This window comes from Oncorhynchus keta, chromosome 7, assembly GCF_023373465.1.
Source record: "Oncorhynchus keta strain PuntledgeMale-10-30-2019 chromosome 7, Oket_V2, whole genome shotgun sequence".
Taxonomy (NCBI): domain Eukaryota; kingdom Metazoa; phylum Chordata; class Actinopteri; order Salmoniformes; family Salmonidae; genus Oncorhynchus; species Oncorhynchus keta.
In genome coordinates, this window is record NC_068427.1 from 48,451,495 (window position 1) to 48,595,011 (window position 143,517).

The window sequence follows — 143,517 nt, forward strand, 5'->3', positions numbered from 1 at the left end:
ATGTGGACACAGGGATTAAAGTGGATGCGGGCAGCATTGTTGACCTGTCGATAGTGTCTGCATACTCTAGGAGTCGCAGACCCACGCCACCACGCCCTCTCTCTGCACCTCCGCGGGACCCAACCTCCTCCCCATCCCACGCCAACGTCAAGCCCAAGGCGTCAACGCTAGGCCGCCCTCCTGTTCCCATGAGAACCAGCAGCCTGGCCTCCTCCAATAGCATACCTTCCACCCTGCAGCGGCCACGCCCCAACAGCGCTTTCTTGCCCCTGAGTGGCCAGCCTTCCTTGAGGGATCCCATCACGCGCAGCCAATTGGACAGCTCTAACAGCATTATTGGGGTGGTGTCACAGGACAGGTCTGGCAAGGAGGTCGGGGTGGAGGACGACGACCAGGAGTTCTATATCTGACCAGTTAGTGGCGCTAGAGAGACACGCCGGCCAGCAGGAAGGGACAGGGACACTGAGTGACAACACAGCTCTTTTCTGCTCTGCCACCTAGGGGCTGGTTTAAGTCAGTGCAGAGGACAGTACAGTGGCTGTAGATAGACGCTTCATTCAACTTCGTCATGAAATATTTCTCACTTTGTGTTTCTACACAGTTTCTAACTAGATGTTTGTGCTATTTGTTATTTAATCAAGTTGTGGTATAAATGTGTAGCGCTTACTGAGATGGCTTAAAAACACATTGCAGACTACTCATATTTAAAACAGAGATGTTGTGAAACCAGACCTATTGGACATAAAATAGATTTAAAACAGAGATGTTATGAAACTATTGGACATAAATTAGATTTAAAACAGAGATGTTAAGAAACTATTGGACATAAATTAGATTTAAAACAGAGATGTTAAGAAACTATTGGACATAAATTAGATTTAAAACAGAGATGTTATGAAACTATTGGACATAAATTAGATTTAAAACAGAGATGTTAAGAAACTATTGGACATAGTTCTAACAGGACACGGCAGCTATACGACAGTGGAGTTTCTGGCTCTATCTCAATTCATCTATCCTTGATTCCTCTCCTCACCTCCTTCTCAACGGTATTGGAGGAGAAGGGCCAAGGTTACTCATCTTTGACCTTCTTCTCCAATCCATTTAGCGAAAAGGGAGTTGAGGAGAGAGGATGTAAGGAATCGAGGAAACCACCAAATGATTCTGACACTTTTGGTGCAGTGGGTCCCTCTGGTGGTGATATTGTAATTGACGGCTAAACAGAATCGAGTTTAAAGTAGTAGTCGGTAATATGGGATGCTTTTGATTTTAACTGATTTCTATGTTCACCAAACTTTTTAATATTGATTAAAACATCAGATTATGTATGAATTAATAAAAATAAATACAAAAATGAATGATTTTATGTGAACAGGGTCCCTTTAAGGTGATATAACAGTGAGGCTGTGTGAACAACACACAATACAGCCTGTACTGTATTAAGGTAAGGGATGGTTTTAACACGCACTCATTATGACTTAAAGACAAAGGCTTGTTTTAGCTGAAATTACACTGCAACATGTTGGCTCTCAGTGTTGGCTGGTCCCTGTGAGGACTTTACCAGGTGTGACTCTCCTTAAGCGGCCGATGAGCCTGAACAGAGCAAATCCCACATTGCCTTTCTTCATATGGACATCATGGCGAGGTCTCCGTGAGCTCTGCAGAGGTGATGTCATCGCCGGCCAATCAGAAAAGAGAGTTGTGTAATCCATTGTTCCACGGTTCAGGTTATCCATAGTGTCTCAGGTTTTGTTGTGTGTGTGTGTGTTTCTCTGTGTCTATATTTGTCTGTGTGTCTGTGTGTGGTTCTGTGTGTGTTTGTTTCTTTCTGTGTGTGTGTTATTTTTATTTTTTTAATTGTGTGTTTGTATCTGTGTGTCAAATCAAATCACATACACATGGTTAGCAGATGTTATTCTGAGTGTAGCGAAATGCTTGTGCTTCAAGATCCGACAGTGCAGCACTATCGAACAGGTAATATCTAACAATTCCACAACAAAACCTAATTTCTAACAAATTCCACAACAAAACCTAATACACACAATCTAGTAAATGAGATGGGATGAGAATATATAAGTATAAAATATATGGATGAGCAGTGACAGAACAGCTAAGATGCAATAGATAGTAAAGAATAGATAGTGAAGGATACAGTGTACAGTATATACATGTAATATGAGACATGTAAACATTCTTAAAGTAGCATTATTAAAGTGACAAGCGTTCCATTTATTAAAGTGTGCAATTATATCAAGTCTGTAGGTAGGCAGCCGCCTCTCTGTGCTACTGGTGGCTGTTTAACAGTCTGATGGACTTGAGATAGAAGCTGTTTTTCAATCTCTCGGTCCCAGCTCTGATGCACCTGTACTGACCTCGCCTTCTGGATGATAGCGGTTTGAACAGACAGTGGCTCGGGTGGTTGTTGACCTTGATGATCTTTATGGCCTTCCTGTGACATCGGGTGGTGTAGGTGTCCTGGAGGGCAGGTAGTTTGCCCCTGGTGATGGGCGGAGCAGTTGTCGTACCAGGCGGTGATACAGCCCAACAGGATGCTCTCGATGGTGCATTTGCATTTGTTTTCGGTGATAAGCCCAGTTTTCGGGAACAAGCCTCCTGAGGTTGAAGAGGTTCTGTTGCGCTGCCTGTGTGGGTGGACCATTTCAGTTTGTCGGTGATGTGTACGCCGGGGGACTTAACTTTCCACCTTCTCAAATACTGTGGATAGGGGGGTGCTCCCTCTGCTGTTTCCTGAAGTCCACGATCATCTCCTTTGTTTTGTTGACATTGAGTGTGAGGTTATTTTTCTGACACCACACTCCGAGGGCCCTCACCTCCTCCCTGTAGGCCGCCTCATCGTTGTTGGTAATCAAGCCTACCACTGTAGTGTCGTCTGTAAACTTGATGATTGAGTTGGAGGTGTGCATGGCCACGCAGTCATGGGTGAAAAGGGAGTACAGGAGAGGGCTGAGAACGCACCCTTGTGGGGCCACCGTGTTGAGAATCAGCGGAGTGGAGATGTTGTTACTTACCCTCACCACCTGGGGGCGGCCCGTCAGAAAGTCCAGGACCCAGTTGTACAGGGCGGGGTTGAGACTCAGGGTCTCAAGCTTAGTGATGAACTTGGAGTTTGGAGGGTACTATGGTGTTGAATGCTTAGCTGTAGTCAATAAACATCGTTCTTACATAGGTATTCCTCTTGTCCAGATGGGTTAGGGCAGTGTGCAGTGTGATGGTGATTGTGTCGTCTGTGGATCTATTGGGTCAGTAAGAAAATTGGACTGGGTCTAGGGTGTCAGGTAGGGTGGAGGTGATATGATCCTTGACTAGTCTCTCAAAGCACTTCATGATGACAGAAGTGAGTCCTACGGGGTGATAGTAATTTAGTTCAGTTACCTTAGCTTTCTTGGGAATAGGAACAATGGTGGCCATCTTGAAGCATGTGGGGACAGCAGACTGGGATAGGGATTGATTGAATATGTCACACACCAACAAGCTTGTCTGTGCGTTTTCTGAGGACGCGGGATGCCAGAGCCCACAGGCTTTGGTAGCGGGCCATGTCGGTGGCACTGTTTTGTCCTCAAAGAAGTTGTTTAATTTGTCTGGGAGCAAGACGTCGTTGTCTGCGACGGGGCTGTGTTTCTCTCTCTGTGTGGGTGCGTTTCTGTGTGTGTGTGTGCATGTGTGCCCGCAAGCCATCATAATCACATTCATCACCTTTGGCTGTTTTAATCAAGACTGATTCAAGTAGGGAAAAAATGCTTCTGATGATGAACACTTCAATCGTCAATCAGTTCAATCAGCCACTGAGTTCAGCCAATCAGCCACTGAGTACAGCCCACCAGCCAATGAGTACAGCCCACCAGCCACTGAGTTCAGCCCACCAGCCACTGAGTTCAGCCCCCTAGCCACTGAGTTCAGCCCACCAGGCACTGAGTTCAGCCTACAGCCACTGAGTTCAGCCCGCCAGCCCAACTCACGTAGACCACAGGACTTGATTAAGATAAATAAAACAGTCACCAAGCATTTCAACTCCTCCAAGCCTGTCCTGCTCTACCTGCAGTATTGCAGATTGCCCCGAAGAGATACTTTTTAAAAAAGTGCTTTCCTTCCTTCCTTCCTTCCTTCCTTCCTTCCTTCCTTCCTTCCTTCCTTCCTTCCTTTCTTTCTTTCTTTCTTTCTTGCATTCTTTCTTCCTTTTTTCCTTTCTTCCTTGATATATGGCTAAGGACAGGAACAAGTACAAGAAGACCCATCAATGAAGCAAAGGGACAATATAGGAGCACGGTTGAATCCTATTTCACAGGCTCTGACACCCGCCACAAGTGGCAGGAGGCTACAGTCCTTTACGGATTAGAAAGGAAGACCCAGCCGCCCAACGATGTCTCTCTACCAGACCAACATTTCATGTTTCAACAAACAAACAACACAGAGCCATGCATGAGGGCCCCTGCTGACCTAGAGGACTGGGTGATCTCGCTATCCGAGGCCGACCTGAGTAAGGTTTTTAATCAGGTCAACACTCGTAAAAGCCTCATGACCGGACGGTGTTTCAGGGTGTGTTTTCAGAGCATGCTCAGAACAGCTGGTAGATATATACACAGTCATTTCCAACCTCTCCTTGTCCCAGTCTGTAATCCCCTCATCTCAAGATGACCACCATCATTCCTGTTCCTAAGAACTCTGAGGCTTCATGCCACAATGACTACCACCCTGTAGCACTCACATCTGTAATCATGAAGTGCTTTGAGAGGCTGGTTATGGCACACATCAACTCCAGCATCCCAGACACCCTTGCGACCCACTCTAATTTGAATACTGCCCCAACAGATTCATAGATGACGCGATCTCAATTGCAAGCAACACTGCCCTCACCCACCTAGATAAGAGGAATACCTATGTGAGAATGCTGTTCATCGACTACAGCTCAGCGTTCAACACCATAGTCTCCTCCAAGCTAAGGACCCTGAGACTGAACACCTCCCTCTGCAACTGGATCCTGGACTTCCTAACAGGCTGACCCCAGGTGGTAAGGGTAGGCAATGTCACCTCCACCACGCTGACCCTCAACACAAGACCCCACGACTGTGTGGTTACACACGATTCCAACATCAAGTTTGCTGACGACACGGTGGTGGTAGGGCCTGATCACCGGGACGATGAGGCAGCCTATAGGTAGGAGGACAGAGACCTGGTGGTAGGGCCTGATCACTGGTACGATGAGGCAGCCTATAGGGAGGAGGTCAGAGAACAAGGAGCTGTCCTGTTAGCTGACAGGGTGGGTTTCACACAGCTGAGTACTACAGCATCCTTCCCCTGTAACCAGCTACATCCTCTTGCCCCGAGCTACAGTACATAGCATGCATACCAAATGGTTCCCTATTTCCTATATAGTGCACTACTTTTGACCAGAGCTCTATGGGCCTTGTTTAAAGTAGTGCACTATATAGGGAATAGGGTTCCATAGGGCTCTGGTCTAAAGTACTGCACTATGTAGGGAATAGGGTGCCATAGGGCTCTGGTCTAAAATAGTGCACTATAAAGGGAATAAGGAGCCAAGGAGCTGATCTGATGGAAATGTATTGGTCCACCAAATAACAGTCGTGAAGATGGCGTGATGACAGTGCCTCTACCCCTTCAGAAGGTTGAAAAGCGTTGGCATCAAATCCTCAAAAAAAAATTGTTGAACATCTTCATTCCAAAATGGGCATTAATATGGAGTTGGTCCCCCCTTTGCTGCTATAACAGCCTCCACTCTTCTGGGAAGGCTTTCCACTAGATGTTGGAACATTGCTGCTATAACAGCCTCCACTCTTCTGGGAAGGCTTTCCACTAGATGTTGGAACATTGCTGCTATAACAGCCTCCACTCTTCTGGGAAGGCTTTCCACTAGATGTTGGAACATTGCTGCTATAACAGCCTCCACTCTTCTGGGAAGGCTTTCCACTAGATGTTGGAACATTGCTGCTATAACAGCCTCCACTCTTCTGGGAAGGCTTTCCACTAGATGTTGGAACATTGCTGCTATAACAGCCTCCACTCTTCTGGGAAGGCTTTCCACTAGATGTTGGAACATTGCTGCTATAACAGCCTCCACTCTTCTGGGAAGGCTTTCCACTAGATGTTGGAACATTGCTGCTATAACAGCCTCCACTCTTCTGGGAAGGCTTTCCACTAGATGTTGGAACATTGCTGCTATAACAGCCTCCACTCTTCTGGGAAGGCTTTCCACTAGATGTTGGAACATTGCTGCGGGGGACTTGCTTCCATTCAGCCACAAGAGCATTAGTGAGGTTGGGCACTGATGTTGGGCGATGAGGCCTGGCTCGCAGTCTGCGTTCCAATTCATCCAAAAGGTGTTCAGTGGGGTTGAGGTCAGGGCTCTGTGCAGGCCAGTCAAGTTCTTCAGGGTGCAAGCCAGTCACCAATCTCGACAAACCATTTCAGTATTATCTTCGCTTTGTGCACTGGGGCATTCTCATACTGAAACAAGAAAAGGCCTTTCCCAAACAGTTGCCATACAGTTGGAAGCACAGAATTGTCTAGAATGTCATTGTTATGCTGTAGCGTTAAGATAACACTTCACTAGAACTAAGGGGCCTTGCCCGAACCATGAAAAACAGCCCCAGAACATTATTCCTCCTCCACCAAACTTTACAGTTGGCACTATGCATGGGGCAGGTAGCGTTCTCCTTGCTTCCGCCAAACCCATATTCATCCATCGGACTACCAGATGGTGGCGAGCTTTACACCACTCCAGATGATACTTGGCATTGCACATGGTGATCTTAGGCTTGTGTGTGGCTGCTTGGCCATGGAAACTCATTTCATGAATCTCACGAGGAACAGTTCTTGTGCTGACATTGCTTCCAGAGGCAGTTTGTAACTTCGATAGTGAGTGTTGCAACCGAGGACAGACAATGTGTATGTGCTACACGTTTCAGCCTACCACTTTGCAGCCGTTGTTGCTCCTAGACGTTTCCACTTCACAATAACAGCACTTACAGTTGACCAGGGCAGCTCGAGCAGGGCAGAAATTTGACAAACTGTCTTGTTGGAAAGGTGGACTCCTATGACGGTGCCACGTTGAACGTCACTGAGCTCATCAGTAAAGCCATTTGACTGCCTATATTTGTCTATGGAGAATGCTTGGCTGTGTGCCAAATGTTATGTCATCTACAGGATTTGGCTGAAATTTGAAGGGGTGTCCACATACATTTGTATATATAGTGTAGCTATTCTGTATCCGGTCAAAAATCTATTACATAGACTTATCTAGATGTGGGATGCCCTCTTACCTCACTGGCCTGTGTCCCTTGCTGTGTCAGGGCTCGGCTGCCCGGGTGTGCGGGATGCATCCCCCCTCTCTCAGTGCCAGCGCCTCTGGTCTCTAATCTCGCCGGCGTGCCTGGCAGATCACTACGGCGACACCGGCTCACAGCGCTGCCGCACTCCGGGCCCACCGCGCACCGCTCCACCATGCAGCTAATCCGACCCAAAGGCCCCTGAAGTCCTGGAAATAAGCCCCAGGAGGTGAGGCACGGTGAGCTGCTCACCTCTCCACCGTCAGGGTTTTGTCTTCACGCTGTGTATATGATGTACGCTTCGTTTGGTAACGTGTGTAGCTTTTGTGTTTTGTCTTTTTGGTTTGTTTTTATGTAAAGTGTGTTCATTTGAAACGTTGTAGATTCATGTTCATTGCAATGGCCAAAGCACATAGCAGGTAACCTAGTGGTTAGAGTGTAGAGGAGGCAGGTAACCTAGTGGTTAGAGTGTAGAGGAGGCAGGTAACCTAGTGGTTAGAGTGTAGAGGAGGCAGGTAACCTAGTGGTTAGAGTGTAGAGGAGGCAGGTAACCTAGTGGTTAGAGTGTAGAGGAGGCAGGTAACCTAGTGGTTAGAGTGTAGAGGAGGCAGGTAGCCTAGTGGTTAGAGTGTAGAGGAGGCAGGTAACCTTGTGGTTAGAGTGTAGAGGAGGCAGGTAGCCTAGTGGTTAGTGTGTAGAGGAGGCAGGTAACCTAGTGGTTAGAGTGTAGAGGAGGCAGGTAACCTAGTGGTTAGGTTAGAGGAGGCAGGTAACCTAGTGGTTGTAGAGGAGGCAGGTAGCCTTGTGGTTAGAGTGTAGAGGAGGCAGGTAGCCTAGTGGTTAGAGTGGTAGAGAGGAGGCAGGTAACCTTGTGGTTAGAGTGTAGAGGAGGCAGGTAGCCTAGTGGTTAGTGTGTAGAGGAGGCAGGTAACCTAGTGGTTAGAGTGTAGAGGAGGCAGGTAACCTTGTGGTTAGAGTGTAGAGGAGGCAGGTAGCCTAGTGGTTAGAGTGTAGAGGAGGCAGGTAGCCTAGTGGTTAGAGTGTAGAGGAGGCAGGTAGCCTAGTGGTTAGAGTGTAGAGGAGGCAGGTAGCCTAGTGGTTAGAGTGTAGAGTGGGAGGCAGGTAGCCTAGTGGTTAGAGTGTAGAGGAGGCAGGTAACCTTGTGGTGGTTAGAGTGTAGAGAGGCGGCATGTAACCTAGTGGTTAGAGTGTAGAGGCGGCAGGTAACCTAGTGGTTAGAGTGTAGAGGCGGCAGGTAACCTAGTGGTTAGAGTGTAGAGGAGGCAGGTAGCCTAGTGGTTAGAGTGTAGAGGCGGCAGGTAACCTAGTGGTTAGAGTGTAGAGGCGGCAGGTAACCTAGTGGTTAGAGTGTTGAGCCAGTAACTGAATGGTTGCTGGATCAAAAAATGTGTCCCTCTGCCGCTGAGCAAGACAGTTAACCAACTGTTCCCCCGGGCGCCGAAGGCGTGGATGTCAATTAAGGCAGCCCCCGCTGCACCTCTCTGATTCAGAGGGTTAAATGCAGAAGACACATTTCAGTTGAATGCATTCAGTTGTACAACTGACTAGGTATCCCCCCCCCCCTAGGTAGCCCATGACTGTTGAATGCATTCAGCCATAGATGTGTTGCTGTTACTACTCTCTCTGTCTGTCTTACCTCACAGGGAATTACAAATTAATCATTTTACCAGATGTCCTTTCTGGAGAACCACTCAGGAAGAGAGAGAGGAACACAGGCATGAAACACCAAGGAGAGGAAATCACACGTAGTCTTGTGGTTTCTCGCTGGTGGGAACCATCCTTCTCCTCTTCCTCTTTTCTCCTCCTCCTCTTCCACCTCCTCTTTCCCTGTCGCCCATTGGCTCAATGAAGCTAGAGGCAGGGGTGGGTGGAGGGGTGGGCAGAGGGTGGTGGGCGGAAGTCTGAATGGAGACTGTGGGGACTGACCCCGCTAGTAGGGATTAAATTACTCAAACCTCATTCCTAACACACACACACACGTAACCACGGATCTTAGAGTAGAGAGTGAGGTTACCGGCTGTACTCTCACTCTGTTGTCGTGTGGACTGTTACTACCCACCTAACAACAAAACGTTCCCACAACTTTAGAAAATCGTTCCCTTAAGAGTCTCATTTGGTCATTAACTAACGGTTTTACATAGGATTGTTCCCGTGATGTGCAAGGAATATTCTCGAGAGACCATTCCCTTAATGTCAAATATAACTCCCCTAGAACTTGGTTGCCATGTTCTCAGACCCTAAGATGTTTCACGTTCTAGATATGTTTATCTTTACAAGAACGTTCATGTGTCCGTCAACGTCCCACCAAACATACACAGGATTAAAGGGATAATTTTGAGATTTTAGGAAGGAAATCCTTTATATACTTCCCCAGAGTCAGTTGAACTCGTGGATACTATTTCTTATGAGGAGGACGGTGGCACCTTAATTGGGGGAGGACAGGGTCGTGGTAATGACTGGATCGGGAATCAGTGGAATGGTATCAAATACATCAAACACGTGGTTTCCATGGTTTCTATGGTTTCCATGGTTTCTATGGTTTCCATGGTTTCTCTTTGTTTGGTGACATTCCATTTGCTCCTTTCCTGCCATTATTATGAGCCGTTCTCCCCTCAGCAACCACCACTGATGTCTCTTGTGTCCAGTATGAAGGAAGTTAGAGGTAGTTTCGCGAGACAATGCTAACTAGCGTTAGCGCAATGACTAGCAAGAACAATTATGTGTCCAAAGAAAAATGCATTACATCGTGTCTTGTTACTGTTGCCGAGCCAAATCAAGGCATCTCATTGGTCAACCACTAATCCATTCACAGCTCTTTTGTCTCTTGGCAAGATTACTCACACAGTGCTTTTAAAAAAATATAACATTGTGGAAGTTCAATTAAAACAGTCATTATTATTCAACATGTCCTCACCAAGATTCACAGTACTCCGATCTTCCAGCTAGAGCGACCATGTTCATGTCAGGTATCAGTTCATCAGATTCATCACTGGGCTTTTGTTTACTTAAAATTCAGCAATGTAAAAGGGTTTTCTGCATAGTTTTTATAATGTTGATGGAGCATATTTTAACCTGTTTTAATGATACTCCTGAATCACCAGGATCAATATAAGTGTGTCTTGAGTTTTTGACAGAGCTGACATTTACTTCAAAATGCTGTAAGTAATACAGTATATTAACCCACAAAGCTCTGGGTCCCAGGTGATTCTATTGCAATTTGTCTGTTGTGGGTTTTTTTTTCCACATTAAAACTTGGATATGAAACTCAGCATTGTGTATTGTTTTGGTAAGACTGCATCATAATTGCTTAGATGATGAAAACGTGAGAATGGACAGAAAATGCTACTGCAAGTATACACAATGTCCGATTGTCTGAGAATTTGACAAACATAACCTGGGTATGTTATTAGAAGAAGTATGGAGAGTTACTATGGCCTGCTAGTTGGCATGGTCCTGTATGGAGTGTTACTATGGCCTGCTAGTTGGCATGGTCCTGTATGGAGAGTTACTATGGCCTGCTAGTTGACATGGTCCTGTATGGAGAGTTACTATGGCCTGCTAGTTGGCATGGTCCTGTATGGAGTGTTACTATGGCCTGCTAGTTGACATGGTCCTGTATGGAGTGTTACTATGGCCTGCTAGTTGACATGGTCCTGTATGGAGTGTTACTATGGCCTGCTAGTTGACATGGTCCTGTATGGAGAGTTACTATGGCCTGCTAGTTGACATGGTCCTGTATGGAGTGTTACTATGGCCTGCTAGTTGGCATGGTCCTGTATGGAGTGTTACTATGGCCTGCTAGTTGGCATGGTCCTGTATGGAGTGTTACTATGGCCTGCTAGTTGACATGGTCCTGTATGGAGAGTTACTATGGCCTGCTAGTTGACATGGTCCTGTATGGAGTGTTACTATGGCCTGCTAGTTGGCATGGTCCTGTATGGAGTGTTACAATGGCCTGCTAGTTGACATGGTCCTGTATGGAGTGTTACTATGGCCTGCTAGTTGACATGGTCCTGTATGGAGTGTTACTATGGCCTGCTAGTTGACATGGTCCTGTATGGAGAGTTACTATGGCCTGCTAGTTGACATGGTCCTGTATGGAGAGTTACTATGGCCTGCTAGTTGACATGGTCCTGTATGGAGAGTTACTATGGCCTGCTAGTTGACATGGTCCTGTATGGAGTGTTACTATGGCCTGCTAGTTGACATGGTCCTGTATGGAGTGTTACTATGGCCTGCTAGTTAGCATTGGTCCTGTATGGAGAGTTACTATGGCCTGCTAGTTGACATGGTCCTGTATGGAGTGTTACTATGGCCTGCTAGTTGACATGGTCCTGTATGGAGTGTTACTATGGCCTGCTAGTTGACATGGTCCTGTATGGAGAGTTACTATGGCCTGCTAGTTGACATGGTCCTGTATGGAGTGTTACTATGGCCTGCTAGTTGACATGGTCCTGTATGGAGAGTTACTATGGCCTGCTAGTTGACATGGTCCTGTATGGAGTGTTACTATGGCCTGCTAGTTAGCATGGTCCTGTATGGAGAGTTACTATGGCCTGCTAGTTGACATGGTCCTGTATGGAGTGTTACTATGGCCTGCTAGTTGACATGGTCCTGTATGGAGTGTTACTATGGCCTGCTAGTTGACATGGTCCTGTATGGAGTGTTACTATGGCCTGCTAGTTGGCATGGTCCTGTATGGAGAGTTACTATGGCCTGCTAGTTGACATGGTCCTGTATGGAGAGTTACTATGGCCTGCTAGTTGGCATGGTCCTGTATGGAGTGTTACTATGGCCTGCTAGTTGACATGGTCCTGTATGGAGAGTTACTATGGCCTGCTAGTTGACATGGTCCTGTATGGAGTGTTACTATGGCCTGCTAGTTGACATGGTCCTGTATGGAGAGTTACTATGGCCTGCTAGTTAGCATGGTCCTGTATGGAGAGTTACTATGGCCTGCTAGTTAGCATGGTCCTGTATGGAGTGTTACTATGGCCTGCTAGTTGGCATGGTCCTGTATGGAGTGTTACTATGGCCTGCTAATTGGCATGGTCCTGTATGGAGTGTTACTATGGCCTGCTAGTTGACATGGTCCTGTATGGAGAGTTACTATGGCCTGCTAGTTAGCATGGTCCTGTATGGAGTGTTACTATGGCCTGCTAGTTGACATGGTCCTGTATGGAGTGTTACTATGGCCTGCTAGTTGACATGGTCCTGTATGGAGTGTTACTATGGCCTGCTAGTTGACATGATCCTGTATGGAGTGTTACTATGGCCTGCTAGTTGACATGGTCCTGTATGGAGAGTTACTATGGCCTGCTAGTTGACATGGTCCTGTATGGAGAGTTACTATGGCCTGCTAGTTGACATGGTCCTGTATGGAGAGTTACTATGGCCTGCTAGTTGACATGGTCCTGTATGGAGTGTTACTATGGCCTGCTAGTTGGCATGGTCCTGTATGGAGTGTTACTATGGCCTGCTAGTTGACATGGTCCTGTATGGAGAGTTACTATGGCCTGCTAGTTGACATGGTCCTGTATGGAGTGTTACTATGGCCTGCTAGTTGGCATGGTCCTGTATGGAGTGTTACAATGGCCTGCTAGTTGACATGGTCCTGTATGGAGTGTTACTATGGCCTGCTAGTTGACATGGTCCTGTATGGAGTGTTACTATGGCCTGCTAGTTGACATGGTCCTGTATGGAGAGTTACTATGGCCTGCTAGTTGACATGGTCCTGTATGGAGAGTTACTATGGCCTGCTAGTTGACATGGTCCTGTATGGAGAGTTACTATGGCCTGCTAGTTGACATGGTCCTGTATGGAGTGTTACTATGGCCTGCTAGTTGACATGGTCCTGTATGGAGTGTTACTATGGCCTGCTAGTTAGCATTGGTCCTGTATGGAGAGTTACTATGGCCTGCTAGTTGACATGGTCCTGTATGGAGTGTTACTATGGCCTGCTAGTTGACATGGTCCTGTATGGAGTGTTACTATGGCCTGCTAGTTGACATGGTCCTGTATGGAGAGTTACTATGGCCTGCTAGTTAGCATGGTCCTGTATGGAGAGTTACTATGGCCTGCTAGTTAGCATGGTCCTGTATGGAGTGTTACTATGGCCTGCTAGTTGGCATGGTCCTGTATGGAGTGTTACTATGGCCTGCTAGTTGACATGGTCCTGTATGGAGTGTTACTATGGCCTGCTAGTTGACATGGTCCTGTATGGAGTGTTACTATGGCCTGCTAGTTGACATGATCCTGTATGGAGTGTTACTATGGCCTGCTAGTTGACATGGTCCTGTAAGGAGTGTTACTATGGCCTGCTAGTTGGCATGGTCCTGTATGGAGAGTTACTATGGCCTGCTAGTTAGCATGGCCCTGTATGGAGTGTTACTATGGCCTGCTAGTTGACATGGTCCTGTATGGAGTGTTACTATGGCCTGCTAGTTAGCATGGCCCTGTATGGAGTGTTACTATGGCCTGCTAGTTGACATGGTCCTGTATGGAGAGTTACTATGGCCTGCTAGTTGACATGGTCCTGTATGGAGAGTTACTATGGCCTGCTAGTTGACATGGTCCTGTATGGAGAGTTACTATGGCCTGCTAGTTGACATGGTCCTGTATGGAGTGTTACTATGGCCTGCTAATTGACATGGTCCTGTATGGAGTGTTACTATGGCCTGCTAGTTGACATGGTGCTGTATGGAGTGTTACTATGGCCTGCTAGTTGGCATGGTCCTGTATGGAGAGTTACTATGGCCTGCTAGATGACATGGTCCTGTATGGAGTGTTACTATGGCCTGCTAGTTGGCATGGTCCTGTATGGAGTGTTACTATGGCCTGCTAGTTGGCATGGTCCTGTATGGAGAGTTACTATGGCCTGCTAGTTGGCATGATCCTGTATGGAGTGTTACTATGGCCTGCTAGTTGACATGGTCCTGTATGGAGTGTTACTATGGCCTGCTAGTTGACATGGTCCTGTATGGAGTGTTACTATGGCCTGCTAGTTGGCATGGTCCTGTATGGAGAGTTACTATGGCCTGCTAGTTGGCATGATCCTGTATGGAGTGTTACTATGGCCTGCTAGTTGACATGGTCCTGTATGGAGTGTTACTATGGCCTGCTAGTTGACATGGTCCTGTATGGAGTGTTACTATGGCCTGCTAGTTGGCATGGTCCTGTATGGAGAGTTACTATGGCCTGCTAGTTGACATGGTCCTGTATGGAGTGTTACTATGGCCTGCTAGTTGACATGGTCCTGTATGGAGTGTTACTATGGCCTGCTAGTTGACATGGTCCTGTATGGAGTGTTACTATGGCCTGCTAGTTGGCATGGTCCTGTATGGAGTGTTACTATGGCCTGCTAGTTGACATGGTCCTGTATGGAGTGTTACTATGGCCTGCTAGTTGACATGGTCCTGTATGGAGTGTTACTATGGCCTGCTAATTGGCATGGTCCTGTATGGAGTGTTACTATGGCCTGCTAGTTGACATGGTCCTGTATGGAGTGTTACAATGGCCTGCTAATTGGCATGGTCCTGTATGTAGTGTTACTATGGCCTGCTAGTTGGCATGGTCCTGTATGGAGTGTTACTATGGCCTGCTAGTTGACATGGTCCTGTATGGAGTGTTACTATGGCCTGCTAATTGGCATGATCCTGTATGGAGTGTTACTATGGCCTGCTAGTTAGCATGGTCCTGTATGGAGTGTTACTATGGCCTGCTAGTTGGCATGGTCCTGTATGGAGTGTTACTATGGCCAGCTAGTTAGCATGGTCCTGTATGGAGTGTTACTATGGCCTGCTAGTTGGCATGGTCCTGTATGGAGTGTTACTATGGCCTGCTAATTGGCATGGTCCTGTATGGAGTGTTACTATGGCCTGCTAGTTGGCATGGTCCTGTATGGAGTGTTACTATGGCCTGCTAGTTGGCATGGTCCTGTATGGAGTGTTACAATTGCCTGCTAGTTGGCATGGTCCTGTATGGAGTGTTACAATGGCCTGCTAGTTGGCATGGTCCTGTATGGCATGTTACTATGGCCTGGTAGTTAGCATGGTCCTGTATGGAGTGTTACTATGGCCTGCTAATTGGCATGGTCCTGTATGGAGTGTTACTATGGCCTGCTAGTTGACATGATCCTGTATGGAGTGTTACTATGGCCTGCTAGTTGACATGGTCCTGTATGGAGTGTTACTATGGCCTGCTAGTTGACATGGTCCTGTATGGAGTGTTACTATGGCCTGCTAATTGGCATGGTCCTGTATGGAGTGTTACTATGGCCTGCTAGTTGGCATGGTCCTGTATGGAGTGTTAATATGGCCTGCTAGTTGGCATGGTCCTGTATGGAGTGTTACTATGGCCTGCTAGTTGGCATGGTCCTGTATGGAGTGTTACTATGGCCTGCTAGTTGGCATGGTCCTGTATGGAGTGTTACAATTGCCTGCTAGTTGGCATGGTCCTGTATGGAGTGTTACTATGGCCTGCTAGTTGGCATGGTCCTGTATGGAGTGTTACTATGGCCTGCTAATTGGCATGGTCCTGTATGGAGTGTTACTATGGCCTGCTAGTTGGCATGGTCCTGTATGGCGTGTTACTATGGCCTGCTAGTTGGCATGGTCCTGTATGGAGTGTTACTATGGCCTGCTAATTGGCATGGTCCTGTATGGAGTGTTACTATGGCCTGCTAGTTGGCATGGTCCTGACCTGGCAGTGATCTGGGGGTCGCCAGGGTTTAGAATGGCAGCTCACCAACTACACAAAGCCGAGGCCAGGGCCAGAGGGCAGCAGACCAGGGACTGAACACAGAGAAAGAGAGAGAGAGAGAGAGAGAGAGAGAGAGAGAGAGAGAGAGAGAGAGAGACCACCTTTTGCCTTGTCTGTCTGTCTGTCTGTCTCTCTCTCTGTCTCTCGGTTGCAAGGATCTGTTAGGGTTGCTAGGGTCTGTTAGGGTTGCTAGGTTCTGTTAGGGTTGCTAGGGTCTGTTAGGGTTGCTAGGGTCTGTTAGGATTGCTAGGATCTGTTAGGGTTGCTAGGGTCTGTTAGGGTTGCAAGGATCTGTTAGGGTTGCAAGGATCTGTTAGGGTTGCTAGGGTCTGTTAGGGTTGTTAGGGTCTGTTAGGGTTGCTAGGATCTGTTAGGGTTGCAAGGATCTGTTACGGTTGCTAGGTACTGTTAGGGTTGCTAGGGTCTGTTAGGGTTGCTAGGATCTGTTAGGGTTGCTAGGATCTGTTAGGGTTGCTAGGATCTGTTAGGGTTGCTAGGGTCTGTTAGGGTTGCTAGGATCTGTTAGGGTTGCTAGGATCTGTTAGGGTTGCTAGGGTCTGTTAGGGTTGCAAGGATCTGTTAGGGTTGCAAGGATCTGTTAGGGTTGCTAGGGTCTGTTAGGGTTGTTAGGGTCTGTTAGGGTTGCTAGGATCTGTTAGGGTTGCAAGGATCTGTTACGGTTGCTAGGTACTGTTAGGGTTGCTAGGATCTGTTAGGGTTGCTAGGATCTGTTAGGGTTGCTAGGATCTGTTAGGGTTGCTAGGATCTGTTAGGGTTGCTAGGGTCTGTTAGGGTTGCTAGGGTCTGTTAGGGTTGCTTGGATCTGTTAGGGTTTGCTAGGATCTGTTAGGGTTGCTAGGGTCTGTTAGGGTTGCTAGGATCTGTTAGGGTTGCTAGGATCTGTTAGGGTTGCTAGGATCTGTTAGGGTTGTCACAAATAATCATTCATTACCAGATAATTTACATTCGTGGCCAAAAATAATGGTGATTCTCATTTACTTTCAAATTGAACTCACCTGTGGTGAGTTGAAGATGCCTGCTGTATAAAAAAAATCACTCATTCAACCAGTTTGAATATAGAAAATGACTCATTCTCCTGTTTTGTGTCACTGTGTGTACCGCAATGAGCATAGACAAAATAAAGAAAACCAGAGAATTATCTGAGGAGGTCAGACACAAGATTATAGCCAAACATGGACAATCTCAAGGCTACAAGTCAATCGCCAGAGACCTTGGTGTTCCTGTTTCTACCGTACGTAATGTTATCAAGACGTTTAAGGCCCGTGCCACTGTAGCCAACCTCACTGGACGTGGCCTAAAGAGAGACCTTTATGTTCCTGTTTCCACCGTGCGTAATGTTATCAAGACGTTTAAGGCCCGTGCCACTGTAGCCAACCTCACTGGACGTGGCCGCGAGAGAGACCTTTATGTTCCTGTTTCCACCGTACGTAATGTTATCAAGACGTTTAAGGCCCGTGCCACTGTAGCCAACCTCACTGGACGTGGCCGCGAGAGAGAACACTTGATGGAAGATTACAGCGAAGGATTGTTCGAATGGGGGAGAAAGCACCTTGGTCAACTGCCACACAGATTCAAGCTGACCTTCAGACACACAAGGTACGACAGGTTCAACTCGTACCATCCGCCGCCAACTCAATGATAGGGGGTTATATGGTAGGAGACCCAGGAGGACCCCACTCCCGAGAAAAATACATTTAAAAAAGCCTGACTGCAATTCTCCAAAAGACACCTGAACATGTCAAAAATCCTTCTGGGAGAATGTCCTGTGGACAGAATGAGACCAAATTAGAGTTTTTTTGTTGATAAAGTACACCATCTCTATGTTTACAGAAAACAAAATGAATCTTTCAAAGAAAAGAAGACCTTCCCTACAGTCTAACATGGATGGGGTTCAGTGATGTTTTGAGGTTGCTTTGCTGCCTCTGGCTCTGAGTACCTTGAACGTATGGCATCATGACATCAGGTGAACACCAAGGTATTTTGGAGCGCCATGTCGGACCCTGTGTCAGAAAGCTGGGTCACCGTCGAAGGCCATGTCGGACCCTGTGTCAGAAAGCTGGGTCACCGTCGAAGGCCATGTCGGACCCTGTGTCAGAAAGCTGGGTCACCGTCGAAGGCCATGTCGGACCCTGTGTCAGAAAGCTGGGTCACCGTCGAAGGTCATGGGGTCTTCCATCAGGACAATAACCTCAAACACATTTCAAAAAAGCACCCAGGAAACGGTTCAAGACAAAACGCTGGATTGTTCTGAAGTGGCCAGCAATGAGTCCAGATCTAAATCTCATTTATAACTTGTGGAGAGATCTGAAAACAGCAGTTGGGAGAAGGCACCCTTCTAATCTGGAAGAACAGGAGCAGTTTGACCAAGAAGAGTAGGCCAAACTGTCAGTACAGAGGTGTAGGAAGCTCATCGTTGGCTACAGGAAGCGCTTGATTGCAGTTATTTAGACCAAAGGCTGTGCTACCAAATTTGAAGTCTAAGGTGTCAATAATTTTGTCAATGGCATTTCTGTTTATTTACTGATTTAAATGGATATATTAAAAAAACAAAGGTTCTGTAATATTAACAGTTAAATAACGAATTGTGGAGACCAAATACTTTGTTTAATTTCAACTTATTTTGGTGGAAAATTGTGAGTTACTTGAAAAGAAATGCAAGGTTGCCAATATTTTTTGGCCAGGACTGTAATGATACATTCCATAGCGTCATTCCTAATGCAGTACTGGGATGGTCAGTGTGTTGTTATCTTCTTTTTAGGGATGCCATTTGATCACCACAACAAATAATTAGGGGACCGACTGTCTTCTGGTAAGTGTGTGTGTGTATGTCTTTTTTCTCTCAGTTCGTTTTGGGATTTGCTGGTCGGTGACATGCCTCCCCTGCGCCTGGCTCCTTCTAGTGCCGGTTCGGGGAAGTGGGAATTCTAGCCGAGTGGTACGGACATCGCCGACAGAGACCGCAAACACCGAGCACTCCCTTTAAACACGGTCTTATGACTGAGAACCCGCTCACCACTCAAGCAGCTGGCTACGCAAGGCGCAGGCAGACACAACAAACACTGGGACATGAACGGTGAGAGGGACATACGCGCACACAAGCTCTCCAGTGACAGTGATAGAGGACTTTAGTGGACACCAGATCTTTGCAGATAACTGTCAGGAATTGGGACAGATAGGCGACATAATTGTAACCTTCCTATGTACCTGACTTACAGGTAAGTTTCTGGCACGTGTATGTGCCTTGTTTAAGGCCAAGCGCAATTGTGACAGACTACCAACTGTGATGAGTTTTAACTTTAAATTATTGCAGATCATCTAAGTTCCCTATTTGTTGGCTTATATGGTTTCCATTGGCTTTGGCTCTTTAAAATGCAGTACCAGTCAAAAGTTCTACATAGTAAAGACAACTACAACTATTAAATAACACATATGGAATCATGTAGTAACCAAAAAAGTGTTAAACAAATCAACATATATTTTATATTTGAGATTCTTCAGAGTCGCCACCTTTTTTTGCCTTGATGACAGCTTTGCACACTCTTGACATTCTCTCAACCTGCTTCATGAGGTAGTCATCTGGAATGCATTTCAATTAACAGGTGGAGCTTCATAAAAGTTAATTTGTGGAATTTCCTTCTTTCTTAATGCATTTGAGTCAATCAGTTGTGTTGTGACACGGTAGGGGGGTATACAGAAGACAGCCCAATTAGGTAAAAGACCAAGTCCATATTATGGCAAGAACAGCTCAAATCAGAGAAATGACATCATCATCATGAGTCCATCATTTCTTTATTAAGACATGAAGGTCAGTCATTTCGGAAAGTTACAAAACCCATCAAGCACTATGATGAAACTATCTCTCATGAGGACCGCCACAGGAAAGGAAGACTCAGAGTCTGCTGCAGAGGATAAGTTCATTAGGGTTACCAGCCTCAGAAACTGCAGCACAAATAAATGCTTGACAGAGTTCAAGTAACAGACATATCTCAACATCAACTGTTATTTCAATATGTTATTTCATAGTTTTGATGTCTTCACTATTATTCTACAATGTAGAAAATAGTACAAATAAAGAAGAATCCTTGAATGAGTAGGTGTGTCCAAACCTTTTGACTGGTACTGTTTGTATGGAATGTATAACATTTATAAAGGTTATGTCTACTGGGTAAGGAACATTTGCTTAGACAGTATATCAGTCATGATCATTATAGGCATAGGCTACATGTATTTGCAACCTGGAATCAGGGGTAGACTTAACATATACAGTAAATGTAAATACGGGACAGTCCAAAGACTTGTTACGTTTCGTATGGTATGTATTAATTTGTGGATGTCCATCATCAATTTCGTTTGATATGTTATGAATTATAATTACTTTTGGCTAACGTTAGCTACGTGGCTAACATTATCTAGGCTAGTGGTTAAGGTTGGGTTAACCTCTCTAGGGTACGCCCACCTGGCCAACATCCAGTGAGATTGCAGGGCGCCAAATTCAATTACAAAAATGCTCATTATAAAAATTCAGAAAACAAAACATATTTTACATAGGTTTAAAGATTAACTTCTTGTTAAACCAACCACAGTGTCATACTTATCAAATGCTTTTCGGTGAAAGCATACCTAGCCCAGAACATACCTAGCCCAGAACATACCTAGCCCAGAACATAGCCCAGTTGACAAATTATTACAAACAATAACCAGCCAAGCAGAAGCGTTACAAAACTCAGAAATAGAGATAAAATTAATCATTTACCTTTGATGATCTTCATATGGTGGCAATCAGAAGACATTCATTTACTCAATAAATGTTCCTTTTGTTCGATGAAGTCTCTTTATATCCAAAAACTTCAGTTTTGTTAGCGCGTTGTCTTCAGTAATCCACAGGCTCAAACTCAGTCAAAACAAACAGATAAAAAAATCCAAATTGTATCCGTAAAGTTCATAGAAGCATGTCAAACGATGTTTATATTCAACCCTCAGGTTGTTTTTTTTAACCTAAATGATCTATAATATTTTAACCGGACAATAACGTCGTCAATATAAAAGGTAAACAAGAAATGCACATGCGCCTGAAAAAGCTCTGCGACACGTTAGGATCCACTCGTTCAGACTGGTCTTACTCCCTCATTTATAAGAATACAAGCCTGAAACGATTTCTAAAGACTGTTGACATCTAGTGGAAGGCATAGGAACTGCAAATGAAGTCCTAAGTCAATGGATACTGTAATGGCATTGAATAGAAAACTACAAAACCAGCAAAAACAACTACTTCCTGAATGGATCTTTCTCAGGTTTTCACCTGCTAAATCATTTCTGTTATACTCACAGACATGATTTTAACAGTTTTGGAAACTTTAGAGTGTTTCCTATCCAAATCTATATCTTGTATGCATATCATATCTTCTGGGCCCGAGTAGCAGGCCGTTTCATTTGGGCATGCTTTTCATCCAAAATTCAGAATGCTGCCCCCTACCCTAAAGAGGTTAAGGATAGGGGAAAGAGTTAGCTAACATGCTAAGTAGATGCAAAGTAGATCAAAAGTGGTAAGTAGTTGAAAATATGAAAATCAGCTAAAATGCTAAAGCTGTCAGAGTTATATATATTATATTACAGTGTTATAAGCCTACCAATCCACCATTGCCAAGCACCCTTCTTTTGTTTTGGCCTGAAAGGGATACTTCAAGATTTTGTCCAATGAAGCCATTTATCTACTTCGCCAGAGTGAGAAGTCATGAATACAATTTTTATGTCTCTGCATGCAGTTTGAAGGAAGTTGCTAACTAATGTTAGCGTAATTGCTAACTAGCGATAGCACAATGACTGGCAGTCTACAGTAACTGTTAGCATCCCAAACTATCCCTTTAAGTAACCTTCTGTCTTATGTAACCATACCAAACATAACATATCATACTATATAATTTTAGTGTCAGATTCACATTTACTGTGCTACTCTATGCTATGCTAGTCTCTGTTGTTAGTGGATCCAAATTATCAATCACAACAGTGGTAGGCCTGATCACCAACAACGATGAGACAGACTATAGGGAGGAGGTCATAGACCTGGCCGTGTGGTGCCAGGACAACAACCTCTCCCTCAAAATGATCAAGACAAAGGAGATGATTGTTAACTACAGGAAAAGGATGACCGAGCACGCCCCCTTCTCATTGACGGGGCTGTAGAGGAGCAGGTTGAGTGCTTCAGGTTTCTTGGTGTCCACATCACCAACAAACTATCATGGTCCAAACACATTAAGACAGTCGTGAAGAGAGGCACGACAAAGCACATTCCCCATCAGGAGACTGAAAAGATTTGGCATGGGCCCTCAGATCCTCAAAAGGTTCTACAGCTGTACCATCGAGAGGATCCTGACTGGTTGCATCACTGCCTGGTACGGCAACTGCTCGCCCTCTGACCGCAAGGCACTACAGAGGGTAGTGCGTACGGCCCAGTATATCACTGGGGCCAAGCTTCCTGCCATCCAGGACCTCTATACCAGGTTGTGTCAGAGGAAGGCCCAAATTATTGTCAAAGACTCCAGCCAACCTAGTCATAGACTGTTCTTTCTGCTACCGCATGGCAAGTCTAGGTCCAAAAGGCTTCTTAACAGCTTCTACCCCCAAGCCATAAGATTCCTAAACAGCTAATCAAAGGGCTTCCCAGACCTCTCTTTTACGCTGCTGCTACTCTCTGGTTATGATCTACGCATAGTCACTTTAACTCTACCTACATGTACATGTTACCTAAATTACCTCCACTAACCGGTGCCCCCGCACATTGACTCAGTACCGGCACCCCCCTGTATATAACCTCCACATTGACTCAGTACCGGTACTCCCTGTATATAGCCTCCACATTGACTCTGTACCAGTACCCCCTGTATATAGCCTCCATATTGACTCTGTACCAGTACCCCCTGTATATAGCCTCCACATTGACTCTGTACCAGTACCCCCTGTATATAGCCTCCATATTGACTCTGTACCGGTACCCCCTGTATATAGTCTCCACATTGACTCTGTACCGGTACCCCCCTGTATATAGCCTCCACATTGACTCTGTACCAGTACCCCCTGTATATAGCCTCCACATTGACTCTGTACCGGTACCCCCTGTATATAACCTCCACATTGACTCAGTACCGGTACTCCCTGTATATAGCCTCCACATTGACTCTGTACCAGTACCCCCTGTATATAACCTCCACATTGACTCAGTACCGGTACTCCCTGTATATAGCCTCCACATTGACTCAGTACCTGTACTCCCTGTATATAGCCTCCACATTGACTCAGTACCTGTACTCCCTGTATATAACCTCCACATTGACTCAGTACCGGTACTCCCTGTATATAGCCTCCACATTGACTCAGTACCGGTACTCCCTGTATACAGCCTCCACATTGACTCAGTACCTGTACTCCCTGTATATAGCCTCCACATTGACTCAGTACCTGTACTCCCTGTATATAGCCTCCACATTGACTCAGTACCTGTACTCCCTGTATATAGCCTCCACATTGACTCAGTACCTGTACTCCCTGTATATAGCCTCCACATTGACTCAGTACCGGTACTCCCTGTATATAACCTCCACATTGACTCAGTACCGGTACTCCCTGTATATTGCCTCCACATTGACTCAGTACCGGTACTCCCTGTATATTGCCTCCACATTGACTCAGTACCGGTACTCCCTGTATATTGCCTCCACATTGACTCAGTACCTGTACTCCCTGTATATCGCCTCGCTACTGTTATTTTATTGCTGATGTTTAATTATCTGTTTAATTATATGTTTAGTTACTTTTATTTAAAAAAAATATATTAATTAATTAATAGGGCAGTGGTCCCGTGGTGGGAACATATATCAGCGGAAATTTCAAGTACGCCACATAGAGTTTTTGATAAAACTCAAACTTTCATTAAAATGCACATACAATATACTGAATTAAAGCTACACTCGTTGTGAATCTAGTTACCGAGTCAGATTTGTAAAATGCTTTTCGGCGAAAGCATGAGAAGCTATTATCTGATAGCATGTATCCCCCAAATACTGCACCGTCACCTAACGACAGATTTTGCGATAGCCGGGGGCTACTCAGAACGCAGAAATAAAATATAAAACATTCATTACCTTTGACAAGCTTCTTTCTTGGCACTCCTAGATGTCCCATAAACATCATTTTGGGTCTTTTTTCGATTAAATCGGTCCATATATAGCCTAGATATCGATCTGTGAACAACGGAAAAAAATAGCGTTTTCTAACGTAACGTCATTTTTTTTAATTAAAAAAGTTGACGATAAACTTTCACAAAACACTTCGAAATACTTTTGTAATGCAACTTTAGGTATTAGTACACGTTAATAAGTGATACAATTGATCACGAGGCGATGTCAATTCTATAGGTGTCCTTATTGAAATACTGTCCTGAGAAATCTCAACCAAAACATCCGGTCGGAGACCGGAGGGAATCGGTTCCCTTGATTCGGTTTGACCAAGAAACAAAGCCCAGGCAAATGACAAGACTATAGACAACGTGTGGAAGCTGTAGGTACTGCAACCTCAGCCCTATTTAATCCGGTTCACCTATAACAATTCCTGGAAATCGCGCATGGATATTGTTTTCCATTTTCAGTGATCAGATTTTCCTGCACTTTTCGATGAAACACACATTCTGTTATAGTCACAGCCGTGATTTAACCAGTTTCATAAACGTCTGAGTGTTTTCTATCCACACATACTAATCATATGCATATACTATATTCCTGGCATGAATAGCAGGGCGCTGAAATGTTGCGCGATTTTTAACAAAAAGCTGCGAAAAGCTGCTTGAATTCTCAACTTCCCTAAGACGTTTTAACACTTATTTTTCTTAACTTCTTAAAGAATTGTTGGTTAAGGGTTTGTAAGTAATCATTTCACTGTATGGATCACAAGTCATTGACTTTGTCAAGTTTTGCACATGTCTATATATTTTTTTTAACGGCCAAATAAAATCAATATATATAGTGACACGGAACAATAAAAATATGCCTATAAAGACGTTATAACCTGACCTACCCTCCTTGTCTTTGCAGTGACCCCATCTCTGTGGACTCCATCTCTGTGGACTCCATCTCTGTGAACCCCATCTCTGTGAACCCCATCTCTGTGAACCCCATCTCTGTGAACCCCATCTCTGTGGACTCCATCTCTGTGGACTCCATCTCTGTGGACTCCATCTCTGTGAACCCCATCTCTGTGAACCCCATCTCTGTGGACTCCATCTCTGTGGACTCCATCTCTGTGGACCCCATCTCTGTGGACTCCATCTCTGTGGACTCCATCTCTGTGGACCCCATCTCTGTGGACCCCATCTCTGTGGACTCCATCTCTGTGGACTCCATCTCTGTGAACCCCATCTCTGTGGACCCCATCTCTGTGGACTCCATCTCTGTGGACCCCATCTCTGTGGACTCCATCTCTGTGGACCCCATCTCTGTGGACTCCATCTCTGTGGACTCCATCTCTGTGGACTCCATCTCTCTGGACCCCATCTCTGTGGACCCTATCTCTGTGAACCCCATCTGCCATCAACATCTACATTTGTCCTTTGACCATTCACTTCCAAGGTCATGTGTCGCCTGTCGATGACCTCGCTGTTCGTCTACTTCTGGTTGGTGGAGAGGGGTCAGTGTGACGCCTTCAGCCTTCAAGACACCATGGGAGAGCTGCACACAGAGTTTGCCGTCAACCTTTACCAAACGCTCACCGAGACAGAGAACAACTCCAACTTGATAGTGTCGCCGGCGAGCGTCTCGCTGTCCTTGGGTCTTCTGCAGCTGGGCGCCCGCGGCAACACGCTGGCGCAACTGGTGGCCGCACTGGGATATGACATCAACGGTAAGAAATCCCACCCACCAAGCAGAGCCTCGTGGGCTAAAAGGTGAAAGGGCATCCAGAGGATGGCTGAGCACCTTAACTAGCATCTTTACCAGTGTGGGTTTATTTTGCTCTCCATTACGGTTTGTTTAAATCAGTCACCTGAGAATACTGTTTCCTTAAACGGGTGCCGGGCTGCACCGCTGGTACGGGGTCCTGTGGGACAATTGGCATGGGGGTCCTGTCGGCCGGTAGAGTGGTGTCTGGAGACTTAATACCTGCCTCTGCTTTGTAATCAGATTATTCAGTGGGTAATACCGAGACACTGGGGTCCAAAGGTCACGGTGTTACACAGAAGTCACTAAACCAGTGAAGTTTAAAAGGTAATGTAGAGAAGGGCGTCCCTACTTCAGGCAGAGAGAGAGGGAGGATATTTGATTGATTTATCAGCATACTTGATTGAAAAAAAAGGTGAAAGGTGCCAAAGTGAAGAAAAGGTTTCGGCTCTAAGCCCCGGGTGGCTGTGTATGTGGTATGGACCTGGGCTCCATGTCACATGCGTTTCTCAAAACACAATTTAACCGTCATTGGAGAATGTGTCGATACGTTACTGACAGGATGGACATGAAGGCAGCGCTGCTCTGATTAGCTTTTTCCGTTCAAATCTGACCTTAACATTAGTCCACAATACAGACGACGGATCAGCATCCTAGAGCGATATCCTCTGCAAATATTGAGGCTTATTCTTTGGCACGTTATTGTGCACATCTTGTTACACATCATGAAATATTGTAGGCAAAAATCGCAGACGGTAGCCAACAATTAGCAAAATAGAACTCAATCAGGCACTCACTTTACATTTTATTTTAATATGATTCAAATAAACTCAGCAAAAAAAAAGTCCTCTCACTGTCAACTGCGTTTATTTTCAGCAAAATTAACATGTGTACATTTTTGTATGAACATAACAAGATTCAACAACTGAGACATAAACTGAACAAGTTCCACAGACATGTGACTAACAGAAATGGAATAATGTGTCCTTGAACAAAGGGGAGGGGGTCAAAATCAAAAGTAACAGTCAGTATCTGGTGTGGCCACCAGTTGCATTAAGTACTGCAGTGCATCTCCTCCTCATGGACTGGGCTCTTCGCTGGCCATGGCAGAACGCTGACATTCCTGTCTTGCAGGAAATCATGCACAGAACCAGCAGCATACCACCCTGCATCCCACTGCGGGCTTGCTTCTGAAGCTAAGCAGGGTTGGTCATGGTCAGTCCCTGGCTGGGAGACCAGATGCTGCTGGAAGTGGTGTTGGAGGGCCAATAGGAGGCACTCTTTCCTCTGGTCTAAAAAAAAAAAAAAAAATATCCCAATACCCCAGGGCAGTGATTGGGGACACTGCCCTGTGCAGGGTACCGTCTTTCGGGTTGGGACTTTAAACAGGTGTCCTGACTCTCTGAGGTCATAAAAGATCCCATGGCACTTATCATAAGAGTAGAGGTGTTAACCCTGGTGTCCTGGTTAAATTCCCAATCTGGCCCTCATACCATCAGGGTCACCTAATAATCCCCAGTTTACAATTGGCTCATTCATCACCCTCCTCTCCCCTGTAACTATTCCCCTGTTTGTTGCTGTTATTGAGAATGTTTTCTCAGTCAACTTACCTGGTAAAATAAAAAGTATGGCTGGTGACATTGTCATGCTGGAGGGTCACGTCAGGATGAGCCTGTAGGAAGGGAACCACATGAGGGAGAAGGATGTCTTCCCTGTAACGCACAGCGTTGAGATTGCCTGCAATGACAACAAGCTCAGTCTGATGATGCTGTGACACAGCGCCCCAGACCATGATGGACCCTCCACTTCCAAAAATCCTACAATGTGATTTTCTGGATTTTTGTTTCACATTTTGTCTGTCATAGTTGAAGTGTACCTATGATGAAAATTACAGGCCTCTCTTGTCTTTTTAAGTGGGAGAACTTGCACAATTGGTGGCTGACTAAATACTTTGTTGCCCCACAGTACATACATACATACACACTTCATATATTATACATATATGCACTTGCCATTGTAGAGCCGGATTAAATGGGTTGGTCGGATCCTGGTGTCTTCTTCTTCACTCTTGTTTTGGAATACATCGTTTCCTCATCACATTCTTGAACACACAAGGTTTCCATTTGGGTCGTCATTATCTGGACAAGTTGCAAAATCGTATCTAGGGTCAGCTTACCCTAGCCCTTAACCATTAGTGGGGAAGACCAGTTCTATTTATCTTCTTAAAATCTGATTTTACACCTAGCTATAACCACACTGCTAACCTTATACCTAACCATAACCACACTGCTAACCTTATACCTAACCACACTGATAACTTTATACCTAACCCTAACCACACTGATAACCCTACCCACACTGCTAACCTTATACCTTACACTGATAACCTTATGCCTAACCCTAACCACACTGCTAATCCTAACCACACTGCTAACCTTATACCTAACCCTAACTACACTGATAACCTTATGCCTAACCCTAACCACACTGCTAACCCTAACCACACTGCTAACCTTATACCTAACCCTAACCACACTGTTACCCTGACTACACTGCTAACCTTACGCCTAACCCTAACCTTAAATGAAAACCAAAAAGCAAATGTAGTGGGAACCAAGCCACTGATTCCATTTCCGGTCTCTCCAGATATGCAGGTGCAGGACTTCCTGTTGCGGTCGCAGGGAGATGTGGGTAACTCCAGTCACGGGGTGCGGCTCCGGCAGGCCTGCGTCCTATTCGTCCAGAGCGGCGTCCAGCTACTTCCTGTTTTTACCCAGCATGCAGCAGCCTTGGGCAACAGCAGTCTGGTGCGAGCCAACTTCAGCCAGCCCAACCACAGCCGAAGCCAGCTGCAACAGTGGGGACGTAACCACGGCACCGGTGAGCCGCTCCAGTCCGGTGGCAGCGGGGAGCTGTTTGGGTCTGGCGAGGCCCAGGAAGAAGCCTTGTGGTGGGGCCAGCGGCTGCAGATGGCCCTGGTCAACACTGTAAACTTCCGGGGCGTGTGGCAGAAACAGTTCCTCTTCACAGACACCCAGAACCTTCCCTTCACCCTGTTGGACGGCAGCACCATCAAGGTGCCCATGATGCACCAGGCCACAGAGGTCAACTTTGGTAAGTGAGAAGAGACAACGGCAATATGTTTCTCTCCGTCTCTCCCTTTGGCTGTGGCTTACAGTCAATCCATCAAGCACACCACACCACATTTAGCTTAATGGTAGAGTTGGAGTTTTGCTTCATACTACAGTAATCTAGATCATTTGACATTCTACAATTGTAAAGTCTTTAGTGTTTAGTGTTTGTGCATCGCTTGGTCTTTGGGGGTTCTAGGCTGGGTATCTGTAAAACCATGACAACTGCTAATGTCACAAAGGGCTTCTAAAATCCATATGATTGATTATCCTGTGTCCTTATTTAAGTGGTCCCTCCCTTTGTGTCCATTCTGTGTGTAGGTCAGTTCCGCACCTTGTCTGATCAGCGCTACACAGTTCTGGAGCTGCCGTACCTGGGCCACTCCCTCAGTCTGCTGGTAGCTCTGCCCAGCGACAGGAAGACGCCACTGTCCTCTCTGGAATCCCAGCTAACTCCCAGCGCTGTGACCACCTGGGACACTGGCCTCCGTAGAACCAAGATGGATGTCTTTCTCCCCAGGTAGCCTACACACATCAATATGTTTTCCCTTGAAAACATTTCTTATACCAGGTTAGTATCACTGATGTAAAACATTTCTTATACCAGGTTAGTATCACAGATGTAAAACATTTCCTATACCAGGTTAGTATCACAGATGTAAAACATTTCTTATACCAGGTTAGTATCACTGATGTAAAACATTTCCTATACCAGGTTAGTATCACAGATGTAAAACATTTCTTATACCAGGTTAGTATCACAGATGTAAAACATTTCTTATACCAGGTTAGTATCACAGATGTAAAACATTTCTTATACCAGGTTAGTATCACTGATGTAAAACATTTCTTATACCAGGTTAGTATCACAGATGTAAAACATTTCTTATACCAGGTTAGTATCACTGATGTAAAACATTTCTTATACCAGGTTAGTATCACTGATGTAAAACATTTCTTATACCAGGTTAGTATCACTGATGTAAAACATTTCTTATACCAGGTTAGTATCACTGATGTAAAACATTTCTTATACCAGTTTAGTATCACAGATGTAAAACATTTCTTATACCAGGTTAGTATCACTGATGTAAAACATTTCTTATACCAGGTTAGTATCACTGATGTAAAACATTTCTTATACCAGGTTAGTATCACTGATGTAAAACATTTCCTATACCAGGTTAGTATCACTGATGTAAAACATTTCTTATACCAGGTTAGTATCACAGATGTAAAACATTTCTTATACCAGGTTAGTATCACTGATGTAAAACATTTCCTATACCAGGTTAGTATCACTGATGTAAAACATTTCCTATACCAGGTTAGTATCACAGATGTAAAACATTTCTTATACCAGGTTAGTATCACTGATGTAAAACATTTCTTATACCAGGTTAGTATCACTGATGTAAAACATTTCTTATACCAGGTTAGTATCACTGATGTAAAACATTTCCTAGCCCAAAGTAGCTTCCGTTCCCTGTATCCTAACGGACGTTTGCTAAGAGAGATACCTGGGACGACCCAACTTCACGTCATTGAAGTTGACATTTAAAACGGTTTAGGTTCAGGTAAGGATTATAGTTTAGGGTATTTCGTATTTATTCTGGATACCCATTAGCTGCTGCCAAAGCATCAGTTACTCTTCCCGGGTTCAAACAAATTTAGGCAGTTTATACAATTTTAAAAACATTACAATTACATTCACAGATTTCACAACACACTGTGTGCCCCCAGACCCCTACTCCACCACTACCACATCTACAGAACAAAATCTGTGTACGTGTGCGTATAGTGTGTGTGTTATAGTGTGTGTTATAGTAAAGTGATGTTGAATAAAGGCAGAAGCTACTCTTCCTGGGGTCCATTACAACACATTCACAGATTTCACAACACACTGTGTGCCCTCAGACCCCTACTCCACCATTACCACATATCTACATATCTACAGTACTAAATCCATGTGTATAGTGAGTATGTTATCGTGTTTGTGTGTCTGTGCCAATGTTTGTGTCTCTTCACACTCCCCGCTGTTCCATAAGGTGTATTGTTATCTGTATTTTAAATCTAATTTTACTGCTGCATCAGTTACTTGATGTGGAATAGAGTTCCATGTAGTCATGGCTCTATGTAGTACTGTGTACCTCCCATAGTCTCTTCTGGACTTGGGGACTGTGAAGAGACCTCTGGTGGCATGTCTTGTGGGGTATGGTCATCCCACAAGTATCCCATAGCATTTACCATGTCCTAACCTCCATGATGACTGATCTAGCGTGGCGAAACGGGATAACGGTAGTGTAATGCACTGTCATTTAACAGGTTTAAAATGCAGAACAGGTTCAACCTGAGGTTGATTCTGCCGTCAATGGGGGTCAGTGACGCCTTCGACCCAATGGCAGCAGACTTCACCGGACTCTCAGGTACAGAACACTCAAACTGCCTTTTCCTGGTTTAATGTGAGATTAGGATTGGGGTCAAATTCCATTTCAATTTGTGTCAATTCAAGAAGTAAACTGAAATTCCAATTCGCTTTTCAACGAGGAACATTTTCAAAATTTGGTTTACTTTCTGAGTTGAGCTATAAAAGCCTGTATGAGACTCCATGTCATCCTCAGTACTCTGCAGATGACTGTCCAGTACTTACAGCATTGTGTTTGTTATCTCTCCACAGCAGAGGAAGGCCTGTATGTGTCAGATGCCTTTCATGAGGCCAGGATAGAGGTAACAGAGGACGGGACCAAGGCAGCGGCAGTAACCACTATGGTGCTACTCAAACGATCCCGAGCTCCCGTCTTCAAAGCAGACAGACCTTTCTTCTTCCTCCTGCGACAAGTCAGCACAGGTAGGAGGCCTACCATACAAAATAATTAACAGATGGCTTACATATGCAATAAGGCCCGAGGGGGGTGTGGAATATGGCCAATATACCACGGCTAAGGGCTGTTCTTATGTACGACGCAATGCAGAGTGCCTGGATACAGCCATTAGCCGTGGTATATTGGCCATATACCACAAACCCCCTGAGGTGCCTAATTGCTATTATAAACTGGTTACCAACGTAATTAGAGCAGTAAAATGTATTTTCTTGTCATACCTGTGATATACGGCCTGATATACCACGGCTTTCAGCCAATCAGTATTCAGGACTCAAACCATCCACTAATATTCAACACAGCTGCGTTTACACAGGCAGCCCAATTCTGATCTTTTGCCACCGATAGTATTTTTGATCAATCAAATCAGTGGCAGATCAGATTTGGGATGCCTGTGTAAACGCAGCCTTAGTCAGAGTGTTGTACTGCCGTTACAGCATCACCTTGTTAGTTTGCCTTCTATTAATCGCTCCATTTGTCAACCCTCTCTCCATCTCTCTCCCTCTCTCCAGGATCTGTTCTATTTATGGGGCGTGTGGTGAATCCAGCTGATCAGGCACTCTAAAACCCCCTTACCTCCACCCTAGGACTCCCTTACCTCCACCCTAGAACCCCCTTACCTCCACCCTAGGACTCCCTTACCTCCACCCTAGAACCCCCTTACCTCCACCCTAGGACTCCCTTACCTCCACCCTAGAACCCCCTTACCTCCACCCTAGGACCCTCTTACCTCCACCCTAGAACCCCCTTACCTCTATCCTAGAACCCCCTTACCTCTACCCTAGAACCCCCTTATCTCCACCCTAGGACCCTCTTACCTCCAACCTAGGACCTCCACCCTAGGACCCCCTAACCTCCACCCTAGGACCCCCACCAACATACCCTACCCCCGCTCATATTCAACCCCAACACACTGCCCATATTTATTGGGGACCAGAGGTTTCCAGACATCCGGAAGAGGGACAATATTTGTTGTACATATCTGTAAATAAAATGTAAATACATCTGTGTTTTGCACCCAAAGTGTCTTGGTCATTTACTTCTGTAGGACTACTGGCTAATTCCTGCTCCATGGTCACGGAGAGGATTCAGAAACTCTCACATCCACCAAATTAATAAAACTCATGTCAACACTTTTTTTCTCAAAATATTTATGTTAATACAGTTGATCGTCATGCAGTTGAAGTCGGAAGTTTACATACACCTCAGCCAAAAACATTTAAACTCAGTTTTCACAATTCCTGACAGTTTAATCCTTGTAAAAATTCCCTGTCTTAGGTCTGTTAGGATCACCACTTTATCTTAAGAATGTGAAATGTCAGAATAATAGTAGAGAGAATTATTTATTTAAGCTTTTATTTCTTTCATCACATTCCCAGTGGGTCAGAAGTTTACAAACACTCAATGAGTATTTGGTAGCATTGCCTTTAAATTGTGTAACTTGGGTCAAATGTTTCGAGTAGCCTTCCACAAGCTTCCCACAATAAGTTGTGGGAATTTTGGACCATTCCTCCAGACAGAGCTGGTGTAAACTGAGTCAGGTTTGTAGGCCTCCTTGCTCGCACCCGCTTTTTCAGTTCTGCCCACAATGTTCGATAGGATTGAGGTCAGGGCTTTCTGATGGCCACTCCAATACCTTGACTTTGTTGTCCATAAGCCATTTGGCCACAACGTTGGACGAATGCTTGGGGTCATTGTCCATTTGGAAGACCCATTTGCCACCAAGCTTTAACTGATGTCTTGAGATGTTGCTTCAATATATCCACATAATTTTCCTCATGATGCCATATATTTTGTGAAGTGTACCAGTCCCTCCTGCAGCAACGCACCCCCACAACATGATGCTGCCACCCATGTGCTTCACGGTTGGGATGGTGTTATTCAGCTTGCAAGCCTCCCCCCTTTTTATCCTCCAAACATAACGATGGTCATTATGGCCAAACAGTTCTATTTTTGTTTCCTCAGACCAGAGGACATTTCTCCAAAAAGTACAATCTTCAAATCGAATCAAATTGGTCACATACACATGGTTAGCAGATGTTAATGCGAGTGTAGCGAAATGCTTCTAGTTCCGACCGTGCAGTAATAATATATATCTAACAAGTAATCTAACAATTTCACAACAACTACCTTATACACACAAGTGTAAAGGAACGAATAAGAATATGTACATATAAATATATGGATGAGCGATGGCCGAACGGCATAGGCAAGATGCAGTAGATGGTATAGAGTACAGTATATACATTACATACAGTAATGTAGGGTATGAAAACATTATATAAAGTGGCATTGTTTAAAGTGACTAGTGATACATTTATTACATTGATTTTTTTATTATTAAAGTGGCTAGAGATTGAGTCAGTGTCAGTGTGTTGGCAGCAGCCACTCAATGTTAGTGGTGGCTGTTTAATAGTCTGATGGTCTTGAGATTGAAGCTGTTTTTCGGTCCCAGCTTTGATGCACCTGTACTGACCTCACCTTCTGGATGATAGCGGGGTGAACAGACAGTGGCTCGGGTGGTTGTTGTACTTGATCTTTTTGGCCTTCCTGTGACATCGGGTGGTGTAGGTGTCCTGGAGGGCAGGTAGTTTGTCCCCGGTGATGCGTTGTGCAGACCTCACTACCATATGGAGAGCCTTACGGTTGTGGGCGGAGCAGTTGCCGTACCAGGTGGTGATACAGCCCGACAGGATGCTCTCGATTGTGCATCAGTAAAAGTTTGTAGTTTTGGTGACAAGCCTAATTTCTTCAGCCTCCTGAGGTTGAAGAGGCGCTGTTGCGTCTTCTTCACTGCGCTGTCTGTGTGGGTGGACCAATTCAGTTTGTCCGTGATGTGTACGCCGAAGAACTTAAAACTTTCCACCTTCTCCACTACTGTCCCATCGATGTGGATAGGGGGCTGCTCCCTCTGCTGTTTCCTGAAGTCCACAATCATCTCCTTTGTTTTGTTGACGTTGAGTGTGAGGTTATTTTCCTGACACCACACTCAGAGGGCCCTCACCTCCTCCCTATAGGCCGTCTCGTCGTTGTTGGTAATCAAGCCTACCACTGTGGTGTCGTCCGTAAAACTTGATAGAGTTGGAGGTGTGCATGGCCACGCAGTCATGGGTGAACAGGGAGTACAGGAGAGGGCTGAGAACGCATCCCCAGTGTTGAGGATCAGCGGGGTGGAGATATTTCCTATCCTCACCACCTGGGGAATGTCCTTATGTGCAGTTGCAAACCAGTCTGGCTATTTTACAGTGGTTTTGGAGCAGTGGCTTCTTCCTTGCTGAATGGCCTTTCAGGTTATGTCGATATAGGACTCGTTTTACTGTGGATATAGATACTTTTGTACCCGTTTCCTCCAGCATCTTCACAAGGTCCTTTGCTGTTGTTCTGGGATTGATTTGCACTTTTCGCACCACAGTACGTTCATCTCTAGGAGACAGCGCGTCTCCTTCCTGAGAGGTATGACGGCTGCGTGGTCCCATGGTGTTTATACTTGCGTACTATTGTTTGTACAGATGAACGTGGTATCTTCAGGTGTTTGGAAATTGTTCCCAAGGATGAACCAGACTTGTGGAGGTCTACAATTCTTTTTCCTGAAGTCTTGGTTGATTTCCCCATGATGTCAAGCAAAGAGGCACTGAGTTTGAAGGTAGGCCTTGAAATACATCCACAGGTACACCTCCAATTGACTCAAGTGATGTCAATTAGCCTATCAGAGAAGCTTCTAAAGCCAATGAATCATGACACTAACATCAAAAGTCTCAAACTTTTCTTGAAAGTACAGTGACATAAAACAATTATGTTGATTGTGTGTTTTGACTTTATTTACATGGCCAAGTCACAGGTTAAAATATAAACTTTATTCATGGAAATACAAAAAAAAAAAAAAAAAAAAAAAAAAAAAAAAAAAAAAGGCCTCTGAACATTCTCTTTAAATAATTCTCTAAAGGTATTTACATCTATACAGCGTATTCAAAATACTCTCTTTTGGTAGCGTCCTCTTTATAAACAAAGACAAGTTTGGCAACTATTTGGTCCCTGTATAGGAGGGTAGGGGGAGGGGGGGTTGGAAAGGAGATGGGAGAGATAAAAGGGGAAATAGGGGCAGGGAGGATTGCAAATGTTGTGGTGTAAACTGCCAGCCAGACATCTAGGGCCTCAATTCTACACAATGTCCAACGACACTTAACTGTTACACTACAAAGAGATTTAGTTTAAGATTGCAGTAAAGGGTAACTAAGTGGTTGTACGGGGAAATTGCTAGTGGCACGGATGCTATTGCTAACCATTCAATTATTGTCTATTTCCTGAGGCTCGTCTACTACCCATCACAGAGGGTTCTTGTCTGTGGCACTTTGATAACAGCATTCAGATGGTACGCTATTATTATTGTTGGGAGTTTGGTTTGGTTTATCCTTCTAGCTATAATCCAGAACTGCTAAGATGACTGACTCGTGACGTTCCTCTTGCCTACAAATATGGAGTTCCATGAGAGTGAAATGTGGGCTTCGGTGTAGGTTGTGTAGGTGCAGCCGATTTTAGATTAACCTTTTCATGGCAAGATTAGGAAGTCATGAGGGAGGGGAGTGGCCAACCCTTTCTGTTGGTGAATAGAGTAAAAGGAGTGTTTCTATTGGTGGAGTGGAGTGCCTATCAGGATTAAGTGAATAACCAAACGGGGACAAACCCACAACAAAAATACCACAGAAAGAGAGGGAGATGACTAGAGAGAGAGATGACTAGAGAGAGAGAGGGAGATGACTAGAGAGAGAGAGGGAGATGACTAGAGAGAGAGAGGGATGACTAGATAGAGGGATGACTAGAGAGAGAGGGAGATGACTAGAGAGAGAGAGGGAGATGACTAGAGAGAGAGAGGGGGATGACTAGAGAGAGAGGGAGATGACTAGAGAGAGAGGGAGATAATAATAATAATAATAATATATGCCATTTAGCAGACGCTTTATCCAAAGCGACTTACAGTCATGTGTGCATACATTCTACGTATGGGAGGGATCGGGATGAGCGCCATGCTCTACCAACTGAGCTACAGAAGGACATGACTAGAGAGAGAGGAGATGACTAGAGAGAGAGGGAGATGACTAGAGAGAGAGGGGGATGACTAGAGAGAGAGAGGGATGACTAGAGAGAGAGAGGGATGACTAGAGAGAGAGAGGGAGATGACTACAGAGAGAGAAGAGAGAGAGAGAGATATGACAAGAGAGAGAGAGAGATATGACTAGAGAGAGAGAGAGATGACTAGAGAGAGAGAGATGACTAGAGAGAGAGAGGAGATGACTAGAGAGAGAGAGGGATGACTAGAGAGAGATGACTAGAAAGAGAGAGGGAGATGACTAGAGAGAGAGATGACTAGAAAGAGAGAGGGAGATGACTAGAGAGAGAGGGAGATGACTAGAAAGAGAGAGGGAGATGACAAGAAAGAGAGATGACTAGAAAGAGAGAGAGAGGGAGATGACTAGAGAGAGGGAGATGACTAGAGAGAGAGAGGGAGATGACTAGAGAGAGAGAGGGAGATGACTAGAGAGAGAGAGGGAGATGACTAGAGAGAGAGAGGGAGATGACTAGAGAGAGAGAGGGAGATGACTAGAGAGAGAGAGAGGGAGATGACTAGAGAGAGAGAGAGGGAGATGACTAGAGAGAGAGAGGGAGATGACTAGAGAGAGAGAGGGAGATGACTAGAGAGAGAGGGAGATGACTAGAGAGAGAGAGAGATGACTAGAGAGAGAGAGGGAGATGACTAGAGAGAGAGAGGGAGATGACTAGAGAGAGAGAGGGAGATGACTAGAGAGAGAGGGAGATGACTAGAGAGAGAGAGGGAGATGACTAGAGAGAGAGAGGGAGATGACTAGAGAGAGATATGGATGACTAGAGAGAGAGAGGGAGATGACTAGAGAGATATGGATGACTAGAGAGAGAGAGGGAGATGACTAAGATGACTAGAGAGAGAGAGAGGGAGATGACTAGAGAGAGAGGGAGATGACTAGAGAGAGAGAGGGAGATGACTAGAGAGAGAGGGAGATGACTAGAGAGAGAGGGAGATGACTAGAGATAGAGGGAGATGACTAGAGAGAGAGAGGGAGATGACTAGAGAGAGAGAGGGAGATGACTAGAGAGAGAGAGGGAGATGACTAGAGAGAGAGAGGGAGATGACTAGAGAGAGAGAGAGGGAGATGACTAGAAAGAGAAAATGAAAAAATAAAATAAAAAACATGAAGCCACCTAAAGATTCATTTGAATCCTAAAACATCAGTGTTCCTCTTTTGGCCCTGAGGTTGTTGGAAACTTTTTACAATCGAATTTAACCCCCTCCCTTAGCAATATCAGTTCCCCATACCATCACTGATGAGACACGCGTCACACAGTATACACGGACAGAGACAGACAGGCCAACAGCACTCATTTCATTGCTTGGGTTAGTTCATACACTGTATATGCCCCTTCTCTATAGGAATATTTCAGCCTGGGTAAGGGCTGCAGGTTGAGGGCTGAGGGTGGGGAGGAGGGGTCAGGTCTGAGGGTCCGGGGAGTGAAGAGTTGTCCATTAGAACCCGTCCAGGTGGTTCATATTGTTGGCTCTGTTATGGATCTCTTCTAAAAAGTTCTCCAGCTGTTCTATCAGCACCCGCTTCTTGAACCTGAATAGAAGAGAATAGAACATTGTCACTGATACAGAACAGAACACGGTAAAATAGAACACGTTAGAGAAGTAGAACAGAATAGAGTCGCCGTTAGAGAAGTAGAACAGAATAGAGTCGCCGGTAGAGAAGTAGAACAGAACAGAACATGGTCACTGGTAGAGAAGTAGAACAGAACAGAACATGGTCGCCGGTAGAGAAGTAGAACAGAACATGGTCGCCGGTAGAGAAGTAGAACAGAACATGGTCGCCGGTAGAGAAGTAGAACAGAACATGGTCGCCGGTAGAGAAGTAGAACAGAACATGGTCGCCGGTAGAGAAGTAGAACAGAACAGAACATGGTCGCCGGTAGAGAAGTAGAACAGAATATAACATGGTCGCCGGTAGAGAAGTAGAACAGAATATAACATGGTCGCCGGTAGAGAAGTAGAACAGAATATAACATGGTCGCCGGTAGAGAAGTAGAACAGAACATGGTCGCCGGTAGAGAAGTAGAACAGAACAGAACATGGTCGCCGGTAGAGAAGTACAACAGAACAGAGTCGCCGGTAGAGAAGTAGAACAGAACAGAACAGGGTCGCCGGTAGAGAAGTAGAACAGAACAGAACATGGTCGCCGGTAGAGAAGTAGAACAGAACAGAACATGGTCGCCGGTAGAGAAGTAGAACAGAACAGAACATGGTCGCCGGTAGAGAAGTAGAACAGAACAGAACATGGTCGCCGGTAGAGAAGTACAACAGAACAGAACATGGTCGCCGGTAGAGAAGTAGAACAGAACAGAACATGGTCGCCGGTAGAGAAGTAGAACAGAACAGAACATGGTCGCCGGTAGAGAAGTAGAACAGAACAGAACATGGTCGCCGGTAGAGAAGTAGAACAGAACAGAACATGGTCGCCTGTAGAGAAGTAGAACAGAACAGAACATGGTCGCCTGTAGAGAAGTAGAACAGAACATGGTCGCCTGTAGAGAAGTAGAACAGAACATGGTCGTTGTTAGAGAAGTAGAACAGAACAGAACATGGTCGCCGGTAGAGAAGTAGAACAGAACATGGTCGCCGGTAGAGAAGTAGAACAGAACATGGTCGCCGGTAGAGAAGTAGAACAGAACATGGTCGCCGGTAGAGAAGTAGAACAGAACATGGTCGCCGGTAGAGAAGTAGAACAGAACAGAACATGGTCGCTGGTAGAGAAATAGAACAGAATAGAACATGGTCGCTGGTAGAGAAATAGAACAGAATAGAACATGGTCGCTGGTAGAGAAATAGAACAGAATAGAACATGGTCGCTGGTAGAGAAATAGAACAGAACAGAACATGGTCGCTGGTAGAGAAAAGAACAGAATAGAACATGGTCGCCGGCAGAGAAGTAGAACATGGTCGCCGGTAGAGAAGTAGAACAGAATAGAACATGGTCTCTGGTATAGAAATAGAACAGAATAGAACATGGTCGCTGGTAGAGAAATAGAACAGAATAGAACATGGTCGCTGGTAGAGAAATAGAACAGAATAGAACATGGTCGCTGGTAGAGAAATAGAACAGAATAGAACATGGTCGCTGGTAGAGAAATAGAACAGAATAGAACATGGTCGCTGGTAGAGAAATAGAACAGAATAGAACATGGTCGCTGGTAGAGAAATAGAACAGAATAGAACATGGTCGCTGGTAGAGAAATAGAACAGAATAGAACATGGTCGCTGGTAGAGAAATAGAACAGAATAGAACATGGTCGCTGGTAGAGAAATAGAACAGAATAGAACATGGTCGCTGGTAGAGAAATAGAACAGAATAGAACATGGTCGCTGGTAGAGAAATAGAACAGAATAGAACATGGTCGCTGGTAGAGAAATAGAACAGAATAGAACATGGTCGCTGGTAGAGAAATAGAACATGGTCGCTGGTAGAGAAATAGAACAGAATAGAACATGGTCGCTGGTAGAGAAATAGAAGACAGATATACAGGACGGAGAGTCTAGTTGAACATCATTCCTGATCTTTCTTATGGATCTCTCAGATACAGGACAGAGCCTTCAGAAGAAACTTCCTTTAGATTGTTCTGGGACTGTTGTTCCATGCAGTGAATCTGTTATTCAATGTGTTTCTATGGGCTAATAGCAGTAAGGCCAAAAATTATTTTTTTAAATACTTTTCATTTTTTTAAATAAAAAGTATTTTCAAATACTATATATATCAAAAAAGTATTTAAAAAATATTTTTGGGCTTTATATATATATACACACACTGCTCAAAAAAATAAAGGGAACACTAAAATAACATCCTAGACCTGAATGAATGAAATATTCTTATTAAATACTTTTTTCTCTACATAGTTGAATGTGCTGACAACAAAATCACACAAAAATGATCAATGGAAATCAAATTTATCAACCCCTCCTCCACATCTCCTGGTGTACTGGCCTGTCTCCTGGTAGCGCCTCCATGCGCTGTACACTACGCTGGCAGACACAGCAAACCTTCTTGCCACAGCTCGCATTGATGTGCCATCCTGGATGAGCTGCACTACCTGAGCCACTTGTGTGGGTTGTAGACTCCGTCTCATGCTACCGCAAGAGTGAAAGCACCGCCAGCATTCAAAAGTGACCAAAACATCAGCCAGGAAGCATAGGAACTGAGAAGTGGTCTGTGGTCACCACCTGCAAACCACTCCTTTATTGGGGGTGTCTTGCTAATTGCCTATAATTTCACCTGTTGTCTATTCCATTTGCACAACAGCATGTGAAATGTATTGTCAATCAGTGTTGCTTCCTAAGTGGGTTACATTGTGTTGTTTAAGTGTTCCCTTTATTTTTTTGAGCAGTATATATACTGATACTTCAAGGGGTCTTAAAAATGTCAAAATCAAATAGCGGCAGCGTAGCCTAGTGGTTAGAGCGTTGGACTAGTAACCGGAAGGTTGCGAGTTCAAACCCCCGAGCTGACAAGGTACATCTGTCGTTCTGCCCCTGAACAGGCAGTTAACCCACTGTTCCCAGGCCGTCATTGAAAATAAGAATATGTTCTTAACTGACTTGCCTGGTTAAATAAAGGTTAAAAAAATGATCCTTTGTAGGACCTTCTTCAAACAATTCCATATAGTTTAGTAGACGACACAAACAGGAATAAAAAGAGTTGCTGATCATGTTCCAGTTTGACTCAGGTCTGTTTAGAAGCTTGTGTTCCTCACCTTGCAGCTTCTTTTATAATGTTCTGGAGAAATATCAACCGTGTGTCAAAGCTTCCTTGGATCTGCTTCAGGAAGTAGAAGATTTTTTCATAGTCTATAAAAACAATAAAAAGAGAGAGAGAGAGAGAGAGAGAGAGAGAGAGAGAGAGAGAAGGGAAGAGTCAAGCACAGTGAGAGCTGCTGATGAAACGAGAGAACTTTCCATTCAGGGATTTCAGACCAGACATCAACTGTAGGCTATGAGACAAGGTCAAAGGGGTAATGATTGGACACGGAGTCAGTGAAGTGACACACAGCCAGTCTACAGACATACAGGCCACAGATTAATGACTATCACACAGCCCTCAAGATCAGTGTTTTCCAACCCTGGTCCTCCAGTCCCCTCACCAACCCTGGTCCTCCATTCCCCTCACCAACCCTGGTCCTCCAGTCCCCTCACCAACCCTGGTCCTCCAGTCCCCAAACCAACCCTGGTCCTCCAGTCCCCAAACCAACCCTGGTCCTCCAGTCCCCAAACCAACCCTGGTCCTCCAGTCCCCAAACCAACCCTGGTCCTCCAGTCCCCAAACCAACCCTGGTCCTCCAGTCCCCAAACCAACCCTGGTCCTCCAGTCCCCAAACCAACCCTGGTCCTCCAGTCCCCAAACCAACCCTGGTCCTCCAGTCCCCTCAACAGTACAATGTTTCGTTGTAGCCCTGAACAAACACCTCATTCAGCTCATTGAGGGCTTCATGATTAGTTGACAAATTGAATCAGATGTGCTTGTCCAGGGTTACAATAAACATGTGTACAGTTGGGGTACTGGAGGAGCAGGGTACTGCCCCAGACATACAGGCCCCAGATGACACAGCCAGTCCCCATACATATAGGCAGTCTCCAAACATACAGGCCCCAGATTATACAGCCAGTCTCCAGACACACAGGCAACAGATTACACAGCCAGTCTCCAGACACACAGGCCCCAGATTACACAGCCAGTCTCCAGACATACAGGCAGTCTCCAGACACACAGGCCCCAGATTACACAGCCAGTCCCCATACATACAGGCAGTCTCCAAACATACAGGCCCCAGATTACACAGCCAGTCCCCATACATACAGGCAGTCTCCAAACATACAGGCCCCAGATTATACAGCCAGTCTCCAGACACACAGGCAGTCTCCAAACATACAGGCCCCAGATTATACAGCCAGTCTCCAGACATACAGGCAGTCTCCAGACACACAGGCCCCAGATTACACAGCCAGTCTCCAGACATACAGGCCCCAGATTACACAGCCAGTCTCCAGACACACAGGCCACAGATTACACAGCCAGTCTCCAGACACACAGGCCCCAGATTACACAGCCAGTCTCCAGACACACAGGCCCCAGATTACACAGGCAGTCTCCAGACACACAGGCCCCAGATTACACAGCCAGTCTCCAGACATACAGGCCCCAGATTACACAGCCAGTCTCCAGACACACAGGCCCCAGATTACGCAGCCAGTCTCCAGACACACAGGCCCCAGATTACACAGCCAGTCTCCAGACCCACAGGCCCCAGATTACACAGCCAGTCTCCAGACACACAGGCCCCAGATTACACAGCCATTCCAGATTACACAGCCAGTCTCCAGATTACACAGCCAGTCTCCAGATTACACAGCCAGTCTCCAGACCCACAGGCCCCAGATTACACAGCCAGTCTCCAGACCCACAGGCCCCAGATTACACAGCCAGTCTCCAGACCCACAGGCCCCAGATTACACAGCCAGTCTCCAGACACACAGGCCCCAGATTACACAGCCAGTCTCCAGATTACACAGCCAGTCTCAGATTCCAGATTACACAGCCAGTCTCCAGACACACAGGCCCCAGATTACACAGCCAGTCTCCAGATTACACAGCCAGTCTCCAGGCCCCAGATTACACAGCCAGTCTCCAGATTACACAGCCAGTCTCCAGATTACACAGCCAGTCTCCAGATTACACAGCCAGTCTCAGATTCCAGATTACACAGCCAGTCTCCAGATTACACTCCAGATTACACAGCCAGTCTCCAGATTACACAGCCAGTCTCCAGACACACAGGCCCCAGATTACACAGCCAGTCTCCAGATTACCAGCCAGTCTCCAGATTACACAGCCAGTCTCCAGACACACAGGCCCCAGATTACACAGCCAGGCCCCAGGCCCCCAGATTACACAGCCAGTCTCCAGATTACACAGCCAGTCTCCAGATTACACAGCCAGTCTCCAGATTACACAGCCAGTCTCCAGATTACACAGCCAGTCTCCAGATTACACAGCCAGTCTCCAGACACACAGCCCCAGATACACAGCCAGTCTCCAGATTACACAGCCAGTCTCCAGACACACAGGCCCCAGATTACACAGCCAGTCTCCAGATTACACAGCCAGTCTCCAGATTACACAGCCAGTCTCCAGATTACACAGCCAGTCTCCAGATTACACAGCCAGTCTCCAGATTACACAGCCAGTCTCCAGATTACACAGCCAGTCTCCAGATTACACAGCCAGTCTCCAGATTACACAGCCAGTCTCCAGATTACACAGCCAGTCTGGACCAACAGCTTCACCATAAAATAACAATTACATCTAAATGAAGTCGTTGGGGAAAAGTGAGGCAACTTTCTCTGGTTGCCGTGGCGGCCCCTGGTTACGTACGTCTCCCGGGTTTCCGTATCTCCTTGGTGATGAGGGCTCGTAGTTCGGTGTTGACCTCCAGACTCTCGCTGTTCATCACCTTCTTCAGCTCAGCGGGGGAGGGGTACCGGGCCGGGCACTGCTCCTCCACCACATCCCCAGTCTCTCCTGCATCCTCACTGCCCTCTGAGCGCTCCACCTCCCTGGGAAGCCCGTTCTCCTCCTCAGTGTCCCCATCAGCCTCCATGCGGTTCCCTGTGTCGGGGCCGTCTAGAAGGGGTCCAGAGAGGATCTCTCCTGGTTGGACCGTTGTCCCGGTCTCATACGTCTCAGGGTTGTAGAGGTTTCCAAACACAGCCTCCGAGTCTGACTCACTCTGGTCGCACTCTGTGAGAGGGGGGGGGGTTCAGGGACAGTCGTTCATAACTAACATGTACGGAACTAAAATACTGTCACTTCCTTTTACAGACTCCGCACTTCAAATATTTGTGTTTTAACACACAGGTGCTCTGACCACAATGGCGCAGAGCTTGTGTGAGTGAGTGTCTCACCGGCGAGGGGGGGTCTGAAGGGGCTGGCTGCAGGGCTGACGGGGGGCGAATAGGCTCTGCCGGGGCGCAGTAGAGGGGACATACACCGTCGTCTCTTGGGACCCCCACCCCCGTGCATGTTGGAGTCACTCCCCGGACGCTTGCCCTTGTTCTGGGGACCCGTCACAAACTCATCGGCCTCGTCAATCATCATCCCCTAGAGAAACGGCAACAGAAAAGACAGGATAAACAAAACGTACTATTACAACTTCACTGTTATAATTGTTAAAGTGTAACAGTATAACTTTAAACCGTCCCCTCGCCCGTACCCGGGCTCGAACCAGGGACCCTCTGCACACATAAACAACAGTCACCCACGAAGCATCGTTACCCATCGCTCCACAAAAGCCGCGGCTCTTGCAGAGCAAGAGGAACCACTAGTTCAAGGTCTCAGTGCAAGTGACGTCACCGATTGAAATGCTATTTAGCGCGCACCACCGCTAACTAAGCTAGCCGTTTCACATCCGTTAGAAAAGCAAACTGACATTTGTCCAGAAAAATGTGTTCGACTCATAATAGCAATCAATTAGAGATGTTTTCAAAGAATCAAATAAGGGTTTGTGAGGTTTTGACCAGCTGATTTCAGATACTCCTAAGTGGAAGGGAATGGTAGTGAGAGGTTTTGACCAGCTGATTTCAGATACTCCTAAGTTGAAGGGAATGGTAGTGAGAGGTTTTGACCAGCTGATTTCAGATACTCCTAAGTGGAAGGGAATGGTAGTGTGAGGTTTTGACCAGCTGATTTCAGATACTCCTAAGTGGAAGGGAATGGTAGTGAGAGGTTTTGACCAGCTGATTTCAGATACTCCTAAGTGGAAGGGAATGGTAGTGAGAGGTTTTGACCAGCTGATTTCAGATACTCCTAAGTGGAAGGGAATGGTAGTGAGAGGTTTTGACCAGCTGATTTCAGATACTCCTAAGTGGAAGGGAATGGTAGTGAGAGGTTTTGACCAGCTGATTTCAGATACTCCTAAGTGGAAGGGAATGGTAGTGAGAGGTTTTGACCAGCTGATTTCAGATACTCCTAAGTGGAAGGGAATGGTAGTGAGAGGTTTTGACCAGCTGATTTCAGATACTCCTAAGTGGAAGGGAATGGTAGTGAGAGGTTTTGACCAGCTGATTTCAGATACTCCTAAGTGGAAGGGAATGGTAGTGAGAGGTTTTGACCAGCTGATTTCAGATACTCCTAAGTGGAAGGGAATGGGAGTGAGAGGTTTTGACCAGCTGATTTCAGATACTCCTAAGTGGAAGGGAATGGTATTGAGAGGTTTTGACCAGCTGATTTCTGGAGACAGCCATAGTCCTACCTTCTTGTCCAGTTTGAAAGGATTTCCGAAGGTGTGCAGGCGTTTGGGCTGTTCAGGGTCTGCGTCTCTGAGGGGTTGGGGAAGGGCTTTTAGGAAGTCCTGGTAGTTCCCCATCTGGGCGATGGGCACACTGTGCAGCTGGTCTGGAGAGACAAGAGGACACAGGAAGACTTGGGCTCAAAGTTCAGTCTTCGTCTCGTCCTTAACAAATCTGGTAGCGAGAATAATTCAACAGGAATTACAGTTAATTCTGGAACTGAATCACACACACACACACCTGTGTCCTGTCCTCGGAGCAGACAGGTGGTGCTGAGCAGGTTCCTCCTCATGCGGCTCAGCTGATCCAGGAGGTGCATTCTGGGAATGTCGTAGGCGTTCCGGAAACCCTGAGGTTTCAGACTCTACACAGGGAACAGCGAGGAAGAGCTAGTATTGTCACAGTAGATCAGAAAAGCAACATGATGGGGGAGTATGATGTGAAACGGTACTACAGTAAGTCAGGGGGGAGTATCATATGAAACGGTACTACAGTAAGTCAGGGGGAGTATCATATGAAACGGTACTACAGTAAGTCAGGGGGGAGTATCATATGAAACAGTACTACAGTAAGTCAGGGGGTATCATATGAAACGGTACTACAGTAAGTCAGGGGGAGTATCATATGAAACGGTACTACAGTAAGTCAGGGGGGTATCATATGAAACGGTACTACAGTAAGTCAGGGGGGAGTATCATATGAAACGGTACTACAGTAAGTCAGGGGGGAGTATCATATGAAACAGTACTACAGTAAGTCAGGGGGAGTATCATATGAAACGGTACTACAGTAAGTCAGGGGGAGTATCATATGAAACGGTACTACAGTAAGTCAGGGGGAGTATCATATGAAACGGTACTACAGTAAGTCAGGGGAGTATCATATGAAACGGTACTACAGTACGTCAGGGGGGGATATCATATGAAACGGTACTACAGTAAGCCAGGGGGTAGCATCATATGAAACGGTACTACAGTAAGTCAGGGGGGTAGTATCATATGAAACGGTACTACAGTAAGTCAGGGGGTAGTATCATATGAAACGGTACTACAGTAAGTCAGGGGGGGGTAGTATCATATGAAACGGTACTACAGTAAGTCAGGGGGTATCATATGAAACGGTACTACAGTAAGTCAGGGGGTAGTAGTACATATGAAACGGTACTACAGTAAGTCAGGGGAGTATCATATGAAACGGTACTACAGTAAGTCAGGGGGTGGTATCATATGAAACGGTACTACAGTAAGTCAGGGGGAGTATCATATGAAACGGTACTACAGTAAGTCAGGGGGGGGGTAGTATCATATGAAACGGTACTACAGTAAGTCAGGGGGGTAGTATCATATGAAACGGTACTACAGTAAGTCAGGGGGGAGTATCATATGAAACGGTACTACAGTAAGTCAGGGGGGGAGTATCATATGAAACGGTACTACAGTAAGTCAGGGGGGAGTATCATATGAAACGGTACTACAGTAAGTCAGGGGGAGTATCATATGAAACGGTACTACAGTAAGTCAGGGGGGAGTATCATATGAAACGGTACTACAGTAAGTCAGGGGGAGTATCATATGAAACGGTACTACAGTAAGTCAGGGGGGAGTATCATATGAAACGGTACTACAGTAAGTCAGGGGGGAGTATCATATGAAACGGTACTACAGTAAGTCAGGGGGGGTATCATATGAAACGGTACTACAGTAAGTTGGGGGGTATCATATGAAACGGTACTACAGTAAGTCAGGGGGTAGTATCATATGAAACGGTACTACAGTAAGTCAGGGGGGTATCATATGAAACGGTACTACAGTAAGTCAGGGGGGTAGTATCATATGAAACGGTACTACAGTAAGTCAGGGGGGTAGTATCATATCAAACGGTACTACAGTAAGTCAGGGGGGGAGTATCATATGAAACGGTACTACAGTAAGTGGGGGGTAGTATCATATGAAACGGTACTACAGTAAGTCAGGGGGGAGTATCATATGAAACGGTACTACAGTAAGTCAGGGGGAGTATCATATGAAACGGTACTACAGTAAGTCAGGGGGGAGTATCATATGAAACGGTACTACAGTAAGTCAGGGGGGTATCATATGAAACGGTACTACAGTAAGTCAGGGGGAGTATCATATGAAACGGTACTACAGTAAGTCGGGGTAGTATCATATGAAACGGTACTACAGTAAGTCAGGGGGTATCATATGAAACGGTACTACAGTAAGTCAGGGGGGGTATCATATGAAACGGTACTACAGTAAGTCGGGGGGGTATCATATGAAACGGTACTACAGTAAGTCAGGGGGGTATCATATGAAACGGTACTACAGTAAGTCAGGGGGGGTATCATATGACACGGTACTACAGTAAGTCAGGGGGGTATCATGTGAAACGGTACTACAGTAAGTCGGGGGGGAGTATCATATGACACGGTACTACAGTAAGTCGGGGGGGGTAGTATCATATGAAACGGTACTACAGTAAGTCAGGGGGGAGTATCATATGAAACGGTACTACAGTAAGTCAGGGGGTAGTATCATATGAAACAGTACTACAGTAAGTCAGGGGGAGTATCATATGAAACGGTACTACAGTAAGTCAGGGGGGTAGTATCATATGAAACGGTACTACAGTAAGTCAGGGGGGTATCATATGAAACGGTACTACAGTAAGTCAGGGGGGTAGTATCATATGAAACGGTACTACAGTAAGTCAGGGGGGTATCATATGAAACGGTACTACAGTAAGTCAGGGGGTAGTATCATATGAAACGGTACTACAGTAAGTCAGGGGGTAGTATCATATGAAACGGTACTACAGTAAGTCAGGGGGGTAGTATCATATGAAACGGTACTACAGTAAGTCAGGGGGAGTATCATATGAAACGGTACTACAGTAAGTCAGGGGGGGAGTATCATATGAAACGGTACTACAGTAAGTCAGGGGGGAAGTATCATATGAAACGGTACTACAGTAAGTCAGGGGGGTATCATCATGAAACGGTACTACAGTAAGTCAGGGAGGGGGGAGTATCATATGAAACGGTACTACAGTAAGTCAGGGGGAGTATCATATGAAACGGTACTACAGTAAGTCAGGGGAGTATCATATGAAACGGTACTACAGTAAGTCAGGGGGAGTATCATATGAAACGGTACTACAGTAAGTCAGGGGGATATCATATGAAACGGTACTACAGTAAGTCGGGGGGTATCATATGAAACGGTACTACAGTAAGTCAGGGGGGTATCATATGAAACGGTACTACAGTAAGTCGGGGGGAGTATCATATGAAACGGTACTACAGTAAGTCAGGGGAGTTTCATATGAAACGGTACTACAATACGTCAGGGGAGATATCATATGAAACGGTACTACAGTAAGCCAGGGGAGGGTAGCATCATATGAAAGCGGTACTACAGTAAGTCAGGGGTAGTATCATATGAAAGCGGTACTACAATAAGTCAGGGGGGTAGTATCATATGAAACGGTACTACAGTAAGTCAGGGGGGTAGTATCATATGAAACGGTACTACAGTAAGTCAGGGGGGTATCATATGAAACGGTACTACAGTAAGTTCAGGGGTAGTAGTATCATATGAAACGGTACTACAGTAAGTCAGGGGGGAGTATCATATGAAACGGTACTACAGTAAGTCAGGGGGGTAGTATCATATGAAACGGTACTACAGTAAGTCAGGGGGTATCATATGAAACGGTACTACAGTAAGTCAGGGGGTAGTATCATATGAAACGGTACTACAGTAAGTCAGGGGGTAGTATCATATGAAACGGTACTACAGTAAGTCAGGGGGGTAGTATCATATGAAACGGTACTACAGTAAGTCAGGGGGGAGTATCATATGAAACGGTACTACAGTAAGTCAGGGGGGAGTATCATATGAAACGGTACTACAGTAAGTCAGGGGGAAGTATCATATGAAACGGTACTACAGTAAGTCAGGGGGGTATCATATGAAACGGTACTACAGTAAGTCAGGAGGGGTATCATATGAAACGGTACTACAGTAAGTCAGGGGGGAGTATCATATGAAACGGTACTACAGTAAGTCGGGGGGGGAGTATCATATGAAACGGTACTACAGTAAGTCAGGGGAGTATCATATGAAACGGTACTACAGTAAGTCAGGGGGGATATCATATGAAACGGTACTACAGTAAGTCAGGGGGGGGGTATCATATGAAACGGTACTACAGTAAGTCAGGGGGTATCATATGAAACGGTACTACAGTAAGTCGGGGGGGGAGTATCATATGAAACGGTACTACAGTAAGTCAGGGGGAGTTTCATATGAAAGCAGTACTACAGTACGTCAGGGGGGATATCATATGAAACGGTACTACAGTAAGCCAGGGGGAGGGTAGCATCATATGAAACGGTACTACAGTAAGTCAGGGGGGTAGTATCATATGAAACGGTACTACAATAAGTCAGGGGGGTAGTATCATATGAAACGGTACTACAGTAAGTCAGGGGGGTAGTATCATATGAAACGGTACTACAGTAAGTCAGGGGGGTATCATATGAAACGGTACTACAGTAAGTTGGGGGTAGTAGTATCATATGAAACGGTACTACAGTAAGTCAGGGGAGTATCATATGAAACGGTACTACAGTAAGTCAGGGGGTGGTATCATATGAAACGGTACTACAGTAAGTCAGGGGGGAGTATCATATGAAAACGGTACTACAGTAAGTCAGGGGGTGGTATCATATGAAACGGTACTACAGTAAGTCAGGGGGGAGTATCATATGAAACGGTACTACAGTAAGTCAGGGAGGGGGTAGTAGTATCATATGAAACTGTACTACAGTAAGTCAGGGGGAGTAGTATCATATGAAACGGTACTACAGTAAGTCAGGGGGAGTATCATATGAAACGGTACTACAGTAAGTCAGGGGGAGTATCATATGAAACGGTACTACAGTAAGTGGGGGGGGGAGTATCATATGAAACGGTACTACAGTAAGTCAGGGGGGAGTATCATATGAAACGGTACTACAGTAAGTCAGGGGGAGTATCATATGAAACGGTACTACAGTAAGTCAGGGGGGAGTATCATATGAAACGGTACTACAGTAAGTCAGGGGGTAGTATCATATGAAACGGTACTACAGTAAGTCAGGGGGAGTATCATATGAAACGGTACTACAGTAAGTCGGGGGGGTAGTATCATATGAAACGGTACTACAGTAAGTCAGGGGGAGTATCATATGAAACGGTACTACAGTAAGTCAGGGGGGAGTATCATATGAAACGGTACTACAGTAAGTCAGGGGGTATCATATGAAACGGTACTACAGTAAGTCAGGGGGGTATCATATGAAACGGTACTACAGTAAGTCAGGGGTAGTATCATATGAAACGGTACTACAGTAAGTCAGGGGGGTAGTATCATATGAAACGGTACTACAGTAAGTCAGGGGGTAGTATCATATGAAACGGTACTACAGTAAGTCAGGGGGAGTATCATATGAAACGGTACTACAGTAAGTCAGGGGGAGTATCATATGAAACGGTACTACAGTAAGTCAGGGGGGGGAAGTATCATATGAAACGGTACTACAGTAAGTCAGGGGGTATCATATGAAACGGTACTACAGTAAGTCAGGGGGGTATCATATGAAACGGTACTACAGTAAGTCAGGGGGAGTATCATATGAAACGGTACCACAGTAAGTCAGGGGGGATATCATATGAAACGGTACTACAGTAAGTCAGGGGGTATCATATGAAACGGTACTACAGTAAGTCGGGGAGTATCATATGAAACGGTACTACAGTAAGTCAGGGGGGAGTTTCATATGAAACGGTACTACAGCACGTCAGGGGGGATATCATATGAAACGGTACTACAGTAAGCCAGGGGGAGGGTAGCATCATATGAAACGGTACTACAGTAAGTCAGGGGGGTAGTATCATATGAAACGGTACTACAATAAGTCAGGGGGGTAGTATCATATGAAACGGTACTACAGTAAGTCGGGGGGTAGTATCATATGAAACGGTACTACAGTAAGTCAGGGGGGTATCATATGAAACGGTACTACAGTAAGTTGGGGGTAGTAGTATCATATGAAACGGTACTACAGTAAGTCAGGGGGAGTATCATATGAAACGGTACTACAGTAAGTCAGGGGGGTGGTATCATATGAAACGGTACTACAGTAAGTCAGGGGGGGAGTATCATATGAAACGGTACTACAGTAAGTCAGGGGGAGTATCATATGAAACGGTACTACAGTAAGTCAGGGGGTGGTATCATATGAAACGGTACTACAGTAAGCCAGGGGGGAGGTAGCATCATATGAAACGGTACTACAGTAAGTCAGGGGGGTAGTATCATATGAAACGGTACTACAATAAGTCAGGGGGTAGTATCATATGAAACGGTACTACAGTAAGTCAGGGGTTGTATCATATGAAACGGTACTACAGTAAGTCAGGGGGGTATCATATGAAACGGTACTACAATAAGTCAGGGGGTAGTATCATATGAAACGGTACTACAGTAAGTCAGGGGGGGGTTGTATCATATGAAACGGTACTACAGTAAGTCGGGGGGGTAGTATCATATGAAACGGTACTACAGTAAGTCAGGGGGGAGTATCATATGAAACGGTACTACAGTAAGTCGGGGGGGGTAGTATCATATGAAACGGTACTACAGTAAGTCAGGGGGAAGTATCATATGAAACGGTACTACAGTAAGTCAGGGGGGAGTATCATATGAAACGGTACTACAGTAAGTCAGGGGAAGTATCATATGAAACGGTACTACAGTAAGTTGGGGGGTATCATATGAAACGGTACTACAGTAAGTCAGGGGGTAGTATCATATGAAACGGTACTACAGTAAGTCAGGGGGGTAGTATCATATGAAACGGTACTACAGTAAGTCAGGGGGTATCATATGAAACGGTACTACAGTAAGTCGGGGGGTAGTATCATATGAAACGGTACTACAGTAAGTCAGGGGGTAGTATCATATCAAACGGTACTACAGTAAGTGGGGGGGAGTATCATATGAAACGGTACTACAGTAAGTCGGGGGGTAGTATCATATGAAACGGTACTACAGTAAGTCAGGGGGGAGTATCATATGAAACGGTACACAGTAAGTCAGGGGAGATCATATGAAACGGTACTACAGCACGTCAGGGGGGATATCATATGAAACGGTACTACAGTAAGCCAGGGGGAGGGTAGCATCATATGAAACGGTACTACAGTAAGTCAGGGGGGTAGTATCATATGAAACGGTACTACAATAAGTCAGGGGGGGTAGTATCATATGAAACGGTACTACAGTAAGTCGGGGGGTAGTATCATATGAAACGGTACTACAGTAAGTCAGGGGGGTATCATATGAAACGGTACTACAGTAAGTTGGGGGTAGTAGTATCATATGAAACGGTACTACAGTAAGTCAGGGGGGAGTATCATATGAAACGGTACTACAGTAAGTCAGGGGGTGGTATCATATGAAACGGTACTACAGTAAGTCAGGGGGGAGTATCATATGAAACGGTACTACAGTAAGTCAGGGGGGAGTATCATATGAAACGGTACTACAGTAAGTCAGGGGGTGGTATCATATGAAACGGTACTACAGTAAGCCAGGGGAGGGTAGCATCATATGAAACGGTACTACAGTAAGTCAGGGGGGGGTAGTATCATATGAAACGGTACTACAATAAGTCAGGGGGGTAGTATCATATGAAACGGTACTACAGTAAGTCAGGGGTTGTATCATATGAAACGGTACTACAGTAAGTCAGGGGGTATCATATGAAACGGTACTACAATAAGTCAGGGGGTAGTATCATATGAAACGGTACTACAGTAAGTCAGGGGGGTTGTATCATATGAAACGGTACTACAGTAAGTCAGGGGGGTAGTATCATATGAAACGGTACTACAGTAAGTCAGGGGGAGTATCATATGAAACGGTACTACAGTAAGTCGGGGGGGTAGTATCATATGAAACGGTACTACAGTAAGTCAGGGGGAAGTATCATATGAAACGGTACTACAGTAAGTCAGGGGGAGTATCATATGAAACGGTACTACAGTAAGTCAGGGGGGGGTATCATATGAAACGGTACTACAGTAAGTTGGGGGGTATCATATGAAACGGTACTACAGTAAGTCAGGGGGTAGTATCATATGAAACGGTACTACAGTAAGTCAGGGGTAGTATCATATGAAACGGTACTACAGTAAGTCAGGGGGGTATCATATGAAACGGTACTACAGTAAGTCGGGGGGTAGTATCATATGAAACGGTACTACAGTAAGTCAGGGGGTAGTATCATATCAAACGGTACTACAGTAAGTCGGGGGGGGAGTATCATATGAAACGGTACTACAGTAAGTCGGGGGGTAGTATCATATGAAACGGTACTACAGTAAGTCAGGGGAGTATCATATGAAACGGTACTACAGTAAGTCAGGGGGGAGTATCATATGAAACGGTACTACAGTAAGTCGGGGGGTATCATATGAAACGGTACTACAGTAAGTCAGGGGGGTATCATATGAAACGGTACTACAGTAAGTCAGGGAGGGGGGTATCATATGAAACGGTACTACAGTAAGTCAGGGGGGGTATCATATGAAACGGTACTACAGTAAGTCAGGGGGGTATCATATGAAAGGGTACTACAGTAAGTCAGGGGGGTATCATATGAAAGGGTACTACAGTAAGTCAGGGGGGTATCATATGAAAGGGTACTACAGTAAGTCAGGGGGGGGTATCATATGAAAGGGTACTACAGTAAGTCAGGGGGGTATCATATGAAAGGGTACTACAGTAAGTCAGGGGGTATCATATGAAACGGTACTACAGTAAGTCGGGGAGGGGGGTATCATATGAAACGGTACTACAGTAAGTCAGGGGGGAGTATCATATGAAACGGTACTACAGTAAGTCAGGGGGATATCATATGAAACGGTACTACAGTAAGTCAGGGGGTATCATATGAAACGGTACTACAGTAAGTCAGGGGGTATCATATGAAACGGTACTACAGTAAGTCGGGGGGAGTATCATATGAAACGGTACTACAGTAAGTCAGGGGGGAGTTTCATATGAAACGGTACTACAGCACGTCAGGGGGATATCATATGAAACGGTACTACAGTAAGCCAGGGGAGGGTAGCATCATATGAAACGGTACTACAGTAAGTCAGGGGGGTAGTATCATATGAAACGGTACTACAATAAGTCAGGGGGTAGTATCATATGAAACGGTACTACAGTAAGTCAGGGGGGTAGTATCATATGAAACGGTACTACAGTAAGTCAGGGGGTATCATATGAAACGGTACTACAGTAAGTTGGGGGTAGTAGTATCATATGAAACGGTACTACAGTAAGTCAGGGGGAGTATCATATGAAACGGTACTACAGTAAGTCAGGGGGTGGTATCATATGAAACGGTACTACAGTAAGTCAGGGGGAGTATCATATGAAACGGTACTACAGTAAGTCAGGGGTGGTATCATATGAAACGGTACTACAGTAAGCCAGGGGGAGGGTAGCATCATATGAAACGGTACTACAGTAAGTCAGGGGGGTAGTATCATATGAAACGGTACTACAATAAGTCAGGGGGGTAGTATCATATGAAACGGTACTACAGTAAGTCAGGGGGGTAGTATCATATGAAACGGTACTACAGTAAGTCAGGGGGGTATCATATGAAACGGTACTACAGTAAGTTGGGGGGTAGTAGTATCATATGAAACGGTACTACAGTAAGTCAGGGGGGAGTATCATATGAAACGGTACTACAGTAAGTCAGGGGGGTGGTATCATATGAAACGGTACTACAGTAAGTCAGGGGGGAGTATCATATGAAACGGTACTACAGTAAGTCAGGGGGTGGTATCATATGAAACGGTACTACAGTAAGTCAGGGGGGGAGTATCATATGAAACGGTACTACAGTAAGTCAGGGGAGGGGGTAGTAGTATCATATGAAACTGTACTACAGTAAGTCAGGGGGGAGTAGTATCATATGAAACGGTACTACAGTAAGTCAGGGGGGAGTATCATATGAAACGGTACTACAGTAAGTCAGGGGGGAGTATCATATGAAACGGTACTACAGTAAGTCAGGGGGAGTATCATATGAAACGGTACTACAGTAAGTCAGGGGGGGGAGTATCATATGAAACGGTACTACAGTAAGTCAGGGGGGAGTATCATATGAAACGGTACTACAGTAAGTCAGGGGGGGGAAGTATCATATGAAACGGTACTACAGTAAGTCAGGGGGTAGTATCATATGAAACGGTACTACAGTAAGTCAGGGGGGGAGTATCATATGAAACGGTACTACAGTAAGTCGGGGGGTAGTATCATATGAAACGGTACTACAGTAAGTCAGGGGGGAGTATCATATGAAACGGTACTACAGTAAGTCAGGGGGAGTATCATATGAAACGGTACTACAGTAAGTCAGGGGGGTATCATATGAAACGGTACTACAGTAAGTTGGGGGTATCATATGAAACGGTACTACAGTAAGTCAGGGGGTAGTATCATATGAAACGGTACTACAGTAAGTCAGGGGGTAGTATCATATGAAACGGTACTACAGTAAGTCAGGGGGGTATCATATGAAACGGTACTACAGTAAGTCTGGGGGGTAGTATCATATGAAACGGTACTACAGTAAGTCAGGGGGTAGTATCATATCAAACGGTACTACAGTAAGTCGGGGGGAGTATCATATGAAACGGTACTACAGTAAGTCGGGGGGTAGTATCATATGAAACGGTACTACAGTAAGTCAGGGGGGAGTATCATATGAAAGGGTACTACAGTAAGTCAGGGGGTATCATATGAAAGGGTACTACAGTAAGTCAGGGGTATCATATGAAAGGGTACTACAGTAAGTCAGGGGGGTATCATATGAAAGGGTACTACAGTAAGTCAGGGGGGTATCATATGAAAGGGTACTACAGTAAGTCAGGGGGTATCATATGAAACGGTACTACAGTAAGTCGGGGGAGGGGGGGTATCATATGAAACGGTACTACAGTAAGTCAGGGGGAGTATCATATGAAACGGTACTACAGTAAGTCAGGGGGATATCATATGAAACGGTACTACAGTAAGTCAGGGGGTATCATATGAAACGGTACTACAGTAAGTCAGGGGGGTATCATATGAAACGGTACTACAGTAAGTCGGGGGGAGTATCATATGAAACGGTACTACAGTAAGTCAGGGGAGTTTCATATGAAACGGTACTACAGCACGTCAGGGGGGGGATATCATATGAAACGGTACTACAGTAAGCCAGGGGAGGGTAGCATCATATGAAACGGTACTACAGTAAGTCAGGGGGGTAGTATCATATGAAACGGTACTACAATAAGTCAGGGGGGTAGTATCATATGAAACGGTACTACAGTAAGTCAGGGGGTAGTATCATATGAAACGGTACTACAGTAAGTCAGGGGGGTATCATATGAAACGGTACTACAGTAAGTTGGGGGTAGTAGTATCATATGAAACGGTACTACAGTAAGTCAGGGGGAGTATCATATGAAACGGTACTACAGTAAGTCAGGGGGTGGTATCATATGAAACGGTACTACAGTAAGTCAGGGGGGAGTATCATGAAACGGTACTACAGTAAGTCAGGGGGTGGTATCATATGAAACGGTACTACAGTAAGCCAGGGGGAGGGTAGCATCAAATGAAACGGTACTACAGTAAGTCAGGGGGGTAGTATCATATGAAACGGTACTACAATAAGTCAGGGGGGTAGTATCATATGAAACGGTACTACAGTAAGTCAGGGGGGTAGTATCATATGAAACGGTACTACAGTAAGTCAGGGGGTATCATATGAAACGGTACTACAGTAAGTTGGGGGTAGTAGTATCATATGAAACGGTACTACAGTAAGTCAGGGGGGAGTATCATATGAAACGGTACTACAGTAAGTCAGGGGGTGGTATCATATGAAACGGTACTACAGTAAGTCAGGGGGGGAGTATCATATGAAACGGTACTACAGTAAGTCAGGGGGGTGGTATCATATGAAACGGTACTACAGTAAGTCAGGGGGGAGTATCATATGAAACGGTACTACAGTAAGTCAGGGGAGGGGGTAGTAGTATCATATGAAACTGTACTACAGTAAGTCAGGGGGGGAGTAGTATCATATGAAACGGTACTACAGTAAGTCAGGGGGAGTATCATATGAAACGGTACTACAGTAAGTCAGGGGGGAGTATCATATGAAACGGTACTACAGTAAGTCAGGGGGGGGAGTATCATATGAAACGGTACTACAGTAAGTCAGGGGGAGTATCATATGAAACGGTACTACAGTAAGTCAGGGGGAGTATCATATGAAACGGTACTACAGTAAGTCAGGGGGAAGTATCATATGAAACGGTACTACAGTAAGTCAGGGGGTAGTATCATATGAAACGGTACTACAGTAAGTCAGGGGGAGTATCATATGAAACGGTACTACAGTAAGTCTGGGGGGTAGTATCATATGAAACGGTACTACAGTAAGTCAGGGGGGAGTATCATATGAAACGGTACTACAGTAAGTCAGGGGGAGTATCATATGAAACGGTACTACAGTAAGTCAGGGGGTATCATATGAAACGGTACTACAGTAAGTTGGGGGTATCATATGAAACGGTACTACAGTAAGTCAGGGGGTAGTATCATATGAAACGGTACTACAGTAAGTCAGGGGGTAGTATCATATGAAACGGTACTACAGTAAGTCAGGGGGGGTATCATATGAAACGGTACTACAGTAAGTCGAAGGGGGGGTAGTATCATATGAAACGGTACTACAGTAAGTCAGGGGGTAGTATCATATCAAACGGTACTACAGTAAGTCGGGGGGAGTATCATATGAAACGGTACTACAGTAAGTCGGGGGGGGTAGTATCATATGAAACGGTACTACAGTAAGTCAGGGGAGTATCATATGAAACGGTACTACAGTAAGTCAGGGGGAGTATCATATGAAACGGTACTACAGTAAGTCAGGGGGGAGTATCATATGAAACGGTACTACAGTAAGTCAGGGGGGTATCATATGAAACGGTACTACAGTAAGTCAGGGGGGGAGTATCATATGAAACGGTACTACAGTAAGTCGGGGGGTATCATATGAAACGGTACTACAGTAAGTCAGGGGGGTATCATATGAAACGGTACTACAGTAAGTCAGGGGGGTATCATATGAAACGGTACTACAGTAAGTCAGGGGGGGTATCATATGAAACGGTACTACAGTAAGTCAGGGGGGGTATCATATGAAACGGTACTACAGTAAGTCAGGGGGGAGTATCATATGACACGGTACTACAGTAAGTCGGGGGGGGTAGTATCATATGAAACGGTACTACAGTAAGTCAGGGGGGAGGGTAGTATCATATGAAACGGTACTACAGTAAGTCAGGGGGTAGTATCATATGAAACGGTACTACAGTAAGTCAGGGGGGAGTATCATATGAAACGGTACTACAGTAAGTCAGGGGGGTAGTATCATATGAAACGGTACTACAGTAAGTCAGGGGGGGGTATCATATGAAACGGTACTACAGTAAGTCAGGGGGTAGTATCATATGAAACGGTACTACAGTAAGTCAGGGGGGTATCATATGAAACGGTACTACAGTAAGTCAGGGGGTAGTATCATATGAAACGGTACTACAGTAAGTCAGGGGGTAGTATCATATGAAACGGTACTACAGTAAGTCAGGGGGGTAGTATCATATGAAACGGTACTACAGTAAGTCAGGGGGGTATCATATGAAACGGTACTACAGTAAGTCAGGGGGGTAGTATCATATGAAACGGTACTACAGTAAGGCAGGGGGGTATCATATGAAACGGTACTACAGTAAGTCAGGGGGGGGTATCATATGAAAGGGTACTACAGTAAGTCAGGGGGTATCATATGAAAGGGTACTACAGTAAGTCAGGGGGGTATCATATGAAAGGGTACTACAGTAAGTCAGGGGGGTATCATATGAAATGGTACTACAGTAAGTCAGGGGGGTATCATATGAAACGGTACTACAGTAAGTCAGGGGGGTATCATATGAAAGGGTACTACAGTAAGTCAGGGGGGGGTATCATATGAAAGGGTACTACAGTAAGTCAGGGGGGTATCATATGAAAGGGTACTACAGTAAGTCAGGGGGGTATCATATGAAAGGGTACTACAGTAAGTCAGGGGGTATCATATGAAACGGTACTACAGTAAGTCATATGAAAGGGGGGTATCATATGAAACGGTACTACAGTAAGTCAGGGGGGTATCATATGAAAGGGTACTACAGTAAGTCAGGGGGGTATCATATGAAAGGGTACTACAGTAAGTCAGGGGGTATCATATGAAAGGGTACTACAGTAAGTCAGGGGGGTATCATATGAAAGGGTACTACAGTAAGTCAGGGGGTATCATATGGTACTACAGTAAGTCAGGGGGGTATCATATGAAAGGGTACTACGGTTTTCTAAAATGTTGGTATCATAATGATTTGGTGCTGTCGTACTACCGTGGTACCGGTGTTCAGCGCAACATGATTACACACGTACATATATGTTATAGAAATGTATACTTTATACCATACAGAGAATCATGGCTGATCTACACAGTATCTCTACGTGAGCATCTCTAGAGATAACATGACGTCTTCATCCCCAAGCATCACAGCTCAGGGCCGTTCGGTGCTGCTGACCTTGTTGAGAGGAGCCAGCTGAAAGCCAGAGAACTCTTTAGAGTTTAGCTCCAGGGGCAGGGCGGCCGTCTCTCCCGTGATGCTGGCCAGAAGCTGAGTGAAGTCTCTGCGCTGGGCCAGAGAGATGTCCCCACCGCGGTCACGCACCTTGATGCCACCCTCCGCTACCACCTTCTTAGCTACAGATGCTATCAGCCGCTCGTACTCTATCTTGGTCTGGGGAGAAGATGCATGGATGGTTATGGAAGGAAGAGTGAATGGAAACCAAGACCGTTTGCACTCACCAACACACACACGGACAGACAGACGGGACAGAGACGCACAGACACACTACCTGCTGGCTGAGCTTCTTGAGGTAGGACACCACACTGTAACTCAGACCATACTCCATGTTGTCAGCCAGGAGGTTCGGAGCTCCCATGATCCTTAGCGCCTTCCGGAGGGACTGCAGAAGAGTAGAGAAGGCATCATCAAGACCACACATTACAACCAAAATACATAACGATGTCATGTAGTTTGGTGACATTGGTAGAGCATGGCGCTTGTAACGCCAGGGTAGTGGGTTCGATTCCCGGGACCACCCATACGTAGAATGTATGCACACATGACTGTAAGTCGCTTTGGATAAAAGCGTCTGCTAAATTGCATATATTTTTTTTATTTTTATTTATATGTCACCTAATTCTACCGCGGCAGCCACGTTAGCCCATAGCGGTGGATATAACTCCACCGCGGCAGCCACGTTAGCCCCTAGCGGTGGATATAACTCCACCGCGGCAGCCACGTTAGCCCCTAGCGGTGGATATAACTCCACCGCGGCAGCCACGTTAGCCCCTAGCGGTGGATATAACTCCACCGCGGCAGCCACGTTAGCCCCTAGCGGTGGATATAACTCCACCGCGGCAGCCACGTTAGCCCCTAGCGGTGGATATAACCCACCGCGGCAGCCACGTTAGCCCCTAGCAGTGGATATAACTCCTCCGCGGCAGCCACGTTAGCCCCTAGCGGTGGATATAACTCCACCGCGGCAGCCACGTTAGCCCCTAGCGGTGGATATAACTCCTCCGCGGCAGCCACGTTAGCCCCTAGCGGTGGATATAACTCCACCGCGGCAGCCACGTTAGCCCCTAGCGGTGGATATAACTCCTCCGCGGCAGCCACGTTAGCCCCTAGCGGTGGATATAACTCCACCGCGGCAGCCACGTTAGCCCCTAGCGGTGGATATAACTCCACCGCGGCAGCCACGTTAGCCCCTAGCGGTGGATATAACTCCACCGCGGCAGCCACGTTAGCCCCTAGCGGTGGATATAACTCCACCGCGGCAGCCACGTTAGCCCCTAGCGGTGGATATAACTCCTCCGCGGCAGCCACGTTAGCCCCTAGCGGTGGATATAACTCCTCCGCGGCAGCCACGTTAGCCCCTAGCGGTGGATATAACTCCACCGCGGCAGCCACGTTAGCCCCTAGCGGTGGATATAACTCCACCGCGGCAGCCACGTTAGCCCCTAGCGGTGGATATAACTCCACCGCGGCAGCCACGTTAGCCCCTAGCGGTGGATATAACTCCTCCGCGGCAGCCACGTTAGCCCCTAGCGGTGGATATAACTCCTCCGCGGCAGCCACGTTAGCCCCTAGCGGTGGATATAACTCCACCGCGGCAGCCACGTTAGCCCCTAGCGGTGGATATAACTCCACCGCGGCAGCCACGTTAGCCCCTAGCGGTGGATATAACTCCTCCGCGGCAGCCACGTTAGCCCCTAGCGGTGGATATAACTCCACCGCGGCAGCCACGTTAGCGCCTAGCGGTGGATATAACTCCTCCGCGGCAGCCACGTTAGCCCCTAGCGGTGGATAACACTACCGTTTAAGTTTGGGGTCACTTAGAAATGTCCTTGTTTTTGAAAAAGCACATTTATGTCCATTAAAACATAAAATTGATCAGAAAACACAGTGTAGACATGTTTAATGTTGTAATTGTTAATGTTTGCAAGTATGTTAGCACAGCTGATAACTGTTGTCCTGGTTAAAGAAGCAATAAAACTGGCCGTAGACTAGTTTAGCATCAGCATTGGTCTTTGTTTCTGGCCATTTTGAGCCTGTTAATCGAACCCACAAATGCTGATTCTCCAGATACTCAACTAGTCTAAAGAAGCCCAGTTTTATTGCTTCTTTAATCAGGACAACAGTTTTCAGCTGTGCTAACATAATTGCAAAAGGGTTTTCTAATGGTCAACTAGCCTTTTAAAATGCTAAACTTGGATTAGCTAACACAACGTGCCATTGGAACACAGGAGTGATGGTTGCTGATAATGGGCCTCTGTACACCTATGTAGATGCTCCATGCTCCAAAAATCTGCCATTTCCAGCTACATTAGTAATTTACAACGACGATACTGTGTTTAAAAAAAACAACATTTTATTTCACCTTTATTTAACCAGGTAGGCTAGTTGAGAACAAGTTCTCATTTGCAACTGCGACCTGGCCAAGATAAAGCATAGCAGTGTGAACAGACAACACATGGAGTAAACAATAAACAAGTCAATAACATAGTAGAAAAAAAAAATCTATATGCATTGTGTGCAAAAGGTATGAGGAGGTAGGCGAATAATTACAATTTAGCAGATTAACACTGGAGTGATAAATAATCAGATGAACATGTGCAGGTAGAGATACTAGTGTGCAAAACAGCAGAAAAGTAAATTAAATAAAAACAGTATGGGGATGAGGTAGGTAAATTGGGTGGGCTATATACCGATGGACTATGTACAGCTGCAGCGATCGGTTAGCTGCTCAGATAGCAGATGTTTAAAGTTGGTGAGGGAGATAAAAGTCTCCAACTTCAGAGATTTTTGCAATTCGTTCCAGTCACAGGCAGCAGAGAACTGGAAGGAAAGACGGCCAAATGAGGTTTTGGCTTTAGGGATGATCAGTGAGATACACCCGCTGGAGCGCGTGCTACGGGTGGGTGTTGCCATCGTGACCAGTGAACTGAGATAAGGCGGAGCTTTACCTAGCATAGAATTGTAGATGACCTGGAGCCAGTGGGTCTGGCGACGAATATGTAGCGAGGGCCAGCCGACTAGAGCATACAGGTCGCAGTGGTGGGTGGTATAAGGTGCTTTAGTAACAAAACGGATGGCACTGTGATAAACTGCATCCAGTTTGCTGAGTAGAGTGTTGGAAGCAATTTTGTAGATGACATCGCCGAAGTCGAGGATCGGTAGGATAGTCAGTTTTACTAGGGTAAGTTTGGTGGCGTGAGTGAAGGAGGCTTTGTTGTGAAATAGAAAGCCGACTCTAGATTTGATTTTAGATTGAAGATGTTTGATAGGAGTCTGGAAGGAGTTTACAGTCTAGCCAGACACCTAGGTACTTACAGATGTCCACATATTCTAGGTCGGAACCATCCAGGGTGGTCATGCTCGTCGGGCGTGCGGGTGCAGGTAGCGAACAGTTGAAAAGCATGCATTTGGTTTTACTAGCATTCAAGAGCAGTTGGAGGCCACGGAAGGAGTGTTGTATGGCATTGAAGCTCGTTTGGAGGTTAGATAGCAGTGTCCAAGGAAGGGCCAGAAGTATACAGAATGGTGTCGTCTGCGTAGAGGTGGATCAGGGAATCGCCCGCAGCAAGCGCAACATCATTGATAAAACAGAGAGGCCTGAGAGAGGCCTGAGAATTGAACCCTATGCTACCTCCATAGAGACTGCCAGAGGACCGGACAACAGGCCCTCCGATTTGACACACTGAACTCTGTCTGCAAAGTAGTTGGTGAACCAGGCGAGGCAGTCATTAGAAAAAGGCGAGGCTACTGAGTCTGCCGATAAGAATATGGTGATTGACAGACTCGAAAACCTTGGCCAGGTCGATGAAGACGGCTGCACAGTACTGTCTTTTATCGATGGCGGTTATGACATCGTTTAGTACCTTGAGCGTGGCTGAGGTGCACCCGTGACCGGCTCGGAAACCGGATTGCACAGCGGAGAAGGTTTGGTGGAATTCGAGATGGTCAGTGATCTGTTTGTTGACTTGGCTTTCGAAGACCGTGGCAGGATGGATATAGGTCTGTAACAGTTTGGGTCCAGGGTGTCTCCCCCTTTGAAGAGGGGGATGACCGCGGCAGCTTTCCAATCCTTGGGGATCTCAGATGATACGAAGGAGAGGTTGAACAGGCTGGTAATATGGGTTGTGACAATGGCGGCGGACAGTTTCAGAAATAGAGGGTCCACATTGTCAAGCCCAGCTGATTTGTACGGGTCCAGGTTTTGCAGCTCTTTCAGAACATCTGCTATCTGGATTTGGGTAAAAGGAGAAGCTGGAGAGGCTTGGGCAAGTAGCTGCGGGGGGGGGTCTGTTGGCTGAGGTTGGAGTAGCCAGGTGGAAGGCATGGCCAGCCATTGAGAAATGCTTGTTGAAGTTTTCGATTATCACGGATTTATCGGTGCTGCCTGTGTTACCTAGCCTCAGTGCAGTGGGCAGCTGGGAGGAGGTGCTCTTGTTCTCCATGGACTTTACAGTCCCAGAACTTTTTGGAGTTAGAGCTACAGGATACAAATTTCTGCTTGAAAAAGCTGGCCTTTGCTTTCCTGACTGACTGCGTGTATTGGTTCCTGACTTCCCTTAACAGTTGCATATCGCGGGGACTATTCGATGCTATTGCAGTCCGCCTCAGGATGTTTTTGTGCTGGTCGAGGGCAGTCAGGTCTGGAGTGAACCAAGGGCTATATCTGTTCTTAGTTCTGCATTTTTGGAACGGAGCATGCGTGTCTAAGATGGTGAGGAAGTTACTTTTAAAGAATGACCAGGCATCCTCAACTGACGGGATGAGGTCAATATCCTTCCAGGATACCCGGGCCAGGTCGATTAGAAAGGCCTGCTCGCAGAAGTGTTTTAGGGAGCGTTTGACAGTGATGAGGGGTGGTCGTTTGACCGCGTACCCATAGCGGATACAGGCAATGATGCAGTGATCGCTGAGATCCTGATTGAAGACAGCAGAGGTGTATTTGGAGGGCAAGTTGGTCAGGCTAATGTCTATTAGGGTGCCCATGTTTACGGATTTAGGGTTGTACCTGGTGGGTTCCTTGATGATTTGTGTGAGATTGGGGGCATCTAGCTTAGATTGTAGGACTGCCGGTGTGTCAAGCATATCCCAGTTTAGGTCACCTAACAGAACAAACTCTGAAGCTAGATGGGGGGGCGATCAAATCACAGATGGTGTCCAGGGCACAGCTGGGAGCTGAGGGGGGTCGGTAGCAGGCGGCAACAGAGAGACTTATTTCTGGAGAGAGTAAATTTCAAAATTAGTAGTTCGAACTGTTTGGGTATAGACCTGGAAAGTATGACAGAACTTTGCAGGCAATCTCTGCAGTAGTTTGCAACTCCTCCCCCTTTGGCAGTTCTATCTTGACGGAAAGTGTTATAGTTGGGTATGACAATCTCAGAATTGTTGGTGGCCTTCCTAAGCCAGGATTCAGACACGGCAAGGACATCAGGGTTGGCAGAGTGTGCTAAAGCAGTGAGTAAAACAAACTTAGGGAGGAGGCTTCTGATGTTAACATGCATGAAACCAAGGCTTTTTCGATCACAGAAGTCAACAAATGAGGGTGCCTGGGTACATGCAGGGCCTGGGTTTACCTCCACATCACCCGAGGAACAGAGGAGGAGTAGGATGAGGGTACGACTAAAGGCTATCAAAACTGGTCGACTAGAGCGTTGGGGACAAGGAATAAAAGGAGCAGATTTCTGGGCGTGGTAGAATATATTCAGGGCATAATGTGCAGACAGGGGTATGGTGGGGTGCGGGTAGAGCCGAGGTAAGCCCAGGCACTGGGTGATGATAAGAGAGGTTGTATCTCTGGACATGCTGGTTCTAATGGGTGAGGTCACCGCATGTGTGGGAGGTGGGACAAAAGAGGTATCGGAGGTGTGAGGAGTGGAACTAGGGGCTCCATTGTAAACTAAAACAATGATAACTAACCTGAACAACAGTATACAAGGCATATTGACATTTGAGAGAGACATACAGCAAGGAATAAAGTAATCGCAAGCCTTGATTGGGAGAGCTAGCTAAAACAACAGGTGAGACAACAACAGCTAGTCAGCTAACACAACAACAGCAGGTAAAATGGTGATGACTAGGCAGAGAGGGTCGGATTAACTACACACAGAGCCTGAGTTCGCTCTGGGGCCGACAGATAAAACATAAACAAACAGAATGGAGTATCGTGATTAATGGACAGTCCAGCAGGCATCAGCTATGTAGCCAAGTGATCATAGTGTCCGGGGTGCAGCAGTAGATGGAACATTATGCTAGCACGCGGGCGACACAGCGTTTAAAGTTAGTATCCCAGGGTGGTAGGGGGGTCTGCTCAGACGGAGGCCGGTTGAAGGCACAGCGGATGGAGTATTCGTTGGCAGATCAGGCGTGGTGGTGCGGCGGGGCGCCGTATCGACAGAGAATCCAAGCCAGATGGCGAAAGAGGTATTGAAGAATTTTGTTTAATAGCCGGGAGATGTGCCTGGCTCACGGCTAACTGGTGCTAGCTTCGTGGGGGTGGCGTTAGCCACTATAGCCAATCGGTAGCAGCAGTGATCCGGTGCCAAGGTCCAGAGTTTACAGCAAGGATCCGGTGGAGTATTGGGCTCTAGCCGTGTATGAGTGGGGTTCGGGTGAACAGCGGAGTAGGCCGGGAGGTGGGCCTCAGGGATAGCGTCGGTACTGGGTGCCACGGAGGGTGCAAGCTAGCTGTGAAGATCAGAAGTAGTGGCCCCAGGGATTACTGCAGGAATCCGGCATTGTTGTGGAGAGACAGTCCGATACTGGTAGATTGGCGAGTAATATCCAGGCTAAGAACAGGGCTGGTATCTGTGTAGAAGGTAAAAGCCGCTTGCAGTGGCTAACAATAACTAAATAGGTTGTAGCTAGTTAGCTGGTTAGCTTCTAGAGGTTCTTGAGTGTGTTCTAAAGTGAGAAATAATAGCGATACCATATCACATTGGGTGAGGCAGGTTACCAGAAGGTATAATCAAATTAAACATCGAAAAGAGATTGAAATACGGAAAATACAAAAGTACACGAGAGGACGAACAAAACACGTCTTCACTGCTACGCCATCTTGGATAATTTCTGATCAATTTTATGTTCTTTTAATAGACAACACTTTTTTTTGCTTTTCTTTCAAAAACAAGTACATTTCTAAGTGACCCCAAACTTTTGAACGTTAGTGTATGAATGTAAATATTTATATTTTTCTCTGGATTTTTGAAATTCTCTCGTGACCTTTTTTGGGAACCTCTGAATTAGCCCCGACACCATCTATCATTTTCACTCCCTCAGCTTTGGGAGACTTGTGCCTATGGCGTAGGTTGAACGTGATCATGTAACTGGGGGTGCCGAGGGTTTGACATTCAGCCGTTGACTTACCCCAATGTAATAAAGAGGCATGGTCTTCAGGTAGTTCTCAAATGACTGACGCCATTTAATGGTGGGCTTGAACTTGTGCACCCGGATCAAGTCATCTGCAACACATACAGAGCAGGCTTTAGGAGAGGTAGAGTGTGACCACTATGGTCAGAGACATTAATTATCATATTACCAGATGTTTTCCATATAGAATGTATTGCAGAGTATTTCCTTTGCTTTATCTTGGCCAGGTTGCAGTTGTAAATGAGAACGTGTTCTCAACTGGCCTACCTGGTTAAATAAAAGGTGAAATAAAAATATATAAATACAAGTGTGTGTATGCTGTCTTCACAAAATGAATTTCCATGTAAAAATGGACAATAAAGTATATTGTATCATAACCACTACTGCCCTCTGCTGGCTTGGTGAGGCAACGTGGTGCACTACATTTAGGGCTCATGAGGACAGGGATGCCTTTTCTAGACACAAGGGCAGGGGCCCAGTTTCCCTGAACCATCTAAAAACGCTAAGTTCATTGTGAGAACCTTCAAAGTAGCGTTGTTAAATCTCTGAACTGTTACCCAAAACGATTGTTAATAAATAACGTGAAAACACTTGAAAAAAACACTCTTGATTTACTGATTGCCTCAGACCACTCGGAGAACAGCGTTGTTAGATGTTTCTTTTTTTGCCGCGTCACTTTATATGAATGAGATCTTCTCTAAAACTAAAGATGTTTATCGGTCTCTCTGTGACCATCGATAACTTCAGAACGAAGTTCAATAAAAATACAAAAGTTAACGTTTTTTTTTTGGCAAATTGTTACAAACAAGTGAAGGATTAAAATATGATTAAAACGGAGAGAAAAAAAACAAGAGGACTGCATTAAAAAAAAAAAAGACAGTATAGCCTACATAGAACTATATATTTGAAATCGCATCGAAATCAGTTTCATGTTCATTTAAATTGAGTTTTATTTTGCCAATTGTTAGGCTACTGTCAGAAATGTTTGCCTCAATACATTTAATGTGTAAAAACATGCGTAATGATGTGCCAAATCTTGAGTCAACGCATTATTATAGAGCATTAGAACAAGCAGCCTCAACATTTTCAGCCTTTGGTGACAATCTCTCTCCAGGAGCTGATCCGTCGTCTGTATTGTGGACTGATGTTAAGGTCAGATTTGAACGGAGGAAGTGGATCCAACGAGCAAAGCTGCCTTCATTTCAATCCTATCAGTATCGACACACGCCTCAACGATGCACTTAGCGACCACACTCTGTACGTTACGTTTTGGGAAAATGCACGTTACCATCTTCGGCTGTTGAAGGAACGATGCATCGTTAAAACCGGCGTAGGCCTAAGATCCATCGCTAATGGGAAACTGGGCCCTGGGCTCTCCAACCCTGTTCTTGGAGATGCACCCCCCTGTAGGTTTTCACTCCAACCCACAGTTGTAATTAACCTGATCCGTCTTTATCAACCAGATATTTATTAGAATCAGGCGCTGTAGATTAGGGTTGGAGTGAAAAACCTACAGGACAGCATCTCTCCGGGAAGAGCATTGGGGGAACTGTTCTCTAAAGAATTTGGATGGGTCATACCAAGTAGATCAGAGGCAGCAGAACCGCATAGTTAGAGCAATAGGACGAGGACCGGGGCTTACCCAGTAGAGGCAGTACAACAGGGTAGTTAGAGCATTAGGACAGGGCCCAGAGCTTACCCAGTAGAGGCAGTACAACAGGGTAGTTAGAGCATTAGGACAGGGCCCAGGGCTTACCCAGTAGAGGCAGTACAACAGGGTAGTTAGAGCATTAGGACAGGGCCCAGGGCTTACCCAGTAGAGGCAGTACAACAGGGTAGTTAGAGCATTAGGACAGGGCCCAGGGCTTATCCAGTAGAGGCAGTACAACAGGGTAGTTAGAGCATTAGGACAGGACCCAGGGCTTACCCAGTAGAGGCAGTACAACAGGGTAGTTAGAGAATTAGGACAGGGCCCAGGGCTTATCCAGTAGAGGCAGTACAACAGGGTAGTTAGAGCATTAGGACGAGGACCAGGGCTTACCCAGTAGAGGCAGTACAACAGGGTAGTTAGAGCATTAGGGCAGGACCCAGAGCTTACCCAGTAGAGGCAGTACAACAGGGTAGTTAGAGAATTAGGACAGGGCCCAGGGCTTACCCAGTAGAGGCAGTACAACAGGGTAGTTAGAGCATTAGGACAGGGCCCAGGGCTTACCCAGTAGAGGCAGTACAACAGGGTAGTTAGAGCATTAGGGCAGGACCCAGAGCTTACCCAGTAGAGGCAGTACAACAGGGTAGTTAGAGCAATAGGACAGGACCCAGGGCTTACCCAGTAGAGGCAGTACAACAGGGTAGTTAGAGCATTAGGACGAGGACCAGGGCTTACCCAGTAGAGGCAGTACAACAGGGTAGTGAGAGCATTAGGACAGGGCCCAGGGCTTACCCAGTAGAGGCAGTACAACAGGGTAGTTAGAGCATTAGGACAGGACCCAGGGTTTACCCAGTAGAGGCAGTACAACAGGGTAGTTAGAGCATTAGGACGAGGACCAGGGCTTACCCAGTAGAGGCAGTACAACAGGGTAGTTAGAGCATTAGGACAGGACCCAGGGCTTACCCAGTAGAGGCAATAGAACAGGGTAGTTAGAGCATTAGGACGAGGACCAGGGCTTACCCAGTAGAGGCAGTACAACAGGGTAGTTAGAGCATTAGGACAGGACCCAGGGCTTACCCAGTAGAGGCAATACAACAGGGTAGTTGTAGGGCATGACGAAGAGGTTGACACAGTTGAGAGCCGTGCTGGCCTTCAGGTAGCCAAAGGGCTGGCCCAGGTCACTGTACTTGGCACTGTTACTTACAAACACCTAGAGGATGAGGGAGAGGGGAACTGAGTGAGAGCACAAACAAACAAGCCCACCTTGTGTTGCATTGGTGTTGTGTATGGCGTGTCGTGTGTAGTACTGTGTTACGTTGTGTAGTACTGGGTGTGTAGTGTAGTGTAGTGCAGTACTGGGTGTGTAGTTTAGTGTATTACTGTGTTATGCTGTGTAGTACTGGGTTACGTTGTGTAGTACTGGGTGTGTAGTGTAGTACTGGGTGTGTAGTTTAGTGTAGTACTGTGTTATGCTGTGTAGTACTGGGTTACGTTGTGTAGTACTGGGTGTGTAGTGTAGTAATGTGTTACATTGTGTAGTACCGGGTGTGTAGTGTAGTTCTGTGTGTAGTACTGGGTGTGTAGTGTAGTATTGTGTGTAGTACTGTGTGTAGTACCGGGTGTGTAGTGTAGTTCTGTGTGTAGTACTGGGTGTGTAGTGTAGTATTGTGTGTAGTACTGTGTGTAGTACCGGGTGAGTAGTGTATCATGTTGTGTACCTGCCAGCAGGTATGAGGGGACTTCCTCTCCAGGATGTACTGTGTGAGAGGTGAAGCCTCCAGCTCGTACTTGTCGAAGGGAACCTTGTCAATCACCATGGGCTCTGAGTCCAGACAGGAGAAACGCACTTGGGGGTGGGCCGAGCGAGGGGGCTGGGAGAGAGAGAGATAGAGGGGGGACAGGAACATCAGAGATAAAACACACCAGCATGCACGAGCCACGCCTGTCAGACAGAGACACTCTCTTACCAAGGTGGGGGAGTTCGTGTCGGGCCAGAAGCCTTCAGGAATGGGCCAGTGTCCGATGGGCACACCAGTCTTGGGGTTGGGTCGTACGTAGATCAGCTTGTGGCAGCAGTGCCACGACTGGGGGCCGGGCTTCAGGGTCTCATCTGGACAGACAAAATAAAGTGTGAAATAGAGGGAGGGGCTTGAGGAAGGGGGGGTGGGTGGGGGGGGGGCACATTCGGCTCCACCGGGCACTTCAACCCAGCCCGCAAGACATTTACAAAAAAAATATATATAGTTATAGTCTGGTTCCATCGCTGGAACTCCCGCACGGACTCGGGAGAGGCGAGGGTCGAGAACCGTGCGTCCTACGAAACACGACCCAGCCGACTGCTTCTTGACACACTGCTCGCTTAACCCGGAAGCCAGCCGCACCCATGAGGAAACACAGCACACCTGGGGACCGTGCGCCAGGCCTGCCACAGGGAGGCGGTAGAGGCCAGGGGACCGTATAGAGGCTAGGGGACCGTATAGAGGCTAGGGGACCGTATAGAGGCCAGGGGACCCTGTGTAGTGAGGCAGTAGAGGCCAGGGGACCGTGTGTAGGGAGGCGGTAGAGGCTAGGGGACCGTATAGAGGCCAGGGGACCGTATAGAGGCCAGGGGACCGTATAGAGGCCAGGGGACCGTATAGAGGCTAGGGGACCGTATAGAGGCTAGGGGACCGTATAGAGGCTAGGGGACCGTATAGAGGCCAGGGGACCGTGTGTAGTGAGGCAGTAGAGACCAGGGGACCCTGTGTAGGGAGGCAGTAGAGACTAGGGGACCGTGTGTAGTGAGGCAGTAGAGGCCAGGGGACCGTGTGTAGGGAGGCAGTAGAGGCCAGGGGACTGTGTGTAGGGAGGCAGTAGAGGCTAGGGGACCGTGTGTAGGGAGGCAGTAGAGGCTAGGGGACTGTGTGTAGGGAGGCAGTAGAGGCTAGGGGACCGTGTGTAGGGAGGCAGTAGAGGCTAGGGGACTGTGTGTAGGGAGGCAGTAGAGGCTAGGGGACCGTGTGTAGGGAGGCAGTAGAGGCTTGGGGACCGTGTGTAGGGAGGCAGTAGAGGCTAGGGGACTGTGTGTAGGGAGGCAGTAGAGGCTAGGGGACTGTGTGTAGGGAGGATGTAGAGGCCAGGCGACCGTGTATAGGGAGGCAGTAGAGGCTAGGGGACTGTGTGTAGGGAGGCAGTAGAGGCTAGGGGACCATGTGTAGGGAGGCAGTAGAGGCTAGGGGACCGTGTGTAGGGAGGCAGTAGAGGCTAGGGGACTGTGTGTAGGGAGGCAGTAGAGGCTAGGGGACTGTGTGTAGGGAGGCAGTAGAGGCTAGGGGACCGTGTGTAGGGAGGCAGTAGAGGCTAGGGGACTGTGTGTAGGGAGGCAGTAGAGGCCAGGGGACTGTGTGTAGGGAGGCAGTAGAGGCCAGGGGACTGTGTGTAGGGAGGCAGTAGAGGCCAGGGGACCGTGTATAGGGAGGATGTAGAGGCCAGGCGACCGTGTATAGGGAGGCAGTAGAGGCTAGAGGACCATGTGTAGGACCATGCAGTAGATGCCAGGGGACCGTGTGTAGGGAGACAGTAGAGGCCAGGGGACCCTGTGTAGGGAGGCAGTAGAGGCCAGGGGCCTGTGTGTAGGGAGGCAGTAGAGGCCAAGGGACCGTGTGTAGGGAGACAGTAGAGGCTCAGGGAACATTAAAGGACAGTCTCTCACCCTCTCCAGGAGGGGGGTCCGGGCCAGTCTTCTCAAAGTTGATGACCACTCCACTCTGGATCTTCTGCAGTAGAGACTCCAGACACTGATTCAACATGCGCTGGGAGAACACACTGTAGGAGCGACCTAGGAGACACACACTCTGGAATTAGACCACACCACACTCACCCACTGTTCACCAAGACACACAAACACACACCCCTCAATAGCCAGAGCCATTTTGTGTAGTCTCTAATCAGCAGTAATGGGTAGTATGTAGAATCCCAGTGGTAGCAGTATGTAGAGTCCCAGTAGTAGCAGTATGTAGAGTCCCAGTGGTAGCAGTGTGTAGAGTCCCAGTGGTAGCGGTATGTAGAGTCCCAGTGGTAGCGGTATGTAGAGTCCCAGTGGTAGCGGTATGTAGAGTCCCAGGGCAGCAGTAGTAGCAGAATGTAGAGTCCCAGTAGCAGCAGTAGAAGCAGTATGTAGAGTCCCAGTAGAAGCAGTATGTAGAGTCCCAGTGATAGCGGTATGTAGAGTCCCAGTGGTAGCAGTAGTAGCAGAATGTAGAGTCCCAGTAGCAGCAGTAGAAGCAGTATGTAGAGTCCCAGTAGAAGCAGTATGTAGAGTCTCAGTAGTAGCAGTATGTAGAATCCCAGTGGTAGCAGTATGTAGAGTCCCAGTAGTAGCAGTATGTAGAGTCCCAGTGTTAGCGGTATGTAGAGTCCCAGTGGTAGTGGTATGTAGAGTCCCAGTAGTAGCAGTATGTAGAGTCCCAGTGGTAGCAGTATGTAGAGTCCCAGTGGTAGCATGTAGAGTCCCAGTAGTAGCAGTATGTAGAGTCCCAGTAGTAGCAGTATGTAGAGTCCCAGTGGTAGCAGCATGTAGAGTCCCAGTGGTAGCAGTATGTAGAGTCCCAGTGGCAGCAGTCGTAGCAGTATGTAGAGTCCCAGTAGGAGCAGTAGTAGCAGTATGTAGAGTCCCAGTGGTAGCAGTATGTACAGTCCCAGTGGTAGTAGCATGTAGAGTCGCAGTAGTAGTAGTAGCAGTATGTAGTCCCAGTAGCAACAGTAGTAGCAGTATGTAGAGTCCCAGTAGCAGCAGTATGTAGAGTCCCAGGGCAGCAGTAGTAGCAGAATGTAGAGTCCCAGTAGCAGCAGTAGAAGCAGTATGTAGAGTCCCAGTAGAAGCAGTATGTAGAGTCCCAGTGGTAGCGGTATGTAGAGTCCCAGTGGTAGCAGTATGTAGAGTCCCAGTGGTAGCAGTATGTAGAGTCCCAGTAGTAGCAGTATGTAGAGTCCCAGTAGAAGCAGTATGTAGAGTCCCAGTGGTAGCGGTATGTAGAGTCCCAGTGGTAGCAGTATGTAGAATCCCAGTGGTCGCAGTATGTAGAGTCCCAGTAGTAGCAGTATGTAGAGTCCCAGTAGTAGCAGTATGTAGAGTCTCAGTAGTAGCAGTATGTAGAGTCCCAGTGGTAGCAGTATGTAGAGTCCCAGTGGTAGCAGTATGTAGAGTCCCAGTGGTAGCAGTATGTAGAGTCCCAGTGGTAGCGGTATGTAGAGTCCCAGTGGTAGCAGTATGTAGAGTCCCAGTGGTAGCAGTATGTAGAATCCCAGTGGTAACAGTATGTAGAGTCCCAGTGGTAGCAGTATGTAGAGTCCCAGTAGTAGCAGTATGCAGAGTCCCAGTAGTAGCAGTATGTAGAGTCTCAGTAGTAGCAGTATGTAGAGTCCCAGTGGTAGCAGTATGTAGAGTCCCAGTGGTAGCGGTATGTAGAGTCCCAGTGGTAGCAGTATGTAAAGTCTCAGTAGCAGTATGTAGAGTCCCAGTTGTAGCAGTATGTAGAGTCCCAGTGGTAGCGGTATGTAGAGTCCCAGTGGTAGCAGTATGTAGAGTCCCAGTAGTAGCAGTATGTAGAGTCCCAGTTGTAGCAGTATGTAGAGTCCCAGTGGTAGCGGTATGTAGAGTCTCAGTAGTAGCAGTATGTAGAGTCCCAGTGGTAGCAGTATGTAGAGTCCCAGTGGTAGCAGTATGTAGAGTCCCAGTGGTAGCGGTATGTAGAGTCCCAGTGGTAGCAGTATGTAGAGTCTCAGTAGTAGCAGTATGTAGAGTCCCAGTGGTAGCAGTATGTAGAGTCTCAGTAGTAGCAGTATGTAGAGTCCCAGTGGTAGCGGTATGTAGAGTCCCAGTGGTAGCAGTATGTAGAGTCCCAGTGGTAGCAGTATGTAGAGTCCCAGTAGTAGCAGTATGTAGAGTCCCAGTAGTAGCAGTATGCAGAGTCCCAGTAGTAGCAGTATGTAGAGTCCCAGTAGTAGCAGTATGTAGAGTCCCAGTGGTAGCAGTATGTAGAGTCCCAGTGGTAGCAGTATGTAGAGTCCCAGTAGTAGCAGTATGTAGAGTCCCAGTGGTAGCAGTATGTAAAGTCTCAGTAGTAGCAGTATGTAGAGTCCCAGTTGTAGCAGTATGTAGAGTCCCAGTGGTAGCAGTATGTAGAGTCCCAGTGGTAGCAGTATGTAGAGTCCCAGTGGTAGCAGTATGTAGAGTCCCAGTGGTAGCAGTATGTAGAGTCCCAGTGGTAGCGGTATGTAGAGTCCCAGTGGTAGCGGTATGTAGAGTCTCAGTAGTAGCAGTATGTAGAGTCCCAGTAGTAGCAGTATGTAGAGTCCCAGTGGTAGCAGTATGTAGAGTCCCAGTGGTAGCAGTATGTAGAGTCCCAGTGGTAGCAGTATGTAGAGTCTCAGTAGTAGCAGTATGTAGAGTCCCAGTGGTAGCAGTATGTAGAGTCTCAGTAGTAGCAGTATGTAGAGTCCCAGTGGTAGCAGTATGTAGAGTCCCAGTGGTAGCAGTATGTAGAGTCCCAGTAGTAGCAGTATGTAGAGTCCCAGTAGTAGCAGTATGTAGAGTCCCAGTAGTAGCAGTATGTAGAGTCTCAGTAGTAGCAGTATGTAGAGTCCCAGTGGTAGCAGTATGTAGAGTCTCAGTAGTAGCAGTATGTAGAGTCCCAGTGTTAGCGGTATGTAGAGTCCCAGTGGTAGTGGTATGTAGAGTCCCAGTGGTAGCAGTATGTAAAGTCTCAATAGTAGCAGTATGTAGAGTCCCAGTGGTAGTCCCATGTAGAGTCCCAGTGGTAGCAGTATGTAGAGTCCCAGTGGTAGTAGCATGTAGAGTCCCAGTGGTAGCAGTATGTAGAGTCCCAGTGGTAGCAGTATGTAGAGTCTCAGTCGTAGCAGTAGGTAGAGTCCCAGTAGGAGCAGTATGTAGAGTCTCAGTAGTAGCAGTATGTAGAGTCCCAGTGGTAGCAGTATGTAGAGTCCCAGTGGTAGCAGTATGTAGAGTCCCAGTGGTAGCAGTATGTAGAGTCCCAGTAGCAGCAGCAGTAGTAGCAGTATGTAGAGTCCCAGTGGTAGTCCCAGTAGCAGCAGTTGAAGCCATTGCCCATCTGACCCATGTGGCATTGAACAGAAAGCCTGACTTCATAATCTTGACCCCCATCAGCACTTTTCACTCACTGTGTCCTATTCACCAAGCTGCACTATGATTAGAACTCACATGCCCACACCACCCCTGGCTATTGGCCCATCACCGCTCCACTGTAGGTCACAGTAGGCTCAGGTTAAGTGGTGCTGGCTCAATCTAGACAATGAAGGCAGCGTGCTTAATTCTAGTATTATGCTTTTAGGTTGAGGCTTACACACTGTATGCTCATACTGTACTTGTGTGTTGTGTTGGACACGTGCCGGCGTTCTCTAGACAGCTACACCCCGGCGTTCTCTAGATAGCTACACCCCGGCGTTCTCTAGATAGCTACACCCCGGCGTTCTCTAGATAGCTACACACCCGGCGTTCTCTAGCTACACCCGGCGTTCTCAGCTACACCCCGGCGTTCTCTAGATAGCTACACCCCGGCGTTCTCTAGGAAGCTACACCCGGCGTTCTCTAGGACAGCTACACCCCGGCGTTCTCTAGACAGCTACACCCCGGCGTTCTCTAGATAGCTACACCCCGGCGTTCTCTAGACAGCTACACCCCGGCGTTCTCTAGACAGCTACACCCCGGCGTTCTCTAGAAGCTACACCCCGGCGTTCTCTAGACAGCTACACCCCGGCGTTCTCTAGACAGCTACACCCCGGCGTTCTCTAGACAGCTACACCCCGGCGTTCTCTAGACAGCTACACCCCGGCGTTCTCTAGGAAGCTACACCCCGGCGTTCTCTAGACAGCTACACCCCGGCGTTCTCTAGGAAGCTACACCCCGGCGTTCTCTAGGAAGCTACACCCCGGCGTTCTCTAGGAGTTCTCTAGACAGCTACACCCCGGCGTTCTCTAGGAAGCTACACCCCGGCGTTCTCTAGAAGCTACACCCCGGCGTTCTCTAGGAAGCTACACCCGGCGTTCTCTAGAAAGCTACACCGGCGTTCTCTAGACAGCTACACCCCAGCGAAGCTACACCCCGGCGTTCTCTAGACAGCTACACCCCGGCGTTCTCTAGACAGCTACACCCGGCGTTCTCTAGACAGCTACACCCGGCGTTCTCTAGGAAGCTACACCCGGCGTTCTCTAGACAGAAGCTACACCCGGCGTTCTCTAGACAGCTACACCCGGCGTTCTCTAGGAAGCTACACCCGGCGTTCTCTAGACAGACAGTTCTCTACACCCCCGGCGTTCTCTAGACAGCTACACCCCGGCGTTCTCTAGGACCCCGGCGTTCTCTAGACAGCTACACCCGGCCCTCGACAGCGTTCTCTAGACAGCTACACCCCGGCGTTCTCTAGGAAGCTACACCCGGCGTTCTCTAGGAAGCTACACCCCGGCGTTCTCTAGGAAGCTACACCCCGGCGTTCTCTAGACAGCTACACCCCGGCGTTCTCTAGACAGCTACACCCCGGCGTTCTCTAGACAGCTACACCCCGGCGTTCTCTAGACAGCTACACCCCGGCGTTCTCTAGGAAGCTACACCCCGGCGTTCTCTAGACAGCTACACCCCGGCGTTCTCTAGGAAGCTACACCCGGCGTTCTCTAGGAAGCTACACCCGGCGTTCTCTAGGAAGCTACACCCGGCGTTCTCTAGGAAGCTACACCCCAGCGTTCTCTAGCTACACCCCGGCGTTCTCTAGAAGCTACACCCCGGCGTTCTCTAGGAAGCTACACCCCGGCGTTCTCTAGGAAGCTACACCCGGCGTTCTCTAGGAAGCTACACCCGGCGTTCTCTAGGTAGCACACCCGGCGTTCTCTAGGAAGCTACACCCGGCGTTCTCTAGGAAGCTACACCCGGCGTTCTCTAGGAAGCTACACCCCGGCGTTCTCTAGACAGCTACACCCCGGCGTTCTCTAGACAGCTACACCCCGGCGTTCTCTACACCCGGCGTTCTCTAGACAGCTACACCCCGGCGTTCTCTAGACAGCTACACCCCGGCGTTCTCTAGACAGCTACACCCGGCGTTCTCTAGACAGCTACACCCCGGCGTTCTCTAGACAGCTACACCCCGGCGTTCTCTAGACAGACAGCTACAGCTACACCCCGGCGTTCTCTAGACAGCTACACCCCGGCGTTCTCTAGACAGCTACAGTTCTACACACCCCGGCGTTCTCTAGACAGCTACACCCCGGCGTTCTCTAGACAGCTACACCCCGGCGTTCTCTAGACAGCTACACAGCTACACCCCGGCGTTCTCTAGACAGCTACACCCCGGCGTTCTCTAGGAAGCTACACCCGGCGTTCTCTAGGAAGCTACACCTGACGTGCTCAGCTCCTTAGCTACTTATTGTTGTATATTGATAAGGCATTATTAAGGAAAGAGCTTGCAAGTAAGCATTTCAAAGTGCCGTTTACACCCGCTGTATCGTGTGCATGTGACAAACGTTGATTTGACATACACTACTGTCATATGGCCTTACATAGACACTGAGGCAGTTACATACTACACACGAACAGCGCCTCACCTCCGGTGACCTCGCACATGGGGGTGATGGCCGAGTCGTCGGGGGGGACCCCCCCCAGTGGTTCAGGCTCTACAGTGGCGTGTCCAGGGATCCTCAGCACCAGGGAGAACAGACGCTGGTCCCAACGGAAAGGCTCCTTGGTCAGTTCACTGCCCGGCAGAGGAGTGGTCAGGGGAAGGTGGAGCTGGAGGAGAAAAGGGAGAAACCATTTGAATTACACAAGAAAGAGTTTGAGAGCGAGAGACGTTTATAACATGCAAACCTCACCGGACACTTGGTATAACAAATACATTTTACACATACCTGTACATGTTATTCAAATGATTTTACTCACAGCGCTGACTCACGTCAGCAAAGCCAAGCTCTAAAATAGAACTTGGTCCTACTTGACACACCCCCCCCCATCTACTCAGTTTTCAGGAGCATACAACCCCACGTGGGTATTTGACAGATGAACGAGGGGAGGTTATTCATATATATATATATAACTAACTAAGTCAGAGAACATCATTTGAAGTCATAAGAATTTAAGGTTGTAATTACCATTTTCAAAGTCATGTTCACCCATCCTTGAAATAAGTCTATACAACACACTGTCGTTGTTAGAATTTCTATATGGCAAAACAGAGATTGTGTTATAAGCAGTTCTAGGAGGACGTGCCACCCCCCCGCCCCCTTCCTTCCTTCACCAGTTAGCTGCCATAGAAACTACACCTAAACGACAGTTTATCAAAACTAATTTCACATCCAGACCTATAATGAAACAGATGCATCCTAAAGACAAGATTCAATTGACAATAGTCAGACAGGTGACAATATTATCAATATTTTTTTTTGGTTTTGCTTTGTGATGAGACTGCATGGAACGGAACGGAACGTACCAACAACAACTACAACAACTTTTTCCAAACTAGTCCGTCGTGCAGGTAAGACGTTTTGATTTCAGAAAGAGCAGGTTCAAAAAAAAAAAAAAAGGTTTCTAAAACACAGACCTTAACGGAATAATTCATTTCTTTTGGGGGTCTTAAGATTTGAATTGTGGTGTTTTTTTTCCGTCTCTACATATAACCTACTGTAACAGACTAATACAAAACTTTTTTTGGGTTGGTTCATCTTCTAAAAAACAAAATGGTAGGCCTGCCTACCTAAAACCTTCATGAACACAACGCAACTTTTTTTTTGTTTGTTGCAAAAGCAATATATGAAATGTATTTATTAGAGAGTGTTAGAATGCATTGGCTCAGAACGAACTGCTAGATATCCAGTTTTTGCAGGTGTTTTATAGTCCGAGTAGAACAAACAACAATCCCGGTACAAATTCTACAAAAAATTCAGCAAACAAAAAGGATTTTAGGTACAAATAAATAACCCAATGTTCATCTCCCAGGTCAAATTATCTAGCAATAGCAAGCTAGAGGAAATGGCCATGAATGTTTGCGTGTTTAACATTAAGTGACCACACAGTCTAAAATGGTCCCAGTAATAGTTGCTTTCAATATTTTATCCTGTAATGTCATGATCGCGTGTGTATGGAAGAAAAATGTAATAATTTATTATTTATTTTTTTAAATCAACATGTGCGTGGAAAGTGTCGTCAGCATGTCGCACTACTTTATGTCGCGCAACAACGCGTGTCACCGAGGGTGCAACGCTGCCGGTGTCACCGAGGGTGCAACGCTGCCGGTGTCAGAGGGTGCAACGCTGCCAGCGTCAGAGGGTGCAATGCTGCCACTGCATAAAAGGGCTGTGTTTTTGTCTAAAATGGTCCCAGTACTGGTTGATGGATGTGCTGGCCTACGTGACCACACAGTCTCCAATGGCCCCAGTACTGGTTGATATGCTGGCCTAAGTGACCACACAGTCTAAAATGGTCCCAGTACTGATTGATGTGCAGACCTGAGTGACCACACAGTCTAAAATGGTCCCAGTACTGGTTGATATGCTGGCCTAAGTGACCACACAGTCTAAAATGGTCCCAGTACTGGTTGATATGCTGGCCTAAGTGACCACACAGTCTAAAATGGTCCCAGTACTGGTTGATATGCTGGCCTAAGTGACCACACAGTCTAAAATGGTCCCAGTACTGGTTGATGGATGTGCTGGCCTAAGTGACCACACAGTCTAAAATGGTCCCAGTACTGGTTGATATGCTGGCCTAAGTGACCACACAGTCTAAAATGGTCCCAGTACTGGTTGATGGATGCTGGATGACCACACAGTCTAAAATGGTCCCAGTACCTGGCCTAGTGACCACACAGTCTAAAATGGTCCCAGTACTGGTTGATGGATGTGCTGGCCTAAGTGACCACACAGTCTAAAATGGTCCCAGTACTGGTTGATATGCTGGCCTAAGTGACCACACAGTCTAAAATGGTCCCAGTACTGGTTGATATGCTGGCCTAAGTGACCACACAGTCTAAAATGGTCCCAGTACTGGTTAATATGCTGGCCTAAGTGACCACACACACTCAAAATGGACCAACAGCTGGGGTGAGATTTCTTCAGCCTTTCACAAACAGTAGAGAGTGGAAACCACCACCCTGGCAACAAAATGCTGACATTGTATTGAGTATGGCTCAACACTGTGATCACTCATCGTCTTTAATGGTTGTGATTCACAGACACACGATGTCCACGATTTGAAAACTGCAACAGATGGAATGACGTCGAGGGACACACCCCGACGACAACCTAAAACGGCGTGCAGAAGCACACCAGCAACCCACTGTGTGTTTATTTCACGGCCAACCATCCCTGTAGCAGAGTCTAGCGCCCCCTTATTCCACACCGCCTTTTATTGCCCCGTGGTCTCTCAACTTCATAACTCTCCATCTTATCTCTATAAACCCAGGCTACCTCCATTTTCCCTATGCTGCTTCCTTCACTTGTTCTTCTCCTGACGTGATCACATCTAGACTCAGTAATACCTTTAAAAGGGTTGTGGTGTACCGTTTCTTCATTTTAAACCTATTTCCACCTGTGTCTGTCCTTCTCCTGTTGCTGCTTATTCTGGGGTTCAGACTGGATGTAGTGGTACATTGGCTTCTCACAACACAGATCCGTGTGGACGTGGCTGGGGTTGGACCCGGCTACATGGACCCGTGTGGACGTGGCTGGGGTTAGACACGGCTACATGGACCCGTGTCGACGTGGCTGGGGTTAGACCCGGCTACATGGACCCGTGTGGACGTGGCTGGGGTTAGACCCGGCCATGGACCCGTGTCGACGTGGCTGGATGGACCCGTGGCGTGGCTGGGGTTGGACCCGGCTACATGGACCCGTGTGGACGTGGCTGGGGTTAGACACGGCACGGACCCTGGACGTGGCTGGGGTTGGACACGGCTACACGGACCCGTGTGGACGTGGCTGGGGTTGGACCCGGCTACACGGACATGGACCCGTGGTGGACCCGTGTGGACGTGGCTGGGGTTAGACCGGCTACACGGACCCGTGTGGACGTGGCTGGGGTTAGACCCGGCTACACGGACCCGTGTGGACGTGGCTGGGGTTAGACCCGGCTACACGGACCCGTGTGGACGTGGCTGGGGTTAGACCCGGCTACACGGACCCGTGTGGACGTGGCTGGGGTTAGACACGGCTACATGGACCCGTGTGGACGTGGCTGGGGTTAGACCCGGCTACACGGACCCGTGTGGACGTGGCTGGGGTTGGACACGGCTACATGGACCCGTGTGGACGTGGCTGGGGTTAGACACGGCTACATGGACCCGTGTGGACGTGGCTGGGGTTAGACCCGGCTACATGGACCCGTGTGGACGTGGCTGGGGTTAGACACGGCTACATGGACCCGTGTGGACGTGGCTGGGGTTAGACACGGACCCGTGTGGACGTGGCATGGACCCATGGACCCGTGTGGACGTGGCTGGGGTTAGACCCGGCTACATGGACCCGTGTGGACGTGGCTGGGGTTAGACCCGGCTACACGGACCCGTGTGGACGTGGCTGGGGTTGGACACGGCTACATGGACCCGTGTGGACGTGGCTGGGGTTAGACACGGCTACATGGACCCGTGTGGACGTGGCTGGGGTTAGACCCGGCTACATGGACCCGTGTTGATATAGGGTGTTGACATAGCTGTGTATAGACATGCTATCCTTGTTTTAAGTCTGTGACGTGTCTATCTCATTCTCCAGGAGTTGACCTAGTATTTTAAATTTAACTTATAAATCCAATTTCTCCATTTGTAAATCATGCCAAATTCACATGCTCGTCGGAACTCTGAAATGTCCGACTTTTTTAAATTTTTATTTTACCTTTATTTAACCAGGCAAGTCAGTTAAGAACAAATTCTTATTTTCAATGACGGCCTGGAAACAGTGCCTGTTCAGGGGCAGAACGACAGATTTGTACCTTGTCAGCTCGGGGGTTTGAACTCGCAACCTTCCGGGTTACTAGTCCAACGCTCTAACCACTAGGCTACCCTGCCGCCCCTGTATAACGACTTGCTAACTGGTTGTCGTTATACAGGTGTCCCGTTCAACCAATTAGAAAGTCGGGTATTTCAGTTTCTTAGTGCCGACGTGAACTTGGTTTTACATTGTGTTATTTGTGCTGGTCTAATTCCTACAGAAGAATCTGTGCACTCTCAGATAGTAATCATATTTCATATGATGCTCTTTGACGTCCCAGGTTTATGGCGTTGATTAATACATTTTTCCGAATCTTTACTTCAAGTCAGATGTTTATACATTATGTGTGCATCGTTTACTATTTACATTTCTTTAAAACAAATGTCATTGTTGGGGGTTCAGGCGTTTGATGGGTTACTAGGTGCCTTCGTCAAAGCTTATTCACTCATGCTTATGGATACATTCTACAACGAGTTAATCTGGCACAATCTGCAACAGAACATGTCAAGTTAGTTAAAGCAATACAGAACTAATACAGCAGTGCTTTCTGAATGAGATTTCACCTCGCTCACGAAGTGGGCAGAAATAAGGGATTAAATAAAGACATCCACCAGCTGAAGGAGAAGAAGAGCTGGTATAATATAGGTCTGGTACTAATATCATCTAGCGAGCTCAGTGAGGGGGGAAAAAAAGTATTTGATCCCCTGCTGATTTTGTACATTTGCCCACTGATAAAGAAATGTTCAGTCTATAAATTTTAATGGTAGGTTTATTTGAACAGTGAGAGACAACAAAAAAATCCATTAAAACTATTATAAATGCTGGTCAAAAATGTTAGAAATTGATTTGCATTTTGAGGGAAATAAGTATTTGACCCCCTCTCAGTCAGAAAGATTCCTGGCTCCCAAGTGTCTTTTCTACAGGTAACGAGCTGAGATTAGAAGCACACTCTTAAAGGGAGGGCTCCTAATCTCAGCTTGTTACATGTATAAAAGACACCTGTCCACAGAAGCAATCAATCAGATTCCAAACTCTCCACCATGGCCAAGACCAAAGAGTTCTCCAAGGATGTCAGGGACAAGATTGTAGACCTACACAAGGCTGGAATGGGCTGCAAGACCATCGCCAAGCAGCTTGGTGAGAAGGTGACAACAGTTGCTGCGATTATTCGCAAATGGAAGAAACACAAAAGAACTGTCAATCTCCCTCGGCCTGGCGCTCCATGCTGGATCTCACCTCGTGGAGTTGCAATGATCATGAGAATGGTGAAGAATCAGCCCAGAACTACACGGGAGGATCTTGTCAATGATCTCAAGGCAGCTGGGACCATAGTCACCAAGAAAACAATTGGTAACACACTATGCCGTGAAGGACTGAAATCCTGCAGCGCCCGCAAGGTCCCACTGCTCAAGAAAGCACATATACATACCCATCTGAAGTTTGCCAATGAACATCTGAATGATTAAGATGACAACTGGGTGAAAGTGTTGTGGTCAGATGAGACCAAAATGGAGCTCTTTGGCATCAACTCAACGTGTTTGGAGGAGGAGGAATGCTGCCTATGACCCCAAGAACACCATCCCCACCGTCAAAAATGGAGGTGGTAACATTATGCTTTGGGGGCGTTTTTCTGCTAAGGGGACAGGACAACTTCACCGCATCAAAGGGACGATGGAAGGGGCCATGTACCGTCAAATCTTGGGTGAGAACCTCCTTCCCTCAGCCAGGGCATTGAAAATGGGTCGTGGATGGGTATTCCAGCATGACAATGACCCAAAACACACGGCCAAGGCAACAAATGAGTGGCTCAAGAAGAAGCACATTAAGGTCCTGGAGTGGCCTAGCCAGTCTCCAGACCTTAATCCCATAGACAATCTGTGGAGGGAGCTGAAGGTTCCAGTTGCCAAACGTCAGCCTCGAAACCTTAATGACTTGGAGAAGATCTGCAAAGAGTGGGACAAAATCCCTCCTGAGATGTGTGCAAACCTGGTGGCCGACTACAAGAAACGTCTGACCTCTGATTGCCAACAAGGGTTTTGCCAACAAGTACTAAGTCATGTTTTGCAGAGGGATCAAATACTTATTTCCCTCATTAAAATGCAAACCAAGTTAACATTTTTGACATGTGTTTTTTTTCCGGATTCTTTTGTTGTTATTGTCTCTCACTGTTCAAATAAACCATTAAAATTATAGACAGATCATTTCTTTGTCAGTGGGCAAACGTAGAATATCAGCAGGGGATCAAATCCCCCCCCCCCCATTGTATACAGCTTCTTTACTAAAAACGACCCTAATATTCATGGCACATAGTTTCAGACTCACATATCAGACTGCTACTAGGATAGAATTATGTACAAGACCAAATACACAAGACAAATATTAGCTAAAAATATAGAACAGTAAATGAAAAATGTTTAATATAATCTTTCACTTTGAATCAAGGTCGCTAGTAGCTAGCTAGCTGAACGCAAATGTGTCAGCCAGAGATGACGTGCAAGACCTCGCTACGGATTCATAGTCTTGCATGATGTCTACTTTCATGCTAATTAGCATTTTTACAATCAGTTGTAAATAGAGCCAAATATATTGATAAAAGTCACCTTTGTCCGAGAAAGATTTAGATGGTTACCAACAACGTCACGCCAGGGAAAGACAACATGAAACACACCTTGAAGTGGTTATCAAATCCACTATGGGAAAAATGTAGGGGGACAACAATTATTGGAACCATTTCAGTGTTTGACAGCTAGGTTTTATGGGTATTATGTCAACTGTGGGGCTCTATTGCGTGTTCATGTTAATGAGTCTGTTATTAAAGAAATGTGAAACAATGTATATTTGCTGCTTTTCATTAAATCATGTATGACAGGTTTGCGCGTGATTGTTTTAAAAATTATTCAAGCTGTCAATTTGGTTGTTGATCATTACTAGATAATGGCTGAATGGAAGCAAGTCCCCTGCAGATGTTCCAACATCTAGTGAAAAGTCTTCCCAGAAGAGTAGTCTGTTATAGCAGCAAAGGGGGGGACCAACTCCATATTAATGCCCATGATTCTGGAAAGAGATGTTCGACGAGCAAGTGTCCACAAACTGTTGGTCGTGTGGAGTATGAACACATAGGTAGGGATGAAGTAACAACATCAGTGCACTCACTAATACCCTTTTTGTTGAATGGAAGCAAATCCACACAGCAATGTTCCAACATCTAGTGGAAAGCCTTCCCAGAAGAGTGGAGGCTGTTATAGCAGCAATGTTCCAACATCTAGTGGAAAGCCTTCCCAGAAGAGTGGAGGCTGTTATAGCAGCAATGTTCCAACATCTAGTGGAAAGCCTTCCCAGAAGAGTGGAGGCTGTTATAGCAGCAATGTTCCAACATCTAGTGGAAAGCCTTCCCAGAAGAGTGGAGGCTGTTATAGCAGCAATGTTCCAACATCTAGTGGAAAGCCTTCCCAGAAGAGTGGAGGCTGTTATAGCAGCAATGTTCCAACATCTAGTGGAAAGCCTTCCCAGAAGAGTGGAGGCTGTTATAGCAGCAATGTTCCAACATCTAGTGGAAAGCCTTCCCAGAAGAAGAGGCTGTTATAGCAGCAATGTTCCAACATCTAGTGGAAAGCCTTCCCAGAAGAGTGGAGGCTGTTATAGCAGCAATGTTCCAACATCTAGTGGAAAGCCTTCCAGAAGAGTAGAGGCTGTTATAGCAGCAATGTCCCAACATCTAGTGGAAAGCCTTCCCAGAAGAGTGGAGGCTGTTATAGCAGCAATGTTCCAACATCTAGTGGAAAGCCTTCCCAGAAGAGTGGAGGCTGTTATAGCAGCAATGTTCCAACATCTAGTGGAAAGCCTTCCCAGAAGAGTAGAGGCTGTTATAGCAGCAATGTTCCAACATCTAGTGGAAAGCCTTCCCAGAAGAGTGGAGGCTGTTATAGCAGCAATGTTCCAACATCTAGTGGAAAGCCTTCCTAGAAGAGTAGAGGCTGTTATAGCAGAAAGTGGGGGTGGGGGGGACCAACCACATGAATGCCCATGATTTTGGAATGAGATGTTTGACGAGCAGGTGTCCACATACACTTAAAAAGTATGTAGGGAGTTTCGTTAGGCAAACAAAGCATGATGGATACGTTGCGTAGACTATGTGCGGTAAAGCAGGTTTATAGTCAATCTGGTTCCTGCATTGGCCGTACAGCATCTACTGCCGCTGTGGAATTCAGGGCATTTATACTTCTAGTTCTAGCTGAGCAAAGCTGTTATGAAGGAAGTTGTCAAGGAAGTGAGTGCGTTAACACAGAACCCTCAGAATTGTTACAAATATTGGGTGATGCACATCGTCGCCTCCTTCATACAGAGCCTCCGGACTGCATTGGCAGATAAAACATAAATATGGGCTTTATGCAAACCTCACCGGGCCACCGCAAAATAAATGACCCGAGCATCTGTGTATCCCAGCACTAAAATATAACTTTCATCTATTTGAGATGCTCCGGCATGTCCCCTCCTTATTGGATACCAGGAAGGTACAAACACACACTTAAAAAGTCAAATGAGGAGAGATTAATTGAAGATAACGAACATAAAAACTAACTTAGGTTTCCTGTTTTATCTGTGGATTAATAGTTGGAGAAAAGATTTCCAAGGAACCAGCCGAAAAGAGCACTATATGCATGTCAGGTTCAACTCCCAGGACAAACTAGCTAGCAACAGCTAAGCTGGCTAAATGACCATGAATCTTTCATGTGTGTTTCAACCTGCCCCAAAATCAATACAGTTGGTTGGGATATTTCAACCTGTGTGTCATGATCGTCTGGTGTGGATGGACAAAAATCAACACTCACTTTGCCGGTGGAGTCAGCAAGACAAACTGTCCTGCTGCATGGCCTATCAGGCGTCGATGGAGGCTCTCAGTATTCAGATTGATTGGTTATACAAGTTAGCCTACTGGCCAATCAACACTCTCCTTTCTGTGCAGGTCAGTCACATTCAGTGTTCTTTTCATAATGGACAAAATGCTACTGGTTACCTATTAATAGGCTACAGTCAGGCATCACATATTGGTGCCAATCTTTAGTAGTCCAATGCTGCTCCAATCGATGCTGAAATTTGATGTGCTGCTTACAAGTTGGAGATGATTGGCCAGAATAAGGGGCTGTGAAGAATCTCTAATAAAGGCTATTCTTATTCAACAAATGCTGTTCGGGTCTAATTTAAAAGGAAATAGACTAGGCTTAGTTGTATTCTTGATAATACAATTATTAACTGGTTAAACTAAAAAAGGAATTTAAATAAATGTTTTTTTTCTAGATGTATTTACTAAATGAATTAGGATCAGGCTAGGACATGTCGCCCCGTTTTTAATTCTGTCAGGAAGGAAACAGAAGCCTCCTGTGACTTGTTCAATGTCCTGCAGCTCAGAAAAAAAAAAAATTATAGACAAAGATAGTATAAGCTGTTCTCAGACAGGTTTAACCAGCCAGCTGTGTGTGTGTGTGTGTGTGTGTGTGTGTGTGTGTGTGTGCGCGCGCACCAGCCAGTGTGTGTGTGTGTGTGTGTGTGTGTGTGTACCAGTGTGTGTGTGTGCGCGTGTGTGCGTGCGTGCGTGTGTGTACCAGCCAGCGTGTGTGTGTGTGCGGGTGCACCAGCCAGCGTGTGTGTGTGTGTGTGTGTGTGGGTGCACCAGCCAGCGTGTCTGTGTGTGTGTGTGTGTGGGTGCACCAGCCAGCGTGTGTGTGTGTGTGTGTGTGTGTGTGTGTGTGTGAGGGTGCACCAGCCAGCGTGTGTGTGTGTGTGTGTGTGTGCGGGCGGACAATCGAGTCGTTTATGAAAGAGTTCACTTCTGCAGCATCCGCTGTAAAAATTATAACGCCTTGCGGTGGCTCTTCACATACAAACAGAGACAGAGAGTTGTCTGTTCAGCTGACCAACAGGAAGTACTCCTGATTGGCTGTGACCCTGGTCTCCACGGAAACCATGATGACTGACCTCATCCTGGACTCCGCCACTGCTGGTCAGCTTGTTGCCGTCGGTGATGGCCACTATGATGGACGGCTCCAGGAAAAAGGGATTCCTGCCCTGTGAAGAGAGAGAGAAGAAGAGGGAAGAAGAGAAAGAAAGAGAGAGAGAAAGAGAGAAAGAGAGAAAGAGAGAGAAAGAGAGAGAGAGAGAGAGAAAGAGAGAGAAAGAGAGAGAAAGAGAGAGAAAGAGCAAGAGCGAGAAAGGAGGAGAGAGAGAGAGAGAGAGAAGGAGGAGAGAGAGAAGGAGGAGAGAGAGAAGGAGGAGAGAGAGAAGGAGGAGAGAGTAAAGAGGTTAAAAAGGTGCACAAATAAATAAATACATCCAACTCAAAAGGACATGTGAAAGAAAGAGGAGCTGAGCCAAAATGTAAAGTTGTAATGAGCTTCCGGAGTGGCGAGGAAGGGTACGTGAGGTCTGGAGCAGTAACAGGAGTACATAGAGCACGGCTGCAACCTACAGGAGATGTGTGTTAGGAGGGTCAAGACACAGTCCATCATTATAGTGAACCTACAGGAGATGTGTGTTAGGAGGGTCAAGATACAGATCCATTATAGTGAACCTACAGGAGATGTGTGTTAGGGGGGTCAAGACACAGTCCATCATTATAGTGAACCTACAGGAGATGTGTGTTAGGAGGGTCAAGATACAGACAGTCCATTATAGTGAACCTACAGGAGATGTGTGTTAGGGGGGTCAAGACACAGTCCATCATTATAGTGAACCTACAGGAGATGTGTGTTAGGGGGTCAAGACACATTCCATCATTATAGTGAACCTACAGGAGATGTGTGTTAGGGGGTCAAGACACATTCCATCATTATAGTGAACCTACAGGAGATGTGTGTTAGGGGGTCAAGACACAGTCCATCATTATAGTGAACCTACAGGAGATGTGTGGTAGGGGGGTCAAGACACATTCCATCATTATAGTGAACCTACAGGAGATGTGTGTTAGGGGGTCAAGACACAGTCCATCATTATAGTGAACCTACAGGAGATGTGTGTTAGGAGGGTCAAGATACAGACAGTCCATTATAGTGAACCTACAGGAGATGTGTGTTAGGAGGGTCAAGATACAGACAGTCCATTATAGTGAACCTACAGGAGATGTGTGTTAGGGGGGTCAAGACACAGTCCATCATTATAGTGAACCTACAGGAGATGTGTGTTAGGGGGGTCAAGACACAGTCCATCATTATAGTGAACCTACAGGAGATGTGTGTTAGGAGGGTCAAGACACAGTCCATCATTATAGTGAACCTACAGGAGATGTGTGTTAGGAGGGTCAAGACACAGTCCATCATTATAGTGAACCTACAGGAGATGTGTGTTAGGAGGGTCAAGACACAGTCCATCATTATAGTGAACCTACAGGAGATGTGTGTTAGGGGGTCAAGACACAGTCCATCATTATAGTGAACCTACAGGAGATGTGTGTTAGGAGGGTCAAGACACAGTCCATCATTATAGTGAACCTACAGGAGATGTGTGTTAGGGGGGTCAAGACACAGTCCATCATTATAGTGAACCTACAGGAGATGTGTGTTAGGAGGGTCAAGACACAGTCCATCATTATAGTGAACCTACAGGAGATGTGTGTTAGGGGGGTCAAGACACAGTCCATCATTATAGTGAACCTACAGGAGATGTGTGTTAGGGGGGTCAAGACACAGTCCATCATTATAGTGAACCTACAGGAGATGTGTGTTAGGGGGGTCAAGACACAGTCCATCATTATAGTGAACCTACAGGAGATGTGTGTTAGGAGGGTCAAGATACAGACAGTCCATTATAGTGAACCTACAGGAGATGTGTGTTAGGGGGGTCAAGACACAGTCCATCATTATAGTGAACCTACAGGAGATGTGTGTTAGGAGGGTCAAGACACAGTCCATCATTATAGTGAACCTACAGGAGATGTGTGTTAGGGAGGGTCAAGACACAGTCCATCATTATAGTGAACCTACAGGAGATGTGTGTTAGGGGGGTCAAGACACAGTCCATCATTATAGTGAACCTACAGGAGATGTGTGTTAGGGAGGGTCAAGACACAGTCCATCATTATAGTGAACCTACAGGAGATGTGTGTTAGGGGGGTCAAGACACAGTCCATCATTATAGTGAACCTACAGGAGATGTGTGTTAGGGAGGGTCAAGACACAGTCCATCATTATAGTGAACCTACAGGAGATGTGTGTTAGGGGGTCAAGACACAGTCCATCATTATAGTGAACCTACAGGAGATGTGTGTTAGGAGGGTCAAGACACAGTCCATCATTATAGTGAACCTACAGGAGATGTGTGTTAGGAGGGTCAAGACACAGTCCATCATTATAGTGAACCTACAGGAGATGTGTGTTAGGAGGGTCAAGACACAGTCCATCATTATAGTGAACCTACAGGAGATGTGTGTTAGGAGGGTCAAGATACAGATCCTCATTATAGTGAACCTACAGGAGATGTGTGTTAGGAGGGTCAAGATACAGATCCTCATTATAGTGAACCTACAGGAGATGTGTGTTAGGGGGTCAAGACACAGTCCATCATTATAGTGAACCTACAGGAGATGTGTGTTAGGGGGGTCAAGACACAGTCCATCATTATAGTGAACCTACAGGAGATGTGTGTTAGGAGGGTCAAGATACAGACAGTCCATTATAGTGAACCTACAGGAGATGTGTGTTAGGAGGGTCAAGATACAGACAGTCCATTATAGTGAACCTACAGGAGATGTGTGTTAGGGGAGGGTCAAGGGAGAGAACGAAGAAAACAGAGCGACAACAACATCTAACAGGGGATGGTTTGATAGGGGTGGGTGGGGGTTAATGAGCGTCAGGGGAGGAGAAACAGTAACAGTATGAATAGACAGTCTGTAGGGACAGTGCAGCAGAGACAGCACCAACACTTGACAAAAACAAAGACTCATCTGTGTGTGTGTGTCTATACTCTCCAGTCAAACCTACACACACACATATATATATAAACCACTCTACCTTGCACACTCATAACACTGAGTTTGCACATTAAGTTGATGCACTTAGAAAAACCCTCTTCCTCATAGCAAACTGCATAGGCCTATAGCCTTCAGCATAGGTCCTGTATAATCCTGCTGGCTCCAGAGACCAGTGGGAGGGGGGGACCACGACATCCTAGCAGTTCTATCCTCCTCTTAGTGTACACTAAGGTAAAACACTAGCCCGAGGACAACATGATGCTATGATGCACTATGGTCAAGATGGTCTCTACCAAGCCATAACAACAACTCACTGCTATCCTGATACCCTCTCTCTCTCTCCCTCTCAAAAGGAGCTACATATGTCCAGGAATGTAGCTCTCCTCTTGAGGTTTACAGTCATTTCCCCCACTGGTGAATGTTCCTAATCAAAATGGACAAAGATCTTTTTCCCTTCCAAATGTTCATCGTGACACCAGAGTGTGTTTTTTTGTTGTTGTTTGTGCCGAGTAATAAATTGCGACTTCCATAAAACGGGAGTAAAAGGAAACGTACCACCATTTACAGACCGACTATGGTATCCATGACAACCTGGAGTTCCCTTTCAGAATGGTACTAATGACATCCTATTCAACACCCACTTAGCATGCTAATGTTTCTCAAAATGAACTCCTAGCCAGAGAAAACCCCCGCGGGGGGGGGGGGCGACGTCGGCTTATATTGTTTATAAACATTAGAAAAAACACAAAACATTAAAAATAGAACGAAGCCACATATTTATTCAGATCCTCATTTGAGTCGTTAAGTTTCATTATTGCTTCACACAACATAGAAACGGTTATCGGCGCATCACGTCAGTGCGACTGATCTGATCCACTGGCCTGACAGAGTCAGGTGTGGGTGGTATAGTGTATCCCGTGGATCCGTTGGTCTAGGATCAGTAGGCTGGGAGTGAGTCTGTGGCACGTTGCCAGGTCTGTTAAAATTCAGACGGACGGGTAATTAGATCTCTATTAGCCGGGTTGCCATGTTGTGCGGTCCATCAAACCAGTCAGTCAAATCAGCCCTATGGGCTCTGGTCAAAAGGTAGGGCACTATATAGTACATAGGTCACCATTTAGGATACATAGTTAACTACTAGTGACTAACTGGCATTTCACCCGGCTGTATTATAGGGCACTATGAGACATTACATTAAAAACCTCACTGGCTAAAGAGCTTAAAAAAATAAAAATAAAGACTTCATGCTGTAGACATGTAGGTAAACTAGCAGATATGTTATTCTCCCTGCAGCAGGGCTCTCCAACCCTGTTCCTGGAGAGCTACTGTCCTGTAGGTTTATGCTCCAACCCTGTTCCTGGAGAGCTACTGTCCTGTAGGTTTATGCTCCAACCCTGTTCCTGGAGAGCTACTGTCCTGTAGGTTTATGCTCCAACCCTGTTCCTGGAGAGCTACTGTCCTGTAGGTTTATGCTCCAACCCTGTTCCTGGAGAGCTACTGTCCTGTAGGTTTATGCTCCAACCCTGTTCCTGGAGAGCTACTGTCCTGTAGGTTTATGCTCCAACCCTGTTCCTGGAGAGCTACTGTCCTGTAGGTTTATGCTCCAACCCTGTTCCTGGAGAGCTACTGTCCTGTAGGTTTATGCTCCAACCCTGTTCCTGGAGAGCTACTGTCCTGTAGGTTTTTGCTCCAACCCTGCTCCCGGAGAGCTACTGTCCTGTAGGTTTATGCTCCAACCCTGTTCCTGGAGAGCTACTGTCCTGTAGGTTTTTGCTCCAACCCTGTTCCTGGAGAGCTACTGTCCTGTAGGTTTTTGCTCCAACCCTGTTCCTGGAGAGCTACTGTCCTGTAGGTTTTTGCTCCAACCCTGTTCCTGGAGAGCTACTGTCCTGTAGGTTTATGCTCCAACCCTGCTCCCGGAGAGCTACTGTCCTATAGGTTTTTGCTCCAAACCTACAGGTAGCAGGTAGATAGATCCTAGTGGTTAGAGCGGTGGGCCAGTAACCGATAGGTTTCGAGATCGAATCCCCGAGCTGACATGGTAAACATCTGTCATTCTGCCCCTGAACAAGGCAGTTAACCCACTGTTCCTAGGACGTCATTATAAATAAGAATTTGTTCTTAACTGATTTACCTAGTTACATTTAAAAAATATTTTTTTTTAAATAGCACACCCAATTCCAAAACATCGCTGGTAGATAAGCTGTGTCAGGTAATTCTGTTTGTGGGAAGGTAGTAATTACTAGTTGTGAAGGCGTGACTACCAGTTGGATGCGTTGAACTGGTTGAGAAATGCCAGTTGACTATTGGCCAACAAGTTGCGTCAACCAGAAACTAAAAGTACAACTATCATGCTTGTGAACAAATGAGTTATTTTATTTTTAGGAATAACGTTTCGTTGTTACATTCAACTGCGGAAAATACTGTTACGCAGGTCATTTCCTTAGGTGACACTGGCCGTGGTAGGACGTCATTGTAAATAAGAATGTGTTCTTAGGAGGTCGGCGTGTGGGAGAAGTAGGAGCTCAGGGATGATAAGAGGAGTTATCCACTAGTAATTACAATGTTTATCCCCCAGTTGTATGTGTTAAATAACACCTTTCCAAATGGTTATGAACACAGCATAAGAACAATTGGGATTGGAGCAACAACAAAAACTATTGGGTAGCTCTCCAGGAAAAAGGGTTGGATCCTGGGGAAAAAAGGGGGTCCTGTCATAGCGTTCTTCCTCCAGGCAAAAAAAACCCCAACAATATTGAGGTCTTTGTTGTAGCAGCCCATGAGCTCAGACCAGATACAAGGGGATGCATCTCGATAGTCTAGAACAGACATCCTCTCCTCTACCTCATTTACACTCATTTGAATTGACAGGATAGGTGAAAGCAATGGGGGTGGATCCCTGTCCAGCTCTACTATGAGGGAAAGGAGATGCGAATGAGACCCAACGTCTGATTCTAACAAAAGGCATGGTGAGAGGACGGAGACGAAGCAGGGTGTGGCCAGACGAGACCTAAGGATGTGACACAATTCTCAAATGGAATCCTACCTCAACTGACCAAGAGGAAAGACTGGATCACCAAAATAAGATTGTACTCATGTGTTTGTATGTGCATGATGTGTGTGCATGCTGTACCTACATGTGCCTTTCTGCTGGGGTGACAGAGGCCTTTGAACACACAGAGACAGACAGACACAGAGACAGACAGACACAGAGACAGACAGACACAGAGACAGACAGACACAGAGACAGACAGACACAGAGACAGACAGACACAGACATCTACATGCATTATGTATGTAGTAAGTATGCATTACCCTTGAAGGTACGGGCAGACATATTTCCTGTCTCAGGAGACGCTGGTTAAACATCTATACATTAAATCAGCCTCCTGACAACTTACCTCAATACCATTATCTCTTAACTAGCAAATAATGATCCTGACCCAGTGTACACTATAGTATTGTAATAATAGGGAGATTATTATGATTATTTTTTAAATGTACCCGTTTGTTCCCATAGATACCGAATGATGCAATAGTCAACATTGCCCTACATTGGAATGAACGTGAAAGCAGAGACTTGACCACTGAGACTTGACCACTGTTTACTATGCATATAGCAGGTAAACAGCCAGAGGAAACCAGAGGAGGAAACCAATAGAGTCCCAGCCAGTGAGTGGACATTCCCATCACTAACAAGGTTTATCAGAGGGAGGAACAAAAAGACCAGTGGCTAACATAGCAGAAACCAATCCTTAGAGGCTAGATCAGGAGAGGCCTATCGGACTATCCCCTGAGCACTGTTCATCACTGATACTAGTCTAAGGCCAGGATATAACTACGCCTCCTTTGTCTGTATACTGCACCTGATGTATTGATGGACTGTAGATCCATCAAATTCAAATCTGGACTTCAAAGCAGGTTCCACTGCTTTTCTCTCTCTCCCATTCTAATCAGGGACTGATGTAAACCTGGGATACCATGTGGGTGTAATTAATCATCAGGTAGAGCAGAAAGCCAGCATTAGTCCGAACCTCATAGGGTCAAATTTAAACGCTCTAGATTCTCTCTCTCCTCACCCTTCATGTTTCAGTTTAGAGAACCCAGTTCTAAATAACATACTAACGTTAAAACTATTGCCTATCCATTTCTCTTCTATACAAATAGGAGAGATAAAGGAAGTTCATTGTGAAGTGTTGCTCTGGATGAAATGCCTTACCATTGGGTACAGGAGAAAACCAGCAGTCACATCAAAAATATATTTAAAAAAAATAAAATAGAAAGTCAAAACCAGTACATTAATACTAGCTAAAAAAATATGTTGTTGGAACTCCTACCACACTGTTGGTTCATGTCATTACTTGTCACTCAAGGAGAGTGTGTGGGGACAATGTGCAGGAGTATGATGCTTGTAAGACTGTGAGATTGGCAGGGTAGGGACAAAAGATGGGGGACCCTAGAGGGAAGGGGGGGGCAAACAAAAAAAAGTTGACCAATTCTCTCCTCTATCTCAGAGTACAACATACCTGTCCATAGTTGTCTATCCCAGACACTAATCTATTGAGATTGAGCAAATCAAAAGCGGTCCTCAAAGACTGGCCAATAGTTGTGAGTCCTGCTGCCTGAAGGTTCCTCAGCTCTGTCATGAATGTGGCATGGCTCTCTTTCCATCCAGCCTTTTGAAATAGGGTAAGAGATGTATACAAGTCATCAACAACATACACAGAACAAAGTGGGCCTTATATATATATTTTGTCTGACAACATTGATGATTTCTAAGATCAGGTGAATTAATTACAATTTTTACAGTGTAATTAACTTGATAAACAATGTATGTAAATTTACTTTTTTTTCTTTACTTGCCTTAAGAAATAGTTAACAAATAGACTGCTTATTCTATGATATTGTATCAACTGAACCACAAAAAAAAAATCCAGAGATAAAAAAAAGTGTGTAAACTAAATAACGTTGTAAAGTTGTGACAGTTATTCAAAAGTGGTATAAATTAACAACCCTGACACCACCCTCCCCACTATCTAGTCCTATAGCCTTAAAAAAAAAAAAAATCACCCAGAGTTCCATGCTGCCAGAGATCTATATAAAACGACGAGATGGTCGTGTCTGTCCCCTCACAAATCAAAGTTGTCCCAAAAATGCGGGAAAGGGTAGGTGACAAGTTAAAGTCCAAAATAAACGCCATAGAAACGCATTGGGTTTATTTTGGACAGATTTCGGAGAGAGTGAAACCTCTCGCTTCGCCTCTTACCCTCTCTGATGCTGCTCCGTGCTCAACATTGAAACAAAATGTCGGCCATGTTTTAAAAAGAGGGGGTTATGAACGCTCCGTCTGAAGATTCTCTCTCTCACACAATTGATATGGTGATCGAAATGTGAGAAGACAAAAAAAAAAAAAAAATCTGTCTAGTTTGCGTAATGTAAAGTAGGACATGACCGAAAATAAAAAAAACTCTACCTTGATTCCGAGGGGAACGTCCTCAAAATTTATCAACATATACCGGTCCCCTCGGCTCGCCGGATCTCTCCCTCTAAGCTGTGGAAAGAATAAACGAAAAAAAAAACGGTTATCGAGCGATTATTATTTGTTGTCAGGTTTAGTTAGTAACTTTAACACAAAGATGGTCAAAACGGCGATCCCGCGTGGGGGTCTTCCAGGGCTGTTGTCTCGTTGTTACAGTACCTTCATGAAAGTCTCAACAGCGCCTTTTGCAATGTCCAGATAGGTAGTGCCCAGATGGGTGCGCTGGTTCATTGACGCGGACGTGTCTATCAGAAAAAGTAACACGGGCATTGTGTTGGTGATGACACGTTCTGCATGGACTTGGTGTCAGTGCAACCGGTCAAAACTGAAAAAAAAAAATCTTTTGTTCTCCTCCTGCCGCCTTAGCTAGCTAGCTTGCTAACTAACTGCCTCACACATCTTTACAAAAGTGTCAGAATAGTGAGTGTAAATGCCCTTCAATAACCTGAACTAGATCTAAAAATCCTATGGGCAGGCTATTAACTTAAAGAGGGATTTTTGATGATTCTTTATGTTGTTATTATTATTTTCTTGTAAATATTACTAAATTTCATAGAAAACAAGTTTCCTATTACATCTCTTCCCTGTTTCTCCCTACACTGAGAGCTCTGTGTCTTGCCCACTGCTTTTAAAGTCAGCTCCACACTTGACACCGCCTCCCAAGCGATCTTTGAGCGTCACGTGATAACGCATTCGGTCACTGATAGGCTGTTTGAAGTATAAAATTACCATATCCAAATAAGGTAATGGCAATAAGAGCCGTCTGCGCATGCGTGACAAGAAAGGAATGCAAAGAAAAAGCAAGTCGGGAAGCGCATGCGGATCTCACTGAGAAGCATATTACAACATATATATATTACGGTACTCAAAATAAATGTAATTGAGGTTTGGCACCGTCTTTTTTATTCTAAGATTTTAACATTGGTTTTAGCGTTGTTTTTTTGAAACAAAAGGGGGTGGAGGATGTATTTATTCAAGGATCACAATGTCGAGTTCTACGCCCGACGGCCGAGAGACGAAGAAAAATATCCTCGCATTATCGAATTATTTTATTTCTACCATGTGCATTTGCGTTAGTTCTCAATTTGTATACTTTTCAAAAAACATGTCGACTAGAGAACACTGAACATAGGCTTTATTTTGAGTATTATGCACTGCAGTGTATAGGCCCACACTACACAAGGCCTACAGTACACACAAAAGAAAAGGCATGTTCCTGATGGCATCTGGCAGCATTGATAACTGTCTGATTCAGAACTAATCAATACAAGTAATCTGCGTGTTGTTCTCAATAGTATTAGCTATAGTCACGGTTATCCACGACCAACACACAGATATAAACAAAGATACGCCTATAATGTAGGCCTGAAGCGCATCAAGCAACGAATTCCTCGATTAAAGCCGTAGCCCTACTTTATGGTTTGTTTGAGTCACAATAAGGCCTGCAGTTATTCTCGTTCGCTAGACATGAATCACATGATTTACCTTATTTGTAATTATCAGAATTATGACTATAAAGCAGACAAAAGATCATATTTTTTTTGCCAGAGGGACTGATGGATCCAAGGCACAGCACAGTGCACATTTATGCTGTTTATGGCATATGTACTGCTATTCATGTAGACCTGCCTATAAATATTACGGTATCAGACTCCTTTTAAAGGTGTCCCAACTTGGGTTAAGAGTATACCGGCATGCCAGTCAAGTAGTCAGCTGACGGCAGTCAGGGGAGAGAGCCAGAGAAGACTGGCCTATTTAAACTGTATGGAGATACTATCAAACTTCCTGATAGTAATAATTTACATGCCAAACCATACTATGGCAATGCTCAATAGCGTAACAGAGAGGCACAATCCTGCGTTCGATGTAAACTGTATAGTCCTACAGTATAGGTGATCCCCTCCTTCACATAAAGGTATACATGTGTTTGATTATCATAATTTGCTAACGCTGTATTGTGTGTTGGGTGTTATGCAATGAACTGCAGCGGATGTAGCCTTAATTGATGCAGAAATGTTGTATTCAAGCCAATAAATTCAGCATGTTCTGCAGAACTGCTTGTACATACGTAAGAATGCTGAATATCACATAACTGGTAATTTCCTTAGTGTGTGCTCATTTCTATACATTTTTCATTTACAGTATCTATCATTCAATTTCGTGAACGTGTGTGGTAAATCACAACAAACTTGCTTATTTATGATAACTTCCGCAATAATTTTGCAACTTCCGACAGCCTTGCCATTATTTTTGTTCTTTTCTTCTCCGTGTTGATTTAGATGCGCGCTACGTTTTTCCTCTTTGGGGTAAGATATAACTTTACATTTTTTTTCTCCCAATAATGTCTAGCTTCTAGCTAATACATAAATGTTGTTTTCACTGGCTTCAATGAAACGTTCCATCATCACATTTGCCTGAACACAGAACCATGACGCAGCCCAGCGTGCTAGCTGCGTGAATACCGGTGCCGAAATAACGCGAGATTTCCGACAGAATTTGAAAATTTAACGTGCGTGTCCGGTGGTGTGTTTTGTTGCTTCATTCGGGTGAATTTGTCATTCAATATATATATATTTTAAATATATATTATTGTTATTATATAATTTGGTTCAATCGGTGGTCCCTTAGGATGGATTTCCAAGGTGGGTAGCTTAACCCTTTTTTCCTCTTGTCTAGCTAGGTAACTAAACAAGAGACAGTACTGCTAGTGCCAGCTAGCAAATAAACTAGCTAACTTTAGCTAGCTAAGCCAACACATTGTCACATGAGTTGGCTTCTTTAGACAGTTTGATGTAATGTTAGTGGCTTGCTGGGAAACTAGACTATACAACTACATTAACCCGTGTTTTATTTATTTTTAAACTACGTTTTGAGGTTCTTACAAGCTACTAAAGTAACATTCAGAGAATGTCAACAAAATAAATCCCTGGTGGGTACAGTTGGCTTGCCAACCAACAAACTATAGTAGCTAGTTATTGTAGTTATCAAACTATGCATGGTGACTGGTAAGTAGCATTAGCTAGTTATGGCAATACGTTGGAATGTGTATAGGAGCTCCCGAGTGGTGCAGCGGTCTAAGGCACTGCATCTCAGTGCTAGAGACCCTGGTTCGATTCCAGGCTGTAATCACAACCGACCGTGATCGGAAGTCCCATAGGGCGGCGCATAATTGGCCCATCGTCGTCTGAGTTTGACCGGTGTAGGCCGTTATTGTAAATAATCATTTGTTCTTAAACAACTTGCCTGATTAAATAAATATTGTAGCTGATGTTAGTTACCTAGTTACCTAACTTAGGTAACTTAATTGGCTAACAATGTGGAAGAGGCAACAGCTAGGTACCATTGTGCTAACAACTATACTGAACAAAAATCTAAATGCAACATGTTTCATGAGCTGAAATAATAGATCCCAAAAATTGTGGCATGTAGAAGCTGATTAAACAGCACGTGTTTTACACACGTGCATCTTGTGGGGACAATAAAACCACTCTGAAATGTGCATTTTTTTTTTTTTTTTTACATCACAATGCCACACAGATTTACATTTAAGTCATTTAGCAGTTTTGAGGGAATGTTCAATTGGCATAATGACTGCAGGAATGTCCACCAGAGCTGTTGCCAGATAATTTAATATGAATTTTTCTACCATAAGCCACCTCTTCACCTGCGGGATCGTCTGAGACCAGACAACTGATGAAACTGGGTTTGCACAACTGAAGAATTGCTGCACCTGTTCCAGATGCGTAGGAGTCCGAATAGTGACAGATGGAAAGCCGCACACTGTCATTAATCCAAAACAGAGCCTTGAAAGATCAAAAAAATAAATAATCAGAGTGCATGAATGAAAAACACTGTTTCACCTTTAATTTATGCACTTCGTTGCATTGTTTTTTTCGGGGGGCACCATAATATGCCAGACATTTCACCCATTATCCACATTTGGTATGCTCTGGATAGACGTGTATGACCGCATGTTCCAGTTCCCACTGATAACGTCGCACCGCCATTGAAGAGGAGCGGGACAACATTCCACAGGCCACCAATCAACAGCCTGATCAACTCCGTCCCTGTCCTCGCCCCGAACCAGGGAACCTCTGCACACATCAACCAGTCACTCACGAAGCATCGCTCCACAGAAGCCGCGGCCCTTGCAGAGCAAGGGAAACAACTACTTTTAGGACTCGGAGCGAGTGACGTCACCGACTGAAACACTATTAGTGCGCACCACCGCTAACTAGCTAGCCATTTCACATCGGCCACACAAAGGAGATGTTACGCTGCATGAGGAAAATGATGTTCTCAACCAGATACTGACTGGTTTTCTGATCCACGCCCCTACTTTAAAAAAAATGAAATCTTTTTTTAAGGTATCTGACCAACAGATGCATATCTGTATTCCCAGTCATATGGAAGCTATAGATTTAGGGCCTAATGAATTTAAAATGGACTGATTTCCTTATATGAACTCTAACTCAATTGTTGCGTTTTATATTTTAATTGAGTGTAGTTAACGTAATAGCTTTGCTAACTAATGTTACCTGCCATGTGTCCCCCTGGGCACAGAACCAATGACTATGGGTTCCCCAACATCGCATAAACCTGGCCTGGGTGCCCAGTTCCTTCCTGGGTTTTTGATGGGGGATCTGCCAGCACCTGTCACACCCCAGCCTCGGTCATTTGGGGTCATGGAAATGAGGTCACCATTTCAAGCAGGTGAGGGAGATTTTGCTTTCGGGGGTCATTTTGTCATTTACTAGTTAAAACAAATAGCTAGCTAGCTGACTTTCCAATCTGTCATATGTCATTATCTAACATCCCATTCATAGACAAATTAGGCTAGCTAACTCCTCCAGCTTGATCGGCCTAACTTGCTTTAAAACACCTTATTTGTTACTATCAGATCTGTTCCTTTCACTTTGTGTCATGTTCTGACAAAGGCAGTTGGTCCTCTCTGCGCTATTTCCGATTGATCCCTGACTGTTTCTCTAACCCTCGCTCTGTTAGGTGGCTCTCCCCCCCAACCTGTAGTTCCTACACCTAAAGACAAGAGTGGGGCCCCTCCAGTCAGGAGTATCTATGATGATCTCTCCAGTCCTGCCATCGGGATGTCCCCTATGGGTGCACATAAACAGGTACGTTTTAACACAGTAGGTTCCATCCCTCTCCTTATGTGTAACAACACTTTACATTCACAGACAGTGTTCTAATAGCCTGGTCACTGGTCTGGACACTTTACACTCACAGACAGTGTTCTAATAGCCTGGACACTTTACACTCACAGACAGTGTTCTAATAGCCTGGTCACTGGTCTGGTCACTTTACACTCACAGACAGTGTTCTAATAGCCTGGTCACTGGTCTGGACACTTTACACTCAGACAGTGTTCTAATAGCCTGGTCACTGGTCTGGACACTTTACACTCACAGACAGTGTTCTAATAGCCTGGTCACTGGTCTGGTAACTTTACACTCACAGACAGTGTTCTAATAGCCTGGACACTTTACACTCACAGACAGTGTTCTAATAGCCTGGACACACACTTTACACTCACAGACAGTGTTCTAATAGCCTGGTCACTGGTCTGGACACTTTACACTCACAGACAGTGTTCTAATAGCCTGGTCACTGGTCTGGTCACTTTACACTCACAGACAGTGTTCTAATAGCCTGGTCACTGGTCTGGACACTTTACACTCACAGACAGTGTTCTAATAGCCTGGTCACTGGTCTGGACACTTTACACTCACAGACAGTGTTCTAATAGCCTGGTCACTGGTCTGGACACTTTACACTCACAGACAGTGTTCTAATAGTCTGGTCACTGGTCTGGACACTTTACACTCACAGACAGTGTTCTAATAGCCTGGTCACTGGTCTGGACACTTTACACTTTACACTCTGGTTTGGCCAGTGAGCAGGAATGCTGTGGACCCTCTGGCCGGGTAACGCTGCTTTTGGCTTTGAAGCGATTGAGATCTCTCGCTGTTTGGATTTGAAAAGTAAGGGTTTTGTGTGTGTGTGTGTGTGTGTGTGTGTGTATGTGTGTGTGTGTGTGTGTGTGTTTGAGCGACAGCACAAACAACAATGTAAAAGCACAGCTCCTTTCCTTTCGTTATGGATGCATCATGCAGATCACATCGGAGCCCTCAGACTCTTTAGTCACTCTGGGGTCTGTTGCTTTAGCCAGGCAAGTGTTCTAACCAAACGCTAGCGATTCTACACCTGCTATATTAGCATCTCACCGGAAGCTTTTGAGTTAAGACGACATGTAATAATTTTAGATGTTATCTTCTCTTAGCCCTTCTCAATGATGCAAACCCCACTGTCTGGTTATATGGCTGTCACACCAGGAACAGGTGAGCGAGAATGAATAACAAATAAAAACATTCTAACTTATTTGTACCAATTATTATTATTATTATTTTTTTACTAGGAGAGTGATCAGTCGGGTATGTCCTCATTTTCTCTGACAGCGTCCAGTCTATTTAGTCCTGCTAGTACCGGTCAGCAGGCCAAGTCAACAATGTCTCCGGCCCAAGTAGATCCTTTCTTCACTCAGGGAGACGCACTGTCTTCTGAAGACCATCTAGATGATACTTGGATCACTGTATTTGGGTATGTTCCTGGTATTGCACCCGCCCCCCTTCCTAATATCTAACTTTTAACTGTTGAAATGATTGGGTACATTCTTTTATAGGTCACCTGGTTAACCAGGTGGACAGAGTTTTCACTGTAGGACCAATCAAATCATCTCCGTTCACTTTTAAGCGAGACCTTAAACAGATGCACCGAGTGTGTTTTGATCTGTGGCCCACAATGCAGCACCCATAGAACTGGGATTATCGAGGTGAAAAATAAACAGCTTCCTGAATGACTAAAGCGTTTCGTTAAAACAGGTTCCCTCCGGCCTCCGCGTCTTATATTCTGTTGCAGTTCGCCCAGTATGGAAACATAACGAAACACGTGGTAACGATATTTGCATCCTTTTGAAAATAATGTTCAAGTGTGTGTGAGTGCGTGTGTATTTTTTTTTTTTTTTTTTTTTTTTTGTGTGCGCTTCTACTTGTGTCTGCGCGCGCGTGTGTTCTGTCCTGTCACACCGTTCTGTTCTCTTGTTCTACTAGATGTCCAACGCTGGTAACTGGATGCACTTTCAATATCAGTCAAAACTACAAGCAAGAAAAGCTCTTAGTAAAGATGGGAAGATTTTTGGCGAGGCTATAATGATTGGTGTTAAACCATGCATCGATAAGGTAAATCACTCTGGGTACATTTTTTAAATTAGGAAAACTTTCATTTTGTGATAATTGGAATTTACCCTGTAAGAATAATTCAACTGAAAAGTCAACATTTAAATAAATACTTATTTCTTTTTTTTTTGTCTCGGGTCTCTCTCTCTCTCTCTCTCTCAGAATGTGATGGAGAGCTCAGACCGAGGCTCTACCTCCTCTGGCTCAGTGTTTACTCCTCCAGTCAGAAATGGAACCCCCAGCCACCATGTCACTACACCTCGCTCCTCTATGAGGCCCCTCAGTGCAGCCTATAAGGCCTGCAGCAGTGACTACCAGGTAGGATCAGGGAGTTTAACCATTCAATACTTAATTGCCAAACCAATGGAAGTTTGTTTGGCACATGAAAAAAGACGAGGACCATGGCACTCTTCATTTAATTAAAAAAAAAATTTTATCAGAGAGGTAAGGAAATAAATAGGCCATGGTGGCAAAGTAATTACAATATAGCAATTAAACACTTGAATGCTGGTAGTGCTAGCCTTGCCCTCATGTGGTGCTAGCCTCACAAGCTAGGTTGTGCTAGCCTTGCCCTCATGTGGTGCTAGCCTCACAAGCTAGGTTGTGCTAGCCTTGCCCTCATGTGGTGCTAGCCTCACAAGCTAGGTAGTGCTAGCCTTGCCCTCATGTGGTGCTAGCCTCACAAGCTAGGTAGTGCTAGCCTTGCCCTCATGTGGTGCTAGCCTCACAAGCTAGGTTGTGCTAGCCTTGCCCTCATGTGGTGCTAGCCTCACAAGCTAGGTTGTGCTAGCCTTGCCCTCATGTGGTGCTAGCCTCACAAGCTAGCTTGTGCTAGCCTTGCCCTCATGTGGTGCTAGCCTCACAAGCTAGGTTGTGCTAGCCTTGCCCTCATGTGGTGCTAGCCTCACAAGCTAGGTAGTGCTAGCCTTGCCCTCATGTGGTGCTAGCCTCACAAGCTAGTTACTGTGCTAGCCTTGCCCTCATGTGGTGCTAGCCTCACAAGCAGGTAGGTAGCCTTATCACCCAGTAGGTCTCAGCCTCACAAGCTAGGTAGTGCTAGCCTGGCCCTCATGTGGGGCTAGCCTCACAAGCCTAGGTTGTGCTAGCCTTGCCCTCTGATATGGTGGTGCTAGCCTCACCCTCCACCTAGGTAGTGCTAGCCTTGGCCCAACCATGTGGTGCTAGCCTCACAAGCTAGGTAGTGCTTTTTTTTTTTTTTTTTGCCGTCATGTGGTGCTAGAGCAGAGTTGGGTAGTGCTACGTATCCAGGAGGATGGTTGTCAGCCAATTCAGTAGGATGGTTGACCCAGCGCTATACCTTATTTCTTACTTGTCAGAGGACAATTGACCTCACCCAGTAGCTCTCCTAGAGGATGGTTGACCTCACCCAGTCATTGTAAATAAGAACACATTCTTAACTGACTTGCCAAGTTAAATAAAGGTTCAATTTCTATTTTTATTTTTATATATCACCAGTATTCTCCAGGAAGGGCTGGTCTCTGATCCCATGTATAAGACACCATCTCCTGCCGTTGTAGCCTTGAGCAAGGCACTTAACACCCCACAAAGTAACACACTGCACTGATAGGCTGCTGTGGAAAACACATGTGGCCTGTCAACCCTCCACCTGGAGAGTTACTGGGTGTGAAGGCTTTTGGTCCAACCATGCTTAAACACACCGGAGTCCGCTTGACCTCCAGTAGCTAGAGGATGGTGACTCACCCAGTTTCCTAGAGGATGGTTGACCCTCACCTTTGAGAAGTTGCTTTTTTTTTTTTTTTTTTGGGTACCAGTAGCTCTGAGAGGATGGTTAAAAGCCTGCTCACCCAGTATCTCTCCTAGAGGATGGTTGGCCTCCCCGCTCACCCAGTAGCTCTCCTAGAGGATGGTTGACCTCACCCAGTAGCTCTCCTAGAGGATGGTTGACCTCACCCAGTAGCTCTCCTAGAGGATGGTTGACCTCACCCAGTAGCTCTCCTAGAGGATGGTTGACCTCACCCAGTAGCTCTCCTAGAGGATGGTTGACCTCACCCAGTAGCTCTCCTAGAGGATGGTTGACCTCACCCAGTAGCTCTCCTAGAGGATGGTTGACCTCACCCAGTAGCTCTCCGAGAGGATGGTTGACCTCCCCGCTCACCCAGTAGCTCTCCGAGAGGATGGTTGACCTCCCCGCTCACCCAGTAGCTCTCCTAGAGGATGGTTGACCTCACCCAGTAGCTCTCCTGGAGGATGGTTGGCCTCCCCGCTCACCCAGTAGCTCTCCTAGAGGAGTAACTCTCCAGTAGAGGATGGTTGACCTCCCCGCTCACCCAGTAGCTCTCCTAGAGGATGGTTGGCCTCCCCGCTCACCCAGTAGCTCTCCGAGAGGATGGTTGGCCTCCCTGCTCTCCGAGAGGATGGTTGGCTCCCTGCTCTCCGAGAGGATGGTTGGCCTCCCTGCTCTCCTGAGAGGATGGTTGGCCTCCCTGCTCTCCGAGAGGATGGTTGGCCTCCCTGCTCTCCGAGAGGATGGTTGGCCTCCCTGCTCTCCGAGAGGATGGTTGGCCTCCCTGCTCTCCGAGAGGATGGTTGGCCTCCTGCTCTCCGAGAGGATGGTTGGCCTCACCCTAGCTCTCCGAGAGGATGGTTGGCCTCCCTCCCTGCTCTCCGAGAGGATGGTTGGCCTCCCCTGGAGGATGGTTGCTCTCCGAGCTCTCCTGAGGATGGTTGGCCTCCCCGCTCACCCAGTAGCTCTCCGAGAGGATGGTTGGCCTCCCTGCTCTCCTAGAGGATGGTTGGCCTCCCCGCTCACCCAGTATCTCTCCTAGAGGATGGTTGACCTCCCCGCTCACCCAGTAGCTCTCCTAGAGGATGGTTGACCTCCCCGCTCACCCAGTAGCTCTCCTAGAGGATGGTTGACCTCCCCGCTCACCCAGTAGCTCTCCTAGAGGATGGTTGGCCTCCCCGCTCACCCAGTAGCTCTCCTAGAGGATGGTTGGCCTCCCCGCTCACCCAGTAACTCTCCTGGAGGATGGTTGGCCTCCCCGCTCACCCAGTATCTCTCCTGGAGGATGGTTGACCTCCCCTCTCACCCAGTATCTCTCCTGGAGGATGGTTGACCTCACCCAGTATCTCTCCTGGAGGATGGTTGACCCTCACCCAGTATCTCTCCTGGAGGATGGTTGACCTCACCCAGTATCTCTCCTGGAGGATGGTTGACCTCACCCAGTATCTCTCCTGGAGGATGGTTGACCTCACCCAGTATCTCTCCTGGAGGATGGTTGACCTCACCCAGTATCTCTCCTGGAGGATGGTTGACCTCACCCAGTATCTCTCCTGGAGGATGGTTGACCTCACCCAGTAGCTCTCCTAGAGGATGGTTGACCTCCCGCTCACCCAGTATCTCTCTCCTAGAGGATGGTTGACCTCCCCGCTCACCCAGTATCTCTCCTGGAGGATGGTTGACCTCCCCGCTCTCCTGGAAGATGGTTATCCACCCTGCAACACTACAATTACAACCAAATGCTTCTGTCATTTTTATAAAATAATTCCCTCGTTCAATTGAACCTTTTTAATCAAATTGCTAAGGTGGGTGAGGTAGCGACCTAAGATGTTGATCTATTTGTAAGGTTAAAATATTCTGTTTTCAGGGGAGTCCTTGACAGCATAGGAGTTACTTGTCAATTAGGCTATTCTAAGAATCTATTTGAACTGTCAGAATTACATTGTCAGTATTGACTAGAGAAGATTCCTAGCCAGATTTGAGTTCTTCAGACTATTTTACAACCGGAGTATGCGGCATTGGGTTTCAACTGTGCTCGCTTATCAACTGCGTGCCCACCATTTGCGGTTATACACAAGTGCCGGTGGAAAGTGGGGCGGCCTAGTGGTTAGAGCGTAGGGGCGGCAGGTAGCCTAGTGGTTAGAGCGTAGGGGGCGGCCTAGTGGTTGGAGCGTAGGGGCGGCCTAGTGGTTGGAGCTTAGGGGCGGCCTAGTGGTTGGAGCTTAGGGGCGGCCTAGTGGTTGGAGCGTAGGGGCGGCCTAGTGGTTGGAGCGTAGGGGCGGCCTAGTGGTTGGAGCGTAGGGGCGGCCTGGTGGTTGGAGCGTAGGGGCGGCCTGGTGGTTGGAGCGTAGGGGCGGCCTAGTGGTTGGAGCGTAGGGGCGGCCTAGTGGTTGGAGCGTAGGGGCGGCCTAGTGGTTGGAGCGTAGGGGCGGCCTAGTGGTTGGAGCGGCCTAGTGGTTGGAGCGGCCTAGTGGTTGGAGCGTAGTGGGGGCGGCCTAGTGGTTGGAGCGTAGGAGCGGCCTAGTGGTTGGAGCGTAGGGGCGGCCTAGTGGTTGGAGCGTAGGGGCGGCCTAGTGGTTGGAGCGTAGGGGCGGCCTAGTGGTTGGAGCGTAGGGGCGGCCTAGTGGTTGGAGCGTAGCCTAGGGCGGCCTAGTGGTTGGAGCGTAGGGGCGGCCTAGTGGTTGGAGCGCAGGGGCGGCCTAGTGGTTGGAGCGCAGGGGCGGCCTAGTGGTTGGAGCGCAGGGGCGGCCTAGTGGTAGGGGCGGCCTAGTGGTTGGGGCGTAGGGGCGGCCTAGTGGTTGGGGCGCAGGGGCGGCCTAGTGGTTGGGGCGCAGGGGCGGCCTAGTGGTTGGGGCGCAGGGGCGGCCTAGTGGTTGGGGCGCAGGGGCGGCCTAGTGGTTGGGGCGTAGGGGCGGCCTAGTGGTTGGGGCGTAGGGGCGGCCTAGTGGTTGGGGCGCAGGGGCGGCCTAGTGGTTGGGGCGCAGGGGCGGCCTAGTGGTTGGGGCGCAGGGGCGGCCTAGTGGTTGGGGCGCAGGGGCGGCCTAGTGGTTGGGGCGCAGGGGCGGCCTAGTGGTTGGGGCGGCCTAGTGGTTGGGGCGGCCTAGTGGTTGGGGCGGCCTAGTGGTTGGGGCGGCCTAGTGGTTGGGGCGGCCTAGTGGTTGGGGCGGCCTAGTGGTTGGGGGCGTAGGGGCGGCCTAGTGGTTGGGGCGTAGGGGCGGCCTAGTGGTTGGGGCGTAGGGTCGGCCTAGTGGTTGGGGGCGTAGGGTCGGCCTAGTGGTTGGGGCGTAGGGTCGGCCTAGTGGTTGGGGGCGTAGGGGCGGCCTAGTGGTTGGGGCGCAGGGGCGGCCTAGTGGTTGGGGGCGTTGGGGCGGCCTAGTGGTTGGGGCGTAGGGGCGGCCTAGTGGTTGGGGCGTAGGGGCGGCCTAGTGGTTGGGGCGTAGGGGCGGCCTAGTGGTTAGAGCGTTGGGGCGGCCTAGTGGTTAGAGCGTAGGGGCGGCCTAGTGGTTAGAGCGTTGGGGCGGACAAGGTAAAAAAAAAAAGTAAATGTTGTTTTGCCACCGAACAAGGCAGTTAACCCACTGTTCCCCTTAACTGACTTGCCTTGTTCAATAAATATTAAATAAATAAAGTATATTAGGACATTTAATACATGCTAATAGTTAAACTAGTTAAATAAATAAAACATGAGTCGACTGACGACATCTTTTTTAATACATGCTGATAGTTAACTAGCGTGATAACCAATTCAAAACAGTGTAGTTTGGCTGGTTCTGTTTCCTCTGTAGATCATTATTTTACCTGCTGCGTAATGTCTGTCGGCCCACTGACACACACACACACACACACACGGGTGATGCACACCATTACTGTTCCAGGATTTTCATTGCTGTCCAAAAGTGAGCAAATAACTCACTAACTAGCAATGAATGTCAACAAATGTGCACCTTTTGTGTTTGTTATGGATCCCTGGCAGTAGCAGACTCTTCCTGGGTTCTGTCAAAAACATTTACAATACATTCATAACAGATTTCACAACACACTGTGCCCTCGCGCCTCTACTCTACTACCACACATCTATAACACAAAATCCAAGTGTGCGTATGTTACAGTCCCCGCTGTTCCATAAGGTGTATTGTTATCTGTATTTTAAATCTAATTTTACTGCTGCATCAGTTACCTGATGTGGAATAGAGTTCCATGTAGTCATTACTCTATGTAGTACTGTGTGCCTCCAACAGTCTGTTTTGGACTTGGGGACTGTGAAGAGACCTCTGGTGGCATGTCTTATGGGGTATGCATGGGTGTCTGAGCTGTGTGCAGGTAGTTTAGACAGACAGCTCTGTGGATTCAACATCTCTCACAAATACAAGTAGTGATGAAGTCAATCTCACCTCCACTTGGAGCCAGGAGAGATTGACATGCATATTATTGTTAGCTCTCTGTGTACATCTAAGGGCCAGCTGTGCTGCCCTGTTCTGAGACAATTGCAATTTTCCTCAGTCCCTCTTAGTGTCACCTGACCACATGACTGAACAGTAGTCCAGGTGTAGTCCAGGTGTGACAACTAGGGCCTGTAGGACCTGCCTTGTTGATAGTGTTGTTAAGAAGGTAGAAACTAGGGCCTGTAGGACCTGCCTTGTTGATAGTGTTGTTAAGAAGGTAGAAACTAGGGCCTGTAGGACCTGTCTTGTTGATAGTGTTGTTAAGAAGGTAGAAACTAGGGCCTGTAGGACCTGCCTTGTTGATAGTGTTGTTAAGAAGGTAGAAACTAGGGCCTGTAGGACCTGCCTTGTTGATAGTGTTGTTAAGAAGGTAGAAACTAGAGCCTGTAGGACCTGCCTTGTTGATAGTGTTGTTAAGAAGGTAGAAACTAGAGCCTGTAGGACCTGTCTTGTTGATAGTGTTGTTAAGAAGGTAGAAACTAGAGCCTGTAGGACCTGCCTTGTTGATAGTGTTGTTAAGGCAGAGCATTGCTTTATTATGGACAGACTTCTCTCCATCTTAGCAACTCCTGCGTCAAACATGTTTTTTGCCCATGACAGTTTACAATCTTTACTTTTACCTTCCCAGAAGAGTGGAGGCTGTTATTGCAGCAATGTTCCAACATCTAGTGGAAAGCCTTCCCAGAAGAGTGGAGGCTGTTATAGCAGCAATGTTCCAACATCTAGTGGAAAGCCTTCCAGGAAGAGTGGAAGCTGTTATAGCAGCAATGTTCCAACATCTAGTGGAAAGCCTTCCCAGAAGAGTGGAGGCTGTTATAGCAGCAATGTTCCAACATCTAGTGGAAAGCCTTCCCAGAAGAGTGGAAGCTGTTCTAGCAGCAATGTTCCAACATCTAGTGGAAAGCCTTCCCAGAAGAGTGGAGGTTGTTATAGCAGCAACTCCATATTAATGCCCATGATTTGGGAATGTGATTTTCGTCGAGCAGGTGTCCACATACTTTTGGTCATGTAGTATAGGCCGTAGAGGACTACATCCAGCACCATGTCCACTAGAGTGCAGCGAAGGGACAGCTCAGGATACAAATGTATAGAAACCTCAATCAGTACAATAGTCATACATTGTTTTCAATCGTGTAGTTTGTAACGTGGTGAAGTAAGTGTGTGACTGCATGGATCGATGACCTTTTTTTAAAAATGTAACAATACATTTCGGTCTTAAAAATGTGATATGAAGTGACGCTTTGTGTTTCTAGGGATAGTGACTGTTTTTCTAATTCACCGACCATGTTACGTGTCTTGATTTCAGGTGGTAGCTGACAGACAGACTCCAAGGAAAGATGACAGTTTGGTTTCCAAAGCGATGGAGTACATGTTTGGCTGGTGAGAAGGTCTCCTCCAATGGCTGAACGCTTCCTATTTAGAACTCAAGACGGAATGTCATTACGGAGTCAGTTGTCTGTATCCCTAATAGCACTCTATTCGCTACGTACTGCATTACGTTTTACCAGGGCCCCAGGGATTAGGGTGCTATTTGGGATACATCCAGTGTGTAACTGATATACTTAACCCTGTGACTTCTATGCACTTTATGTGGTGGACGGGATTTTAAATCAACCAGATATTTTATGTTAGCTTTGAAGTTATTTTATTTTTGTGCCAAAGTCACGTTGCTAAATTGACCAACAACACAGACTTAAACAAAGTAAATATTTTGTATTTTTTTATTGGTCTGATTTGATATGAAATTAATCACACATAATGAATACTTTGTTTGTACCAAATGTCACCCTATTCCCTATGCAGTGCACTACTTTTGACAAGGGCCCATAGTGGTCTGGTCAAAATTAGTGTACTTCTTTTTTTAGGTTTATTACATTTACATTACATTTAAGTCATTTAGCAGACGCTCTTATCCAGAGCGACTTACCCATTTGGGGGATATTTTACAGTACAGTATCTGAAGTAAAGAGCTGCTTTGCCTGTTAGAGGTCAAGGTACGTCAGCGTCTTACACCATGATGTTGAAATGGTGCGAGATTGTGTGGTTCTGCTGAGTGGTTCTGCTGAGTGGTTCTGCTGTGTGGTTCTGCTGAGTGGTTCGCTAGAGAATGTTAATTATGAAAGGCTCATACTTTTCAGAATTTTTATTACGATTTTTTTGTTGTTGTATGCTTTCAAACTTTTTTTTTTTTTAAAGTCTTGTTTTATTTTGTCTAGCTATTTACAATGAGCTGTTTACTTTTTCTACTGTATCTCAGCTGACACTTACTGTTTTTAAATAAATGGTGCTTCTCCCTCCCTTCCTATTGTCCCTCCTTTTCTCCCTCCCTTCCTATTGTCCCTCCCTCCTCCTTTTCTCCCTCCTCCCTTCCTATTGTCCCTCCCTCCTCCTTTTCTCCCTCCTCCCTTCCTATTGTCCCTCCCTCCTCCTTTTCTCCCTCCTCCCTTCCTATTGTCCCTCCCTCCTCCTTTTCTACCTCCTCCCTTCCTATTGTCCCTCCCTCCTCCTTTTCTCCCTCCTCCCTTCCTATTGTCCCTCCCTCCTATTGTCCCTCCCTCCCTTCCTATTGTCCCTCCCTCCTCCTTTTCTCCCTCCTCCCTTCCTATTGTCCCTCCCTCCTCCTTTTCTCCCTCCTCCCTTCCTATTGTCCCTCCCTCCTCTTCTCCCTCCTCCCTTCCTATTGTCCCTCCCTCCTCCTTTTCTCCCTCCTCCCTTCCTATTGTCCCTCCCTCCTTTTCTCCCTCCTCCCTTCCTATTGTCCCTCCCTCCTCCTTTCTTCCTTTTCTCCCTCCCTCCTCCCTTCCCCATCCAGCCGGAGTTTTCATAGTCCTGAACGATGACTGTTTTTACTTTGTCATTTTAGTTTTTACCTTGAAGACTTCTGACTTTGTTTTGTTTACTTTTCTCCCAGGTTTGCGTGTCGGTCTGTAAACGCTCATGTCATGTTCTAGTTCGTATTCCAGTCGGACCATTTTAAAGAAAACATTGCTTCATATTGTAGACACCAGCTGGTGGCTATTGCTCATTTCCTTCCAACCCACTAAGTTCCTTAGACTTCATCTGAACTACAAATTCACAGCAACTGAAGTTATTACAACACCCACCACCTTCTTTTTTACAACGTAGTTCCTGAGTTTGCTGTGAGTCCCAAATGGCACAGTATTCCCTGTTTTAGTGCACTAATTTTGACCAGGATCTATAGGGCTCTGGTCAAAAGTAGTGCTCTTTGTTGGGAGTAGGGTACCATTTGGGGGTGAAGCCATGATATGCGTGTAAAGCTTCCACTTGTTTTGGTTCTAAAGTCTGTGTTGGAAGGTCATGCAGGTGAGTCCGGAGGCATGTTGTGTTTTTCTGTTTTCAATCTGAGATGTGTTGGAACTGACGCAGGTGTTGAAGGTGACACTGATCTGTTGCTCTCTGGAGGCACTGGCTCACCCTACATCCCTGCTTTTCTACCTCTGAGACTGATTCATCCTACCTTTTTTACCCCTCCCTCCACCCCCCCACCCCCTCTCTCTCCTCTCCCTCCCTCCACCCCCCTCTCTCTCTCTCCTCTCCCTCCCTCCACCCCTCTGGAGACTGATTCAGAGTGTCAGGTCCCTGTCCTGGTGAGTTGTTTTAGGGGTGCAAGGTACAGTACCTTGAAGGGATGGATGTCGTAGAGAGAATTCATCCTGATCAGCTGCCTTGTATTCTACCCTTCCCTCCTGGGGCTGATGGTAGGCTGGATGTCATGCCACCTGACTCATGATTCAAGGGAAACTAGCCACTAATAATTTCCATGAAGCATGCAGACTTTGTAATAAGCATGTATTGTATTGGTGACAATTTTTGTGTGTTTTTCATCACGCGTGACGTCTCGAGGTACAATAGAATAAAAAGCACAGTGTAAAATAGGTGAAAGTTCAAAGAATTAAAGTCATCTCGCAGGATCTACAAAGAATATAATAGTGTGTAAGATGTCATGGTTACTGTTGCTGTGATCTGGTCGTCTCTGCTGACCTCAACTGGGACTGAATGTATTCTACTGGCTGACACACAGGATCTCTGACATTCGCATATATGCAAATGTCAAGGTCAACCAACAAAACCCTGAGTAAAATGCTTCTAGGCCACGACTAGATGGTGCTGTCGGACCGTAGATTACTGTGATGTCATCTACAAGTGCTCACTAGATGGAGCATGGGGTCTGTGGCTGGAGCGAAACAATTACCTCTGCACCTACAGCTTTAATATCAACAAGACAATTTCAACCTGATGTGGATATAGCCTATATTTAGCCTACTCATTTGTATTTAGCCTACACTATTTAGCCTACTCTTTAATTTTGGCCTACACTGTATTTAGCCTACTCATTTACATTTAGCCTACACTATTTAGCATACTCATTTACATTTAGCTTACACTGTATTTAGCCTACTATTTTAAATGTAGCCTACACTGTATTTAGCCTACTCTTTTAAATTTAGCCCACACTGTATTTAGCCTACTCATTTAAATTTTAGTTCACTCTCAATGTAAGGACATATTGGATTGAAGAAGTAGAAGCTAGGCTCCAAGCCTTCTGTGATTTTAGAATTAATACATTCATATCCATCCATATTGCATTCTAGGTTTATTTTCAGTCTTTGTTTGCTTGGACATGCTGTCCTATGAGTGACCACAGATAAGGTTTTCCTGATGTGTGTATAATTTTTTTTTTAAGTGCTCAAGTCTAAGAATGTTTAACTTTCACACAACTCAGTCTTAAATGATTAATAATATATCTTACGGAATAGGCAACCCACTGCCCAATGTGGGTTATTTTAAACTCCCCCCAATGTCTTAACACATTTCCGAGGGAGAATGTATTACTTAGCCCATCAACCAGACTACTGCATTTCAGTTGGCTTTGTTTGCGAGATGTTCTTGAAAACACATTTCTTTTACACAAACAAGAAAAGTGGAAAACAAACAAATCAGGCACCAGGGAACCAAGAGAGAAAATGTACTGACTTTAGAGAAACACAAGGCAGGCAAGATATTTGTTTTCTACACTGACGTAACCTACAATGTGTTACCAAAAGTGTTCCTTTACAACAACACAAAAACAAGAAAAATAAAATCTGACTATCTCAGAATGGGAACCAGTGGTTGAAAACACATGACTATGAACCAAAAGATGGCAAACGAGGATGTCATTTTAGTGTTGTGACCCGGCAGGGACATCAAGACAACAGTGTCTGCCATCCATCTCCTTCCTACGGGACCTAATTGACAGTAAAGTGTGCTTTGGGGCCACTGTAGAGGAAATATAAGAGAACTAATACAAAACAGTCAGGATGCAAGACAATGTTAGGCCTGGACTAATCTTATATGAGAGTGATCACAATGAAATTAAAGGAAGTTTATTCTAGTATTGGGGCAGGAGGTTATTATGCTGGGTATTACTTTACGGACATAATGGTATCTGGAAATGCATCAATTCAGAAAGGATGATAAGAAATATAGATTTGATTATCTCAGGATGGTAGAAATCAGAAGAGGATGAAGTCAAGCACACACAGACGCAACGAGCTCAAGTTAACCTGCTCTCTCGCCCATCCATAAAGGGAAATCAAACCAAATCCTGTGAAGCGTTGCAGCGGTAGCAGATTTCCTCATCCTTCTCGCCAGCCGTGATTTTGCCCAGCTTTTCGTGCTCCTATCCCGTAGCTTGAGTAAATGACATTACTTAGCTGCTCCCGAATGGACTACGTCAGGACATAGAATCGATTTCCATCGAAGTCCATGTGAGGTTTTAAATGACATTATTAAGGGCAACTCTGAACAGTTGAAACTGGATTTTTAAAGAGCTGATTGACTCTCTGCCGGACACTAACTAAAGACCCATCATATCAGGTCCTGTGCCCTCTCTGAATCGTGTCATTGACAACGCTTTAGCAGGATTCTTTCTCTTCACAAATGGCTACGTGATTATTGCAGCTCAATGGTTGTAACTTTTTTCTTTCTTCCTAGCTCTGAGAGTGTAACATTTATTGACGATTTCAATACCTTTTGGAAACAAAATCAGGTTTAAAAAAGGAGGATGGGATCCACCCAAATCACGTGGGATCCTGGATCCTTTCACAGCACTATAAGGCTACGTTGAGACAATAACGTATCAATGACCCAAACACAGCTCAGCTAATCCCTACCCGTTGTGACGCAGAGTTGTCATAATGCTTCAGCAAATGTACAGCACACCAGGGGCGTTGGAAGACACAATGTAAGAAACCTAATGTATGTCCCCTCTAACTGCCCCGAATGCCTCTGCTGATCCCACAGCTATTATACACTCTAATCATGAATTAGATTTACACTGTTAGCACTGAGGCGTTGCGCCCTAGGAGGAAGACCACTGTGTGCAGCTCACCCTGCACTAACATGAATAACATGAGAATATGTACTGCTGCTAAGCTTCCCAGTAAAGCAATGAGAACAAGAAAGCATCCCAGAAGAAAAATGCTCAAAAAAAGCCCACGTTAACATACGGTGCTTAAGAAACAAGGTTCATGAAATTAATAATTTACTAGTAACAGATGACATTCATATTCTGACTATCTCTGAAACTCACTTAGACAATAGATCTGATGATACAGTGGTAGCAATATAAATTACATTCATATTCTGACTATCTCTGAAACTCACTTAGACAATACATTTGATGATACAGTGGTAGCAATATAAATGATATTCATATTCTGACTATCTCTGAAACTCACTTAGACAATACATTTGATGATACAGTGGTAGCAATACAAGGTTATAACATCTACAGAAAAGACAGAAATGCCAGTGGTGGAGGTGCTGCTGTTTATATTCAGAACCACATTCCTGTAAAGATTAGAGACGATCTCATGTTAAATACTGTTGAAGTAATACGACTACAGGTTCATCTGCCTCTCCTAAAGTCCATTCTGGTGGGAAGCTGTTATAGACCACCAAGTGCTAACAGTCAGTATCTGGATAATATGTGTGAAATGCTTGATAATGTATGTGATATCAACAGAAAGGTATATTTTCTGGGTGATTTAAATATTGACTGGCTTTCATCAAGCTGCCCACTCAAGAAAAAGCTTCAAACTGTAACCAGTGCCTTCAACCTGGTTCAGGTTATCAGTCAACCTACCAGGGTAGTTACAAACAGCACAGGAATGAAAATCATCAACATGTATTGATCACATTGTTACTAATGCTGCAGAAATGTGCTCTAAAGCAGTATGCAGATCAATAAGATGTAGTGATCACAATATCGTAGCCATATCTAGGAAAACCAAAGTTCCAAAGGCTGGGCCTAATATAGTGTATAAGAGGTCAGGCTGGGCCTAATATAGTGTAGAAGAGGTCAGGCTGGGCCTAATTTAGTGTAGAAGAGGTCAGGCTGGGCCTAATATAGTGTATAAGAGGTCAGGCTGGGCCTAATATAGTGTAGAAGAGGTCAGGCTGCCTAATAGTGTAAGAGGTCAGGCTGGGCCTAATATAGTGTAGAAGAGGTCAGGCTGGGCTTAATAGTGTAGAAGAGGTCAGGCTGGGCCTAATATAGTGTAGAAGAGGTCAGGCTGGGCTAATATAGTGTAGAAGAGGTCAGGCTGGGCCTAATATAGTGTAGAAGAGGTCAGGCTGGGCCTAATTTAGTGTAGAAGAGGTCAGGCTGGGCCTAATATAGTGTAAGGCTATAGTGTAGAAGAGGTCAGGCTGGGCCTAATATAGTGTAGAAGAGGTCAGGCTGGGCTTAATATAGTGTAGAAGAGGTCAGGCTTAATATAGTGTAGAAGAGGTCAGGCCTAATATAGTGTAGAAGAGGTCAGGCTGGGCTTAATATAGTGTAGAAGAGGTCAGGCTGGGCCTAATATAGTGTAGAAGAGGTCAGGCTGGGCCTAATATAGTGTAGAAGAAGAGGTCAGGCTGGGCCTAATATAGTGTAGAAGAGGTCAGGCTAGAAGAGGTCACTAATATAGTGTAGAAGAGGTCAGGCTGGGACTAATATAGTGTAGAAGAGGTCAGGCTGGGCCTAATATAGTGTAGAAGAGGTCATTGCAGAAGTTTTGTAGTGATTCCTATGTTGTTGATGTAAATAATATTTGTTGGTCCGTGGTGTGTAATGAGGAACAACCGGACGCTGCACTTGACACATTTATGAAATTGCTTATCCCAGTTACCAATAACCACGCACCTATTAACAAAATGACTGTAAAAACTGTTAAATCCCTAAGGGTTGATGAGGAATTGAAAAATTGTGTGGTTGAGATGGATGAGGCAAAAGGAATGGCAAATAAGTCTGGCTACACAACAGATTGGCAAAACGTACTACAAATTGAGAAATAATGTGACTAAACTGAATAAAAAGAAGAAGAAACTACACAATGAAACAAATATAAATGACATAAAGAATGATAGTATAAAGCTTAGGAGCATGACATTGTAGGAAAAAAAGTCAAACTCAGCTCCAACATTCATTGAATCGGATGGTTCCTTCATCACAAAACTAATTGATATGGCCAAATACTTAAACTAATTTTTAATTGGCAAACTTAGGCATGACATGCCAGCAACAAACGCCGGCACTACACATCCAAGTATATCTGACCAAATTATGAAAGACAAGCATTGTAATTTTTAATTCCGTAAAGTGAGTGTGGAAGAGGTGAACAAATTATTGTTATCTGTCAACAATGACAAGCCAGCGGGGTCTGACAACGTGGATGGAAAATTACTGAGGATAATAGCGGACGATATTACCACTCCTATTTGCCATATCTTCAATTTAAGCCTAATAGAAAGTGTGTGTCCCCAGGCTTGGAGGGAAGCTGAAGTCATTCCGCTACCTAAGAATTGTAAAGGCCCCTTTACTGACTCAAATAGACGACCAATCAGCCCATTAACAACCCTTAGTAAACTTTTAGAAAAAAAATGTGTTTGACCAGGTACCATGTGTTTGTCATCTTACTCTATTTTAGAGTAAGATGGGGAGAAGTCTGTCCATAACAAAGCATTGCTCTGCCTTCTTAACAACACTATCAACAAGGATGGTGCTACAGGCCCTAGTTTCTACCTTCTTAACAGCACTATCAACAAGGCAGGTCCTACAGGCCCTAGTTTCTACCTTCTTAACAACACTATCAACAAGGCAGGTCCTACAGGCCCTAGTTTCTACCTTCTTAACAACACTATCAACAAGGTTGGTCCCACAGGCCCTAGTTTCTACCTTCTTAACAACACTATCAACAAGGCAGGTCCTACAGGCCCTAGTTTCTACCTTCTTAACAACACTATCAACAAGGCTGGTCCTACAGGCCCTAGTTTCTACCTTCTTAACAACACTATCAACAAGGCAGGTCCAACAGGCCCTAGTTTCTACCTTCTTAACAGCACTATCAACAAGGCAGGTCCAACAGGCCCTAGTTTCTACCTTCTTAACAGCTCTATCAACAAGGCAGGTCCTACAGGTCCTAGTTTCTACCTTCTTAACAGCACTATCAACAAGGCAGGTCCAACAGGCCCTAGTTTCTACCTTCTTAACAACACTATCAACAAGGCAGGTCCTACAGGCCCTAGTTTCTACCTTCTTAACAACACTATCAACAAGGCTGGTCCAACAGGCCCTAGTTTCTACCTTCTTAACAGCACTATCAACAAGGCAGGTCCTACAGGCCCTAGTTTCTACCTTCTTAACAACACTATCAACAAGGCAGGTCCTACAGGCCCTAGTTTCTACCTTCTTAACAGCACTATCAACAAGGCAGGTCCTACAGGCCCTAGTTTCTACCTTCTTAACAGCACTATCAACAAGGCAGGTCCTACAGGCCCTAGTTTCTACCTTCTTAACAACACTATCAACAAGGCAGGTCCTACAGGCCCTAGTTTCTACCTTCTTAACAACACTATCAACAAGGCAGGTCCTACAGGCCCTAGTTTCTACCTTCTTAACAGCACTATCAACAAGGCAGGTCCTACAGGCCCTAGTTTCTACCTTCTTAACAGCACTATCAACAAGGCAGGTCCTACAGGCCCTAGTTTCTACCTTCTTAACAGCACTATCAACAAGGCAGGTCCTACAGGCCCTAGTTTCTACCTTCTTAACAGCACTATCAACAAGGCAGGTCCAACAGGCCCTAGTTTCTACCTTCTTAACAACACTATCAACAAGGCAGGTCCTACAGGCCCTAGTTTCTACCTTCTTAACAGCACTATCAACAAGGCAGGTCCTACAGGCCCTAGTTTCTACCTTCTTAACAACACTATCAACAAGGCTGGTCCAACAGGCCCTAGTTTCTACCTTCTTAACAGCACTATCAACAAGGCAGGTCCAACAGGCCCTAGTTTCTACCTTCTTAACAACACTATCAACAAGGCAGGTCCTACAGGCCCTAGTTTCTACCTTCTTAACAACACTATCAACAAGGCTGGTCCAACAGGCCCTAGTTTCTACCTTCTTAACAGCACTATCAACAAGGCAGGTCCTACAGGCCCTAGTTTCTACCTTCTTAACAACACTATCAACAAGGCAGGTCCTACAGGCCCTAGTTTCTACCTTCTTAACAACACTATCAACAAGGCTGGTCCTACAGGCCCTAGTTTATACCTTCTTAACAACACTATCAACAAGGCAGGTCCTACAGGTCCTAGTTTCTACCTTCTTAACAACACTATCAACAAGGCAGGTCCTACAGGCCCTAGTTTCTACCTTCTTAACAACACTATCAACAAGGCTGGTCCTACAGGCCCTAGTTTATACCTTCTTAACAACACTATCAACAAGGCAGGTCCTACAGGCCCTAGTTTATACCTTCTTAACAACACTATCAACAAGGCAGGTCCAACAGGCCCTAGTTTTGTCGCACCTTGACTACTGTTCAGTCGTGTGGTCAGGTGCCACAAAAATAAAAACATTTGCAATTGGCTCAGCACAGGGCAGCATGGCTGGCCCTTAGATGTACACAAAGAGCTAATATTAGTAATATGTATGTCAATCTCTCCTTGCTCAAAGTGGAGGAGAGATTGACTTCATCACTGCTTGTATTTATGAGAGGTGTTGAATGCACCGAGCTGTCTGTTTAAACTACTGGCACACAGCTCAGACACCCATACAAACCCCACAAGACATGCCACCAGGGGTCTCTTCACAGTCCCCAAGTCCAGAACAGACTACATAGAGTCATGACTACATGGGAGGTATTGACATGTTGAATGCACCGAGCTGTCTGTTTAAACTACTGGCACACAGCTCAGACACCCATACAAACCCCACAAGACATGCCACCAGGGGTCTCTTCACAGTCCCCAAGTCCAGAAAAGACTACATAGAGTCATGACTACATGGGAGGTGTTGAACATGTTGAATGCACCGAGCTGTCTGTTTAAATGATTTGTACACAGTTAGAGTCCCGCTCCTTGAAAGCTGCAGCCTTTAGCTCAGTGTGAATGTTGCCTGTGTACGTACAGTTACTGTGGGGGTGACATCATCGATGCACTTATTGATAAAGCCAGTGACTGATGTGATGTACTCCTCAAAGCCATCTGAAGAATCCCAAAACATATTCCAGTCTGTGATAGCACAACAGTCCTGTAGTTTAGCATCTGCTTCATCTGACCACTTTTTTTATTGACTGAGACACTGGTGCTTTCTGCTTTAATTTGTGGTTGTAAGCAGGAATCAGGAGGATAGAATTTTGGTCAGATTTGCCAAATGGAGGGAGAGCGTTGTACGCATCTTGCACCCTCGACAGCTACTGTGATTATTATTATTCGACCATGCTGGTCATCTAGGAACATTTGAACATCTTGGCTATGTTCTGTTATAATCTCCACCCGGCTCAGCCAGAAGAGGACTGGCCACCCCTCATAGCCTGGTTCCTCTCTAGGTTTCTTCCTAGGTTTTGGCCTTTCTAGGAAGTTTTTCCTAGTCACCGTGCTTCTACACCTGCATTGCTTGCTTAGGCTGGGTTTCTGTACAGTACTTTGAGATATCAGCTGATGTAAGAAGGGCTTTATAAATAAATACATTTGATTTGATTTGATCTTTGTCTGTGTAGTAAAGGTGGTCTATAATTTTTTTCCCTCTGATTGCACATTTAACATGATAGACTGATAGAAATGAGGTAAAACTGATTTAAGTTTCCCTGCATTAATGTCCCCGGCCACTAGGAGCACAGCCTCTGGATGAGCGTTTTCCTGTTTGCGTATGGCCTTATTCAGCTCATTGAGTGTGGTTTTAGTGCCAGCATCGGTCTGTGGTGGTATGTAGACAGGTATGAAAATACAGATGAAAACTCTCTAGGTATATATTGTGGTCTATAGATTATCATGAGATAATTTACCTCAGGCGAGCAAAACCTTGAGACTTCCTTAGATATTGTGCACCAGCTGTTGTTTACATAAATGCATAGGCCCCGTGTCTTACCAGAGGCTGCTGTTCTATCCTGCCGATAGAGTGTATAACCCGCCAGCTGTATGTTCTTAATGTCGTTGTTCAGCCACGACTCGGTGAAACATAAGATATTACAGTCTTTAGTTGATAGGATATACGTGCTTTCAGTTCGTCCCATTTACTTTCCAGCGATTGAATGTCAAATTGAATGTTAGAATAAATGTTAGATTGAATGTTAGCAAGCAGGAGGGAAGACAAAGGCAGATTAACCATTCGTCGCCTGATCCTCACAAGACACCCTGATCTTTTTCCGCGAATGATGGGGATCTGGTCCTGGTCAGGTGTCTGTAGTAGTATACCCCCCACCCCCCCCGTCCGTCCGTCTAATCTGAGTAATCGCAGTTCTGATGTCTGAAGCTCTTTTCGGTCATATGAGACGGTAGCAGCAACATTATGTAGAAAACAAGTTACGAGCAACTCGAAAAGGCAAACAAGATATCATGGTTGGTTAACACCCGCTAAGACGGCCCTACCCTCCGGCGCCATCACACACACACGTACACATGGATTTTGTACTGTAGATATGTGGTAGTGGTGGAGTAGGGGTCTGAGGGCACACAGTGTGTTGTGAAATCTATTATGAATGAATTGTAATGTTTTTAAAATGGTATAAACTGCCTTAATTTTGCTGGACCCCATAATAAATAAAAGTACACTCATAACACACACACACACACACACACACACACACACACACACACACACACACACACACACACACACACACACACACACACACACACACACACACACACACACACACACACACACACACACACACACACACACACACACACACACACACACACACACACACAGACACACAGGCATACAGAATCACACACGCAGACGCACACACGGACGCATACACAGACACACACTGTTGTCAACAACATAGCTCTCTGAGGAAATGCCTTAGCAGCATGAACTCTGTAATGAGTAAAAGTGAATTAAAGTCTGCGAGAGAGAAAGAGAGAGAACGAGAGGTGGGAGAGAGACAGAGAACGACAGATTGTTAGAGAGAATGAGAGAGATAGAGAACAACAGAGTGTTGCAGTGAACAAGAGAGCGAGAAAGAGAGAGAGATAGAGAACGGCACAGTTAGAGAGAACATGTGAGAGAGAGATAGAGAACGAGAGAGAATGTGAGAGATGGAGAGAGATAGAGAACGACATTGTAATAGAGAATGAGAGATAGGGAGAGAGAGAGAGAACGACAGTCTCTCTCTCTGTCTCAGAGAGAGAGAGAGAGAAAGAGGGCCACTGTACCGTTCCTACTATTAAATGAAATGATCCTTTATTTAGCACACAATGGAAGGTTCCGGAGAGAGACGATCAATACTAATACCTCCCGATCATAATCGTCAAACTTCTCTCTTGAAATGATTCTCATCAATTCCCAAAAAAGACCACAGGCCTGTGTGAAAGATCAATACAACTCTGGGGCTGTGGTTTCCTAGCTTAATTCATTCTGCACTCATATTGTGTGTTGGCCTGCCGTGTCATGAGGATCATATACTATTGGAGAGAACCGTCATTTCTCATGAATAAATTAACGGAGTAGAGCAGTAGTAAGGGCAGAGTTAGTATTCAAGCTGAATGTTAGGAGGTAGAGTTAGTATACTAGCTGAAGGTTAGGAGGTAGAGTTAGTATACTAGCTGAAGGTTAGGAGGTAGAGTTAGTATTCTAGCTGAAGGTTAGGAGGTAGAGTTAGTATACCTAGCTGAAGGTTAGTATTCTAGCTGAAGGTTAGCTGAAGGTTAGGAGGTAGAGTTAGTATACTAGCTGTAGATTAGAGTAGAGTTAGTATACTAGCTGAAGGTTAGGAGGTAGAGTTAGTATATTCTAGCTGAAGGTTAGGAGGTAGAGTTAGAGTTATACTAGCTAGAGTTAGTGCTGAAGGTTAGGAGGTAGAGTTAGTATACTAGCTGAAGGTTAGGAGGTAGAGTTAGTAGGAGGTTAGGAGGTAGAGCTAGTATACTAGCTGAAGGTTAGGAGGTAGAGAGTTAGTAGGTTAGGAGGTAGAGTTAGTACTAGCTGAAGGTTAGGAGGTAGAGTTAGTATAGCCTAGCTGAAGGTTAGGGAGGTAGAGTTAGTATACTAGCTGAAGGTTAGGAGGTAGAGTTAGTATACTAGCTGAAGGTTAGGAGGTAGAGTTAGTATACCAGCTGAAGGTTAGGGAGGTAGAGCTAGTACACTAGCTGAAGGTTAGGAGGTAGAGTTAGTATACTAGCTGAAGATTAGGAGGTAGAGTTAGTATACTAGCTGAAGGTTAGGAGGTAGAGTTAGTATACTAGCTGAAGGTTAGGAGGTAGAGTTAGTATACTAGCTGAAGGTTAGGAGGTAGAGTTAGTATACTAGCGGAAGGTTAGGAGGTAGAGCTAGTACACTAGCTGAAGGTTAGGAGGTAGAGTTAGTATACTAGCTGAAGATTAGGAGGTAGAGTTAGTATTCTAGCTGAAGGTTAGGAGGTAGAGTTAGTATACTAGCTGAAGGTTAGGAGGTAGAGCAGTAGAGTTAGTATACTAGCTGAAGGTTAGGAGGTAGAGTTAGTATACTAGCTGAAGGTTAGGAGGTAGAGTTAGTATACTAGCTGAAGGTTAGGAGGTAGAGTTAGTATACTAGCTGAAGGTTAGGAGGTAGAGTTAGTATACTAGCTGAAGGTTAGGAGGTAGAGTTAGTATACTAGCGGAAGGTTAGGAGGTAGAGTTAGTATACTAGCTGAAGGTTAGGAGGTAGAGTTAGTATACTAGCTGAAGGTTAGGAGGTAGAGTTAGTATACTAGCTGAAGGTTAGGAGGTAGAGTTAGTATACTAGCTGAAGGTTAGGAGGTAGAGTTAGTATACTAGCTGAAGGTTAGGAGGTAGAGTTAGTATACTAGCTGAAGGTTAGGAGGTAGAGTTAGTATACTAGCTGAAGGTTAGGAGGTAGAGTTAGTATACTAGCTGAAGGTTAGGAGGTAGAGTTAGTATACTAGCTGAAGGTTAGGAGGTAGAGTTAGTATACTAGCTGAAGGTTAGGAGGTAGAGTTAGTATACTAGCTGAAGGTTAGGAGGTAGAGTTAGTATTCTAGCTGAAGGTTAGGAGGTAGAGTTAGTATACTAGCTGAAGGTTAGGAGGTAGAGTTAGTATACTAGCTGAAGGTTAGGAGGTAGAGTTAGTATACTAGCTGAAGGTTAGGAGGTAGAGTTAGTATACTAGCAGAAGGTTAGGAGGTAGAGTTAGTATACCAGCTGAAGGTTAGGAGGTAGAGCAGTAGAGCTAGTACACTAGCTGAAGGTTAGGAGGTAGAGTTAGTATACTAGCTGAAGGTTAGGTAGGCTGAAGTTAGTATTCTAGCTGAAGGTTAGGAGGTAGAGTTAGTATACTAGCTGAAGGTTAGGAGGTAGAGTTAGTATACTAGCTGAAGGTTAGGAGGTAGAGTTAGTATACTAGCTGAAGGTTAGGAGGTAGAGTTAGTATACTAGCTGAAGGTTAGGAGGTAGAGTTAGTATACCAGCTGAAGGTTAGGAGGTAGAGTTAGTATACTAGCTGAAGGTTAGGAGGTAGAGTTAGTATACTAGCTGAAGGTTAGGAGGTAGAGTTAGGTAGAGTTAGTATACTAGCTGAAGGTTAGGAGGTAGAGTTAGTATACTAGCTGAAGGTTAGGAGGTAGAGTTAGTATACTAGCTGAAGGTTAGGAGGTAGAGTTAGTATACTAGCTGAAGGTTAGGAGGTAGAGTTAGTATACTAGCTGAAGGTTAGGAGGTAGAGTTAGTATACTAGCTGAAGGTTAGGAGGTAGAGAGTTAGTATACTAGCTGAAGGTTAGGAGGTAGAGTTAGTATACTAGCTGAAGGTTAGGAGGTAGAGTTAGTATACTAGCTGAAGGTTAGGAGGTAGAGTTAGTATACTAGCTGAAGGTTAGGAGGTAGAGTTAGTATACTAGCTGAAGGTTAGGAGGTAGAGTTAGTATACTAGCTGAAGGTTAGGAGGTAGAGTTAGTATACTAGCTGAAGGTTAGGAGGTAGAGTTAGTATACTAGCTGAAGGTTAGGAGGTAGAGTTAGTATACTAGCTGAAGGTTAGGAGGTAGAGTTAGTATACTAGCTGAAGGTTAGGAGGTAGAGTTAGTATACTAGCTGAAGGTTAGGAGGTAGAGTTAGTATACTAGCTGAAGGTTAGGAGGTAGAGTTAGTATACTAGCTGAAGGTTAGGAGGTAGAGTTAGTATTCTAGCTGAAGGTTAGGAGGTAGAGTTAGTATACTAGCTGAAGGTTAGGAGGTTAGTATACTAGCTGAAGGTTAGGAGGTAGAGTTAGTATACTAGCTGAAGGTTAGGAGGTAGAGTTAGTATACTAGCTGAAGGTTAGGAGGTGAAGAGTTAGTATACTAGCTGAAGGTTAGGAGGTAGAGTTAGTATACTAGCTGAAGGTTAGGAGGTAGAGTTAGTATACTAGCTGAAGGTTAGGAGGTAGAGTTAGTATACTAGCTGAAGGTTAGGAGGTAGAGTTAGTATACTAGCTGAAGGTTAGGAGGTAGAGTTAGTATACTAGCTGAAGGTTAGGAGGTAGAGTTAGTATACTAGCTGAAGGTTAGGAGGTAGAGCAGTAGAGTTAGTATACTAGCTGAAGGTTAGGAGGTAGAGTTAGTATACTAGCTGAAGGTTAGGAGGTAGAGTTAGTATACTAGCTGAAGGTTAGGAGGTAGAGTTAGTATACTAGCTGAAGGTTAGGAGGTAGAGTTAGTATACTAGCTGAAGGTTAGGAGGTAGAGTTAGTATACTAGCTGAAGGTTAGGAGGTAGAGTTAGTATACTAGCTGAAGGTTAGGAGGTAGAGTTAGTATACTAGCTGAAGGTTAGGAGGTAGAGCAGTAGAGTTAGTATACTAGCTGAAGGTTAGGAGGTAGAGTTAGTATACTAGCTGAAGGTTAGGGTTAGAGCAGTAGAGTTAGTATACTAGCTGAAGGTTAGGAGGTAGAGTTAGTATACTAGCTGAAGGTTAGGAGGTAGAGTTAGTATACCAGCTGAAGGTTAGGAGGAGAGTTAGTATACTAGCTAGTTAGTACTAGCTGAAGGTTAGGAGGTAGAGTTAGTATACTAGCTGAAGATTAGGAGGTAGAGTTAGTATACTAGCTGAAGGTTAGGAGGTAGAGTTAGTATACTAGCTGAAGGTTAGGAGGTAGAGTTAGTATACTAGCTGAAGGTTAGGAGGTAGAGTATACAGTAGAGTTAGTATACTAGCTGAAGGTTAGGAGGTAGAGTTAGTATACTAGCTGAAGGTTAGGAGGTAGAGTTAGTATTCTAGCTGAAGGTTAGTTAGAGCTGAAGGTAGAGTTAGTATACTAGCTGAAGGTTAGGAGGTAGAGTTAGTATACTAGCTGAAGGTTAGGAGGTAGAGTTAGTATTCTAGCTGAAGGTTAGGAGGTAGAGTTAGTATACTAGCTGAAGGTTAGGAGGTAGAGTTAGTATACTAGCTGAAGGTTAGGAGGTAGAGTTAGTATACTAGCGGAAGGTTAGGAGGTAGAGCAGTAGAGCTAGTACACTAGCTGAAGGTTAGGAGGTAGAGCAGTAGAGTTAGTATACTAGCTGAAGGTTAGGAGGTAGAGTTAGTATACTAGCTGAAGGTTAGGAGGTAGAGTTAGTATACTAACTGAAGGTTAGGAGGTAGAGTTAGTATACTAGCTGAAGGTTAGGAGGTAGAGTTAGTATTCTAGCTGAAGGTTAGGAGGTAGAGTTAGTATACTAGCTGAAGGTTAGGAGGTAGAGTTAGTATACTAGCTGAAGGTTAGGAGGTAGAGTTAGTATACTAGCTGAAGGTTAGCTGAAGGTTAGGAGTTAGTATACTAGCTGAAGGTTAGGAGGTAGAGTTAGTATACTAGCTGAAGGTTAGGAGGTAGAGTTAGTATACTAGCTGAAGGTTAGGAGGTAGAGTTAGTATACTAGCTGAAGGTTAGGAGGTAGAGTTAGTATACTAGCTGAAGGTTAGGAGGTAGAGTTAGTATACCAGCTGAAGGTTAGGAGGTAGAGTTAGTATACTAGCTGAAGGTTAGGAGGTAGAGTTAGTATACTAGCTGAAGGTTAGGAGGTAGAGTTAGTATACTAGCTGAAGGTTAGGAGGTAGAGCAGTAGAGCTAGTACACTAGCTGAAGGTTAGGAGGTAGAGTTAGTATACTAGCTGAAGGTTAGGAGGTAGAGTTAGTATACTAGCTGAAGGTTAGGAGGTAGAGTTAGTATACTAGCTGAAGGTTAGGAGGTAGAGTTAGTATACCAGCTGAAGGTTAGGAGGTAGAGCAGTAGAGCTAGTACACTAGCTGAAGGTTAGGAGGTAGAGTTAGTATACCAGCTGAAGATTAGGAGGTAGAGCAGTAGAGTTAGTATACTAGCTGAAGGTTAGGAGGTAGAGTTAGTATACTAGCTGAAGGTTAGGAGGTAGAGTTAGTATTCTAGCTGAAGGTTAGGAGGTAGAGTTAGTATACTAGCTGAAGGTTAGGAGGTAGAGTTAGTATACTAGCTGAAGGTTAGGAGGTAGAGTTAGTATACTAGCTGAAGGTTAGGAGGTAGAGCAGTTAGCTAGTACACTAGCTGAAGGTTAGGAGGTAGAGTTAGTATACTAGCTGAAGGTTAGGAGGTAGAGCTGAAGGTTAGAGTTAGTATACTAGCTGAAGGTTAGGAGGTAGAGTTAGTATACTAGCTGAAGGTTAGGAGGTAGAGTTAGTATACTAGCTGAAGGTTAGGAGGTAGAGTTAGTACACTAGCTGAAGGTTAGGAGGTAGAGTTAGTATACTAGCTGAAGGTTAGGAGGTAGAGTTAGTATACTAGCTGAAGGTTAGGAGGTAGAGTTAGTATACTAGCTGAAGGTTAGGAGGTAGAGTTAGTATACTAGCTGAAGGTTAGGAGGTAGAGTATACTAGCTGAAGTTAGAGTATACTAGCTGAAGGTTAGGAGGTAGAGTTAGTATACTAGCTGAAGGTTAGGAGGTAGAGTTAGTATACTAGCTGAAGGTTAGGAGGTAGAGTTAGTATACTAGCTGAAGGTTAGGAGGTAGAGTTAGTATACTAGCTGAAGGTTAGGAGTTAGTATAGCTGAAGTTAGTATACTAGCTGAAGGTTAGGAGGTAGAGTTAGTATACTAGCTGAAGGTTAGGAGGTAGAGTTAGTATACTAGCTGAAGGTTAGGAGGTAGAGTTAGTATACTAGCTGAAGGTTAGGAGGTAGAGTTAGTATACTAGCTGAAGGTTAGGAGGTAGAGTTAGTATACTAGCTGAAGGTTAGGAGGTAGAGTTAGTATACTAGCTGAAGGTTAGGAGGTAGAGTTAGTATACTAGCTGAAGGTTAGGAGGTAGAGTTAGTATACTAGCTGAAGGTTAGGAGGTAGAGTTAGTATACCAGCTGAAGGTTAGGAGGTAGAGCAGTAGAGTTAGTACACTAGCTGAAGGTTAGGAGGTAGAGTTAGTATACTAGCTGAAGGTTAGGAGGTAGAGTTAGTATACTAGCTGAAGGTTAGGAGGTAGAGTTAGTATACTAGCTGAAGGTTAGGAGGTAGAGTTAGTATACTAGCTGAAGGTTAGGAGGTAGAGTTAGTATACTAGCTGAAGGTTAGGAGGTAGAGTTAGTATACTAGCTGAAGGTTAGGAGGTAGAGTTAGTATACTAGCTGAAGGTTAGGAGAGGTAGAGTTAGTATACTAGCTGAAGGTTAGGAGGTAGAGTTAGTATACTAGCTGAAGGTTAGGAGGTAGAGTTAGTATACTAGCTGAAGGTTAGGAGGTAGAGTTAGTATACTAGCTGAAGGTTAGGAGGTAGAGTTAGTATACTAGCTGAAGGTTAGAGGTAGAGTTAGTATACTGAAGGTTAGGAGGTAGAGTTAGCTGAAGGTTAGGAGGTAGAGTTAGTATACTAGCTGAAGGTTAGGAGGTAGAGTTAGTATACTAGCTGAAGGTTAGGAGGTAGAGAGTTAGTATACTAGCTGAAGGTTAGGAGGTAGAGTTAGTATACTAGCTGAAGGTTAGGAGGTAGAGTTAGTATACTAGCTGAAGGTTAGGAGGTAGAGTTAGTATACTAGCTGAAGGTTAGGAGGTAGAGTTAGTATTCTAGCTGAAGGTTAGGAGGTAGAGTTAGTATAGCTGAGCTGAAGGGTAGAGTTAGTATACTAGCTGAAGGTTAGGAGGTAGAGTTAGTATACTAGCTGAAGGTTAGGAGGTAGAGTTAGTATACTAGCTGAAGGTTAGGAGGTAGAGTTAGTATACTAGCTGAAGGTTAGGAGGTAGAGTTAGTATACTAGCTGAAGGTTAGGAGGTAGAGTTAGTATACCTAGCTGAAGATTAGGAGGTAGAGTTAGTATACTAGCTGAAGGTTAGGAGGTAGAGTTAGTATACTAGCTGAAGGTTAGGAGGTAGAGTTAGTATACCAGCTGAAGGTTAGGAGGTAGAGCAGTAGAGCTAGTACACTAGCTGAAGGTTAGGAGGTAGAGTTAGTATACTAGCTGAAGGTTAGGAGGTAGAGTTAGTATACTAGCTGAAGGTTAGGAGGTAGAGTTAGTATACTAGCTGAAGGTTAGGAGGTAGAGTTAGTATACTAGCTGAAGGTTAGGAGGTAGAGTTAGTATACTAGCTGAAGGTTAGGAGGTGAAGAGTTAGTATACTAGCTGAAGGTTAGGAGGTAGAGTTAGTATACTAGCTGAAGGTTAGGAGGTAGAGTTAGTATACTAGCTGAAGGTTAGGAGGTAGAGTTAGTATACTAGCTGAAGGTTAGGAGTTAGAGTAGAGTTAGTATACTAGCTGAAGGTTAGGAGGTAGAGTTAGTATACTAGCTGAAGGTTAGGAGGTAGAGTTAGTATACTAGCTGAAGGTTAGGAGGTAGAGCTAGTATACTAGCTGAAGGTTAGGAGGTAGAGTTAGTATACTAGCTGAAGGTTAGGAGGTAGAGTTAGTATACTAGCTGAAGGTTAGGAGGTAGAGTTAGTATACTAGCTGAAGGTTAGGAGGTAGAGTTAGTATACTAGCTGAAGGTTAGGAGGTAGAGCAGTTAGTATACTAGCTGAAGGTTAGGAGGTAGAGTTAGTATACTAGCTGAAGGTTAGGAGGTAGAGTTAGTATTCTAGCTGAAGGTTAGGAGGTAGAGTTAGTATACTAGCTGAAGGTTAGGAGGTAGAGTTAGTATACTAGCTGAAGGTTAGGAGGTAGAGTTAGTATTCTAGCTGAAGGTTAGGAGGTAGAGTTAGTATACTAGCTGAAGGTTAGGAAGTAGAGCAGTAGAGTTAGTATACTAGCTGAAGATTAGGAGGTAGAGTTAGTATACTAGCTGAAGGTTAGGAGGTAGAGTTAGTATACCAGCTGAAGGTTAGGAGGTAGAGCAGTAGAGCTAGTACACTAGCTGAAGGTTAGGAGGTAGAGTTAGTATACCAGCTGAAGATTAGGAGGTAGAGTTAGTATACTAGCTGAAGGTTAGGAGGTAGAGTTAGTATACTAGCTGAAGGTTAGGAGGTAGAGTTAGTATACCAGCTGAAGGTTAGGAGGTAGAGCAGTAGAGCTAGTACACTAGCTGAAGGTTAGGAGGTAGAGTTAGTATACTAGCTGAAGGTTAGGAGGTAGAGTTAGTATACTAGCTGAAGGTTAGGAGGTAGAGTTAGTATACTAGCTGAAGGTTAGGAGGTAGAGTTAGTATACTAGCTGAAGGTTAGGAGGTAGAGTTAGTATACTAGCTGAAGGTTAGGAGGTAGAGTTAGTATACTAGCTGAAGGTTAGGAGGTAGAGTTAGTATACTAGCGGAAGGTTAGGAGGTAGAGCAGTAGAGCTAGTACACTAGCTGAAGGTTAGGAGGTAGAGTTAGTATACTAGCTGAAGGTTAGGAGTAGAGTTAGAGCAGAGAGTTAGTATACTAGCTGAAGGTTAGGAGGTAGAGTTAGTATACTAGCTGAAGGTTAGGAGGTAGAGTTAGTATACCAGCTGAAGGTTAGGAGGTAGAGCTAGTATACTAGCTGAAGGTTAGGAGGTAGAGTTAGTATACTAGCTGAAGGTTAGGAGGTAGAGTTAGTATACTAGCTGAAGGTTAGGAGGTAGAGTTAGTATACTAGCTGAAGGTTAGGAGGTAGAGTTAGTATACCAGCTGAAGGTTAGGAGGTAGAGCAGTAGAGTTAGTACACTAGCTGAAGGTTAGGAGAGGTAGAGTTAGTATACTAGCTGAAGGTTAGGAGGTAGAGTTAGTATTCTAGCTGAAGGTTAGGAGGTAGAGTTAGTATACTAGCTGAAGGTTAGCTGAAGGTAGAGTTAGTATACTAGCTGAAGGTTAGGAGGTAGAGTTAGTATACTAGCTGAAGGTTAGGAGGTAGAGTTAGTATACTAGCTGAAGGTTAGGAGGTAGAGTTAGTATACTAGCTGAAGGTTAGGAGGTAGAGTTAGTATACTAGCTGAAGGTTAGGAGGTAGAGTTAGTATACTAGCTGAAGGTTAGGAGGTAGAGTTAGTATACTAGCTGAAGGTTAGGAGGTAGAGTTAGTATACTAGCTGAAGGTTAGGAGGTAGAGTTAGTATACTAGCTGAAGGTTAGGAGGTAGAGTTAGTATACTAGCTGAAGGTTAGGGAGGTAGAGTTAGTATATAGCTGAAGGTTAGGAGGTAGAGTTAGTATACTAGCTGAAGGTTAGGAGGTAGAGTTAGTATACTAGCTGAAGGTTAGGAGGTAGAGTTAGTATACTAGCTGAAGGTTAGGAGGTAGAGTTAGTATATACTAGCTGAAGGTTAGGAGGTAGAGTTAGTATACTAGCTGAAGGTTAGGAGGTAGAGTTAGTATACTAGCTGAAGGTTAGGAGGTAGAGTTAGTATACTAGCTGAAGGTTAGGAGGTAGAGCAGTAGAGCTAGTACACTAGCTGAAGGTTAGGAGGTAGAGTTAGTATACCAGCTGAAGATTAGGAGGTAGAGTTAGTATACTAGCTGAAGGTTAGGAGGTAGAGTTAGTATACTAGCTGAAGGTTAGGAGGTAGAGTTAGTATACCAGCTGAAGGTTAGGAGGTAGAGCAGTAGAGCTAGTACACTAGCTGAAGGTTAGGAGGTAGAGTTAGTATACTAGCTGAAGGTTAGAGAGGTAGAGTTAGTATTCTAGCTGAAGGTTAGGAGGTAGAGTTAGTATACTAGCTGAAGGTTAGGAGGTAGAGTTAGTATACTAGCTGAAGGTTAGGAGGTAGAGTTAGTATACTACTGAAGCTGAAGGTTAGGAGGTAGAGTTAGTATACTAGCTGAAGGTTAGGAGGTAGAGTTAGTATACTAGCGGAAGGTTAGGAGGTAGAGCAGTAGAGCTAGTACACTAGCTGAAGGTTAGGAGGTAGAGTTAGTATACTAGCTGAAGGTTAGGAGGTAGAGCAGTAGAGTTAGTATACTAGCTGAAGGTTAGGAGGTAGAGTTAGTATACTAGCTGAAGGTTAGGAGGTAGAGTTAGTATACTAGCTGAAGGTTAGGAGGTAGAGTTAGTATACTAGCTGAAGGTTAGGAGGTAGAGTTAGTATTCTAGCTGAAGGTTAGGAGGTAGAGTTAGTATACTAGCTGAAGGTTAGGAGGTAGAGTTAGTATACTAGCTGAAGGTTAGGAGGTAGAGTTAGTATACTAGCTGAAGGTTAGGAGGTAGAGTTAGTATACTAGCAGAAGGTTAGGAGGTAGAGTTAGTATACTAGCTGAAGGTTAGGAGGTAGAGTTAGTATACTAGCTGAAGGTTAGGAGGTAGAGTTAGTATACTAGCTGAAGGTTAGGAGGTAGAGTTAGTATACTAGCTGAAGGTTAGGAGGTAGAGTTAGTATACTAGCTGAAGGTTAGGAGGTAGAGTTAGTATACTAGCTGAAGGTTAGGAGGTAGAGTTAGTATACTAGCTGAAGTTAGGAGGTAGAGTTAGTATACTAGCTGAAGGTTAGGAGGTAGAGTTAGTATACTAGCTGAAGGTTAGGAGGTAGAGTTAGTATACTAGCTGAAGGTTAGGAGGTAGAGTTAGTATACTAGCTGAAGGTTAGGAGGTAGAGTTAGTATACTAGCTGAAGGTTAGGAGGTAGAGTTAGTATACTAGCTGAAGGTTAGGAGGTAGAGTTAGTATACTAGCTGAAGGTTAGGAGGTTAGTAGCAGTAGAGTTAGTACACTAGCTGAAGGTTAGGAGGTAGAGTTAGTATACTAGCTGAAGGTTAGGAGGTAGAGTTAGTATACTAGCTGAAGGTTAGGAGGTAGAGTTAGTATACTAGCTGAAGGTTAGGAGGTAGAGTTAGTATACTAGCTGAAGGTTAGGAGGTAGAGTTAGTATACTAGCTGAAGGTTAGCTGAAGGAGGTAGAGTTAGTATACTAGCTGAAGGTTAGGAGGTAGAGTTAGTATACTAGCTGAAGGTTAGGAGGTAGAGTTAGTATACTAGCTGAAGGTTAGGAGGTAGAGTTAGTATACTAGCTGAAGGTTAGGAGGTAGAGTTAGTATACTAGCTGAAGGTTAGGAGGTAGAGAGTATACTAGCTGAAGGTTAGGAAGTTAGAGGTAGAGTTAGTATACTAGCTGAAGGTTAGGAGGTAGAGTTAGTATACTAGCTGAAGGTTAGGAGGTAGAGTTAGTATACTAGCTGAAGGTTAGGAGGTAGAGTTAGTATACTAGCTGAAGGTTAGGAGGTAGAGTTAGTATACTAGCTGAAGGTTAGGAGGTAGAGTTAGTATACTAGCTGAAGGTTAGGAGGTAGAGTTAGTATACTAGCTGAAGGTTAGGAGGTAGAGTTAGTATACTAGCTGAAGGTTAGGAGGTAGAGTTAGTATACTAGCTGAAGGTTAGGAGGTAGAGTTAGTATACTAGCTGAAGGTTAGGAGGTAGAGTTAGTATACTAGCTGAAGGTTAGGAGGTAGAGCAGTAGAGCTAGTACACTAGCTGAAGGTTAGGAGGTAGAGTTAGTATACCAGCTGAAGGTTAGGAGGTAGAGTTAGTATACTAGCTGAAGGTTAGGAGGTAGAGTTAGTATACTAGCTGAAGGTTAGGAGGTAGAGTTAGTATACTAGCTGAAGGTTAGGAGGTAGAGCAGTAGAGCTAGTACACTAGCTGAAGGTTAGGAGGTAGAGTTAGTATACTAGCTGAAGGTTAGGAGGTAGAGTTAGTATACTAGCTGAAGGTTAGGAGGTAGAGTTAGTATACTAGCTGAAGGTTAGGAGGTAGAGTTAGTATTCTAGCTGAAGGTTAGGAGGTAGAGTTAGTATACTAGCTGAAGGTTAGGAGGTAGAGTTAGTATACTAGCTGAAGGTTAGGAGGTAGAGTTAGTATACTAGCTGAAGGTTAGGAGGTAGAGCTGAAGGTTATAGCTAGTTACACTAGCTGAAGGTTAGGAGGTAGAGTTAGTATACTAGCTGAAGGTTAGGAGTTAGAGCAGTAGAGTTAGTATACTAGCTGAAGGTTAGGAGGTAGAGTTAGTATACTAGCTGAAGGTTAGGAGGTAGAGTTAGTATACTAGCTGAAGGTTAGGAGGTAGAGCTAGTATACTAGCTGAAGGTTAGGAGGTAGAGTTAGTATACTAGCTGAAGGTTAGGAGGTAGAGTTAGTATACTAGCTGAAGGTTAGGAAGAGTTAGTATACTAGCTGAAGGTTAGGAGGTAGAGTTAGTATACTAGCTGAAGGTTAGGAGGTAGAGTTAGTATACTAGCTGAAGGTTAGGAGGTAGAGTTAGTATACTAGCTGAAGGTTAGGAGGTAGAGTTAGTATACTAGCTGAAGGTTAGGAGGAGTATACTAGCTGAAGGTTAGGAGAGTTAGTATACTAGCTGAAGGTTAGGAGGTAGAGTTAGTATACTAGCTGAAGGTTAGGAGGTAGAGTTAGTATACTAGCTGAAGGTTAGGAGGTAGAGTTAGTATACTAGCGGAAGGTTAGGTAGAGCAGTAGAGCTAGTACACTAGCTGAAGGTTAGGAGGTAGAGTTAGTATACTAGCTGAAGGTTAGGAGTTAGAGCAGTAGAGTTAGTATACTAGCTGAAGGTTAGGAGGTAGAGTTAGTATACTAGCTGAAGGTTAGGAGGTAGAGTTAGTATACCAGCTGAAGGTTAGGAGGTAGAGCTAGTACACTAGCTGAAGGTTAGGAGGTAGAGTTAGTATACTAGCTGAAGGTTAGGAGGTAGAGTTAGTATACTAGCTGAAGGTTAGGAGGTAGAGTTAGTATACTAGCGGAAGGTTAGGAGGTAGAGTTAGTATACCAGCTGAAGGTTAGGAGGTAGAGCAGTAGAGCTAGTACACTAGCTGAAGGTTAGGAGGTAGAGTTAGTATACTAGCTGTAGATTAGGAGGTAGAGTTAGTATACTAGCTGAAGGTTAGGAGGTAGAGTTAGTATTCTAGCTGAAGGTTAGGAGGTAGAGTTAGTATACTAGCTGAAGGTTAGGAGGTAGAGTTAGTATACTAGCGGAAGGTTAGGAGGTAGAGCTAGTACACTAGCTGAAGGTTAGGAGGTAGAGTTAGTATACTAGCTGAAGATTAGGAGGTAGAGTTAGTATACTAGCTGAAGGTTAGGAGGTAGAGTTAGTATACTAGCTGAAGGTTAGCTGAAGGGAGGTAGAGTTAGTATACTAGCTGAAGGTTAGGAGGTAGAGTTAGTATACTAGCTGAAGGTTAGGAGTATACTAGCTAGAGTTAGTATACTAGCTGAAGGTTAGGAGGTAGAGTTAGTATACTAGCTGAAAGGTTAGAGCAGTAGAGTTAGTATACTAGCTGAAGGTTAGGAGGTAGAGTTAGTATACTAGCTGAAGGTTAGGAGGTAGAGTTAGTATACTAGCTGAAGGTTAGGAGGTAGAGTTAGTATACTAGCTGAAGGTTAGGAGGTAGAGTTAGTATACTAGCTGAAGGTTAGGAGGTAGAGTTAGTATACTAGCTGAAGGTTAGGTAGAGTTAGTATACTAGCTGAAGGTTAGGAGGTAGAGTTAGTATACCAGCTGAAGGTTAGGAGGTAGAGCAGTAGAGCTAGTACACTAGCTGAAGGTTAGGAGGTAGAGTTAGTATACTAGCTGAAGGTTAGGAGGTAGAGTTAGTATTCTAGCTGAAGGTTAGGAGGTAGAGTTAGTATTCTAGCTGAAGGTTAGGAGGTAGAGTTAGTATACTTGCTGAAGGTTAGGAGGTAGAGTTAGTATACTAGCTGAAGGTTAGGAGGTAGAGTTAGTATACTAGCTGAAGGTTAGGAGGTAGAGTTAGTATACTAGCTGAAGGTTAGGAGGTAGAGTTAGTATACTAGCTGAAGGTTAGGAGGTAGAGTTAGTATACTAGCTGAAGGTTAGGAGGTAGAGTTAGTATACTAGCTGAAGGTTAGGAGGTAGAGTTAGTATACTAGCTGAAGGTTAGGAGGTAGAGTTAGTATACTAGCTGAAGGTTAGGAGGTAGAGTTAGTATACTAGCTGAAGGTTAGGAGGTAGAGTTAGTATACTAGCTGAAGGTTAGGAGGTAGAGTTAGTATACTAGCTGAAGGTTAGGAGGTAGAGTTAGTATACTTGCTGAAGGTTAGGAGGTAGAGTTAGTATACTAGCTGAAGGTTAGGAGGTAGAGTTAGTATACTAGCTGAAGGTTAGGAGGTAGAGTTAGTATTCAAGCTGAATGTTAGGAGGTAGAGTTAGTATACTAGCTGAAGGTTAGGAGGTAGAGTTAGTATACTAGCTGAAGGTTAGGAGGTAGAGTTAGTATACTAGCTGAAGGTTAGGAGGTAGAGCAGTAGAGCTAGTACACTAGCTGAAGGTTAGGAGGTAGAGTTAGTATACTAGCTGAAGGTTAGGAGGTAGAGTTAGTATACTAGCTGAAGGTTAGGAGGTAGAGTTAGTATACCAGCTGAAGGTTAGGAGGTAGAGCAGTAGAGCTAGTACACTAGCTGAAGGTTAGGAGGTAGAGTTAGTATACTAGCTGAAGGTTAGGAGGTAGAGTTAGTATACTAGCTGAAGGTTAGGAGGTAGAGTTAGTATACTAGCTGAAGGTTAGGAGGTAGAGTTAGTATTCTAGCTGAAGGTTAGGAGGTAGAGTTAGTATACTAGCTGAAGGTTAGGAGGTAGAGTTAGTATACTAGCTGAAGGTTAGGAGGTAGAGTTAGTATACTAGCGGAAGGTTAGGAGGTAGAGCAGTAGAGCTAGTACACTAGCTGAAGGTTAGGAGGTAGAGTTAGTATACTAGCTGAAGGTTAGGAGGTAGAGCAGTAGAGTTAGTATACTAGCTGAAGGTTAGGAGGTAGAGTTAGTATACTAGCTGAAGGTTAGGAGGTAGAGTTAGTATACTAGCTGAAGGTTAGGAGGTAGAGCTAGTACACTAGCTGAAGGTTAGGAGGTAGAGTTAGTATACTAGCTGAAGGTTAGGAGGTAGAGTTAGTATACTAGCTGAAGGTTAGGAGGTAGAGTTAGTATACTAGCTGAAGGTTAGGAGGTAGAGTTAGTATACTAGCTGAAGGTTAGGAGGTAGAGTTAGTATACTAGCTGAAGGTTAGGAGGTAGAGTTAGTATTCTAGCTGAAGGTTAGGAGGTAGAGTTAGTATACTAGCTGAAGGTTAGGAGGTAGAGTTAGTATACTAGCTGAAGGTTAGGAGGTAGAGTTAGTATACTAGCTGAAGGTTAGGAGGTAGAGTTAGTATACTAGCTGAAGGTTAGGAGGTAGAGTTAGTATACTAGCTGAAGGTTAGGAGGTAGAGTTAGTATACTAGCTGAAGGTTAGGAGGTAGAGTTAGTATACTAGCTGAAGGTTAGGAGGTAGAGTTAGTATACTAGCTGAAGGTTAGGAGGTAGAGTTAGTATACTAGCTGAAGGTTAGGAGGTAGAGTTAGTATACTAGCTGAAGGTTAGGAGGTAGAGTTAGTATACTAGCTGAAGGTTAGGAGGTAGAGTTAGTATACTAGCTGAAGGTTAGGAGGTAGAGTTAGTATACTAGCTGAAGGTTAGGAGGTAGAGTTAGTATACTAGCTGAAGGTTAGGAGGTAGAGTTAGTATACTAGCTGAAGGTTAGGAGGTAGAGTTAGTATACTAGCTGAAGGTTAGGAGGTAGAGTTAGTATACTAGCTGAAGGTTAGGAGGTAGAGTTAGTATACTAGCTGAAGGTTAGGAGGTAGAGTTAGTATACTAGCTGAAGGTTAGGAGGTAGAGTTAGTATACTAGCTGAAGGTTAGGAGGTAGAGCAGTAGAGCTAGTACACTAGCTGAAGGTTAGGAGGTAGAGTTAGTATACTAGCTGAAGGTTAGGAGGTAGAGTTAGTATACTAGCTGAAGGTTAGGAGGTAGAGTTAGTATACTAGCTGAAGGTTAGGAGGTAGAGTTAGTATACTAGCTGAAGGTTAGGAGGTAGAGTTAGTATACTAGCTGAAGGTTAGGAGGTAGAGTTAGTATACTAGCTGAAGGTTAGGAGGTAGAGTTAGTATACTAGCTGAAGGTTAGGAGGTAGCTGAAGTTAGTATACTAGCTGAAGGTTAGGAGGTAGAGTTAGTATACTTGCTGAAGGTTAGGAGGGAGTTAGTAGAGTTAGTATACTAGCTGAAGGTTAGGAGGTAGAGTTAGTATACTAGCTGAAGGTTAGGAGGTAGAGTTAGTATACTAGCTGAAGGTTAGGAGGTAGAGTTAGTATACTTGCTGAAGGTTAGGAGGTAGAGTTAGTATACTAGCTGAAGGTTAGGAGGTAGAGTTAGTATACTAGCTGAAGGTTAGGAGGTAGAGAGTTAGTATACTAGCTGAAGGTTAGGAGGTAGAGTTAGTATACTAGCTGAAGGTTAGGAGGTAGAGTTAGTATACTAGCTGAAGGTTAGGAGGTAGAGTTAGTATACCAGCTGAAGGTTAGGAGGTAGAGTTAGTATACTAGCTGAAGGTTAGGAGGTAGAGTTAGTATACTAGCTGAAGGTTAGACTAGCTGAAGGTTAGGAGGTAGAGTTAGTATACTAGCTGAAGGTTAGGAGGTAGAGCAGTAGAGCTAGTACACTAGCTGAAGGTTAGGAGGTAGAGTTAGTATACCAGCTGAAGGTTAGGAGGTAGAGTTAGTATACTAGCTGAAGGTTAGGAGGTAGAGTTAGTATACTAGCTGAAGGTTAGGAGGTAGAGTTAGTATACCAGCTGAAGGTTAGGAGGTAGAGCAGTAGAGCTAGTACACTAGCTGAAGGTTAGGAGGTAGAGTTAGTATACTAGCTGAAGGTTAGGAGGTAGAGTTAGTATACTAGCTGAAGGTTAGGAGGTAGAGTTAGTATACTAGCTGAAGGTTAGGAGGTAGAGTTAGTATACTAGCTGAAGGTTAGGAGGTAGAGTTAGTATACTAGCTGAAGGTTAGGAGGTAGAGTTAGTATACTAGCTGAAGGTTAGGAGGTAGAGTTAGTATACTAGCGGAAGGTTAGGAGGTAGAGCAGTTAGCTAGTACACTAGCTGAAGGTTAGGAGGTAGAGTTAGTATACTAGCTGAAGGTTAGGAGTTAGAGCAGTAGAGTTAGTATACTAGCTGAAGGTTAGGAGGTAGAGTTAGTATACTAGCTGAAGGTTAGGAGGTAGAGTTAGTATACCAGCTGAAGGTTAGGAGGTAGAGCTAGTACACTAGCTGAAGGTTAGGAGGTAGAGTTAGTATACTAGCTGAAGGTTAGGAGGTAGAGTTAGTATACTAGCTGAAGGTTAGGAGGTAGAGTTAGTATTCTAGCTGAAGGTTAGGAGGTAGAGTTAGTATACTAGCTGAAGGTTAGGAGGTAGAGTTAGTATACTTAGCTGAAGGTTAGGAGGTAGAGTTAGTATTCTAGCTGAAGGTTAGGAGGTAGAGTTAGTATACTAGCTGAAGGTTAGGAGGTAGAGTTAGTATTCTAGCTGAAGGTTAGGAGGTAGAGTTAGTATACTAGCTGAAGGTTAGGAGGTAGAGTTAGTATACTAGCTGAAGGTTAGGAGGTAGAGTTAGTATACTAGCGGAAGGTTAGGAG

At 45.4% G+C, this 143,517-nt stretch overlaps 4 protein-coding genes and 1 long non-coding RNA gene across 8 annotated transcripts in view; 3 read left to right on the forward strand and 2 right to left on the reverse strand.

Moving 5' to 3' along the window:
• The window catches only part of LOC118381727 (protein FAM124A), a 165,990-nt gene extending 164,629 nt beyond the window's left edge, over nucleotides 1-1,361 (forward strand). For all 3 annotated transcript variants that reach the window (XM_052523054.1, XM_052523056.1, XM_052523055.1), the window contains exon 4: nucleotides 1-1,361. This exon is cut by the window's left edge and continues 505 nt beyond it. In XM_052523054.1, the coding sequence (XP_052379014.1) occupies nucleotides 1-410 (410 nt within the window). In that variant the 3' untranslated portion in view covers nucleotides 411-1,361.
• Nucleotides 1,362-25,583: 24,222 nt separating this feature from the next.
• serpine3 (serpin peptidase inhibitor, clade E (nexin, plasminogen activator inhibitor type 1), member 3) lies at nucleotides 25,584-33,043 on the forward strand. The gene is made up of 6 exons (XM_035766434.2): nucleotides 25,584-25,988; nucleotides 28,670-29,137; nucleotides 29,476-29,674; nucleotides 31,480-31,580; nucleotides 31,832-32,002; nucleotides 32,546-33,043. Exons 1-6 carry the CDS (start codon nucleotides 25,721-25,723, stop codon nucleotides 32,596-32,598), a joined length of 1,260 nt encoding a protein of 419 aa, XP_035622327.1. The 5' UTR covers nucleotides 25,584-25,720; the 3' UTR covers nucleotides 32,599-33,043.
• Nucleotides 33,044-37,240: 4,197 nt separating this feature from the next.
• On the reverse strand, nucleotides 37,241-100,635 carry ints6 (integrator complex subunit 6). Its single transcript, XM_052523079.1, has 18 exons — nucleotides 98,928-100,635; nucleotides 98,703-98,780; nucleotides 97,756-97,905; nucleotides 90,244-90,333; nucleotides 79,900-80,083; nucleotides 73,982-74,107; nucleotides 72,258-72,400; nucleotides 72,009-72,161; nucleotides 71,368-71,500; nucleotides 68,640-68,734; nucleotides 61,552-61,662; nucleotides 61,218-61,433; nucleotides 46,690-46,813; nucleotides 46,413-46,555; nucleotides 45,067-45,262; nucleotides 44,537-44,902; nucleotides 41,862-41,955; nucleotides 37,241-38,680 (listed from the first exon to the last, which is right to left on the reverse strand). Exons 1-18 carry the CDS (start codon nucleotides 99,036-99,038, stop codon nucleotides 38,587-38,589), a joined length of 2,607 nt encoding a protein of 868 aa, XP_052379039.1. The 5' UTR covers nucleotides 99,039-100,635; the 3' UTR covers nucleotides 37,241-38,586.
• On the reverse strand, nucleotides 90,875-92,634 carry LOC127931189 (uncharacterized). The gene is made up of 4 exons (XR_008140276.1): nucleotides 92,511-92,634; nucleotides 91,806-92,184; nucleotides 91,537-91,590; nucleotides 90,875-90,889 (listed from the first exon to the last, which is right to left on the reverse strand). It is a non-coding gene; the product is annotated as an uncharacterized LOC127931189 (long non-coding RNA).
• A 328-nt stretch (nucleotides 100,636-100,963) lies between the features above and the next one.
• Nucleotides 100,964-114,521, forward strand: LOC118378563 (nucleoporin NUP35). 2 transcript variants are annotated; one of them, XM_035765549.2, is made up of 9 exons: nucleotides 100,964-101,074; nucleotides 103,332-103,481; nucleotides 103,773-103,900; nucleotides 105,067-105,124; nucleotides 105,242-105,383; nucleotides 105,665-105,734; nucleotides 105,893-106,021; nucleotides 106,181-106,336; nucleotides 113,529-114,521. In XM_035765549.2, the coding sequence occupies exons 2-9, from the start codon at nucleotides 103,337-103,339 to the stop codon at nucleotides 113,604-113,606; spliced, it is 906 nt and encodes a 301-aa protein (XP_035621442.1). In that variant the 5' UTR covers nucleotides 100,964-101,074; nucleotides 103,332-103,336; the 3' UTR covers nucleotides 113,607-114,521. The 2 variants fall into 2 exon arrangements, with proteins under 2 accessions (XP_035621442.1, XP_035621441.1); XM_035765548.2 differs by lacking the exon at nucleotides 100,964-101,074 and adding an exon at nucleotides 101,162-101,410.
• Nucleotides 114,522-143,517: the final 28,996 nt, after the last annotated feature.

Excerpts from the sequence above, each read along its gene's own strand:
- serpine3 (XM_035766434.2), top strand. The coding sequence starts at position 25,721 with ATGTGTCGCCTGTCGATGACCTCGCTGTTCGTCTACTTCTGGTTGGTG. Across the intron at positions 29,138-29,475 it reads GGCCACAGAGGTCAACTTTG|GTCAGTTCCGCACCTTGTCT; the intron begins GTAAGTGAGAAG and ends TTCTGTGTGTAG. Across the intron at positions 29,675-31,479 it reads ATGGATGTCTTTCTCCCCAG|GTTTAAAATGCAGAACAGGT; the intron begins GTAGCCTACACA and ends GTCATTTAACAG.
- ints6 (XM_052523079.1), bottom strand. The coding sequence starts at position 99,038 with ATGCCCGTGTTACTTTTTCTGATAGACACGTCCGCGTCAATGAACCAG. Across the intron at positions 71,501-72,008 it reads CCCCTCATACCTGCTGGCAG|GTGTTTGTAAGTAACAGTGC; the intron begins GTACACAACATG and ends CTCATCCTCTAG. Across the intron at positions 46,556-46,689 it reads GCTCCGAGGACAGGACACAG|ACCAGCTGCACAGTGTGCCC; the intron begins GTGTGTGTGTGT and ends TTGTCTCTCCAG.
- LOC118378563 (XM_035765548.2), top strand. Across the intron at positions 103,901-105,066 it reads CTATGGGTGCACATAAACAG|CCCTTCTCAATGATGCAAAC; the intron begins GTACGTTTTAAC and ends ATCTTCTCTTAG. Across the intron at positions 105,735-105,892 it reads GAAACATAACGAAACACGTG|ATGTCCAACGCTGGTAACTG; the intron begins GTAACGATATTT and ends TTGTTCTACTAG.